This window comes from Oryza sativa, chromosome 9 (assembly GCF_034140825.1).
Source record: "Oryza sativa Japonica Group chromosome 9, ASM3414082v1".
In the NCBI taxonomy this organism is placed as follows: domain Eukaryota; kingdom Viridiplantae; phylum Streptophyta; class Magnoliopsida; order Poales; family Poaceae; genus Oryza; species Oryza sativa.
This window is the reverse complement of record NC_089043.1, coordinates 23,504,678-23,626,033: the sequence shown is the minus strand read 5'-3', so window position 1 is coordinate 23,626,033 and position 121,356 is coordinate 23,504,678. Positions and strand designations below refer to the sequence as shown.

Genomic DNA, 121,356 nt, shown 5'->3' with positions numbered 1-121,356 from the left:
CTGCACGTAGTAATCGGGCGTAAGTGGCGTCACTTCAGCATTTGATATCTTTTGCGAGTTGTGTAGACTTATTTCTTCAATCTATTGGATAATAAATTTAGCCATAACGTAAGCATGTTTTATTGTGCTAAAATTTGATTAGCGATGTGGTATGCAAAACCATAATAGCGGAGTTATGCCATGTGACAAAACCTCGTGGTTTACTAACTTGGATCGTAAACTCTATTTTATTTCTATTACACGAAAGATGCATGCACTTTGTACTACTATACATGTGTCATACTCACACATATGTGAATGTACTTTCTAAGATCATCTCCAAGAGAGGCCTAATCCTGTTTCTAAAAGTTAAATTTCAGAAATTAATGGTAAAACCAACCCTCCAACGCGAAAAGGCTAAGCCCTCCTCCATGTGGTTTCCTTTTTTAGCACCGCATTGCTTTTCTACTTTACGCACCTAAAATTTGTACACCTCAAGTTTACACATCTAAAGTTTAGAGACCTAAAGTTTATAAGTCAAAAGTTTATATATTCGATTCAAATTTGAATTTAAATTCAAATATTTTTTATATATAGTATTTCTATATATCTAAAGTTTGTAGACCCAAAGTTTACAAGTCAAAAGTTTACATACCCGATTCAAATTTAAATTTGAATTCAAATATTAGTTTATAGACCCAAAGTTTATAAGTCAAAAGTTTACATACCCATTTTAAATTTGAATTCAAATACTTTTTTATATATAGTATTTCTATACATAATTTTTTCCAACTTTGTTTTTTATTTTTTTAAAATTTTATAGTGTAGTAGGAAGAGAAGAAACTGAGGAGAAAGGGGGAGAGGAGCGTATAGGAGGGGATAGGGGGTGATCGCTCCAAGTGATCGATCGCCCGTTAACCACACCCCCCTCCAACAGGCTCCCAAAGGAGGTCCAATAGTTAGGTGCATCCAAAATCTATCCAAATATGAGCTAATTCTGGGCACCTCCATGCACTCTCAACTGGAGAAAAATCAGTTTAAGATGACCCACCAGTGATGACATGGTAGATTTTAAAGTTCTCTTGGAATCAAGTAATGGGATACTGTTGGAGATGAGGGTGATTTTTGAGCCTAATATTTTTGGTTAGTCCTAACACATGTCTTTTAGGTGCCTAATTTTAGACATCTTTTGAGATGCTCTAGCACATATTTATAGAGCTGGGGATTAGCAAAATCTCTTGCCGAATTATCCGCAACATCATCATTATCCTTAAAAAAAACTAATTGTAATATCTCCAAATATAAAGATTGTGAATCAATAAGTTTTCATTATTGCGCCGTCATGTAATGTAATGTAGTAAATACTAGTAACAACGATCGAAAAATCCAATCAAGAGCATATAAGTATACCATGGTTCAAGGACTTGTTCAGTTTGCCACTAGTATTATTTTTCAACCCAACCAAAATTTAGTACGCGACACTGACGCCAAAAAATGATAATGAAACAATTGAATCATATTCAAATACCTTATCATACCATTCCATAACAAATTTTGATAATTTCCTAAAATCTCCCACAAAAGAATTGGTAAGACATCAAACCGAACATCACACCACGCACAACATACCTTCTAACCTTACTAATTTTTTTCATCATCAAACTTTGCTAAGTTTTGGGTAGGGTCAATTTTGCCATCAAACTGAACCCATCCTATAAATGTACTCCCTCTGTCCCATAAAAATTGTATTTCTAGATCCAAGTCTTTATCCCATAAAAATTGTATTTCTAGGCATGTGGGGCCCAACCAATTGATTCATCTATATAACTTTCCTTCCATCCCACGTAATTTGGGCTGCTAATGCTTGTAATTTTATTAAGTATGCTAATTATATGGGTTAATTCTCTCAAACTTCTTTTTAATCATTTGTATATATGGAATGTGTGCATACAGTGGGTTCATTAAATAAGGTTATTGTGGTTATTTTCCAATCCTACTATTTTGTCTTAAATTAGCTAGAAATGTAATTTTTATGGGACGGAGGTAGTATTATCTTGCCAAAGTTTTTTTTCCCCACTTGGTGCTGGCTGAGATACGGTCATATTAGGTTGTGTTTGGCAGCTGAGTTTCTTAATTTATCTCTCTCGTTTTTCCATACACACCTTTTAATTAGTTAATTGATATGTTTTTTAAAAGGTTTATATACGAAAGCTGTTAAAAAAACGTATTTTCATTAAAAAAATACGCTAATAAGTCGTTCTTTTTGTTGTGCGCAGGAGATTAGATCCCAACTAAAAGAACGAACGCAGCCAAAGTATATACGGAACCCCGGCGTACGATACGATCATACGGGCATGCGGCCATACCCAATTCGTCTCCTCCGCCCGCTCCTGGCGCGCGCGAGAACGCCCGCGGGCTCTCGCGGATTTCCCCCCAAAAATTGCAGCGCCGAAAATCCCCGGAAATCTGCTACGCGCACCCCACCCCCACTAACCCCCTCTCCCCCTCCCATAACTTCGCGCGGCCGCCGCTTCCCTTTCCCCCTCCCCTTCCCCCGCTTCGAATCCCCCCCTCCCCCACTCGCGCGCCGCCGCCTCGTCGGAACCCTAGGCCCACCCGATCGGTGGCGCGGCGATGGCGATGGCGGCGCGGCGGGTTCAGCTCGCCGACCGGTGGCGCGGGATCCAGGAGGCCGAGGAGGCCGATGACGACGGCGGCGGCGGCGAGCCGTCCGCGGCCAGGCAGCGCCGCCTCAACCAGGCCAAGGAGGAATGGTACGGCCACGCCACGCATCGCTCTCCGCTACACATCACTTCGCGGCGATGGGGGGCGTAACGTACTCTACGCGGATTAGCGCGGGTTTAGTTAGTGTTTGGTGTGTGGGTTTAGGACTTTCCGCTGATCGGAGCGAGACGACGAGTAACGCCTGTGCTGACGGGGAATCGCCGAATCGGGCAGGGTAGCTGCATGTTAGCACGCTTGTTTTGTTTGCGTGGTTGTTTGATTAGATAATGCGAATGTAGGTTGCTATGGGCCGATAGACTCTCACCTTCGTTTCAGACAACAGAGTGGATTGATATATTGGGTGGAAACCTCTGCAGGGCTCATTATCATTTTGAGCGTGAGCACTGTTATGCACTTATGCTATTGGTAGTTTTGTCACTCCGTCTTGTTAGGGGTATGTGCTATCGATATGCAGAACTGAGCAATCATTTGATTACAATGTAGACTTATTGGGATGTCAACAGCATTTCTTGGAGTAATGTTGATTAGAAATGTACATAGCTGTGTGAAGTCCGACTTATCATGGACCAAATATATATCACTACTCCCTTATGGTCATCCCATTTGCCACTATTTCTTACACTAGCGAAGTACCCATGTGTTGCAAGGACGTTGAATATGTTCTTTTTTCTTCTCTCTTTCCATAGCCTGGGAATGAATAATCTACATGCTTCACTGTTCAATGGAACCCACATGTCAGTTTATAGTGGGAGTTGGTGGTGGCAGATTCACCAATTTCAAGTCCCCACATGTCGGTGGGTGGTGGTAGATTCACCGCTCACCACCACCATTAGAGTTTTTTTTTTTTTAAAGAGTGTAGATTACTGGCTTGTTGCTGTACGCCTCCAACGCTGTATTGTACTTTGTAGTCATTTGGTTGAAGTAACTTTTAGTTAACAATGATGTGAGTTTTCAAATGTAAGGCATATAGAAAGTCACAGAGTATTATTTTGCTTGAAGTTTTTACACCACATGAAATGTGATATAATGTATATGTTTGTGTCTAAAAGACATTTAGTTTATTTGGAATTTAGCTGTGTTGGAACATCAAAATTTATGTAAATGGACAGTTGCTCTTCTTGCAACATGCCTTGTTTCTAGAGTCAAGAGTCAAAGACATGCCCTAAAATTTCGCTTGACAGTCCTAATGAGATTTGATGTTTGTGTAACCACCTGCAGGTTTTCACATTGTTTTAATTTTCTGGGAAGTTTGCCAAAAGAAGAGCATATTTGGTGTGGATATGCTGATATTATGGGACCATTTCTGGAGACCTTCCTTGGTTACTTTGATGACCAAGAGGAAAACTCACCTCCTAGGACAATATGGAAACGGATTTCTGAAGAGCTGAATGTTTGCGCACAATGTGTTTGCGAACACCACCAGGCACAGAAGGATTTTGATTCTGAATATCGGTCTGGCGTTGACGCCCTCCTGAAAGTGTTACGGCTTCTCGATGAAGAGAGGGTTACAGAACATCTTAGGCAGATGAATGCAAAAGCACAATTAAAGGAGTACAAACCTTCATGCCATGATGCAGAAGTTAGCATAATGTTTGAAGTATGTATCGTTTATGTGATACTTTTTAGTTTTCCACATATACCTCAAATAAAGATACTAAATTCCTTCTAAAACATTTTAATTTCTTCCTTTTCTGTTTATGTTCCTTTTGCATGCATATATATTTATAACAGCACACTACGGCTACCAACGTTGTACAAAATCTCTCGGCACTAGTATTTATTTGACCCTTTTCACCGTAATTGCTTTTGTAGACATGTAGTGGCTTACAGAATTGCTCTTAGAGTGAACTGAATAGAGTGCTCTTTTTATCTATCAATATAATATAATGGCATTTGTCCAGTTGAGTTAGTTGGGCTTATTTTGATTAGCAGGATGTTGGTATCCATTGAATCATGTGCATTCCTGTTCTCTGAATTCTCAGAATCACTTTGCTAATACTGAGAATACAAGCAGCACATAATTAGTCTGCCCCTGTGTTTCTGATCAGTAATGGTGCAGCTTATTTTCTTTCTTTCTTTTTCCTTTGATACTTTCTGTTATCAAGCAATTTCAATATCTTAACGAGTCACATTTGTTATATATACCATCACCTAGGAACCAGAACCCTAAGTTTCATGCAGCCATGATAAACCATTGCTCTTCTATATTTGCAGGTTTTGATGTATCCCATTTTGTTAGATGACCTGTCACTGGCTAATCAGTTCCAGACATTCATTGAAAGAATTGATGAAATATTTGAAGTGAGCCTTTCTACTAATCAGCAATACCCTGTAAGTCACTTCTTTCCTTGAAGATAAACTTAGTTTTTTAAATAATCAAGTAATCCAGGATACTATTTTTTATTAAACCAGGATACTCTATTTACTTCTCACCGATTGGTTTTTGGGCTGTTGCTCAAAATAGTATATATTAAGTTTCTTTCCTCCTCATCTATCAAGTTCACCTGTCTCACAGTATCTCCGAACTTACAATTGTAGGGTGTTTATGCATTACTTTTCTTCAAAAGTTGTAAAGCTCGAGCAATTGGGCTTCGCTTAGCCCGGTCTATGGGGAAATTGAGGTAATGTGCTTGCCACTTTCCTGTTCATTTTGAATCAATAAAGTTACCAATTAGATCCATACACGGAAATGCATCTACATAGTGTACCATGTAGGAATAGTTAGGCAATGTCATAGAACTGTGCCTGAAGGTGGAAGCTTCCAACCATGTGTTTGATGATGCTGTTTGACTTTGTCATAGTCTGATATTTGTTAATAGCATATTACATTTACAGCTTTTAAACCTATACACCGAACATTTAATTTGCTACCATATTTAAGCAGGATCCCATTTCCCTTGTTTTCCCCAGATCATTACAATGTTTGAACAAAAATACTTGCCAATCTGACTACTGATGTTTTCCGTGGCCAAAATTTGCATTAAACCATGCATGCCCTATATGGTCATGAAAACATGCCAAAATTATCAAAATGCCAATCTTTTCTTCTTTTTCTGCTTTAACTCCTACATAGTGTTTGTGCAACAGCAAAATTAAGCTTTGGAAAGCCAGTCACCTTGTTTCATAGACACGTAACTCTTTAGCTCTTGGCAAAATAAGTAAGATAAGAGATAGAATTGCTAATAGGGGTGGGCGTTCGGTTTTTCCGGTTTTATCGGTTCGGTTTGTTCGGTTTAGTAGAAGATCGGTTTCACATAATTGCTAGCTGAAATTCCTCCTAGAAAAATTAAAACCGAACCTTTTTAAACCGAATTAATTCGGTGCGGTTCTTTCGGGTTAGGTTTATACCGAACTTGATTTTGACCACTCCATCAGTTCATCACGCTGCCAACAATAATCAGGAATCAACAACATATAAAAAAAGAAGTTCCATCATCCATCTTAGGGGAAATTAAGAGTATTAGTATATACCATTGGCCATAGAACCAGAACAACAGCAAGATGGCAGCAAGATGTCAGAGAATCGAAAAGCCAGGAGTCCAAGATTAGCACCTGCTGGCCTATGAAGGAGGAATTGATCGATATCTGACTGCCACCGCTATGGTTGGCTGAGCCGTCTGGCCAGTCGTCTGCGAGGGCCGAGGAGCCAAGGACGAGCTCGTTGGGCGGTGCTAGGGTTGGATAAAGTTGCGCTATCTCTTGGGCTGGATGGAAGGGGATGAGTTGGGCCTTGTATAGTTGTATTACCTTGGGCTGTCCCTTCCTCGGTTTTCTCGGTGGACCGATTTATTCTTTTGAAGAAACCGACGCGATGACCGAACACCGAGCTACGTTAAAATAAAAACCGATGGAAAAACCGTAGACCGCAAAACCCGCCACTTTGGTGCGGTTCGGCTCGGTGTCCGGTTTTCGGTAATTTCTTGCCCACCCCTAATTACTAACTACAGGCCTAGAGCCTTATTTAAGATATCTTAGCAAGATCCAAAACAGTGATTACATGCAAAAACGTTGCAATTAAGGACATTTGTTTGAAAGATTGTGGTTATTTTTTCTTAGAAAGATATGATGGTTTTAGGAAACAGAAACGGAAGTCTGAAACTGTGGGTATAATACATAATGCCGTGAAAAAGCTTCAGGATGGAAACCACGATTATATCCAACTTGTACCATTAATGGACTTGCTTCTGGCTTTGACTTAGATAGTGGTTGGCAACTATTAATTTTATGGACCAAAAACTGTTTCACGCCACAAGGTGGTGTTATGTGTAATACCTTAGCTGATTACTCATAAGATTTTCAGATTTTGCACCCTTTTAATCTACAAGAAGAATCAAATGCTTTGTTCTCATATTGGATAATATAATGCCTCTTTCCATATTTAACACTGGAAAGTTCTCCCTGCCATTCCTTTTACATTTGATTCAATCTTCAATGTTCCATTAGTATCACTTATATTTTTTTTGTTTAGTAAGAATATTAAGTATGTTGAAATCTGTAGTAGGATCTGACCTCTATAATTCAACTCAATGTACAAGTTGTGTTCGATCAAGTGCTCTAATATCATGCCAGGAGGCATGTTGAGATTGGTTTAGCCTTGTATGGCTTTAACACATTTGGTCTGATTTGTCTGCTTTAATTTCTTATAACTGTATTAACATTAACAGTAATATGCAGGAAAGCAGTTGACTTGGACCCTTTGCAACCCTTACTGCAAAAATATATTAATTTTTTGGAAGCCGAAGTTCTTCCATCTACTTCAGAATCTCCAAGGCCTAGGGTGCAGCTCAAAAGAGCCGATATATGGCTTGGATTTAAATCACTGTATGTAAGTTTAACACATGTATTACATATGACTTACCATGTTGCTTCTTCCAATTTTTTACCTGTCAATGTATTGACTTTGTTTTTGCAGCCTTGGATTTCTTGATGCACCTGCTTTCGAAGATGGAATCTTGGAGAGATACCCTATATTCCTGAATATTGTACTTAACCATGTCAGTGATGATAGATCTGATTTATCATGTGCTGTTAGTTGCCTGAAAGCATCATTTGAAATGCTTGGTAAGTGTAACTACTATGAGTTTTTGCTGTCCTATGAGGCTATGATGAACTTTTCCTGTTGCAAACTTACACATTTTCTTGTTTTAGGTTGCAAACTTTGGTTGAGAACAACCCTATCACCTAATGTCATGCGGAACACATTGTTGGGCCATTGTTTTCATACTAGAGATGAGAAAAGCCACAAAGAAATTTTTGACCTTTTCCTCCCATTTCTCCAGGCATGTTTGTTGTTCCTTTGAATCCAATGATATTCGCATATACTGATCATTAGTGCATTATGATGTGCTCAATCTTGTATGCAGTCACTTGAAGCACTGCAAGACGGTGATCATGAAAAGCAAAGGAGGAACATACTGTATTTTCTTCTTTATCAAGTAACTCGGAGTAGTAACTTCAGTTCTCTGATGAGAAAAACCGCTACTAAGGTTAGCTTCTTTTGTTGCTAACTGGATATTCACTTTAGTTATTTGACTTCCCATGTAAATGCTTACTAAAAATAACTTGATTGTATTCCCTTATTTTTACTATTAAGTACAGCATATTTGGGACTTTTAACCATTTGTAATATCGCACATTGTTTGATATCATACTTCAAATCTTAAAGATGCTAGCTGTATAAAACAGTACAAGACCTATACCCACTTCATTAGTTGATTACATATATTAGTCATCGACTTTGCTACAGTTGGTGATGAGGTGGGTGAGTAGAAGTATTCATGGAAAGCCATTAGAGCCTTCTAGGTTTTGTGGTCTGTTATTCCTTCAGTGCTGAAAGGATTATTCCACATAAGTTAAATATTGCTGTCAGTACTACTGTTGTACTTGTGGTCATCTTTGTTGTTGATTTTTTCACTCACCATGATTGGTGTGCTTGCTGCTCTCCATCGCAATCACTGGTAACAGTTGTCGTTGGCAGCTCCATGGGTTACAACAGCAGAGGACACGCAAGGGGGAGGGAGGGAAGGAGAGATTGCATTTCCCTCTGTAATTGCTGCTGCATGCTGATTTTTTTCCTGCTGTAGTTGCTGATTCATGCTGTTTATATGCTTACATGGTGTCGATTAAGATGGCTTCTAAATCGCCTAGATGCCCAGGCAGTGTTGCAGTGCCTCCCTGCGCTCATGATTATCTAAGTACTACATTTGTATTGCAAGGAGAAAATGCAACAAATCATTTTGAGTAGTTTTGTAGTGCGACATGGTAGTTGACAGTTATAATTGTTTCTCCTAAGTTGATGCTGTGCTTTAAGCCTGTGGTTTGAACTTTCAACCTTTTGGTAGGTTACATTGAAAATATCATGTAAGTCCACAGTGTTAGAATGCATTCTATCACTGTTTCTAGGAATATTATAAAAACTACAGATTTCCTTTCACATTAATATTTTCATACTTATTTATAACTAACTAAATATGAAATTCTGACCAAGCTATGTACAACAAAAGAAAATAGCCTTTTTCTACATACTTTATACTGTACCAATCATCAACCTCCCCGCAGTCTTGGTTTACTGGAATATTTATTATGCACACTTGCCATTTAATGCCCTGATGTTTTTCCGTGTTTCCTTCCAGATTGCTCTTCTTATTGTACAAAGAGGGTACACAATGAACCCTCCTTGCCCAGCATCTGAATGTGTCCATATGTGGTAAGGACCAAACATACTTCTCTTCACAACGTGGCAAATATCCTACTCGTTGGATGACAATAAACAAGTTTTACTATACAAGTTTTACTATGGTGGCTGAACCGCTGAAGTCAAAACTGCTTCTATATTTTATTAAAACTTATCATGTATGAAAACCATTGTTGGAAGTTGGCCCACTTCTAGATATCATTGTCCACATATTCGATATCTTGTATTCTTGTTTCTAGCTAACCTCCGTTTTTATTTGCTGCTGGATTTCCCTATTTAATTTCTATTATGAGGTTACATTTATTTCTCTACTGTTGCATATCATCCCCTGACCTGGATTCTGTACAGGGGACCATCTTTGATTGGCTCATTAAAGGACAAATCATTACATAATTCTTTGCGTCAACCTGCACTCGATCTCATCAATATCCTCATAATTTCTGATGCTTCTGCTTTGATCTCTTTTAAAATGAAGTATGAGTCTTTCACAAAGGGCGATGTAATCAATTCTGTCATATTTGTTGATGATGACGATGAATTGCCTGTCTTCTGTGATGCTGAAGAGATGGATTACGGCTGTTGGAATGATTTCAATGTTCTGTACAAGTTGACATGTCGGGAATGCAAGGATTGGAGATGTGTCCCTTTGTTATGGTACCTCATAATGGTTCAGTTGGAACCTTCTGAACTGCCCATGGCCTTTTCAAAAGCAGTGTTTTGGGCTCTATCTCATATTTCTGTGTTGGAGCCTGGAGTATCTACAGAGTCTTCAGTGCCTGTGAATGATTGGTTGTCATCACATGCTGGAGAAGTATTGCCAACATTTTCATGGCAAGTCCCAAATGGTGCAGATGATGGTGGAGTTGGGAAGGAGTGTATCAATACTCTCAAGGTGTCACAATCTTGTACCCTGCTATTAAAAATATTTAAAAGGTTGACTCTATTTTACCAGTTCCTATTCATCTTAAAATCTTTCCATGCCATATCTCGTACTTATTGTAATCCATAAATCCTGAATTTCTCCAGTATATTGCACTTGAATTCTTTCTAGATTTGCCATTCATGTCATCATGCAAATTGAGCAACGTGGGCTTCTAAAGCAATGGGCTTGGGAATCAATGATGGCGGAAAGCTTGATTTTGACACTAGTTGATCATAATGATGTAAGGGTATTGCTCTTGTCTTCCATTCTACCCCTTGCGCATCTGAGCACTTAGTATTTCTTCTTCTTGCTATACCCACTGTAGAATCTGCGGCAAGTTGGGCGAGCTGTCTTGGAGCTTGCGTCACAAGGACGGGGTTTGACATCTGGGCTTCAATTTCTGTGCTCGAGTGCATCTTCCCTGACTGCCACATTTTTGGGTCTAAGATATGCAGTTCAATCGGTAAGATTTTGATTTTTTTACATTTATTTTTATTGATGTTGGGAATTTCCTGGTTGCTGGCTGGTGGGTACAGGTTTCTGGCGCTGGCAGGAGGAACCCCACCAGGAATAATAGTTAAAAGTTTTAGGCTCAAATTTGAATAAGAAACAATTGCCTGATGAGACTGTCCAGTTATCAACTACAAACCAATGAATACCATGAAAGATCAGAGCACAGAGATTTGCAAACAGATTTCACATTGCAGTTCATTTGATGATTCATCTTTGCTAGTTTCTAATGGTTCATTCAATAATAGTTCCGCAATAGATGTCATATTAGTGTCTCATATTGTTTGCTTTGGCACCAATTTTTTTAGCATGTTTTTTTTAGACAGAAGGCCAACGGCCCAGCTTATATTGAAAGCTAGAGGTTTTACATCGCTGGGGGTTACCCAGTTCAACAGCTACACAAAAACAGGGGGGGTAGTGATCCTTACATCAGCTTTATAGCTGAGAAAAAAGATTGCACGCAGGCCAAAACACAAAAAAACAAAGCCCTAAGAACCGTGATAACATGTCATCCCACAATCAATCTTAGCAACTGCACGGCAGCCATCATCTTCTCTTCCAACTGCTCCAACTGGTTCCTTGGCGCCTTCCTTAGTCTACGCCACTGTCTCAAAAAGAAAATCACTCGAAAGATCAGCGTGAGAGGCGTAGAAGGGATCTTCTTATTGAAAATCATGTCATTCCTGGTTAGCCAAAGTGCCCAGGCTGACGCCCCCAACAACATTAGTAACAGGTTATTAGATTTATGTCCTGGTAAGCCAACAAACTCTTCAAAAAACTGTTGAAAAGAAGAGGGAGGGGCTCCCAATCTAGTGCATCTCTTAGAATACACCACAGGAAAGTGGCCAAAGGGCAAGTGAAAACAATGTGATCAGCATCCTCTGAGCTGTGGCACAGGGTGCAGCTGTCCTCTCCCCCCCATTTTTTCTTAGTTAATTGCGAAGTGGACTGAATTCTATCTCTGATGGCCAGCCAAAGAAAGTGCTTAACTTTCAGATGTAAAGTAGCCTGCCAGATGTCTCCACACACGTGATCGTCGCCTATGTCTTGCATTTCCAAATATTAGTCACAAATCTTTCTGAAAATTGCAAATTGGCAACTAACTTGTTGCAGACCTCCTTGTTATGGCTGTCAAAACTCAAAACAAGAAACAGTTTCCAACGCTCACGTCCAAATTGTCTGGGTTGAGCAAAGTATTTCTAGTCACAACTGTTATAATACATATTGTGCATTATGGAACTTAATGCCTCCAAAATCCATTTGCTAAACATGCACCCAAGTAATTTGCTAAGCGTGATTTGCAGGCAAAACTTGGCGATCATTTCCTAATGGTTGAACTAATTGTTGTTATATCAAGTATATGTTCCACAAATTGAAGAAGTGGGTGGACATGGACTGCAGACTTTGTATTCTAAAATAAAAAGATTCAGACTTAAACTTTAAATAGACTGCCGTGTAAGCATTCCAAATCTAGCCCAGGAAATCCAGTTTGTTCTGGTTATCACTATGCCAGGAAACTGATCCTTTGCATGAATAACACAGAAACATTTATTTGATATTCAAAGCTTCATTTATTTACCTGGGTTTCTGAAGGAAAATAGCATTGCTCATTTTAAGGAGTGAGGATTATCAATCTCTTTGGTTCCAATATAAGCATGGTTCTCTGAGAGGGTCTAAAAAAATATTATTTCAATCTCTGTAGCTGTTCAGTCCAAACATTTTTTCCTTTAAACTGGAATTTTTTTTGAGAATTTTCTTTAAACTGGAAATAATCATGTTCTACCTTATTTGAAATGTTCAGGTGGAAACAAAATCAGTTTTGGCAGATTTTCCTAGTCTTCATCACTTGTTTTTTGTCATATGCAAACTATTAAAGGATGTTGTTGTTCAACAACCTTCAGTTGCACTGCAAGCAAAACCTTTTGAAGGGGGTTTCCTGCGCCAGTCCTTTTCAAATGTATCAGTCAACCTACCACAACATTCAGTTGACATTATTTCTTGGGAGAAGTTCAGCACCTTGCTTTCAGGAGCTCTCTGGCCTTTTATTTTCACATGCCTGCGAAAGGGAGATGATCTAATCAATACCAAACAGTGTCAGGTACATCTCTATTGCTTTGACTTACTGTATTATTGCTGTGCACATCTTCATTTCTTTGTTTCATCATGATCTCAATTTTATTTCAGATATCATGTGTTCGATTGCTTGAGTTGGTTCCCCTTGTGTATGAAAGGGTTTCTTCATATTCTTCTGCCAAGTCATGTGGCGTGCCAACAATGGTTCTGGACCCTACTGATATTACGTGGCTTTTTCACTTGATTAATTGGGGCAAATCATCACTCCTTGTAATCATTAGACATTGGAAGCAGTGCATGCTATCTCTAATTAAAATATTAAAAGGTTCACTTGGTGGTACTGTTCAACACTACATTGAAGATCTTGGTAGTATCATTTCACATGGTTAGACCTCTAATATTTTCAGTTCTGTATGTTGTTTAGATGTTTCAAGAAATGTTTGGTAGCAACTTATATACCATTCTTTCAGATGCAGTCAATATCGATGAACTCAGCGAGAAAATTTCAGATCTCAAACTTGCATTGTCCAAGGAGGCTTCTGCAAAATCGGAAAGGAGAGTGGTAGCTGGTGTATCAATGTTCACAGAACCAATTGCTGGTATTCCTTCTCCAGCTACTCAGACGGCTCAGGAGAGAAATACTGGCAGGGACAATGTTGAAACCATGAAGTCTTCTCGATCGACATGTACTGAACATATAATTCTTCTGTCAGATAGTGAAGAAAATTCATTGACAGCTGATGTGTCTGGTGAGGATGTTTTGTCATCAGTTAAAGATAGTGATGGATCTGGTACTTCAGATATGCAGAAAGAAGTCGAGCATTCTGAACCAAGGATGCCTACTGAAGATAGACACGTGTCACTAAAACAACAGATTTGCAGCCCGGCCAGTGATATTGTAGCATCTTCTAAACCTGTATCAAAAGATAGAAGTATAATTGCTGCCAAAGAAGGATTGGGTAGAGCAAAAATTCCAACTGTTCCAGTGAATACAAATGATACTTCCCTTTTACCAAAGAAGATTAAACCACCCGCTAGCACCATTTCTCAGCCATCGCGTTCTAATTTGTCATCTGGTGCTGAAAAATTTAAATCAATCTTCAGAGATTTATCTGATGACGAAGATGATCCTTTAGAACATGCACTTGATAGCTGCCGAAAGCCACAAATTCGTTTAACAAAGTCATGCTTATTGGTTCCTAAAAGACAAGTAGTCCAGCTTCCTTTGTCTGCTGAAAAGAGACATACTTCTGGAAGACCAGATGCTAGTTCTCGAAGACTGAAACCTCCTAAACTGGACAGCTGGTTTAAGAACATCTTGGAAATGGATTATTTTGCTGTTGTTGGTCTACCTTCTTCTGAGATAATAAAGAAACTTGCTTTGAAAGAAATTCCGGTATGCTTTGATTCACAAGCTCAATATGTTGAGATTTTCCAGCCACTTGTTCTAGAAGAGTTCAAAGCTCAGTTGCAGAATGCTTATGTAGAAACCCCTGCTGAAGACATGAATTGCGGCTCCATATCTATCCTCTCAGTTGAAAGGGTTGATGAGTTTCTTGTTGTACGTGGCCGCCCAGATAAAAACGACTGTCTGAAATCCAAAAACTGTATGGAGAATGATTTAATATTGCTCAGCAAGGATCCACTGAATAGCTCTGGACAGCAAGTTCATGTGCTTGGAAAGGTATTTTTGTTGCCCATGAATATTTGTTGCCCCAACAAAGTATTTTTGCTATTGCGTAACACATTTACTATATTTTCAGGTGGACCGGCGTGAGAGTGATAAAACCAAGGCGTTAATTCTTGTAATAAAGTTCTTTCTCTCTAATGAGAATGCACGTCTAAATAAAGTGAAACGTCTTCTCGTTGAAAGAAGTAAGTGGTTCCTGAATAGGATTATGAGCATGACTCCTCAAGTTCGAGAATTCAGTGCGCTTTCATCATTGAATGATATACCAGTGCTTCCAGTAATCTTAAATCCTGTTTCTTGTAAGTCAATCCACCATGGATCTGGAAAAGTGCATCTTGATAAACTTTCACACCCTATGCGAAAAGTTTTGAAGTCATCATACAATGACAGCCAGCTTGAAGCTGTTAGTATTGCTATCAGATCAACAAGCTTGAAAGCAAAATTCGATCTCTCTCTTATTCAGGGCCCTCCAGGTTTGTCCTTTAGTTACGTTTACCAGCAATTTGTCACAATTCCAGGCATAAACAAAGGAAACTTTACACTTGTGTTTTCTGCAGGTACTGGTAAAACCAGGACTATTGTTGCAATTGTGAGTGCCTTGCTTTCTTTACATGCAGCCAACTCCTCACAAAGAAATGAATCCTTCGCTAGTGCTGAATTTAACAAGCCAAGACCAAGGCTAAGCCAATCTGTTGCAGTAACTAGAGCTTGGCAGGATGCAGCCCTTGCAAAACAACTTATAAACGATTCTCAGAGAGAAGTCCCAACAGATCGGCTTTCAAAAGGAAGGGTTTTAGTATGCGCGCAGTCAAATGCTGCAGTTGATGAACTTGTGTCAAGACTTAGCGAAGGATTGTATGACACTGATGGAAAGCTGTACAAGCCTTATATAGTACGGGTTGGCAATGCGAAGACAGTTCATTCTAATTCAGTTCCTTTCTTTATTGACACACTTGTTGAGCAAAGATTGGCAGATGAGTTAAAGAAGAATAATGATAGCAAAAGTTTATCTGATACTGAATCCTCTAGCTCACTTAGGGCTAATTTGGAAAAGATTGTAGACAGAATTAGATACTATGAGTTGAGGCGAAAATTATTGGAGGCTGATAAAACAGAAAATGACTCACTTGTTCCCAGTGATTACGAGACAGATGAAGTTTCTGATGATGCAATTGGTGCAAAGCTCAACTTTCTGTATGCACAGAAAAGGAAAGTTTCTGCCGAACTTGCCACTGCTCATGCACGTGAAAAGAAAATAGCTGATGAAAACAGATTTCTTAAGCACAAAGTGCGAAAGTCAATTCTTGGAGAAGCAGAAATTGTTGTGACAACACTCAGTGGGTGTGGAGGTGACATTTATAGTGTTTGCTCGGAAACCGCTTCAGCTAATAAATTTGTGAATTTTTCTGAGCATGCTTTGTTTGACGTTGTTGTCATTGATGAAGCTGCACAGGTATTATCGCAATACTAACTTTTTTCTTCTAAATGATGATCGCACTATGTTTTATTGAATTAAAACTAAGTTTGTTTGGGCTTATTCTGTAGGCTCTTGAGCCTGCAACTTTGATTCCACTTCAGCTACTCAAGTCGAAAGGAACTAAATGTATAATGGTAATTTCTGTTACTTCTTTTCCTACACCTTCATGCAATTGTATGGCACTTGCTTTTGCTTACTGATGTCTTGCTTGAAGGTTGGAGATCCAAAGCAGCTACCTGCTACGGTGATGTCTGGATTGGCTAGTAAATTTCTTTATGAGTGTAGTATGTTTGAACGCCTACAACGAGCTGGTTATCCAGTGATTATGCTCACCAAACAGGTTATTTTCCGTGATATGCTCCGTGATTTCTATAGTATAGATTTTTTATCTGTAAATTTTGCAGTGTGGAAGTAAAGATTAGTGAAGTAAACAGGAAATTTTGCAGGTTATTTTTGATTTGGTAAAATACTATATCGTAGCTCAGTGATGCTTGGTTACTTGTGTCAGATTGCATGGTCCCATGCCCTTGTTAGACTGGTTCCTGAGATTTAGTTCTATGCGCTAATTTTGTGCATGGACTCATTCCTATATATGAGCAAACCTTAGCATACCATTTTTACAAAACAGACTCAGTTGTTAACATGATTAAAAGGAACCAACATGATTTTGTTTTTTTTCGTATGTTAAAAATATATCCATACTTCATAGTTCATACAGAGTTCCAATGTCTTTTAGTATGCAGCTACGTACATCTGTATGTGAGAAGAGCAGTCAGTGTAAACCATCTGCTGATTTATGCCAATTATTATTTTTGACTGCAGTACCGAATGCATCCTGAAATCAGCAGATTCCCATCGTTGCATTTCTATGAAAATAAATTGCTGGATGGTGCTCAGGCTGCTGACAAGTCAGCTCCATTCCATGGTCATGACTGTCTTGGTCCATACATGTTCTTTGACGTAGCTGACGGCCGTGAGCAGTGTGGGAAAAATGCTGCTACACAATCGCTCTGTAATCAATTCGAAGCAGAAGCTGCACTTGAAATACTGGGATTTTTAAAGAACAGGTAACAATATTTTCTTCTTCAACTACATGCTTAAGGATTTTCATTCTGTAGCTAAGTGAGACTTTATACTTGCTTCATGAACAGATATCCATCAGAGTTCTCCTGTAGGAAAATAGGGATCATAACTCCATATAGGAGTCAACTCTCTTTACTGCGTTCAAGGTTCAATTCCTTTTTTGGGCCTGAAATTGTTGCAGAGATGGAAATAAATACCGTGGATGGATTTCAAGGTCGTGAAGTTGACATCTTGGTGTTGTCGACTGTTAGAGCCTCTAATTCATCAGACAGCAGACATCACACTGGTGAAGCGCGCAGCATTGGGTTTGTTGCAGACGTGAGACGTATGAATGTTGCCTTAACACGTGCCAGGTTTTCTCTATGGATAGTTGGAAATGCAAAGACATTGCAGACCAATTCACATTGGGCTTCTTTATTACAGAATGCTAAAGAACGGAATCTGTTCATCTCAGTTAATAGGCCATACCGTTCGTTGTTTGAGAAAGTTCGTTCACATTCAGAAGATATTCATGGTTCTAGGCATACCTACTATACAAGTCATTGTAAGAAGAAGGAAAGTGGAAAAAACAGTATGACCAACTCACAGAAAATTGATGCACGACCCCACAAAGAACATGCAAGACATACTGTCAGGACTGTGGAAACAGCAAATGAACGTTTACCAAATGACCAAGCAAAAAGAGCATCACGCTGGGATCGGAAGAGTCCAAAAGCTCATGAACCCTTCCATAGAAAATCTAGCAAGGAAAAGGAACCAGTAATTCAGGATACTGACCAGGACAATGCGGTGAGAAAGGAAAAGGAAGGAGAAGGGCTGACTATCCATAATGATAATAGCCTGGAGCTTGCTAATGTTATAAGGCAGAGGGAACTGAATAAACCTGTCAAACCGAATATTCATACAGATGCTGGTAAGACCTTATGTAACCAAGATTCTCTTCAGAATTCTGAGGTTAGAAAGGATGTCAACAAAAAATATGATAATGGAAATGTGAAGGGCTCACAAAATCATGATACAAAAGCAACAGTCATGAAAATTGATGCTTCTCCACCAGCACAAGACATGCAGAAGTTAATACAAAAGGCTAAAGGAGCAAGGAAGTTCTCTGAAAAACCAAGATTTGGTAATTCGAGTCAAGTTGATTCCTCAGTTAAACATGAGGCAACTCTGGAATCAGCCAATAAGAATGGTGGTGCTTGTACACCAACAAACTCAGAAATGAAGAAAATGGCCGGTAAGGCCAAAAAGGCTAGGAGGTTCTCTGAGCACCCAAGATCTGGGAACTCAAATAAAGTGGACCATTCACTTCCGTCTTTTGATGAAGAAAGTAGCCAAATGCCAGAACTAAAAGAAAACAACTTAACTGCAACTCGTCAAAATCATCTGACTGCATCTAGGAAGCGACAACGGGAGGATATTGAGTCATTACTTTCATCAGCTCTTGTATCATCAAAGAAGCCTTCTTCAAAGTGTCCTTCCAAGAAACAAAAATGAGATCCTGCAGCAAAGGTAAGTTTTTCATGCTACCTTCAATTTGCTGTATTATAACAAAGTTAATCTGTTCTGAAGTTAGTGTTTGCTCTTTTTTTTAACCTGATACAGAGGGGGAATCCTTCCATTTGGAAGTCAGTATTGTTGACTTTAGAAGTTTATATTCTTTTATGCAAACGTTTCTTGCACTCTATATACAAAATTCCATACCTGTGGTTGCAGTACATTTAAGGACTATAAAATAGAATTGGAAGAAATCACCGAAGCTTAGCTAGTAGTGGTAGTAGCCTGTCTGTTATGAGCTACTTCCTCCGTTTCATATTATAATACTTTCTAGCATTATCCACATTCACATATATGTTAATAAAATCTAGACATATATGTGTGTCTAGATTCATTAATGAATGTGGGCAATGCTAGAAAGTCTTATAACCTGAAACGGAGGGAGTAATAGTTAGTACCAATCATGTTCCTGGTCTATTTGGATTTGCTATTATTTTCTTCTACATATATCCCCCTCTAAATACTCGTATGGAGGCTCTACTTACCCTATAACTGTTAATCAGCTATTCCTACTAATTTGACCAGCCCCCATACAGTTGGATATGCGTTTGTACTTTGGATCCACTAAGCTTTATATGCTCAGTTAGACATGTAAATCAGTGATCCTGGAACCTCAGCTTGTGATACAATTTCCACTTTTTTTGGAACGCATCTGCGTTCCACCTATTGGTGGTTCACTTAATTGCTGTGTGCTGGATATTTTGACATGCTATCGATTCAATTATCTGAAGCTAATACTCTTATCTTCAAACTCAGGTGGCAGCAGATCATTTATCCGCTCATGGACCCTTGTAGCTTTTTTGACATGCCGACGAGTTCATCTCATGAGTTCTGCGGTTGCTGTAATGTGATTTCTCCACCGACGCCATGGAGGCACTTGGATTTTGAGACTCATAAGCTAACATAGCAAGTGATTTTCAGAGAGCAGGAATTCTTCTGACATTGATAGATTGTTCTTCGGAGCTTTTCTCCCTGCCGACCACCGCCCAATCTGGATGTGAAAAACCAAACAAGACAACCCATTTAGACAACATAGAAGGTCATTTTTGGATGCTGCTTGTGTCTTTTGCCTAGTTCAGAGATGATGCTTGTAGATATGCAAGCCAATTTTGCGCTGTAAATTATCTGTACATAGTGCACATATAGCATGAACATGACGGAACCATACACATGCTTGTCCATGTCCAAAATGAAAAAAAAAGGACGTGGCTCATCTTCCGACCAGGGTGAAAGCTTGATGCAATGTAGCTCCTCTTGTTTGGACTCCAAATTCATCAGTACTTGTAGTACTTTACAAACTTTAAAATGATTGCGTTCCTTAACATGGTAAAGCAGTACAGAATAAGCACAGGATAATCAGTGTCAACATTTTCCCAGACAGGGTACGGCCTTCAGCTCAGTCCCAAAACGGCCCATGGGTCATCAGACCGTCAGCTCAGTCCCAAAGCGGCCCATGGGCCATCAGGTTAACTGCGTGGGACATGATCAGGCATGCAGTCAGCACATGAGACAGGTGCATTATCCAATATCTGGGAAGAAACTTGGTGCTTAAGTATATCACTGACGTAGGGACATCTCATTGTACGTACACCCTAAATATGAATGAAAATATGATCCAGACAGGGGCATCTGATTGTACATCCTAATTTTGAAAAATAGAGAATTCCTTGATAGACATAATAGGACGAGTAAAAAAGCTTGAGACTGTCATGCACTTTCCGTCTCTTTGTTTTTTCTCTACTACTTTACAATGTCATAAACTTATATAAGAGGGGAAAGACCAGTTCGGTTGTTTCGAAGGCCGTGTTTAGTTCACCTCTAATTACCCCCAACTTTTAATTTTCCATCACATCACATCACATCTAAAACTTTTCTACACACGTAAACTTCTAACTTTTTTTTTTAAAACTTCCAACTTTTTTTAGGATCTCACCATCTCACCATCTCACGCCGTATATTCTTCTGAGGTCTCAAAGTCGAAGCCCTTGAAGATCAGAGGGATACAATATTTTGCATATTTCTTCAAACCTTTCATTTCCCACCAGACTGAAGATAAATACATGAAGAAAATTGCCAGCCTGCGTCGCATGGTTAACAGGAACTGCGTAAGCAATTAGGCATGAAATAACTTCAACTGCATTTCGCGAACGCGCCATTACTTCAACTGCATGCTTGACATGTCCAACAACATCACAATAAGTCAATAAGAACACAACCTTCCTCCCTCCAAAAATGTAAGGCGCATAAGCTTTTTTTACGTGGTCTCTAACTTAAAATTTTGATTATTGATTTCTTTCATAATATATCACCAATATAAAAAGTAATTGCATTAGTGATATACAAACTTATTAGATGTGTGCAATTTAATATACGAACTTGTAAAAAGCTCATTTTGAGACACAAACCTATCTAATTCGTGTGAACTAGGACAAACATAGCTTATCAAGGTTAATATTACCAAGTTAATCTTGATTAGTAGTGAGTATGCATAAGACATGCTATACTTATACTTGGTCTCTACTTTCCTTCGTCATTTGAAATGCTGAATTTCATATTTTTCTATCCCATGTATCATAGTTCTGTTTTCATATCTTCCTCTGTAATCACAATGCCTATCTTTTTATTGAACAAATATATATCTAAATTGCAACCTATATATTTATATAGTATCCTAAGCAACACCTAAATAAGATTAGCGATTAATGTTATTTTGGCCCTAGTTCACACACACTAGATGAGTTCGTGCACCAAAACGGACTTTTACAATTCCGTGCACTAGATTGCACTCATCTCACAAGTTCGTGTATCGTCAATGCAATTTACTGTAACATAAAAACACTTTAAAATATGACGTGGTATGCATAGTTTAATTATTAGCCAAAAGTTAGAAAGGTTGATTTTCTTAAAATAAGGATGCATATGAGGCAAATGGATTATAGTTTAACTGACGAGAAAATATACTACAAAATGAGTTTTATCACGAACTTTAACTATAACGAAGATAGATATCATATGGTTGTCTGGTTGGTTTGGGATATATAATTTGTGCACATTTTTTTTATGTACCGCAATATACTGTATGTAGTAGGGGTCGTACACACGTGTGGTTACATTGGTGTGAGTGTTGCGTGTCATGCATGCATGCATTGTCTTACTCCCTCTCCCAATCCCAACAAAAATGAGTTATTCTTTTTCCTGACGGAAAAATGGAGTTGACTTATAAAGTTGTACTGACCTGATATAATCAAGGGGAATAATCTTTTTGTGGAAGTCCTTGATGAGCATAATGATAGTGATTACTGCAATTGGAGCACGCGCATGCCGTCAGAGATCTTAACAAAAAAAAAGTTAAAATACCAAATGACATGCATGTGTTCACTCCGTTCTACATTATAGTTTTAACGTACTCTTTACTCTTCTAAGATTCACTAATATTCATATATATTTAAACATACATACATGAAGCATATATACATATAAATACATATATAAATCTATGTATTATTAATGTATTAAAAAAATCATACATTTTATAATGTGAAAGAGAGATGTGGTAGTCCGCTAGGCTTGATTACAAAGCTACTCCCCCGTTTCATATTATAAGTTTGATTTTTTTACTTGTCAAACTTTGATTAAATTTATAGTATTAATAAAATATGAAGCGGAGCGAGTAAAAAAAAATCTAATATCGCCATTGTCCATTGAGGCATTGGATCATGTAGTACTTCGAAATCAATAGCGATCATGAACTCACCGAACTTAAGCCGGATGAGCAGGTCGGGGGAGAAGCCCCGTCGCCGGAGATCCGACGCCATGACGCTGAGCTTGTAGAACTCGTACGCCATCGCGGCGTCGAGGCACACGGCCGGCGCGGCGCGCCACAGCTGCCACAGCGCGAGGCACGCCATGGCCGCGCCGAACACTACACCAGATTCTCACATCTCTGACGGGATACCTGTGACGGGCAAACGAAATGGTCACTGATGACCGTCACCTTTGACGGGTCATACGGGATGCCGTCATCGGTGAGGCATCCGGCTGCGACCCGTCACAGGTAACTAGTCACCTATGACGGGTTGAAAATAGAACCCGTCACAGGTGAGGTTACCTCACCTCAAACGGGTTTAAGTCCTAACCCGTCACAGGTGACTAGTTACCTGTGATGGAAACATCATAAAAGTCTTACATAAATGCAGCGGAAAGAAAGAAAGACAACAGGAGCTAAGCCTTGACTTGAACGGCAGCGGGAACACCACTCCACAGGCATCCTCGACGGCACGGACAAAGCCTACTCCTCGGAGAAACCTTCATCTGACCCGAACTCGAACTCTGGGGTTGGGAAAAGTAGAGCAAGACTGAGTACTACCCACTGTACTCAGCAAGTCATACCGGAATAGGGGTATGATGCAGGGAATCATCAAAGAAGAGCTGAAGTGGTTCATTTGCGTAAAGCGAGCATTTATAAACAGAAATTGAAAGATTTAAACAGTTGTAATAATTAATTAACATCAACTATCCACTGTCCAACGCTAACCCATGTTGCGACAGGCCCAACCGTCCACCTGAACTATCCAAATTCAAAAGATTACACTAAGGTGAGACTAATCACGGTGAATCTGGTTGACCGCCCATAACCGCGGGCACGGCTATTCGAATAGTTTTACTCTGATCAGAGGTGTACAACTGTACCCACAAGACACAGCCCCACGACACGTTTCCGTGCGCCGACATGTCACCACGACATACCGGAAAGAGGCCGTGACAGGACCCTTCGCATAACCCCCTCTAACCAAGCACACCACACCTCAGGTTTCACCCCCACTCCTCGCAAGGCAGCGGGCAGTCCCCTCTCGTGCCTAGGTGAATCCGGAAGCCGCATAGGCCGTCGCAGGGCCCATCCAAACTCCATCACGCCCACCCTTGCCTGGATGCGTCGGCTAGAGGAAAGCTACGCTACAAGCCCAGCCGTTGCCCACGCTGGCTTGTGGTAAGTACGATAAGTTCTTCCAGGGCATCCCGCGAACCGGTCCTTAACTGCCATGGGTGCGACCAGCAAAACCATGCACCCACAGCCCACCATGTGATTCATTTTATTTAACCAACACCAGAGCGGTGGTACTAATCCAACATTATCATATAAACCTATAGTCTAGGTTTTAAATGAGATTTCCCCATAGTGTGCTAGTTGAACTAAGCATGGCTAAGCAATTCCTAGTCCAAAGTCTAATCATGTTATAACCCAAGCTAACAAGGAGCATGGTGTCCAAAAAGCATGGCTGTAACAAAAGGTAACCATCCCATAGTATAATTGCAAAACAAATGCGGTATTTGAAAGAAAACATTAGGACATTTGCAATATAGGATCAATATGATCAAGTGACAAGCATGACTTGCCTTGCTCTGCTGCTGGAGGAACCTCGGCGACTATTTCGAAGTACACCGGAGCGTCGGAAGAGCCGGAATCTAGCGACATACAAGGCAAACATTGCAAACAGGCTATAAGACTACTGAAACAGGGAACAAAACCATTTTTAATGGATTCTACACATTTTTCTTGATTTACTGAGACTTGATTGGGCTTAAACGGAGCTCGGATGGATTAGTTATGATTTTTAGAAGATTCACTGTGTTTATTACTATACAAGAAAAACCTTAAACTATTTATTGCGCAATATATTCCAGGGCTGACGTCAGCACGGAGGGGGTGCGGCGCCGACATGCGGGCCCCACTGGTCAGCGACTCAAGGGTGGCCGGTCTACCGTGGACCGGGACCACGCGAGTGATCCACCGCCGATCCACGGGATCGACGGCCCGGATCGGCCCGGGGCCGATCGGACGGTGCGGCGGCGGTCAGGCTAGGCTCAGCTCGGCACAAAGCCGGCCGACCGGTCACGGCGACGGCGCGCGCACGCGCACGCGCGTTGCCGACGACGGCAACCGACGGCGGAGACGGCGGCGCAAAGGCGGCGCCGAAGGGCGGTGATGCTAAAGCGACGACTAATGGGCGGCGGCGCTAAAGCGGCGGCTAGGAGGGAGAGGGAGGGGAAAAGAGGGGAGGGGGTGCCTCACCGAGGGTGGCCGGCGCGGAGGAAGACGATGGCGAACAGCGACGGCAAGCCACGGGAGGACGACGTCGGCGGGCGGACGAGCTTCGGGGTGCCCTAAGGAAGGAGAAGAGAGGGATTAGAGAGAGGGAGATGAGCCACGGAGACCGGAAGCCATGGCCGAAGGCGGCGGTAGAGGTGGTGCTCACCCGAGTGCGAGGGAACGAGGGCTCCGGTGACGAACCTCGACGGAGGAGGGGTGGACGGGGTGGATCTCGGCCACGCGAACCCGACGGCGGCGACGGCGCGGCCTGGCGGCGACCCTAACGGCGGCTAGCGGCGGCCGGAGTAGCGGAAAAGGCGGCGGCAAGGGGTTGCACGGCGCGGGAGCGATGGGAGGCTCGAGAGAGTACGGCGGAATGGGGAAAAAGTGAGAGGGAGCGACGGGGAAGCTTAAATAGGGAGAGAGAGGACCGGGCGTGGCCGGGAGAGGCGGGAATCGCCGGCCGACGTGGGGGAGTGGGGGAGGAGAGAGAGGCGGGATTCGAAAATCGAATCCCGGCCATCTCGGGCGCGGGCGCGAGCGGGAGAGAGAGGGGAGTGGGCGCGGGAAACGCGGCGCACGCGCGGGCGTGGTCGACGTGGCCCGAAGGAGGCGGAGACGTGGGCGCGGCGGCGGTTGCGAGCGCGGCGGCGCGAGCGAGAGCGGCGGGAGGTGGGGGAAGGACCCGACAGGTGGGCCCCGCCTGTCGGCGACCCCGGAGAGGAGGGCGGCGGGACGGCCTGGCTGGGCCTCGGCCTGCGGCCGGCCCAGCAAGGGGGAGGGGGACGGAAAGGGGAGAATGGGCCGGCGGCCCATTCGAAAAAAAGGAGGAAAAAGGGAGGGAAAAGAAAAAGAAAAAGGAAAAAGGACTTTCCCTGGAATTACAATATTGCTTGCTCAATTTTAATTGGTTAAAATTATTTCTAGAGCTCTGAAAATTCCACTAAAAATCCTGTTAATGAATTTCGACATGTAGAACTCAAGAAAAATTCCACATGTCAAATCCGATTATTATTTGCATTACCTTCTTAGGGTTTTCTTTTGATTTGCACCTGCATTTTCTTAGGATCATTTATAAATTAAATTTTAGGCTTGGGGGGAGAACTTCGGGGTGTGACAGCAGCCGGATGGCCCGTCAGAGGTGAGGTTACTCACCTCAAACGGCTTTAAGTCCTAGCCCGTTTGGGATGACTTCTGCCACTATATATATCTACTCTCCCAGCGGGGCCCACATGAGGAGATAAGGCCAGCCGGCTCCCACTTCTCCACTTCTCCTCTATCTCTTCCACTTCTCCTCTCTTTCTCTGTGCAGGGGCAGCAGTGGAGGCGTGGTGGCGCCGGGCCGGCAGGGGCGGCGGCGGTGGCGCCGGGCCGGCCGCCAGATCCGGCAAGGGCAGGAGGGGAGGCGCGGCGGCGCCGGGCTGGAGGAGGCGGCGGCGGCGGCCCGGCCGCCAGATCCAGCAGGGGCGGGAGGGGAGGCGTGGCGGCGGTGGCCTGGCCACCAGATCCGGCAGGGGCGGGAGGGGAGGCGCGGCGGCGCTGGCCCGGCCGCCAGATCCGGCAGGGTCGAGATGAGGCGCGGTGGCGGACGACGGATCTGGAGCCTAGCGCGGTGGCGGCCGACGGTGGGAGTGGAGGCGGCCGAGGCCCGACGGCGGTAGCGGTCTCCACCTCCGCCGCCTCTGCCGGCGATGCCTCCAGCCGCGCCTCCGCCTCCGCCCGCGCTAGCCGGCCGCCACCTATGCCTCCACCTCCGCCGACGCCTCCCCCCGCCTCCCGGCCGCCAACGCCACCGATGCCTCCCTCACCTCCACCACCGACCGCGCTAGCCGCCGGATCCGACCTCCACGAGGCCGGGGATGCGCAGATACCGCCTCCTCCATCCCCACCCACCGGACACCTCGGTGCGGTTTTTTTTAACTTAAATCATCATCATCATCTTCTTCTTCTTCTTCTTCTTCTTGTTGTTGTTGTTGTTGTTGTTGTTGTTGTTGTTGTTGTTGTTGTTGTTGTTGTTGTTGTTGTTGTTGTTGATTTGAGGTGTTTGGTTTGAGAATGTGGGCTCTAATGGTGGTTTCTTGTTTCTTGATTTTTGTTTGTTGGTGCAGCAGCAGTGGAGTGCCTCTTCGAGACCCTCCGCTGCCTCCCCGGTGGCTGCGAGCGCGGCGCCTCCACCTGCATCTCCTGTAGCTGGTTCATCATGGAGGACGACGAACTGTCAGCCAGTGTGCCCCTTTTGTGAATGATATGATATTGTTGTATGATAAATTCTTGCCATCCCCTTTGTGAATGATTGCTATATGAGATGGTGATGCGGTGATGGAGGATAATGAACTGTTGGTCAGTTTGAAGTTTTTGTGATGTGGTCAGTTTGAAGTTTTTGTGATGCTGTCAGTTTGATGATAGCAAGCACCACCATTGTAGGGTTTTTTCACACCTGTGACGGGTTGCAATCTATTTTTCTTTTTTTTTGCTGGATTGTAGACATCACTGACAGCTCACAAATTAATGGGCCGTTTGAGATAATAGTTACCTGTGACGGGTTCTATACGTGGCCCGTCATAGGGGCTGGTCACCACTGACGGCCTTTCACCCGTCAAAGGTGAAGAGAGTTATCACTGACCACTGATCTCTGACGAGGGGCCGAATCCGTCAGAGGTGATGGTTTAGACCCGTCACAGCTAGCATGGGCCGGCATAGTGGAACGGCATCCCGACGTGGAACTCCTCGACGTGGAGGGCGCTCTCCAGGCCACGCACGTCGCGGGCGAGCTCCCGGAGCGGGCGGACGGCGCCGGCGCCGGCGCCCCTCAGCGCGGCCGCCGCATCCCCGGACTCGTGCCGGAACCTCTCGCGCTGCGCGGCGGGGCTGAAGTCCGTGGCCTCGTACTCGAGGAGCTCCTCAAGGCTCGGGAACCACGTCGGCATCTCGCCCCTGAGCTCCGCGGTCTCCTCGTCGCTCATCCCCGCCCACGACGCCGACCTCTGATCCGCTCCCACGCCGGAGCAGCTGCGCTCCACGCGCGCGCGGGACGAACGCAGTAGGGGAGGATGAGGACGCGGCGGCGGCGGCGTGCGGGTGGCGAGGACACGGGCGCACGGCGGCGGCGGCGGTGGCGGCCGGCCGGAGGAGGAACGCGGCGTGCGGCGGCTGTCGCAAGAGATGTCACCGCCGCCGCCGCCATGATCGATCGATCAACGTGTGTGCGTGGTTGACCGATGGATCGGATTCGTTCTGACCGATGAATTCACCTGACACCGTATATATATATCAAGATGCAGCGTTCAGGATTCCATTATCTAACCGTGTATCAAATCGACCCCGAGCAGAAGTAACTTCATAATTATTAGAGTTGTTTGGCAACTACAACTTGATGAAACATCATATGGGGTCGTGGGTGTTCAAATCCTAATGCTTATACATATTGCGCAAGAAAACGGGTGGACGTCCACCCGAGATATTAGGATCCATCTCCTCTTCTTTGAAGTTGTGGGTGTTCAAATCCTAATGCTTATACATATTGCGCAAGAAAACGGGTGGACATCCACCCGAGAGATTAGGATCCATCTCCTCTTCTTTGGCTTTGTTCTCCAAACGCTGATAGGTTATCATCTAGCTTCCTAAAAACAGTCTGAATTTCTGCCAGGCCATTTTAAGGCGTCTTTCGGGCAACATAATGTATAATTGCATATAAGCAGTCGTATTCTTTTAGCCAAAAATATACAGTAATAAGGGGTGATACATCATGAAGGCAAATCAGCATCAGACATGAGAACTATGGATGTTCATATCCTATCCAACCTTACCTGTGAACCAACGCACCCTTAGTATATTTCACTGACACTCGATCCCTCTTGTCTACTCGCTATGCAACCCTCCTCTCGCTGGTGGTGTCCACAATACCATGGTGTTTTCAGCTTTTTTGAAGGCGTTGGCGAGTGGCAACATTGTTGGTTTGGTCACGTTTAGTGACACATAGCGGCAATCGGTGCAGTTCTAGCCCTTTGGTGTGTGGTGGTATGTTTTTTCACTTTTGATTTCGCTAAAAATTTTGGCCATTTTGGTAGACCCAAAATTTTGACGCTTTTTTGGACCATCTTTTTAAAAAAGAATTAACATACTTTAATTGAATTTGACTAAATGTTGACCAAACTCACAAAAAATGGAGAAAAACCGAAAATTTCAGACGAGATAATAACTTGGGGTGGGGGGGGGGGTTCCAAAGTTTCGAACTGAAAATGCAATCATTGACAGTGGTGTGTTTTTTTTTTCTGATTATAGTCTTTCAAAGTTATAGTCTTTTTTTTTTCCATATCAATATGAAACATCGTGCACTGTTTGATCTTGTTCGTTTTAAGAAAAAAAATATTTCACTGACATAGAGTTGCAACATCTCTTTTGACACCCTAAATCTAAGAACAATGATGTCAGGTAGGGGCATCTCATTGGAAATCCTATATTTGAAAAACAGAAAAATCCTTGACAGACATAGTCGTAGAGCTAGTAAAAGCTTGATACTGCATGCACTTCATGCCTCATGTTTTCATTATTTCTACACTACTTTACAAAACTTGCCATAAAACCAGAGGAGAGGAAAGAGTTACAAAAACTGCCAATTCAGTTGGTCTTGCCACGAAAACATGGGAGATTATCAAGCTCTTCTGGGATGCCCTTGAACATCATGGGAATAAAATATTTCATATATTTCTTCGCGCCTTTGATTTCCGAATAGACTGAAGAAAAATAAACGAAGAAAACGGCTAGCCTGCATCGAGAATATAAGTAAGCAAATAATGTAAGTTACTTCAACTGCATGGATCAAATGTCCGACAACAAGAACGTACATGTTATTCAAAAAAAAAAGGAAGGAGGATGTATGTGAAGCGTAATTGATATATATTACAAAGTTTTTGGCCACCACTCTTGCTAACCATGTACTTAATCATTTGTGTTTTGAAATTACTGAAAAAATCAAGGGGGGGGGGGTACTTTTGGGTACTTCTTTGATGATAACTAGATAATATCCCACGCTTTGATGCGGGAATATAGAAACTAACTTTCGGTTGAAATTCGAGTGGTATGATATATTTAGAAGATGTATGTATGAATCGAAGTAAAATATGCAATAATAATGGTGATAAACTGTGACAGAGTTGGTGATGCATAATTTGAATACATGCTTTGTCAGGAAAACCAAACATATCAAATAAAATTGATCAGAAGATGGCTAGAATGGTAAGATAATATGAAATTTTGATGGCATTGTTGTCTAATTGACTGCTAGATTAAATAGAGTCTTTAGATGGGTGGAGCAGGGATTAATGGTGCTATTTAATTGCTGTGGAAGTGTAATGGACGAACATCTCTAATGGCTAATACTACCAAGACTCACCGATCCAACGGTTGAAACTATTTTGATGATGTGGCTAAACGTGGTGCCTGCTTGTAAGGTTACACTTATATAAAAAGTACAGATATATACCAATAGCATTTTCTTGTAATGAATCGAATTGGAAGAAGAACTCTAATAAATTGTGTATACACACAATGGTAAAAAGTTTATAATTTTGACAAGTAAGAATTAATGCATAAGGCACTTGGTGGTTATATATATTTTAGCACATGATAAAATAGACTATAAAATGAGGTGTGTGCTATGAACTCTAACCAGACCGAAGAGAACGATAGCAATTTGATACCCAAGAAAAAATCAGGCTAGGATGGGATGTAACATTTTCTAGCACCATAAATCTGGATAAGTCTCTGTTAAGATTTATTGTACTAGAAAATATCACATCTCATACTAGTTTCGTTTATTTTGAGACGGGAGGAGTATATTTCAACGTTTGTAGGGTTTGGAATGCACACACAGATGGTCGCAATGGTGTGAGTGTGACGTGTGAATCCTATGCGCATTAATTGTCTTAAAGTCCCTGTCTATCTAAAATAATATAGTTGACTTTGCTCGGCCAACAAAGGTGACTTATACTGACCTGATATAATCAAGGGGGATAATATTTTTGTTGATGTCCTTGAAGTACATAACTACCATGATAACTGCAATTGGAACACACACACATACTGTTAGAGATCTTAGACAATAAATTCAAACATCAAATGACATGTTTGATTGCAAGATAAACAAGAAAGATTTCAAATACTACTATATCTGTCTCAAAATATAAAAAAGTTTTAGAATTGCATATGGATATTAAGAAAATTGATGAAATTAAATGAGGAAAGGTTATGGTTGGTTGAGAAAAGAAGTTCGATAGAGAATTTGAATAGCGAAAATTTGTGATTGGTTGAGAAAATAATATAGGTGAAGAAATTGTTATATTTTGAGGTAAATTTTGGAGACCAAAAGTTATATTTTGAGACAGAAAGAGTGATACGTTGTTAAGAAAAAGTAATCAACGGAATGTTTGACTCTAGTTAAATATATGAACATCATTGACTTCGAGATATTACTCCTATCGGTTTTATAATTCTTGACGTTTGAAGAATGACATAATTTTCAAAATATATCTTTTGACTATATTTTTTAATTATAATATATATGATAAATGATATATTTTTTATTATAGTATTTGTTCTTAGTGCTTTTAAGCTAAAGTTATTAATAATCAAAGTTATAAGAGTTTAACTTTAAACTAATCTAAAACATCGAGAATTATTGTTCCAGTGCTTTTAAGCTTTATAATAATCAAAGTTATATCAGTTTAACTCTAAACTTATCTAAAACCTCAAGAATTTTATAGAAATATGTCATTAGATTCCAAATACCAATAGAGGGATGCACTATGGCCGAGGAACTTACCCAACTTGAGCCGGATGAGTAGGTCGGGGCAGAAGCCCTGCCGCCGGAGATCGGCCGCCATGACGCTGAGCTTGTAGAAGGCGTAGGCGAGCGCGGCGTCGAGGCACACGGACGGCGCGGCGCGCCTCAGCTGCCACAGCGCGAGGCACGTCATGGCCGCGCCGAACGGCATCCCGACGTGGAACTCCTCGACGTGGAAGACGCTCGCCAGGCCGCGCACGTCGCGGGCGAGCTCCAGGAGCGGGCGGACGGCGGCGGCGGCGGCGGCCCTCAGCGCGGCCGCCGCCTCCGCCGACTCGCGCCGGAACCTCGCCCGCATCGCGGCGGGGCTGAAGTCCGTGGTGTCGAACTCCATGACCTCCTCAATGCTCGGGAGCCACGGCGGCATCAGCTTCCTGACCTCGGCGAGCTCGTCGACGCTCATCCCCGCCCACGACACCAACCTCTCGTCGGCTTCCACGCTGGAGGAGCTGGAGTGCTGGTTGTGGTCGTTGCTGCTAGCGACGCAGGATGGCGCGCGCGCGTGCGCGCGCGTTGGCATGGCCGACGACGATGATCGTGGTAGCAGGAGACGACGACGCGGCGCCGCCGTGCGGCCGGTGGCGAGGACGGCGACACGGCCGGCGCCGCACGGCGGACGGCCGGAGGGGGTGGCGCGCGAGGAGGACCAGACGCGCGCGGCCGGCGCAAGAGACAAGCCTGCAGCGGCTGCCGCCGTCGACGACGCCATGGATGATCGACGACGACGTGCGTGTGGTCGTACGGCTTGAGGAGATTTGTTCCGGCCGGGCCGTGCGTAGATTGGATTCGTTCTGATCGATGGACTCGCCTATATATATAGTGCATGCAGCGTTCAGAATTCCATTGTCTAAACGTGTGTATTTAGGCAGGACTCGGACCCTCCAAAAAGTACTAAATAAGAGTTGCTGGAGTCGATCGGGGGTACCTGGAAGTATAGATGGCCATATGGTCCGAGGCCCGACAGCCTGGCCCAAGACACGGCAATTTGGCCCGGCCTAAGCACGGCACGGCCCGACAGTCGTGCTGTGTCTGGGCTGCTCCCTCGGCACGGTGGGCCAGCACGACCCGGCACGATGGAAGAAAAATAGTAGAGGGACCGTAAATAGACTTAATGAATCATATAGGGTAAGACCCAAAGAGAGAAGGAATACAAAATAGATTTATTTTTCAGCCATATAGACACAGTCCAATGAGTAGAGGGAGGAAAATTAGACTTATTATGTGGAGAAGCATGATAGGCTGTCGTGTCTTCGGCACGACCAAGTCTTATTGGGCCATGCTTGGGCTATGCTTGGGCCATGTGTGCAGCCCGTGGGCTGGCACAGTACGACCCAACGTATAGGTCAGGCCGTACCGGCCCAACTGACCTCAGCCCAGACACGGCCGTGCCTAGGCCATGCCGGGCGGGGCGGCCCATTTGGCCATCTATACGTGGAAAGAAAAGAAAAGAGAGCTTAATTGAAGATAGTTGCTTGGATCGGCTTGGTTCGACTCGAACTCGTAGTTTCAATGAGTTGAACCAAACTAGGATTCTAGCTCGTGAGCTTAACGAGACAGCTGCTCGTTTATCTCGTTAGTACAACATATTATCATTAACTAATATTTAGTTCCTTAATTACATTGAAACTATTTATATGTTTATATTATAAATTTTACCGGCACTTGCCGGTTAATTGGATTATAGCATTATAATTTATCCGATCTTAAAATATGTCATTACAATTCGCGATATTCAAGTTGTGCCATTAAAATTTTATGGGTATTTGAGATATACTACTGCTTACCCCTTCGATGCATTTCTCAAATTTTTTTTACCAAATTAATAAGGGTCAATTGGATCCATGGCAATATAAATTTGTCCGTTTTAAAAGTTATCATTACAACTTGCGAAATTAGAGCCATACCATTAAACAATAGTAAGTATTTAAGATGAGTGTGAACATGCCAAGGCCATACCTAGGCGTTGAGATAACTCACCCCAGCGCTAACCTCGTTGGTGCCGACCCTAGAACCATGTTGTTTCACCGAGCTGATGATGCCACGGGAGAGAGGGGTTTGGGGGGGGGGGGTGGTTTTGGTGCTATTGTTTGGCGCCAAGTTGGTCTTGGTCGGCTGCTATTTTTGTGGATGCAAATGTGGTGCTACCATAAAAATCACAGCCGAACAACCCCGAAAAGATTGAGGGCCTCATCTTTTCGCTTATGCTTATACTTATCAGTCAAAATTTGAATTTTCAACCTTAAATTTAAAGCTGATTTTGAGGTTTTTCATCGAAGTTTATTTTTAGCATTTGCTTTTAGATAGCTAAGAACATGTATATAAAATTTTATTCACAAATTAGTTTTCGTTTGCAAATATGCCGAGATGGCTCCATGATTTGTGTAATAAGTATTTTAGGATCTATTTGTAAAGTAAGTTTTCTTAAAGGGTTAAAATGCAAAGATTTCAGGGTTTAAGAAGGAGCCCAAGCCGACCGGACCAACTCGAACCCGAGCAGAACGACCGACCGTACTTCTGGTTCCCCGTCCACCTCCTCCCCACCGCGCGATCCATGGCGTTCGCCGGCATCCGCTCCGGCGTCCTCAGATCGGTGGCGGGTGTGGACGGTCTCGCCGCCGCCGCCGCGGCGCGCCCCACTCCTCTCCTCCCGCGCGTCCACCTCGCCGGCGACGGCACGGGTAAGTAGATCCTTCCTCAGTTCCTCTCCTCCCTCGCGTCCACCGCCGACGAGGGTAGTGGGTAGGCGAAATGCTAAATCAATCGAGGGTTCCCACAGGGCGGATGGCGACCACCATCGGGTTCTGCCCCCGTCTCAGAGCCGCGCCGCCGTCCTGCAAGAAGGCGGAGGCGGACCCGGCGCCGTCTCTCCAGGATGCGGTGGTGGCGGTGGATGCTGTGCTGCGTGCCCCTCCACCTCCCCAAGAGCATGGCGGCAAGATGGCGGCGATTCTGGAGTTTCTGAAGAAACACTCGCTCAATCTACTGATCCTTGCCCTGTGCCTCTTCGTGGGTGCGCTCGCTTTCAAGGGAGAGGAGAAGGTGATCGTTGCGGTGACTGACGAGGAGAAGGCGATTATCGCGGTGAAAGTGTGCGACAAGGCTAACAAGATATACAACATCCTCTCCAAGATCGCGCCGATTGTGGTGGACTTCATCCGTATTTTTGGGTAAGCTTCCGTCGATGATCTTGTTACATACTTCTTTCAATTGCTACTAGTTTGGGGGCTTTATGACTAATATATGCTGGTCTTGGCTGATTTGTCCTTTGTGTATGCATGATCTGTTCTTCGCAAGCAGTGCAACTCTTGTATAGTTGTGATTTGTGAAATACCTAGGGTGATTTGTGCTTCTGTAAATTCTTGGAATGTTATCTGCACTGCTGAATGCAATGTTATCTGCAATTTATAGTATATGATAGTTTGCAATGTTATCTGCACTGCGGAATGCTGTTCTAGGAATGGTATCTTGAATATTTTGTAGTTTTGAAAACTACATTCTGAACATTAGTGGAAGTTCACTCTTGCATTGTTCTTGTGTCACTACATACTACTATTCAGGTTTCTTTAAGAAAGAATTCAGATGTTCTGACTGGTTTTATCCTGCTAGTGTTTAATGGATCAGTACCATTTCCTGTCTAGGATTTAGGGTATCTTCTTCAATGAAAGAGAAGGCTGTAGTATCTTAAACGAAAGTCTAGTAATTACTCCCTATGTCTGAAGACGGCACAGAGCTCAAGTTAAAATAATTTGTTAAATACTATTCCCTCTGTTAAACAATGTAAGCCTCTGTAGCAGAGGGATAAAATGTCTTACATTCTGTAACATAGGTAATACATGGCATCAGATGAATTCCTGACCATAATTTGTTGCTGTGAGCATTAAAAAATGACATGAATTTTATGTATAGTCTCTGATTGAATGAGGTGAAGTACTGAAATGCCTTATCTTCTCATGTGTAGTCTCTGATGAAATGAAGTGAATGTATAATGTCTTTCTGAAAATACCATGATTGTTCAGTCCATGACATGAATACCACATGCAACTACAGCCCAAGTTCTATAACAGTTTTGTGTAGCGCAACTAGATGTGAATATCTGACACTAACCTTTCACAAGTACTGCACTGCATTTGTTTCATGCACAGTTTCTGGATGCTTCCATTTACTTAAACATTTCCTTCCCTATTTCCTGTATAGTTTCTAATGGAATTCTCTTTATACAGACGGTAGCTAACTGCCATCGAAGATGTGAAGAGTACTTTGGCCCAGGAGTCGACATTATGCAGATAATAGGAGGTTGAGGTTGATACTATGCAGGCAATAGGAAGTTTACCTAGATAGGTTCAGTGGATTTATTAGCTAGATATATTCAGGATTTGATTTGCTGCCCTATGTCACACATATAATCCAGTTTGTTTGGATTTATTAGCTAGATATATTCAGGATTTGATTTGCTGCCCTATGTCACACATATATCCAGTTTGTTTTTGATGGGTAGCACCGTGATGCTCGAAGGGATATCGTCATATCGACACATGTTGGCACATTTTAAGCTGGCCCATTTTATATCTGAAATATATGTGCTTTGGTTTTTTCTGCGAACTTGTTGCTAACTCGATTGGCCTGCGCCCGCTGATGTCGTCGCTGTCGCGCGATCGGCAGTTTAGAAAAGTTTGAGTGATATACGATATGATGGTGCACTTGACTACTTGAGGCATGTATGTAATACGGAGAAAAAAGAAAATTCGCTACTATAGTAGTCGTTTTATTATTGAACCTGATGATAACATGATTGACTACGTCCGGGATAACACGGAACAAATATGGTTCTCTACGAATCGCTTTGAACCTAATTAATTATAGCATGGTTGAGTTTCACTCCTCGATGAACACGTACATTTTGGCATGTTTCACGTTTGCTAAGTATTCTCTGTATATAATACGGAGTAATTATAGTTGTATGACCTAACATGATACGGGCTGACGCGACCAACTAGCTAATACCTCTCGCCGGCGCAATGGCGGCGTCGCAGGTTGGCATCTCGTCTCCTGGCGTGGCCGCCGCCGCCGCCGCGCTGCTCTGCGCGGCGCCGCGGCCGCGGGTCTCCACGCCGCCGGCGCACGCGCGCCTCATCCATCCGCCGCACTCCGCCCGGACGCATCGTCCTCTCCGTCTCCCGGGCACCGCCTCCGTCGCAGCCCGGACGGCGACGGCGGCGACGGCGGCGTTGCCACGGCGCCCCGCCGCCGACGAGGTCATGCCCCCGTGGGGGCCGAGCCAGGAGGTGGTGGCGGAGTTCTACGCGACGGACTTCAGCAAGGCCGCCGTCCGCGAGAGGTTCGCCCGCGAGTCGAGGGAGGCGGCGGCGGCCGCCGGCGTGTTCCGGCCGCTCGCCGACAACTTCGGCGACATGCGGGGGTTCGAGTACGCGCACGACACCGAGGAGTACCACCTGGGCATGCCGTTCGGCGCCCTCATGGCGTGCATCGCCGTGTACCAGCTGTGGAAGGCCGCGCCGTGGCTGTGCCTCGACGCCGCGCTGGCGTTCGCCTTCTACTAGCTCAGCGTCATCGCGGCGGACGTGCGGAGGCGCGGCTTTTCTGCCGATTTGATCATACGCATTAAATTAGGTACTCCCTTCTCTTTTATTTTTAATATATGATGCCATTGATTTTTTAAAGAAACGTTCCACCATTCATCTTATTAAAAAAATATCACTTATTTTATTATAATTTAATTTGTTACTAAATGTTCTTTAAGCATGACTTATAATTTTATTGATTTGTAATTTTTTAATAAGACGGTTTCATTAAAAATGGAGGTAGTGCTTCTTTGGGTTACAAGATCTTTCATCTAGTCATAATATTGAATATTTTGGAATTGATATTGGTAATTGCTTTTATCTTAGTCTAATATGCTTATAACATTATAATGGTGCCCTTCAAGGCAAATCTATGCATATCAATTTTTTAACCATGCATTTAAGAAATTATTGCTCGTTAAAGTTTCAGGAGTTTGATCAAATAATCTTGTCCTAAACACAAAATATTTAGAATAATCACACTTTATATCAAGCAAAGTGTACCTATAAGGCATATATATCGTGGGAATATATTTTAAGCTTTCGAGGGAACACTCTGGTGTAAAGTAGAAATATGCGCTAAACCTAGTGCAAAGTATAATTTAGTCAATATTATTTATAACTGGAGGAAGTGAAAAATGTAAAAGGGAAATATTACAAAGGCAACAATCAACATACAATTGCTCATGTTATTGTGATATAAAGAAACTACGTAAGTGCTCAGATGATGTTCAAATTGCACGAGTGATCTAATGTGTTCTTTTATGCAGTTATCCTCTTTTTCATAACCTTCAGGGACTTCCGCAATATGATATCCCCTCTTGATTTTATCAGGTTTGTGTTTAAAAAAATCATCCACTCAAACTCTATCTCGGCATTTGGGGGTTCTTGAGGGATTTGCATTTTTTATGCCGTATTTGCTTAAGCATGCACTATGTATTATACAAGCTTTGACCATGCTTTCTTTGTGCAATCAGGCTTCCTATGTTTTACATATATTATCTTTCGTTCATGTGGGACTTGTCCGGGATGAAGAAATACGCAAAATATGCTCTTCCAGCTTTGATGGAGGATCTACCAGCGTGTTTCTGAAACTGACTTATATATATCGATATGTAGTGAAGACTGAAACATGAGAAGGAAGATGCACGAGTTACTTTTAATATATCTTTCTATTTGTATTCATCTTGATTTATTCACCTTGAATTTATCCTTTTCTTACTCCCAAATCAAGTTTGTACTTAAGATTTGGAGATTTGATGGTAATGGATTTCCTGCCTATATCTATATCTGTAATATTTTCATTTATTTAGAGAGCTTTTAGGGGTTTTCGCTGGATATTTCCCTCGACGCCTATTGGGAGAGATGTTCTCTGCACCAAATTGCTCCAAAACTAGTGTAGACGGAGTCATGTGAAACTGTCCTATCCTAAGGTTCTTTGATACTTGGTACTAGCTATAGAGTAATAGATAGTGTAATGTGCAATTAATTTACTTGAAAATCTAATTCGCGGTCTATCAAAAGAGAGTATCAAGCTTAAGGATCTTCAAATGACTCAATACAATTTATTCAGAATTCTCACTAGTAATTATTTTTCCTTTTAACATTGCATATATATATACGCACATGGTCACACAAATTCTGAGCTAATTTTATTCCAAGCTTAAGCACAACTTATTCAGCTAAAAAGGCTTTTCAAGAAGGAAACTCCACAGGGAAACAGATGCAGTACTAATCAACGAGAGGTCGATGTTTAAACAGTGAAGAATGTTTCTTTTGTAGAGACTCACCATACGTTCATAGCTATTTATTCGTTATTATACTTTACAAAACTTTGTGAAGGGGAGGGCATCCTTCCTAGAACAAGCTCCATCCTTCCTAGAACAAGCTCCTAAGTGGGAACCACTCACACAAATGCATCACCAGTCAGCAGAATCATCATATGGAGATATATAACCAGGATACCACATAATCCTATATATTTCTTGTATGCCACCTCTAGATTTCAGCAGATTAAACAATGAAATAAGTGAGCGCCTGGCATACTTCTTCATACCAGCAACATCGAATACGAACGCACAAATGTAGAGGAAGAAAACCGGCATTCTGTATCATGAAACAAAGTTTAGTTAGCAGCGAATGAAATATCAACAAGAGAAATAAAATAACTATGAGAAAACAGCCCCAGTATTATTGCAGTAGAACTGTAGAAGAAGCATTGTCTCTTTGAAATTCACAAGTTAATTGGCAAAATTCTAACACTCCAGCTACTTCCCTATGGCCCTGTGATTCTTTAACCTTTTTCCCATCCCTTTTTTTCTTTTTTGCCTACTACCAGTACTGGATATGACACATCCTAGTACTACGAATCTGGATAGAGGTAGAATACGTCACATCCAGTCCTAGATTCGTTTTTTTCAGGGTGGAGGGAGTATGCTGTAAGTCCTCTCAGTAACTTAACTTCTTTTGTCACCCATATTCTTAGTATAAAAGTAACATGACCTCAATATGCAACACTTTTTTGGCCCTAAGAAACATGCAACACTTTCTACAGCATATGGTGCTCTTTTATGTAAATTCCTCTTTGAATTATACAAAATGTTCAATAAAAAATTGTGTTGTTCTGGTCTGCTCTTTGCAAACATAATTTTCCATCATTGCTTCTAGGATGGTGATAATCTTCGCAAATAAGGATTTTACTGATGCCAGAAAGAGCTAGCAACCACTGTGTGTATGGCATAACATAACCTCTATTATCCACAGCATCACACATGGAATTTAGATAGATGTGCACTAGAGAATAAGTAATTTCGTATTAACATTTGAAATTCATAGTTAGAGGATATCTGGAAATTTTGAAAAATATTTAGTCCTAGAAAGTATCGTTTAAGAGGGCTCTCGGAATTCAGATCCCAGGGGCAAGGAGCTCCAAATGGTAGGAGAAGAAGTTCATTTCTAAACACAGGGGCATAATATTATCTCAGATTCTCAATCTCCAGCTCTGGCTTCACTGCCTAAACAAAAACCAACAAAAGCAGGAAGCATATCAAAACCACCATGAAACTACAGCACTACGCTACTATCAGCGCCAGCATTCTCCTATCAGTCTATAACTAGCGACTGCCACCAAGTATTCTTGTAGTATAACAAGAACAAAGGGCTTTCCAACATTAGTATCAGGCAACAAGGAACCATCTCCTGGCAGTCCTGATGGTAGGCCTGTCAATTGCTTTCATTTTAGTTTGACCTGTCAGTTGTAGCAGTGATTTTGTCCTGCAACTTTGAACCTCCTTTTCATCTGTTAATAAGTTCGATAGAATTCCTACCTCTCTCTCACAAAGAAAAAGTTTTAAAATAGATACTGACCTAATAATGTCCAGGAGTACATAGTTCTTCTTGATGTCTTTCATAACCATGATAAGTATGGTCCCTGCATTGAATAGTAGTCAATAAATAAGATAGCCTGAGGTTATAATTTCTAGGCATAGAACAAACTAAACTGAGAACTACTTGCACCCAAGCTCCAAAACATATCCACCTTCTAACTAAGAAAAGGGACTGTAAGTTTATACCATTTCTTTTATTTGATTTTGCCAACTACATGATGTATCAACTTGATACTATAGCACTGTTGAGCTACGGAAATCCTCCCATCCAAACAGGGTAAATATTCCATCAGTGATTCATCAATACTCAAAATGAGTGATCAAACCTTGGAAAAAGGCCAGCTTCTTACTTGAGGTTATTAATGTTATGTCTCTATTTTTTTTGGAGATGCAATTCTACATATGACTTAAACTGCTGATCAAATACGAAGAAAATGAATACCGAATTTAAGCCGCGTGATCAAGCTGTTTGTCTTGCGCTGCCGGTGCAGCTCTGAGGACACAACGCTGAGCTTGTAAAACACAAAGGCAAGGGCAGCATCAACGAAGACGGAAGGAGCCGCCTTCCACAGCTGGTAGCACCCGACATATCCGAGAAACGCACCTGCAAATGTTGATACACATTCACCGAATAACATAAGTGGTCTGGTGATCAGAAGGATATACAATCGACGGCATTGTTAATTGCGGTAAGAACTCAACTCAAACACACCAAAGAGCATGCCGATTTGATAGTCCTCGAAGTCGTAGGCGCTGCGGAGAGAGCAAATGTCAGCTAGGTTTCGCAGCAAGGGCCGGAACATGTCGGCGATGGCTGCCTTCAACGCCTCCCATTCCTCGCTCATTCGCCTCTTCCGGACGCTCTGCACCTCCACACGAGGAGGAGGAGGAGGAGGAGGAGCAGCCGGCGAACACCACTGCAGAGGCAGCAACTCAGCATTTCTGCATCGGGAGAGAAATCCGAGAGAAACTTTCACCTACCACTGGCCGCCGGCGAGGAGCGTCGACGCGGCGGGGAAGCGAGCACGGCGAGAAAGAAGAAACCCCGAGGCCCATGTCGCTGCTCCCGGATCGCGAGGCGAGAACGGCGGCGGCGCCATCTCCACTCCGGGAGGAGGAGCAGGGACGGAGCCATCGGTGGGGCTCCCGCCGCTGGAAACCCGCCCCTCCCCCACTACCCGGAAGGCGAAGCGCCCTCGCCACGGCTGGTCTAGTCGCGTCGCCGCCGGTCATCGGGACCGACGAGCGCCGCGGGTAACCAGGGTTGCAGGGGCGAGCATGCGACGTCTTCCCGGCGGCGCCGCCGGCGCCGGCTCGCCGTGCAGAAAGCATCGGAAGAGGCTCGAGAACGACGAGCTCCGCGGGAAACTTCGACGGGGGCGGTGCAGCTCGCCGGCGCGGTCGCGGTTGCGGCGAGGCGATGGGTTGGCGGCGGCGACACACCGACGACCGGAGGAGGGGAATAGGCACAGCTTGGTTTGCACCTTGGAGGCCCAATGAGCAAAGCCCACTTGGCCCAAGGTGATCACCACCTTTTTTTTGGAATAAGTTCACCGGAGGTCCCTCAACTTAACAGCGAGATTTTTTAAAATCCCCTAACCATAAAACCGGAAATCTTCACCCCTAAACTATACAAAAACTGTCTAATTTAGGTTCCAAGACAGTATAGATGCCTGATTTTGCTGACGTAGCATCAAAATAAATATATAGGGCCCATATGTCAGTGAGAGAAAATGATGTGGGCCCACATCTATTTTTTCTTTTATTTTCTCTTCTCTTCTCAACTTCTCACGCGCAGGCAGGCATATGCGTGTGTGCGGCCGACGGCGGAGCGGGCGTGGCGGTCGCGCGCAGCGGAGAGAGATGCAGCAGTCGCCGCGGCGGCGGCGGGATAGCGCGGCTGCGAAGCAGGCAGGACGGGCGGCGGCGGGCGAGCGTGGCTGCTAGTGCCGGCGGTGGACATGCAGGCAGGCGGAGCGGTGGAGAGCGGAGCAGGCGGCGGGCGGCGATTGGGGAGCGCGGCTACCAGCGGCGACGGTGGGCGAGCAGGCAGGCGGAGCGACGGAGAGCTGAGCCTGCAGCGGCAACCCGACCTCGTCCGACCACATCGTCAACACGTTCCGCTACTTCGAGCAGCAAGCGCCGCTGGGCGCGGTGACGTTGAGCCCGTACGTGGTTGTGTCGCTGTACAGCAGCATGCACCACGACGTGTGCCTCCTGACGCACAGCTGCAAGGCCAACCTCATCCTGCTCCCCTTCCACAAGTCGTTGGACGGCGCCCGGAGCACGGCCAACAACGCAATCCGCGCCATCAACCGGTCGGCGATGCAGTACGCGCTGTGCTCGGTGGGCATCCTGATCGACCACGGCCTGGCGGCGGGGTCGGCGTGCGCGACGGAGTCGAACAGCACGCTGCAGCGGGTGGCGTTGTACTTCTTGGGCGGCGCCGATGACCGGGAGACAGCCGCCCGTCCTGCCTGCTTCGCAGCCGCACTCGCCCTCCACCGACTTCGCCCTCCGCCGCCGCCGCTCCGGCCGCTCGCCGCCGCGGCGACTGCTGCATCTCTCCCCGCTGCGCCGGCCGCCGCGCCCGCTCCGCCATCGGCCGCACACTCGCATCTGCCCGCCCACCTGTGAGAAGTTGAGAAGAGAAGAGAAAAATAAAAGAAAAAATAGATGTGGGGCCCACATCATTTTCTCTCACTGACATGTAGGACCTCACATATTTATTTTATTAATTTTGTTGACTAGGATGCCACGTCAGCAAAACCAGGCAACTATACTGACTTGGGACCTAAATTAGACGGTTTTGTATAGTTTAGAGGTGAAGATTTCTGGTTTTGTGGTTAAGGGACCTCCAGTGAACTTATTCATTTTTTTTTTCTTTTTGGGTGGGGGTATGGGGTTTGTAGGCTGTAATACTTTTGTAATTTTTTTTCCCCGTTCTAGTCTTTTGATTGAAATACTTGTGTAATTGGCCAATGAAGATTTATATTTTGCACATTTGGTATATTTCAGAAATGAAATGGTTGTTTTGTGTGTCTGTTTTATATATATCTCCATGTCACCTTTCAAGCTGACCTTTCTAGCATTACGTATTCCTTACGACTGTGTTAATGTTTTGGACCATTGTTTGGCACAGCAGCCTTCTAAATTCGTCGTTTGATTAAAACAGTATTGTGCAATCCTTTTCTTTATATGCCTCACTTCTGTTCTCGTACCGATATCCTTATTTTTCCCATTTGGGATATTATCATTGATGTTTTTATATACTTTTGCTTATGTTCTTATATATGTCACTGTGCATCATTTGACTTGGTTAATGACTATTTGTTTCTTGACGCAGGATGCCAGTATTTACTCTATAGTATCTTTCTACATTTGTTTATTTTATATATTTTTGTGAAAAAAATATGCAAGGAATTATCTGATCCTCACAATTAATCTTCTGAAAACCAAGGGTGAATTTCAGAAGAATGTTTTGTCCTAACTATATATCTCCATACAGTAAATTTACAATTTGGAGCACCTTCTATTGCTAAGGAATTTACTTTGGATCACCCTTCGCTATATTTTTAATTTTCAATTTGGACTTTGGGGTGACACGAGTCGTAGCTGAGTTGGTCGACTCACCCTATCTAATGGGTAGATCCACCCCTGGTGTCTTTAGAAAGCAGTAGTTGTATAATTTCGTGATGGAGTATTGTTTTTACCAACTTACTGATTTTTTTTTTGTTCATTTGACTGTCATCGGTCATAGGTTCAAAAACTGGCCAAACACGTAGCAGCACCATTGTAAAACATGGTCTCGATCTCAATCAGACAGCAATGCTTTTGTCTATTTACAGTGAGAATTAACTTGTTAACCCCCCTTGTTTGATCCAAACGCATAATAAACTGGACGAAATTACAGAAGCAACTGCACTTCATTGGAGCCTGAATCACATATCTTCTGAAACGCAAAGTAATTGATTAACCAAATAACCATCTCTCAAAGTGTGCCAAGTAGGGCAGAACAAAATTTCCTCAGCCAATTATGTAGTATAGCCTGGCCATCCATGAATACACATCGATCTACCACCTTCATTTCAGATTATAAGACTTTCTAGCATTACATATATTCATATAAATGTTAATAAATATATGCACATATATATGTCTAGATTCATTAATATACATATAATAAATATGGACAATACTAGAAAGTCTTATAATATGAAACGGATGAAGTATTAATTATTACCATTTTGATAGCCTCTCAGACACAGGTGCAAGTTCAAACTTGGGCAGCAGCTTGCGCAGCTCGCGTCTTCCTTTTTCATGACTTACCCAAGAGGGCAACTGAGGCCAAAAGATACTTCACACACTTCTTAAGGGCATTTCCAACCCAATGACTAGGATAGTGTCCATAGCATTAAATAAGTTGTCACCTAGGACAAAAAAAATTGATGTAGCAAGTGAATAAATGAGGAAAGAGAAGAAAACCATGTATTGCATGAGACATGGTTTCTACACAACATCCAAGACATCGACATCATGTGAGATAAGTAGTATTAAATTGAAGTATGGAATAGTGATGTTTGCATTGGAAGAATATTGTCTAATACTAGTTTCTTGATGCTGTAGAGTTTATGAAAACCATGTCTAGTAGTATGGGTTGGGACTGCCGTAATACCAGCCAACTCAAAAGCAAACGTTAAGCTCTAGAGGAAATAGACAGGTGCCCTGTACATGCATGCATGTCGCGTAGTTAATTACAGCATGTCAACGCAAGTCAATATAATGTAAAGGAGCAAGTCAATATGTAAAGGAATATGCAACCATGCATGAAACAATAGTTTGGTCTACTATTTTCAATCACCTAATTATTTTTTTCCTTCAAATTTTATCTAATCTGGCCTAGTCATTTTGCCCCTTAAAGGGACGTCCATGATCTTTTTGTTTTACATATCAGAGACGTTTTACATGTCTGATCATGCGTTAATCTATCATTTTGTTTTATGTGCGAAGGAGAGGGGCTCCCAACCTCTCAAAACAAAAAACACAACCAAATAGTCTTTGGGATCGATCAACCCCTCTCGATTAGGCGGTATGTCTAATTTTTAGTTTGGATCGATATGGTTAAAATTTTTTAAAAAAAAAACCATAACACATTGTGAGTGTGTGGATCATACATTCATACCTGATAGCATCAAGCCAATAAATGCAGTTGTTGATATCATTGATAGCCATAACCAACATGACGACTGCAAAGGAAAAATCATCGAGAGGCATAGCGATACCAAAAGAATTTGCTTTTAAGAAATAGGAAACAGCTGAATCAGATTGCGGATGCAGTAACTGACCAAATTTAACCCGGATGATGAGGTCGTTGGAAAAGCCTCTTCTCCGGAGCTGCGACGACACGATGCAGAGCCTGTAGAACGTGTAACCGAGGGCCGCGTCTATGAACGTGGTTGGATTCATCTTGAAGAGGTTATAACACCCAATGCATGCAATGAGCATACCTAATATTTCAACAGCAAAATAAAACATAGTTACTTACGCGCTCATCAAATCACATCACGTTACTCGTCAACACTTAGACGCCATGCTAAAGAGGCAGACCACGCGCTGCGAAAGATTTAAGTGAAGAACTCCATCTCTTTGAATGCTGTGTTTGGAACCCCATGTTCCCAACAACTCTCCCTCGTCTTCCGCGCGCACATTTTTTAAACTGCTAAATGATATGTTTTTTTTAAAAAAAAGTTTATATTCGAATGTTGCTTAAAAAATCAAATTAATCCATTTTTGAAAAAAAAATAGCTAATACTTAATTAATCAAGTGCTAATGAACCGCTCCGTTTTCCGTGCGGAGGGAATGTGTTCCCATACCCTGCATGCTAACACAGCCATGTATTTAGGAGCGAGTTTAGTGTGGTGTGTGCGATTGTGTGCGTCTATCTTATAATCTATGTAATGAGGAAAAAAATTGTTTCTCGTAAAATTAAATTGGGCTAGTTGTAGTTGTAATGCGATTGCTAGGTAGTACGAAATTGCATCACTCACGTTAATTACTTACCAAAGGGCATGCCGACATGGTAATCCTCGGTGTCGAAGACGGTGTTGAGGGAGCGGAGATGGTTGAAGTTGTCCAGCAACGGGCGGAGCACGTCGGCGGCGGCGTCCTTGAGCGCGGCCGCGGCCTCCCCCGACTCGCACGAGAACTTGGCTTGGACGGTGGCGAAGTCGTCCTTCACGAACACGGCGTCCTCGGGGAACTCGTCCCACGGCCACAGCTCGTCGTCGGGGTCGCCAGCTGCCTCCGCCGCCTCCTTGGCGCCGCCGCCTCCTTCTGCCGCCGGAGCGCACCGCTGCAATTTTCCACCGATCAAGAGAGATCTCTGATCATCAGAGGAGAGGAGAATTTAAGAGAGAGATCGATAGCGGCGGCACGAGCTTTACGTACCGAGCGCGTCGTCGTCAGGGAGCGAAGGAGGAGGGCGCCGTCGCGGGACGTTTGCTGGCGGCGGAGGCTGACCCGCGCGGCGGCTCGCCGTGGCGGCGGCGCAGTGCCAAAGCGCGTGACGGCGAGGGAGTACGGCAAAGAGGACAAGACCTGCGACGCCATCACGCGTGAAAGGAAAAAAAAATAGATATACTCCTTCCGGTTAATAATATGAGATGAATCTGGGAGTACGAGTTTTTGTCCGGGTTTATTGTGTTAGGAAACATCTCATCTTATCCTAGCTTGACTTTTTAGGGGAAGGATGGACTAGGGAGTACACCATCCGCCGTGTCACAGTACAGGTTCGATCGTTGTGGGCTCACACGCCGTACGTCATGGCGTCGTCGTCGGCGCCGCCCATGCTTCTCGGTCCGCATCTTGCTCTGCGCGTCGGCGTCGGCGTCGGCGTCACGCCGCGGCGCGCTCCTGCGGCGGCGGCGGCGGCCACCTCGTCCTCCACCCGCGGGCATCGCTACCCCACGCGCGTGCGCCTCGCCGCTGCCGCCGCCGCCCGCACGGCGCCATCGGTGGTGGTGCCACTGCCAGCCGCCGCCGCCGCCGCGGCGCGGGCACGGCGCCGCGCTCGTGCGGCCGGTGCGAGCTTGTGCACCTGCGGCCCCATCGTGGACTTGGACCGGCCAGCGCGGGAGGCGGTGAGGGACGCCGCCGCCTACGTGCTCCGCCCGCTGGTGGACAACTTCAACCGTCTCTTCTCGCTCAAGACCGCCTTCGATATTGAGGATTACAATATCGGCATGCCCACCGGTAAGTACCTAGAGTACGTACTATAAGGGGGTGAAAACAATCAGAAGCATTTCTTCGGAAACGTCGACGCTCGATCGACGGGTAATTGACTATATTTATCGTTAAAATTACTCAGTGTCAGACATTAATCTGTGACTACATACTATACTTATTGATGAACACATGTACAATTTGCGTGGTTAATTTGATTACTGAAAGTCTGAAATTAGGTGCACTCATCGCGTGTGTTGGATGCTATCAACTGCTGAAGATGAATCCTTCGTTGTTCGTCGATGCTGTGCTGGGGTACGCGTTCTACAAGCTCAGCGTCTTGTCGTCGCAGGTCCGGAAGCAGGGATTCCCCAACGAGTACATCACCCGGATCAAAACCAGTCAGTTCGTCATCTCATATATATATAGAGAATTTACCTTGCGTATATACATGCATGGACCTGAATAATAATAATTGAAGTGATCCACGAGAGTAATGATTTTTTTTTGCAGTTATTGCCTTAATTTTTATCGCCAAGGATTTCCATAAGAACTTCGTGCCCTTGGATTACATCAAGTAAGAACCCTTTGCTTGCTAATTCCTTGAATGATATTATGCTCACTTCATCCAAATTTACGAGTAGCTAGCGCTCATATATATATTCCAAGCTAGGCTCAAACTTTGCACGTTTTAAAACTAAACTGTTCAGATTCAGATAACCTACAGGCATATGAGGATTCTACCAATATACAGTTGTATAATATAGTTTGAGTCTGTTTAAATGTACAGGCGTACAGCTATAAAAAGCGATTTTCTTTTTAAAAACTAGAGATAATTTACTAGTATAAGATAGATTTACATTCAAAAGGACAAGGATTTTCTACACCTAGGTGCCACGGCACCTATCATTTACATGCGACTCAAATAGTTATAGAAAAAATTGAAAAAAATTAGTAACATCATTTGTGATGATACAAGTCTATATACAAACATGCATGACTAAATTTAATCTACAACTAGAGAAACAAAAATAATAAAATCAGACAGTCAATAGTACCCGTATAGTGTAGATAAAATTTGTTATTTTTATTTCTTCATATATCGATCGAATTTAGACTTGCATGTTTGCATAGTGTCTTATATTATCATGGACTATCTTATTAAATTTTATTCTGACATTCAAAATTCAATTAAACGACCATGTAAAACTAAAATATGCCTTACAAAATGTAGGGAGTGAGTATATGTTACTAACAAGTTACTTCTGCCGTGGTAATTGTGTTACACAGGGTGCCAGTTTTTTTCTTCTACCTCCTAACATTACTCGTCGAAGTGCATGGCCTAAAGAAAGACGCAAGATATCTTTTGTCTAGATTGTTTGAGCTGCTTCAAATCAAGGAGGGCAGACGCGAGCTACTAGTCGACATCCTCTTAACCAGATGAATAATTCTTGTTGCATGATTCAATCAAGAAACGGTTAATCGATTTGTCTGGCTTAAAGCAGATCTCGTAGTCATATATATAATTATTCTTGATTAACTTGTTAGAGGTATGTGTTTGAGTGCCATCCGAAGGTTTTCTTTATGCATAATAAGTTCACCAAGCTTAATTTTATTGAAAGCTAATTAGTAGCGTTTTTTAGTCAATTATGTTTAAAGTACTATAACAGTTTTCTTCTCGAATACTCGTATATACTCATTGATGTAGCGAAAATTGTTAAAGTATAAAAAGCTGTAATACTTAAAAATTAACATACAAAAAAAATCTACAAATATGATTTCTATGCAATGAATCTAGAATTTTAAAATGATACTAATGTTGAAAGTTTTTAAAGTTTCATTCTTTTCTAAAACTATATATTTGTAGAGAAAATAATTTCTATGCTACTCACACTACTACAGCAAATATTTTCCTGGACGCCGGACCGTTTAATTTACAGGCGGGCCGTAAGTGAAACCGCACAGAAAAATAGGTGGACCGGAGCTGGACCGTCGCCCGCACAGGAAAATCAATTTTCGTGTGCGGGTCACTTAACAGGCCCGCACGCAAAAATAAGCCGATTTTCGCGTGCGGGCCTCCTAATCTACCCACACAGGAAAATACTTGTTCCCTCTCATCCTATTCCAAACATTTTAAATTTCCTTCTCTCTCCCCCGGCCCCCTTATCTCCTCTCTCTCTCTCTCCCCATTATCTTCTCCTCACTTTCGTCTCCTCTTCTCACTTTCCTCTCTCTCACCTTCTCCTTCTGTGGCGCCGCGCGCCTCCTTCACCTCCTCCTCCGGTGCCGCCTCCTTCTCCTTCTCCTCCCGTGGCGGGCTTGGCGGCGGCGGGCTCTCGGCGGCGGGCTCGGCGACCGGGAGCGGCGTGCGCGCGGCGGTGGGCGACCGCCCCCCGCCCGGATACGGCGGCGGGCGGACAGTAGGGCGGCTACGGATCCGGCTACGGTGTCGGCGACGACGACGACGGCGACCGCGATGGTGACGGCGGGGAGGACAGTGGCGGCAGCTTTAGGATTAGGGTTTTGTTTTTTTGGATTTTCTTTTTTTTTGGTTTTCCATTTTTGCATGCGGGCGACATAATCATCCCGCATGGAAAAATAGCGATTTTTGCAGACGCTTCTTTACAGATGGTTGAAAGATCCACACGTGAAAATCGTTGCACGCAAAAATCCATTATGTAGTAGTGTCAAATTATCTAGTTCCCTTATATATATACCACTGGAAATTGGCAATTTCTCTATGGGATTATCTATTAAACATTTGATAGAAAACCCCTTAATCTTAGTCCAATGGCTAGGACTACATCAAGATTCGTGCTAGTAACCTTAGCCTTCCTCTTCCCATTCTTCCTCCCTGCCTCTTGGCCTCGCCAGCGTTGGAAGGTGCCAACAGCGCTAGCGAGGTCCCGTTGGCCGTTCTCCCCTTTCCCTACATCTCCTTCTCCCCAAGCATGGCAACGGCGAGATGCCCCCACCTCATGACATATTCGGATCTAGCAGCCTACCATTGGCCCTGCCCTCCTCCAACCCTGCAACTTCAACTATACCAGCAATACCTTACGTTCACCTGTATCCGCTACCCACCATCTGGCCTCTCTTTCCGTTCCCCAACCCATCCTCCTACCCCTTATCCCAACTCCAAAGGCAAATATGTAGGTTTATTCCGGGAGTTAGGCGAGGAGTTCATCGAAGCTAGAGGAGAAAGAGCCCCCAAAAATTCACGTACACACAAATCTTGATGTAATCCATGTAATCCAATGGTTCGAGATTCACAAGAAGTTTCCCCTCTTTTTTTCTGAGTGAAGATTATCAATTGTGTTCCGTTATATATATGCCATTGGACCATAATTTTTCTTCACTCGAGGACATCCCCGTCAATCTATCATTAGTATGTTGTTAAACTAACCGTAGAGAGAAAGACAGAAATGCACATGCCCCTTGCTTCCCCACTTTTCTCATTGTCCTCTGACTATTCGAGCGGCGAGAGCTGCTTTCTCCCACCGACCACTGTTCCGCGACTCGGCGGCTCCACCTAGGCCCCACTTGTCATTGTTGCCATTCCCCGGGTCCCTCACGCCTGTGGCTGCCACAGCCGATCTGGAGGCCTGCAGCCGCACCTCCATGTCTTTGTGCATGAACCCATCGTTACCCCCGAGCACCTCTGCTGCTCTACGTGTCACAGCCAATTATTATAACTAGGGGATTCCCTGCGATTTACTGCGGAAATTACTAAGTAATTTTTTAATGCTATTTTTTTTATAATTCAGCTAGGAGTAAAAAGAAAAAAATAATCAAATCTTAGGGCTTATCAATATTTATCAAATTCACACTTTAATGTAAAACATATTGATATGTACATATTAAATATTAAAAAAATGATAGAGAGATTTGTAAAACTATTGTGGAAATAATGTGAGAAGTGATGATTGAATATGCTTGCATGTTAATCTAATTTGGGGCATTTGCAAATTTGCCATCGGTTTTTTCAATATTGCAAGGATGCCACTCGAATGACAGTTCTAGTGGCATTTTTGCAATTTTCTAGTGGCAATTTTACAATAGTGATTCAAAGTAGTGGTAAATTTGCAATTGTCCCTAATTTAATTGTAGAATTAAATAGATTGTAGATGCTCTTGCATGCTTGCATGAGATTGAATATGTAATTATTGTTAGTGGGTGATGATGTGGCATGGTTGCATGTTAAACTTTAGAGTTAGTGGGTTATAACTTTATAGAAAGTATAGATTCCGAGTCGAGATTTTGGTAATTTTGGAAACCCCCCCCCCACACATGTTCGCGCTTGGAATTTTTAGATTTTTCTCTTTTTTAATGAATTTGGTTAAAGTTTATTTAAATTCAGTCAAAATTTATTTAAATATTCAAATAATTTCAGTCTAGAAATGCTGAAAATCCTGAAATTTCGTAAATTTTGATCGAAATCGAAAGTGCAAACTCTGGTCGTAGCATGCTGGGAGGACGAAGCTCATCTAAGTGACATCATGCCGTGAGACAACGAGGAGAAGCCGCCGCATCGCATTCAGAGGCCGTGGACTCCCGTCGACAATTTTATCGTCGCCATCGCATTGGGAAATCGGAACAAGGTTTTTGGTGCCCTAATTGTCGCATGACAAGTTGCCTGGGTGAGAATCTTAACAGAGAAACAGCCGAGTTTAGCAAGTCTGTCAAATATGCTACAGCCTCTGCACGATAACAAATACAGGCACACACCAAGTTCAATTTTTAGAAAATTAGAATAAATCCAGCCTCTACATTCAACCGGATATACATAGGCAAACATACAAGTTGTATGATTTCTGAATTCTATGGGAGCTGGAAGAGAGGTAGTAATCCAAAGGCAATGTTCAGCACATCAATCATCAGAAGAGCGAGAAATGCCAAGACATATTCGAGCTGTAACACCAAAAGAAAACAAGAAATGCCAAGAGCCCAAGAGATGAAGAGATTGTTCAGTAATAAAGGCCAGTTTAATTAGAAGGCCAGGCTTCGCTGCAAACCTAAAATTCTCTCAACAGCAGTACAATATATCATCTAACTCAGGAACCATGAAGTGGAATAAGGCCAAGATACTACATATTGAGCTCTGTCAAACACCCTCTTCCACGTGTAAACATGATCTAGGACCAAATATTGCTTACACACTAAATTCAGCAGTGTAGATCATTAGCGTCGTAATGTAGTAAGTACCACTAATAGCAACCACAAAAAAACAGAACAATTTGTGAATGCACATTATATCGCAATTTCAGTACAACGTAAATAAGCTAGAACTGAAGTGCAAATTTATCTCGACACATGCATACATAAACTAAGTGAACAGTAAGTCACCAGCAGAATTTCTTCAACGATTAAGGAATCTTGCTTCCGCTTACACCAGCAATAATTTTAACATGACAGCACCAATGAACTCAGCAAGAAGAAACAAACAAACATAATATGTGTTGATCAACGCATGGAGAGAGTACTAGCATGATCGTGACCACTGGCAACAGCAGTTAAAAGAAAAAGAGATTTGGAGGGAGAGATGTCTCTCCAATCATTTTTAAAGAAGAAATTGTGAACGTTTTGAGGATTGAACACGTACGGGACCTCAAGTTTGAAATCACACATCCTTTGTCACTGCACTATATATTTCAACATGCATTTAAGTGTACCGGTTAAAATTGCAGATGGCTACTTTCGTGGGCTTGGGCCAAACGTTGATGGTTCAGTCCCTCATGCGTGTATCAATTTCTTTTCCTCCTTTACAGCATGTATGAATCTCAAAGTGCATCTAACGGTCAAAAATGCAAGGTACAATTTTTCTCCATTTTCTATCGACCGTAATACCATAAAGAGAAAATTTTTGAGAAAACCATCGTAACGATATGTGAGTTGCAAAAAATACTATTGTACGTAAGGACAGGGTTTGAAATTTCGGTTCGAAATTTCCGAAATTTCGCCCCCCCCCCACCCACCGGCATGCTCAAATCTCGCCCGAAATTTTTGGTTTTTTGCATTTTTTTTTGTGAATTTGGTAAAATTTTATTCAAATTCAGTCAAATTTTCAAATAATTTCGGCTTGAAATTTCGGAAACCCTGGGTATAAAATCTAATTTCGAAATTGAAAACCCTGCGTAAGGATCGATGACATGTGAAATCTGGACTTACATGAAAATGACACATATGCACTGGTATTTTTCAACTCAGAGATCTTTGTGATGGTACCAAGAAAATCAGCCCGCACCGCACTTCAGCGAAACCGTGTCATGTATAAGCACGCCACCTAAGCAAAACTGCCAATCGGTTAATTGATCTATCGTTTGCTCATGACAAAAGGGACAAACAGAGACACGAGATATAAAAAGCTCACTAGGAATATGCCCATGCATAAACACATATAGTACTCCTAATAAGCAACAACTTGAACGGACAACAACTTTGGTAAAAATGACAGCAAGACGCGCTGTTGGATTCCATGTCATATGCATGCAACGAACTCAAGAACGGATTTCCTAGTACCATCTAGGAAGCAACTTATATCGTCCACTGACGTACGTGTTGCTGATCCACAAGAAACTAGCTTTTTCGTCCACGCATGCATATGCACTAGCTATAGAGCCAAATTAACTACCAATGTGGCAGTCTACTGTACCATCACTACACTTATATCACACATGAACAAGCATGCTGCAGGTACCGTAGGTACCGGTATCTCGAGGTATTTTTTGTTGGACCGGAGCAAATCTCGCTGCAGATAGATCGATCATCGATCGAGCCAAGATTGCTTTGCTTGCTTCTTCGTCAGACAAGCGTGCAATCCATGGCGGCTGCGGCGCCGTTCTTGTCCACCGATGATTTCCCATTGCCGCAGCCGCAGCCGCAGTCGCCGCCGCGATGTGATTTGACGTTGACGACGTCGAGGTTGTAGAGGATGGGGATCATGACGAGGGAGGAGAGGAAGGCGAGGAGCGGGCCGAAGATCCAGAGGAGGAGCGGGACGCCGGCGAAGAAGATGCGGTTGCCGACGAAGTTGAGCGTGAACCCCTTCTCCAGCGCCTCCTCCATGTAGTCCCTCGTCGACGGAAGGCCGAGGAGGCGGCGGCCGCCGTCGTCACCGGCGCCATCGCCGCCGGCGAGGAGGGTGGGGGAGGTGTTGATGAGGAAGCTGGCCTCGTTGAGGAAGCAGATGGCGAGGGAGTGGGAGAGGAAGGCGACGAGGAAGAGGAGCAGCAGCGCCACGTACTTGAGCGCCATCATGTACTCGCCGTGGGCGCCGAAGACGGCGTCGCTGAGCGGCTTCTTGATGGTGTACGTGCTGCTCAGCACCGCCGCGATCCCCGTGCAGAAGAGGATCGCCGTCGTCGCCACCAGCGTCGACCCCATGATCACGTTCCGCAGCGACTGCACCACCAGCACCGCCTTCTTCTCGTTGTCCTGCGCATATTCGTCCATCCATCCATGCACCAAGAATTAATCAAGATGTGTACAGCCATCTCTCTGTACTTACTCCGGTGATCGATCACCGGCGGCGAAACGTACGTACCTTGGTCATGCTGATGGCCCAGAGGCGGCGGGTGGCGGAGTTGATGCCGGCGGCGGTGCGGAGCGGGGTGAGGCGGACGGCGCGCCACAGCCAGACGTGGTACGCCATGGGGACGAGGAGGCTGAGAGGGATCAAGATCAGGTCCAAGAAGCTGTCCCTCCACTCCATGGCGGATCGGATCGGACACACGATTGACGATACTATCGATCAAATCGAAGATCGATCACTCTTTTCTTAGATCACGTACTAATTACTATTGCTAGCTACTATATGTGCAGAACAAATATATGCTTCGATAGTATATAGTACGTGATAATATTGTCAAGTTTGTGATGATATATTGTGCCTGCTTAGGATTGAGAATTGTTAGCTTTCCGATCTTGGAGATGTCTGTGTGCGGCGTGGAGTTGATATATAGGGGAGAAGGGGATACTATACATGCAAAAAGGGGAAACTGTTTTAAACACTCGGGTGGACGTCCACCCGTTTCTTTCATGTCATCTAAATGGTTATAAAAAAATTAAAAAAATTGACATGATAGGTTAATATGTAATATATTACTTCACAAACATACAAGTCCAAATTCGACTTCTATAAATTGTAACAAAAACAATTAATTTAACTGTGAATATACGTATACCAGTTAGAGTTTGATTTGTTATTTTCGTTACAACTTGTAGAAGTCGAATTTGAACTTGCATGTTTGTGAAGTGATATATTACATATTAACCTATCTTGTGATTTTTTTAAAAAAAATTTCATAATCATTTAGGTGGCATGCAATAAACGGGTGTACGTCCACCCAAGATATTAGAATTCATCCTCGTGTAAAAAGGTGCAAGAGATCACACCATAGTGGCATCTTACACAAAACCCACAATCTTCAATCAATCAAAAGAGGTATGTAAACCTCTAAAGTCGGGAAATTAAATTGCTAGAGTAATCTCGACAAGGAAAAGCAAGGCAGATTGCAATAGAATAGAATGTGATATCCAGCAGCATCGACAACGTGTAGTATTAATTCGCCGCATCCCATTCAGCTACACGCCCTTATATTCCCCTGAATATCTTAGCTTTTCCACTTAACTGCATCCACCGATTTCTTATTATGCATATGCGAATAAATGAAGACCGGCCGGTAAGTACTGCTAAATGCTTCCTCAGTTTCAGGGTTAGACATACGTATAAATGTGAGCAAAACTAGAAAGTCTTATAATATGAAGCGGAGGTATTACTAGTGTACTACTCCATCCTTCTCAAAATATAAGAGATTTTAATTGGATGTGACACAAACTAGTACTCCCTCCATCCTAAATTAGATGTTATTTTTAACTTTTTTTACAACGTTTGTCCATTCATCTTATTTATAAAATTAGTGTAAATATAAAAAAAATCATACTCAAAGTACTTTTGATAATAAAATAAGTCACAAACAAAAATGAATAATAATTTCATAATCTTTCAAATATGATAAATGGTCAAATGTTAAAAAAAACTAAAAACGATAAGTATTTTGGGTATCAAGACAGAGAGTTTGTCCAGATTCATACACAGAAATATGTGTCCAAATTCGTAGTACTGTTACATTCATCCAAAAATCCCGGACGGAGAGGGAGTAGTAGTAGCTGATGTAGATAGTTGGCTAGCTGCGGTTAGAGTAACTGAAGATCGGGGAAACCGGCCAGATTTCGTGGGCGCTTTTTTTGTCTCGGCATGCATGCACGGGCGCCGGTGCTTGGCGTGCGCGGCGCGAGCCGGGTGTACGTGTTGCAGAATTCGCCGGTTTTCGCCGGGAGTTGCCTGGATTCGCGTGGCGTGGGAGGCGTGTGCATGCGACTTGCTTGCTTGCGTCCTCACGCCTGCAGCGTGCGCGCGCGCCGCGCCGACTGACATGTAACACGTCGTAACCGATCGGCGCGCGCGCTTGCCGTGCATGGCCGCATGCATGCGCGATTGGAGCGCTTGTTTGGATGCCACCATGCGACGACGTACGTACATGTCACAGATCGAGATGACACAGTTGCATATGCCCCCTTCATCCCAAAAGAATCTAAAAAGAATCTAAACCTGAACATATGTGTCCAAATTCATAGCTAGGATTTATTTTTTTTTAGGACGGAGTAGTAGGTTATAAGACGTTTTGACTTTGGTCAAAGCTAAATTGTTTTAAGCTTGTAAAAAAATAGTAACTTTTTAAGCCAAAATAAATTTATTATGAAAAAATATATTCAATTATTGATTCGATGAAACTAATTTAGTATTATAAATATTACTATATTTACCTGTAAACTTAGTCAAATTTGAAATAATTTGACTTTTACTAAAGTCAAAACGTCTTGTAACCTGGAACAGAGGAAGTATATATGATGGCATCTCAAATTGTTTTTGCTATATGTTTAATTATCGATAAATTTTCTTTTAAAAGTATATTAAATGTAAATATAATACAATTATCGTGTAGTCACATTATACTTTATATACAATTATAATGTAACTTGTAAATTTGAATCGTTAGATTTGCTTCACGATTCGCGCAAACTAGGAAGGAAAAAAAATCACAGCATGGGCATAGATGAGGGGATTCGGTCCCACGACCTCCGTTTTACGACCATTGGATTTTTAAAAGCTATATACAAGTTATATTATAGTTAAATACAAGTTAACTAGCATTTAAAATTGCCAGGCTAACACGGTTTAAATTTGATTTCTACCATTACACTAGTACAGTATAAAAGGTTACATTCCGTAAACGCGTCCCAATCATCAGTGCTTACGGCACAGTTGAGCTAGCGGTGGCTAGTTTGTGTTAATTACACTACTAGAAAAAGTATTTTTGCAAGCGGCCAAAAGTGATTTTTTCAGACGGATGGGAGGACCGCCTGCATCCCAACGACTGCGAAAATCGATGATTTCCGCAGTCGGGGCAATGGCCCGCCTGTGAAAATGCATTGAAAAAGCAAAAAAAAATCGCGGGGCCAGAGCCACGCCGTCGCCGCCGCCCCGCGCTGTCGTCGTCGCCGCCGCCGCTGGCCTCCCCCTTCCCTCCTCCGGCCGGCCAGATCTTGGAGGGAGGGGGGAGGGGAGCCGCCACCGCCCTCCCCCAGCCGGAGCCACGCCGGGCGTCGTCGTCGTTGCCGCCGCCGCCCCCGCCGGTCTCCCCCCTCCCTCCTCCGGCCGGATCTAGGAGGGAGGAGGAGGGGAGCCGCCGCCGCCGAGCCGTCGTCGCCGCCGCCCTTGCCGGCCTCCCCCCTCCCTCCTCCGGCCGGATCTGGGAGGGAGGCGGGAGGTGAGCCGCCGCCGCCGAGCCGTCGTCGTCGCCGCCCCGCGCGCGCCGTCGCCGCCGCCCCGCACCGCCGCCGCCGGTAGAGGGAGGGGAGGGGAGGGGAGGGGGTGCCTAGACGCGCGTTGAGGATAGGGGAAAGTGTTTGAGGGAGAGAGAAAGCTGAGTGAGGGAAATGAGTGGTGGGGAGGGGTGGAGGAGAAGATAAGACTTAGAAATATTTGGGGTAGGTACCATTTTCGCAGGCGCGGTTTGAGTGGTCCGCCTGCGAAAATTATTTTTGCAAGCGTCGCTTAAGTGGTCCGTCTGCGAAATAATATTTCGCAGGCGGATAGAGAACTTCACCCCGATTTATATTTTTGTAGCGGTCATTTGACTTCAAGGGTTATGTCCGCCCGCGAAAATTAGACCCCTATATTGGGAAAAAATGTATTTTCTAGTAGTGTTAGGCATGCATCATAGACGTACAGAATTACAGTCACCATTAACCAATCACAAGTTGTCAACTTGAGTGCAGGATTAAGCTAAAGTTATACAGCAGCATCCATATCACCTTCCTACTTTGGTTAACCGTATCGATACCACAACCCCCACATGTGATCAATTAACATTATCTACCATTTATTATCATCCTAATTACCTCAACACTATCTAAGTCCTAACTACAGTAATTAATTAGGTTCTCCAACTTTATTGGCACTCAACAGTTGTCGGCCCCGATCGATCAACTTCATGCATGTCTCCAAAAGGCCATAATTAATCATTATATTGGCATGTACATTCATGTGTGTGCTATTTTCTCAAGCATTCTGCTGAGAGAGAGTAGTGAGATTGATGATCGCTTGCGGAGGCATCGATCGAGCGATCGTTGTCGATTCGATCGATAGGATTAGTTGTGCATGTCTGCGTTGGTTTGCAACTGTGGGCTCTAGCTGCTTAACTATCATGCAATTCTGGGGCGCGAAAGCTACGTATCATGCTACGTATGACAGCACTACGTGTGCTAGAGCGTGGCAGGTTTTGTGGCCTCAAAATTAAGGCTCTGTTTTGTTTCTAAAACAAAAAATTTCACGCTGTCACATTAAATATTTGAACACATATATAAAGTATTATATATAGGAAAAAAAATCAATTGCACAGATTGCGTGTAAATTGCGAGACGAATCTTTTAAGCCTAATTGCGACATGATTTGACAATATGGTGCTATAGTAAACATTTACTAATGACGGATTAATTAGGGTTAATAAATTCGTCTCGCAGTTTTCTGGCAGAATCTATAATTTGTTTTGTTATTAGACTACGTTTAATACTTCAAATGCGTGCGTATATCCGATCTGACAATCAAACTCAAAAATTATCTCCAACTAAACAAGGCCTAAATGCCAATACACTTGGTTGTAAATTCACCAAATTATTATTTTTTAAATGAATTGACAAGCTGTCAATTTTATTGAATAAAGCAGGAAATTTTCACCAAATTATTACTAGTACTGATAAATAATAATTTGTAGTATTCATGAAAAGGTTGGGTAGCTATAGCTAGTAAATTTAAAGTTGACTCTAGTCATTAGTGGAGTCCAATACATGTTGATTAGTTAAAGAGAGGATCTGACACATTACAGGAATCCCAGCCTTTTTCTTCCATGATAGTGATCGAAGCCATATGCTGAGTATATACCGATCGTATGGGTACATATATATTAGTTCTGCATTAGCTTATGATGCAATGCATGTACGTAGTTCTTTTTTTATGAAAAAATATCGCTATGTTCATTTGTCTCCTAGCAAAAGGAAATTACTGATGAAAAGCAAGCAGCTAGACAAGTATCTTTACAGCCTGCATTGCTTTGTCCTCCAATTGCATTCGAAGGTCACAAAGTAAGCACTGGTATTCTACCATATTAAAACTCCTCATGTGGAGTCAAAATCCAGGAGAAAAGTGGCAATGATCGATGGAAAAAAATAGAAGTGCGTGGGGTATATAGAGCTAGATTGAGAGTGAACCTGGCCGAGACGGCGTCCTGATACAATCCGGCCAGAGGCCACATATATATGCCTGGGACACGCATTGCGCCTCTCACCAACAACCTAATGGTGTAGTGTAGAGTCCAGTAGGCAGGCAATGAGGCAACTGCTTTGATTCGGTGTGAGAAGCAGCTAGTAGGAGATGCCAACGCCCAAGTGCTTCTGCTTTTTTAGGGGAGAGTTGAGAAGAAAACAATTGGAGATAAGGCTCCTTTTTAGTGAGTCAGCACTCAGCAGTTGCAAACGCCACTAGGTACTGTGCAGATTTCCAAATATATTTCTTGACCAAGAGTAGTCGTCGGTAATTGTTATTTCTTGCTCTCTCTCTTTTTTGCCACTCGTCAGTTTTGTTTATTTTGTTTTCTATTTTGAAAGGAACTCGTTGCTTAATTCTCTCTTGACGTAATGCTTTCAGAATTTCTCATTTCATCTCCTCTTCTATTTCCTTCTTCCTCTATGCTATAGCTGTGTGCGCAATATGTTGGGAGGAAAATTTATGGTGAAACTACCATTGGATCGAAAATGAACGTACGAGATTCGTCCACTTTGAGCATGATGACGTGGATAAATCTCATATATTTATTTTTCGATCCAACGGTAGTTTTTAGGATATATAATTTCCACTACATATTTTCTCGGGTTGGGAGGAGGGGACCAGAGAGGACATGGGTGTGTTTCAATTTTAAAGTTTTGCATTTAATTCGTTATATTTGAAATTGAGTACTTTTTTTCAACGGTAGACAAATGTTGACATGTTTTTTTTTTCTTCATAGTTCTTAAAGATACGTCAGGAGCATGATCCGAATATCTCCAAGATGCATGTAAGGGTATGGTGTCTGTGCGTGTGTTGTGCATATGTAGGTAAGCGTGTACTGTGTTTATTATAAAAAACAAGTCGAGTAAACTTGATTAGAGAAATATCTTAGGATGTATTCCCAACTCCTTCTCTTCGACTCGCAAAACAAAGTAAGTATTAATTAGCGCATGATTTTATTTTCAAGGCACGTTAGCGTACGGTTAGTTAAGTATTAAAAAATTAAAATAGACTAATATAATTTTATATATAATTTTTTTTAGAAAATACACCGTTTAATATTTTAGAAAATGTACGCGTGAAAGATAATGAAAATGAAATCGGAAAATTAGACTAAATAACACAGCTTTAGTGGCAGACACAGATTATCTGGCTATCAGCACGGCGAGAACACGCACCGGCAAAAGTGTCAAACGAGTGACCGCGTAGCCGGCAGTAAAACGTGGCGAAACTTCGTGCCACAGAACCTCGAAATCCGGCCGGTGCATCCATGACTAATTATTGACCATGCACCACGGAGCGATCAGCCCTGTGTCGTGTAAAATCACAAGGAAACCTGTTCCACCCTGGTTTCGGCCCGATTCGGCCTCCAAACTCTCGGGCCGAGTGGGAGTGGGAGGATACATGGGCCGGAAGGAACGGTGCTGCCACGAACACGATAGATGGGCTGGAACTGGATGGGCTGCGCGGTGGATGATGGGCTAGAAACGAGGTATTGGGACGGAGAAGACGTGGATTGGCTGGGATTACACTGAAGACTATTACGGGCACCGCCATGTGGGCCACACGTATCGTTGCCACGTACACGGTACACGTCCACGGTCCAAGCGCCACGTAGGATTCGAGAAGCGATGCATCGAACTGAAGCGAGAAGCGCGGAAATATTCTAGAGCCCACGAGAGCGCGAAACGAACCTTCTCCAACTTTCCCTTTCCCTCCTCCTAAATTTTCGCCGCCTCCTCTTCCCTCCCCTCCCCTCTCGCCATTGCCGCATCAGCCATCATCGCGAACCACACGAGCTCTCGACGAAATCATCAACCACCACATCGCTACTGGATCAGTTGGGGTCTGTCTCTTGGAGACGGGGAGTTTGAGCAGCAGGAGTTGAGATGGCGATGGACGCGGCGCCGGCGCTGAAGAGGAAAGACGCGGACCCGCCGGAGCTGTGGATGGGCGGCGGCGCCGCCGCCGCCGCTTCCGGGTTCCCGGTTTCCTCCCGCGCCACGAAGATCCGCCGCCTCGTATGTGCTCTCTAGTCTCTACCTCATCTCCCTTCCCGAATCACACTAGCGGGATGTGCTCGGGTTTGACGACCTGTTTGATTTGGTTTTGGGTGCGCGCAGGACGCGGAGGTGCCGCCCGTTGTGCCCGGCGTGTGCGTGCCGCCGGCGCCGCCGACGCAGCAGCAGCCGGTGGCGGGATTGGGGGCGGGCGACGTGCGGGTGTTCGGCGATCAGGTGCCAGTGGGCATGGCGCCCGCGGCGGCGGCGGCGGCGGCGGCGAAGAGGAAAGGCGAGGACGCGCCGGAGCTGTGGCTGGACGACGGCGGCGCAGCCTCCGGATTCCCGGTCTCCTCCCGCGCCACCAAAATCCGCCGTCTCGTGCGTACTCTAACTCAAATCTCCCCCCAAATCACACTAGCGGCGTATGCCATCAACTAACTCGCGTCGTGGTGCGTGCAGGACGCGGATGTGCCGCCGCCCGTTGTGCCCGAGCTGTGCGCGCCGCCGCCGCCGCCGCAGCCGGTGGCGGAGGTGCAGATGCGCGGCGAGGAGGTTCCGGTGATCGCCGTGCCGGCGCCGAACGAGGAGAGGGCGATCGTGCTGTACAAGCCAGACGACGCCGCCCGCAACCTCCTCCTCGGCCCACTCCGCCCGGAATTCCCTCTCCGCGTCAGCCCCGATTGGATCCACGGCCTCAAGAGTACGTAATCCACCAAATCCACGCCTAATTTGAGTCGAATTTGTTTCAACCTGAAGCTGCTGAGATCAAATTAACTGTGGTTTGATCCTGCAGGCACCGCGCTGCGAGAGGCGAGCGAACACCGTGCTCTGTTCGAGGAGCTAGCCATGGACGAGACCTCCAACCTGGCCATGGTACCATGGGTTCCCGTGCCCTCAAACTCCCAGGAAGCCTCCACGTCGGCCGCCGCGACGGCGACGACGACGACGGAGATGATGGACGCCGAGGACACGTCCATGGAGGTCGAGCAGGACGGGGGATCGGGAGGATCCCACCTCGCCGCCGCCGGCGAGGCGCCCTACTACCAGTGGCCGCAGCACTGCATGGCGCCGCCGCCGCAGCCGCCGCTCCCGGCGGTGAGCTACCAGCCGAGCCCGGTGACGTGGTCATGGTGAAGCGCGTGACGCACGCAACGCACGCTGTTTGTAGATTGTAGTACCATAGACACACTGGTGGGCTTTCATGGCGGTCTTTGGCTTTCATTTGCTTCCTGCTCGTGTAGTTTTTCCTCGTTTTGGCAGCGCAGTGGAGACTGAGCAGGAGTTGGAGTGAGAATCGAGATGAGATCGTACGTGGTGTTCTTCTCTTTCTGTAGGAGTAGTATTGTCCTTGATCAGTTCATCGATCAGTGGAGAGGGGAATGGTGTATTGGTGGTGAACTGGTGATTACGCGGAGTTTTGTTCTGCTTGTACATGGTCAGTGTGGTACTGGTACGGTTGACGCCTCGACGGTCGTTTTTTTAAAAAAAAAATCGTACGTGCTGATATTTTTGCTGCCAGAGCTTGTAACGTGAAAGTTGAAACTGATATACGGGTACATAGACTGTATGGGTGGTAAGATTATGAATGTTGACTTCACAATGCTCTTGCTAAGAATTTCTCCGCTATTCACACTGTGCGCCCATCTACTGGTTTTGGATGTGTTTGGCTCGGTCTGACTGAATTAATGGATGAGTAATGTGGGTAGAAACAAATGGATTTTTTTAATCTTGAAACAAATGGAATTTTAACCACACTTGAGGCATACTATTTGATTCTCTACTCTACCAATTCTATCAAAATCTAAAACATAAGCAATTTTTAGTACTATCTTCTACTTCTTCTTTTGGACCTACCAATTCTATCAAAATCTAAAATCTAAGCAATTTTTAGTACTATCTTCTACTTCTTTTTTTGGGAAAGTTAGCTAGCCCATATTTGGTTTGATACCAATGCGAAGTATGGTAAATTTTATTAGTACGGTGAATAAGTTTGTAGAATGTGACCAAATTAAATATGTGCACTATCAATTATTTGGCTTTAATGATTTCAATCCAAAATGGTCCATAAGTGGACGGGGATAAAATTGCCTCTACAAAATCAGTGCCTCTACAAAATCCACATGACTATAATAAATTTAATTAAAATAGGCTTAGATAAGCTTAGAAAAGTATATGGATATGGTTGACAATAAGCAACCTGATCCATATTTAATCCTACAATTGAAGCGCCCTATGTATAGATGGCTAAATGGGCCGCGTGGCCTGGCACGACCCAAGTAGGACTGGGCCCAGCCTGAGGTCAGTCGGGTCAGGCCGTGCCCACCCACGGGCTACACCAACTGCCCAGGCATAACCCAATAAGACTCGAGCCGTGCCGGGCTGGCCTAAGGCATGATAACCCATTATGCTTCTCTATGAATAAGTCTATTTTCCTCCCTCGTCTCTTTAGGCCATGTCTTATATGGTTGGGATAAGTCTACTTTTGTATTCCTAATCTCTTTGGCCGTGCCTTAAATGCCCAATATGTCCATTTTGGGTCCCTCAACTATTTTTCTTCACGCTCATTAGACCGTGCGGAGCTGGCCCACCATGCCAAGGCATCGGCCCAGTCATGGCCTAACTATCATGTCGTGCCATGCTTGAGTTGTGCCGTGGGCCAGGGCATCAAACCTTGGGCCTTATGGCCATCTATAACTTTATGGAGAGTATAGAAAGTTCGTACAAAGATATCCAACTAAGAACAAAATCAGAACTATTTTTTTCCACGATCTCTACAATTCCTTACTCTATAATTGATCTAGTGTGATACTAGTAACATATGCTCATGCTTTAGAGGCCTAGTTTTAATGACTATGTGTTTTAAAAACATGTGTAGTAATGCTCTAGTCATATTATTATCTTATTGTTATTAGTGTACGGTGACATAATATCTAGTCACAACATAACACCCTCGAACGGTGGTCCATAGATGAAAAATAAATAGTTACACTGTTTAATACATAGTCATGGGCTCATGGCAATTTATATCATCCCAAGGAGCATATGCCCCGTTTGTATAATGACGGGTGGTTCATAGATGAAAATAGCAGTTACATCGTTTAATGCATAGGCATGGGCTCATGACAATTTATATCATCACAAAGAGCATATGCCCCGTTCTTGTAATGACAGGTGACACCTAAGGTCTGTGAAACATACTCCTATATTCTAATTATATGATGGCGAGTGACAACTCTAAGAAAGTGAAGACAAACTGATAACTATGGGTTTGTTTGGTAGAACTCCAACCTCTAAATTTAACTTAGGAGTTGGGTCTGAAGTGAAGTTGCGAACCCAACTCCACGTCTAAATCCAACTCCACCTCTGTAGTTTATTTCGTAATAACAACTTTACTTTATTTTCTGGTGAAGCTAAAATTGTTTGGTTGGAGCTTTGGCCGTGCCAAATGGAAGCTGAGCGCAGTCGTCCCTATGAGCCCACCGCCAAAGATCGCATTGACGAAACTACCCCTGTCTGTGCCACCCATCTCTCCAGATTAGGACCAGTGAATTACATTTTTGCCCGATCCCGTCGCGAACTCCGTCCCCCCTTTGCCCCTCTTCTTTACCGATGCTGCCAGGCACACCACCGTAAGAGTCGTCCCCCGTGCTCCTCCTCCTCCTCCTCCTCCTCGTCGTGGTGCGACCCCGCGCCAAGCAATCTCCGGCGAGCCGGCGTCGCCGGAGGCGGCGGCCCGAGGCTCGCGGCCCGCACCCCCCCACCCACCGCCGCAAACCTCGTCCGCACCCGCGGAGCCTCTCCCTCTCTTCGTTCGTCGTCGGTGCCTCGAGGATTCCCTCGGCGTCGACTCCTCGCGAGTGAGTTCGCTCGCCCCGTCGCCTGCGCCGATCTCCATCCCCGCGAGCTGAGCAGGGGGAGGGCGCCGCCTCCGTCGTCGTCGTCTGTCCTGCTGCTTCCGCCGCATCCCCGGTGAGCACCCATCCGTCACGCACACCCTCTTCCTCATCTGTCTCTACCGACGTTTTTTTTTTCTCTTCTCGAATTTGCGTTAACCCTAGCTTCGCTTCTAGATCTGGAAGCTTTTTGTCTTAATTTGCCCTAACCTTAATACTGCCTCCCCCACTAAAATGTTTGGGGGTTTCAATTGAACACCCATGTCCCGCGTTAGATCCGCCCCTATGCTCTTCTCCATTCAATCAGCTTAGAAATCGTTAAGTTATTACTGTCTGTGTTTATTCCCATCGTGATGATTAACTGCTGCCATTTATACTGATTGGAATCTATCGTAGTAGTTTAGATGTGTCTGAACAAAAACTGTATGAGCTGATTCTGGAGCTCGAGAACTCTAATTTACTCACGTGCTAGACAGATAATCCATACGAACCCATTTTCTGAATAACAAGGAGGTGTCACCCCACGTTTTGCTTCTGATATTCGCGGTTGTATTTTGGGGGCTGAATTACTGATATGTTGTGGTGTGATTGGGTGAAGTGCGACACAGGGGCAAAACTAAAATATGCTTTACCAGGAAAGCAAATGGAGCTCATCTTGTCAATAACAATTATAGCCACTTCTGTCTAGATTATCTTTATTTATCTCCAGTTGCTTCTTTTTATCACTGTCAGTGAAGTGAAGTGAAGTGAAGTGCGTTTTATTGTTTATTATGAATGACAGTTTTTTATTCATAAGCACTAAATGGATTGGGCTTCTTATTTGCTTTGTATGAGATGGCATGTTTTACGTCTCTTATTTGTTTTGTATAAGATATCATGTTCTATGTCAACATTTTCTTATGGTTATCAACTGCAGGCAAATCTTGTAAAAAGCCTATGGGAAATTCAAAAACTCCTCAACCATCAAAGAAGTCCCGAATTATGTTGTCAGATACTGATGGCCACCAACTGGACAATGATGAGTTTTCATCTGAAAGTGCATCAAATCAAATGGTTCTGTTCAACCCTGAAACTGTAGCTAAAGGGCAAGATGAACTTGGAGAGAACCATTCACCATCTTTGCAGAAATCAGCCAATAATCCGAACCGAGGAATGCCATCTATTGGGGCATTCACTGTCCAATGTGCCAAGTGTTTCAAATGGAGACTTATTCCGACAAAAGAGAAGTATGAAGAAATTCGTGAGTGTATTATACAGGAACCTTTTGAGTGCGAACGAGCCCGTGAGTGGAGACCTGATGTAACATGTAATGATCCAGAAGATATATCTCAGGATGGAAGCAGGCTTTGGGCTATTGACAAACCCAATATTGCACTACCTCCTCCTGGATGGGAAAGACAGATCAGAATAAGAGGCGAAGGAGGCACCAAATTTGCTGATGTGTGAGTAATGCTTTTCTGCCACTGATCTAACCTTTTTAGTCCATGTTTCTGCAAGGACATTGATTTCATTATTTATTTCCTGACATTTCTGTATGTAACTAATGCTCTAAAATAATAGAAACTATCCAAGTAGCCCATGCGTTCACATGGCAAACTTTACTATTCTCTTACCCATTAATTGTTTCAATTTGTTTTGTATTTTTATGTTATTTTCCCCCAATCATTGGCTTCCTTTGGACTGTTAACCAATTCTCTATGCCTTAGTTATGTACAAACTTTGACTAGTTCAACTTAGGTAGAAGGTAGTAGCTACAGTAGTGGTGAGCACAGGTCACTCCTTGGTACTTGCTTATCCACTCTAGTTCAATCAAATGAACTAAATACACAAATATGCATTAAAAAGTGCATCTTAGTTGACTTTGTATAACAAAAGAACCGTACCAATTAAGTGATCCACGCCCATTGATAAGCTGCAGTATCGTCCTTTCTATTATTGGCTACCTAGGAAAATGTTATACTATGTGTTTGTAGCTGTAATCTCTTTATATGATGGTATTTGAGCCTATTGCTTGCTGTAAAATGTGATTATTGCTGACCAGATGTTTAATTAGTCCCTAGCATTGCAATAACCTCATCCTAATTGGTAATGAAGTGAAAGTTGTATGGATGAACATACTTAATTTGTTCTTAGTACATCAGTCTAAACCAATGAGAGGCAGTTTTGGCATCATGACGAGAATCAAGTTCTTGAGGCTGAGAAGCATTGGGTGGAATCTCGGTCATTTTGCTGTCTGTTGGTAGTTGCTACATTAGTTGGCTCACAAAACCAAATGGAGATCAATCAGTTGAACAGTTATCCAGTGTTTAAAGTATAATACAATTGGGAATCAAGACAGTGAAGGTACTGAATCATGTAGAAGAGGATACGGCGTTTAAGACTTCACATCACTGTTAGCAGTATGAAGTATAAACTCCAACATTTCTACTGGCCTTTGTTTAACCAGTGAGCATCTGGTTCATGTAGGGTTCCCTGCCTATGCAATCTAGCCTGTATTATAGATATTTTTATTTCCTCTTGATTTATGTGGGAAATTCTAGTCTCGTAGAATTAATATGGTGGTTTCTTTCAACATTTTGGGCTAGTTTGGTTTGGTTCCAAATTGTGCCCTACCAATTCATTGGCAATTTTCAATAGAGTTTCTAGTTGTTTGGATTGGTGCCAAATTTTAACAACACATCTCTTAGATAGTAAAAGTTTTGGCCATCCGAATTTGGTAGTGCCAAAAGTTGCCCAAACTTTGGCACTACCAAGATTTTGGTATGGCACCAAACCAAACTTGCCCTTTATTTTATATTTGATAGTAGTACTGCCTTTATATGATTTATACAAACTTTTGTCTTGATATATTTACTGAAGTTATTGTATTTATATGACACTCTTTTACTTTCTTTCAGGTATTACACTTCTCCTACTGGAAGGAAACTGAGGTCACTGGTTGAAATTGATAGGTACATTATTATGTTCGATTTGTCAAATTTCCCCTTTGAATTCTTTCACTGCACATTTTATGTTGCTTTCCTCTTCAGCTCTTATGGCTGGACAAGTGGATATTGTAAATAAATAGAATGTAATTCAGTATGCCCATGCTCTAACTACTCAATCCATGCTTTGCAGGTACCTCTTGGAGAATCCGGATTATGTTGCACAGGGTGTAACATTAACTCAATTTTCATTCCAGATTCCTAGGCCTCTGCGACAGGACTATGTCAAAAAGCGCCCTAAGATAGTGAATCCAAATGATGAAGCAAGTGTAGTAACGACCAAGTCCGTTAAGCCGGAAGAAGGTGTGTAATGGCGTATAAATGAACTCATCATAACTAGTTAGCACATAATCAGTATTAATTCTCAATAAAAACTTTCCATTTGCATGCTGAACAATTAATGGGTAAGTCACCAGCTTCGTGGTTCACTGCCACGTCCCACCACCCTGGATTATTATCCCGATTCGTGATATGCAGTTGATCTGGTTCATCATCCTGATCAATGGTTGGGTCATGAACCGGATCACCATCCCCTATGGTTGCTACAGAAGGATATAATAGATATGGAGGTGGGGTTCAAGATATGTGCCCGAAACTAGTTGGCAGCTATAGATTGGGTAATTGACCTGAGCCATCGACCCAATATTACCGGATTCATGTCCTGCATCGCAAACTATCGTGCTGAAAAGATACCCTTCCGTACCACATGTTTTGGCAAGTAAAATCCTGTGGCCGTCAACCCCGTCCCTTGAACCGATTGAACTGGGTTCGCGTTGACCTGCTATGGCTTAAAATATATCTACACACACAGACCCCCAGGAGATTGATTGGTTAGTATTTTGTCATTATATGGATTTCTGATCATGTAGTCCAGTTATCTAATAATAAATAATTAAAAGTAAACATAAGAAGTCAAATTAGTTTCCTTAAACTTGAGTTGCATAATAACTGACATGTGCTGGCTAGTGGCGTGTACTAAAAGTTACTATGTAACAAGCTCGTGTTTATGTTATAGAATCATACTACTTGCTAGATTTATCTTTATCCAGCTTTGTTTTATGAAATTAGCTTACGCAACAGGTTCTATAACAGACACGTAAGTCTGTCTTGGATGTATTGTATTAGTCATTTTGGTTCTTTCCAAGACTAACTTGCTAGAGATCGGTACTTCCTCTTTTAGTGAATTGATCGTAGAAACTTATTCAACAATCTCTTCACTCTTTTAGAGAGATATATTTATACTATAAACTACTCGAGCTGCCCTTAATTTGTTACTGTATGTATGTCCGCTGAAGGTTAGCTCTATAGCATGCCAAACGAACTGCATTCACCATTTGTCTGATCCTATATGATATTTTTGCCATTTGTCTGATTCCATGTGATGTTTTTTTGCTTTAGTGAGCCCCATAGCCTGGGCAGCACCATCGGTACATCAGGAGGGTGAAGCTGGCGAACGAGCTTCTCATGCTGATGAGCCACCTGAAGCAGAAGAACTGGAGCTAACACGAAAAAGGAAAGCGGAAAGCCCTCTGTTCGAAGAGGCACATTCTAACCATGTTTCTGATGAACCAAAAACCAAGTTAGAGGATACTCAAAATGGAGGCCCTTCAGCTTGAAGACTGCAACACAGTGATACCTTAAGCTCCCCATCCATGGTTTTATTGATTCTCTTTTGCGCTTCATAATTTGGGGGCCAGTTTTTCCTGTAATGCAAGGCCTTACTGGCCTTTATATGTATCATGCCACGTTGGTGCCAGGTTGGAGGCTGAATCTGACTCAAAATCAAGTTTTCGGACACGTTACAATTGTTGTATCCAAAAGCCATGTTGGAACTCTTTTCAGGAGTGTGCTTTTTCTAGTATGGGCCTAGGTAGGAAACCTGCCGTGTAAGATTAGCTCCTCTCCTTGTTTTCTCTTTGTAAGATAAGGAAATGTTGTAGGGACATGTTTTTCTTGTATGTGGGTTTGATCCCTTTTATTATCTAAGACATGCCATTTCTGATGGTGAAATTTCTGGTTGAGTTCGTCAGGCAGTCAAGCATGGCCAAATTGGAGCATGATCCATGCCCTTGTAGCTAGTAATATAATTTCTGTGGCATTTTTGGCTGAGCTTCTTTTGGAAGTTCAAAGTTGGCAATGCTCAACAATCTGGCTCTGCAGCAATACATCAGCTTGTCTTTTTTCACTAGTTCTTTGTTGGCAATATGTTATCTTATTCACTTGACAAATACTCCCTCTGGATTCAAGTATTTGTCATTCCTTTGTTGGCATATGTTCTCTTATTCACTTGACAAATACTCCCTCTGGATTGAAGTATGTCACTGGATATTATGTACTTTTATTTAATTTCGACCGCCTGTCCCTTTTACAAAGTTTATGTACACTTCAAGGTATACCATATTGGCAAGGTGTTGTGCCATAAGTACAACCATACTACTTTCATTTATCGTAAATTAATTGTTTGTTAATGATCAAAGCTGAAAGATCAATAGCGAGAAGTAACTGAGGACTGAGTATTTTTACCCAGCCCAAATTATGACACACAGCATTATCACGCACTGATGCATGAAAACTATTGCATGCATGCTAAACAGCTACACACACCTCAATAACAGATACACAGCAAGCTCATCAAAATCATGGTATGTTTATCCTGAATCCTCCTCTTTAAACATGTATATGTGACAAAAATCAAATGGAATGAAAATGTACACTATGGTACAACAAGGGCTACAACAAATTTCCCAAATCCCATAGGCATCACACACACAGTTGACACTTCCCTCAAAATCCGCTACTCAGAAATACACCAATGCAAACCACAGCTCCTCACACTGATGAAGAATCCGTTAATCTGTATAGCTCACGAGGCAACAGCAATGGCAATGGTTGGTTTGCATTGGCAATAGCGATTGCAGTAGCAAGAAGATGTATACAACAACACATTGGGTGAATTCTTTACCGTGGAATTGGGGGGAATTGGGGGTGATCTGTTCTAGCTTTGTTGCTGCTGATCGTCGGGCTTCTTGTAGGAGGGGTTGAAGGCGGCCTGCTCGGCGCAGTCGCGGTTGTCGCCGGAGTGCTCGCGGCCGACGCCCATGAGGTCGAGGTAGTACTGGTAGTGCGAGATGATGACGTTCATGTCGTCGATGTAGCCCTTGCCGCAGATCTGGTCGCCGTAGAGCACGTTCATGGTGGCGCCGAACCCGGGGAGGCGCTTGGCGAGCGTGTCGTTCTTGGTGGGCTTCCAGTTGCCCACGAACACGTCGTGCGCCGACGGCTGCTTCTTCTTCATCGGCGTCATCCACCGCCACATCGCCGCCATGAACGCCATCGTCGCGTTCTGCTCCAGGTACTCCGGGTGGTGGAGCAGGTCCTCGTGTATCCCGTCGCCCGCCGCGCCATAGTTGTAGTTCCTATTCCGAATCCGAATCCGAATCAATCATCAAATCAAGCGATCGAGATGGCGGCGACGAAGCGAAGCTTACCAGAAGACGGGGATGGCGCCGCGGCCGTAGTACTCGGCGCCCTCGACGCAGGGATACTGCAGGTTCGTCTTGTCGCAGTAATCCTCCTTAGGGCTCATCTCGTGGTTGTAGCAGAGCCCCCACGCCGTCGGCCCGCCGGTCGCCACACCAAATCCACCTGCACACACACACAAATCCCCATCAATGGCGAGCTTAAAACCTCAAATCCAAATCAAACCATAGCGAAAACGAAGAAGCTACACACATGAGGTCTTGGAGCCGACATGGCCGAGGAAGGCGCAGAGCTCCATCATCTGCATCTGCTTGCCGCCGGTGGTGCAGAAGCCGAGGGGCTCGAAGAGGGCGGCGGCGGTGATGAAGGACTGGTAGTCCCAGAAGCCGACGGCGTGGGCGACGGGGCTGTTGCGCTTGGAGAAGAGGTTCTCGAACTGGTACACCTTGAAGAAGTCGGTGATGGTGTCGTTGCAGCAGTACTTGCTACCCGAGCACTCCCACCCCTTGTCGCAGATCTTCTCGCGCGACTCCTTCATCTTCACCTTCCATGTCCCCGCCGTCAGGATCAGCGCCACCGTCCCGCCGATCAGGATCGCCGCCGCCGACACCAGCAGCGTCGTCAGGATTATCTTGTTCCGAGTCTTCCTCTTCATCCTCGAAAATCAACCAAGAAACTGCCTCTCTCTCTCTCTCTGGATCTCGAGCGAGTTCGTGGGGGTGACCGGCGATCTGGATCTTGGGGGGGAGAATGCGGCAGGTGGTGGGGGATCTGGTGGTGGGTGGGGGATGAAATTGGGGGGGAGGAGTGTGAGGTAAGCGAGGAGGAGGAGGGAGTGGAAGAAAGCGAAGTGGCAACTGCAGATGCCGACGCGGCGAAGGCGAAGCTGCTGGTGGAGGTGGTGTCGGTGGCGGGAGGAAGAAGAGAAGAGGCAGCAAGCGAGAGAGCTCCGAGCTGGTAAGACGTTGCCGTTGTGTGTGTCTCGACGGCTGAGCATTCTGTCTTTTTTTTTCCCCTTTTAACAACTGTCTGGAGTTTTTTTTTTTTTGCTTTTTTTCGCGGGAAATTGACTGTTTTAGGGTGAAATTTGGGCATGATTTTCTCATCAAGATTCAGATTTTTATCTCTATTTTCGTTGGCACGTTTTTTAAACTACAATATGTTTCATATAACAGAAAACCTAGACAACGGTATCACGTTACCTTTTATGAGATAGTACCTGATACCTGTTGTGGTACGAGCTGTATGGTACCCGATACCTGTGATACCTGTTACCTGGTACCTATGATACTTAGGGCCTGATATCTGTGATACTCATGCAAGAGAATAGTTAATATGCCTTATCCCGTTGCAACGGGATCCCGTTTTGTAGCAGTCCTCTTCATATAAAAAAGTTTTATATAGAAGTTGCCTTAAAATATCAAATATATTCATTTATCAAGTTTGTAATAATTAAATTTAATTAATCATATGCCGATAGCTTTTTCATTTTACGTGCGTCAACTTAATTTTCATCTTCGTCAGTTTTAAATATCACCTTTGTGTGAATTTGGTTAATACAAAAGGAAAGAATATGATTTTTGGAATATCTGTTTCCTCACCTGACTGACAGTCACGGTTCACATGGGTTTGTGAATAATCTAATGGAATCGAGTGGTTGATGTGGGGTAATCAAATCATGAGGGCTCCCAACAACCAATCTGATCATGGTTTTATACTTTTATCCGGTGATGGCATAGCCGGTCTGTGAGGACTGGGGAAGAAGGATGACTAGAAGAGAGTAGTTCCCCTATTCCAGGCTGGATGTTATATATTGCAGAAATCTTCTCGCTGTCACTGTGTATCGTGGAGGAGTATCTTGCTTGGTCACTGTCACTGTGTGTTCTCTTGCATCCCAGCTAAGCATTTTTTAACACGATAAATAACTGTTTGTTGTAGAAGAAAATGAAAGTATAGATGGCCTTATCGCCCGAGGCCTATGGTCCGGTCCGAAGCACGCCATTTTGGTCCGGCCCAAACATGGCTCGGCCTAACTGGAGTCGTGCCTGTGCTGGCCTGCCCCGACAACCGAGCCGTGCCTGGGCTGCACCCTCGGTACGGTGGGCCGGCCCGACCCGGCCCGATCAAATAAAAAACTATAGGGATGCAAAATAGACTTAAATAACCATATAAGGTAAGGCCCAAAGAGAAGAGGAATACAAAATAGACTTATTTTCCAGCCATTTCACACAGCCCACATAGTTGAGGGATGAAAAATAGACTTTTTCTGTGGAGCAGCACGATGGGCTATCGTGCCTTCGGGTCGGCCCGACACGATCCGAGTAGTATTGGGTCGTGCCTGGGCCGTGTTGGCCCGACTAGCCTCGGCCCAAGCACGACCGGGTTTGGGCCGTGCCGTGCCGGGCGGCCCAGTTGGCCATCTATAAATGAAAGTAGGGAAGCATTATTTTACAGTGTTCTCTTTACTTCCAAGCTCAAGATTTATTAACACTAATTAATTTGTTTGTTGGAAAAGAAGATGGAATTAGGGAAGCCTCGTTACTTCATTAAAAAAAGGCTAATTATAAAACCAACTAGTGACTATCTCATTGTCATATCATTTACATTTATTTTAACAATTCATCCATAATTAGCTACAAATATGTATTAGTACAACATAAGACCATGTCCAATGTAGGGACATGTCACGCCCAGAAATTTAGCCCAAATTTTCAGACTATTTTGTGTATTAAATCTCTGTCCAGGACCAGCCAGGGTACACAAAACGACAAGTAATAAACAGTTCCAAACGTAAATAAAGCGTAAAATACTTACAGGAGAGGCACTTAGTCCTCACACCGAAACAAAAGCGGCGGCAGCGGAAAAGGCGATCCTAGCGGGGCTTCAGCTCCACTCCACAGGCAAAACTCAACTGGGGTCTGAGCCTTGGTCCTCTAACTTCGTCTTCAGCTCAGAAGCACTACATTTCTGAAAATGGGGAAATGGATGAGGGGAGCACGGGGTCGTTTAAATGGGCGCGGGGGAGGGAGATCGTGGCCGGGATGGGCGGCAACGGGGCGGCAACGGCCGGCGAGATGGAGTGGCGACGTGGGCACGTGACGGGGGCAAACCGGCGCCGATTTCCATGGGGAGAGTGGGGGAAAAGGTGGAGGAGACGTGGAGGGCGACCGATTTTATGCGGTTTGGGCGCGAGGGCGCGAGCGGGAGGGCCGGATTTGGCGGGACGTGGGCGGCAACCGCCGGCCATGGCGGCTTTGGCCTAGGAAGCCGAAGGTAGGAGGAGGGCCTGACGGTTGGGGTCGCCGGGCCCACCTGTCGGGGAGGGAGAGAGGGAGGAGAACCCAGGGGGTTATTTAGACTTTGCGCGAGGGGAAGGGAAAACGGGCCGACGGCCCAAGAGAGGAGAGGGGAGGCCGGCCGAGGAAGGGAGAGAGGGGCGCGGGCTGCGGGAGGGAAAGGGGGATTGGGCCGGGAGCGGCCCAAAAGGGAGAGAGGAGGTTTTAATTTGTTTTTCATTTTATTTAATTGATTCAATGAACTTTGTGCCATTAAAATTATTTCTTGAGCTCCGAAAATTCACGGAAAATTCCGGAGAGTATATTAGGGCATAAAGAATATTACAAAATATTCTCGGCCAATGATTTTTAAAGGAAATTTTAATTTCCTCCATAATTTCACTTGATTAAATTGATTTATCTTTTATTTAATTTCTAGACAATGCATTATTAAATGATTTTTAATCCTGACCGAAAATCGGGGCGTTACAAATCTACCCCCCTTACAGGAATCTCGTCCTGAGATTCTGGGATGGCTAGAAAGAAAACTGGTTGTGCGGGCAGTCTGACCGATCTGACTGATCTGCACACTGCACTGTTTTTTTTTCTGTTTCGGATTGACTGATTGACTGATTGCTCGATGGACCAAACCTGCATAACTGAACTGATCAGCATCGACCATTCTGTTCTTTTGCTTCAAACAACTGAACTGACTGGCCTCATTGGATTAGATCCCTGGAGTTCTGGTACCCAACACGACCAATTAACTGATCAAACCTATACGAGTGATCTAGCTGGATTCAACCCTGCTGTCCCATTGCTTCCCAAAACTGAACTGATTGGTTCTGCTTGAACTGACCCAAACTAGGGCTGCGGATGCTTGTGAAACTCTCTTATCTTGGGCTGAACCGTTGATACTAGCAATTTGATAACCTGACAGTTCACCAAGCTGGCTAGAGAAGGATGGAGTTGTTCCTAAAACTTATCTCTGGCATTCGTAAATCATTGACCCTTAATTCGCTTGGGCTGCTCTTGACATGAACGGTAAGTATTCTAAGAAGCTGCTTGATCAATCTTTCGTCTGAACTGCAACTGTCCCTGATGTTGCTTCTCTAAGCGGAGTTGTTGAACTAGCCTCACGGGTGTACCTTAGAATTCAATCGGATGCCCTGAGATCGGTGTAACTCTGTTGACACCTTGCAACTGACTTATTCAAGTACTACCCGAATTGTTGCACTAGGTTGAACCTTCAACTGAAACAGCGATGAGGTGAGCCAAAGCTCATCTCTACGACCTACCCCCCTTACAGGAGTAGTCATACTTTTCACCTAACTAGGAACAATTGAACTGCTGGCCTTGGAAAAAAAACCAACACTTCTCTGATTTTAAAAAGAGTCCTGGCTTTGAAGACTGAAAACTTCGTCGATCAATCAACATGAAACAATGACGGTGCACTTTCCTCCCGACAAGATTTGAAACTTAACTTCGTTGATGATAGGAAATTCCATACAGAGGAACTCTCATTTAGCTCATAAACATACTGACTCATGACTAACATTCCCAATCAGTTCTACTGCTGGCATAACCGTCCTGCTTCTAGCCTGACCTCGGTGCCGTATGCCTGGACAGATTGCATAGTCGACATTCTTTGAAGCACACACTGACCACTTAATGGATCAAACTCAAGAGTCCTTCTCATGACATAACCCCACACGTCGATTATTATTATTTTTTTGCTGACTCTTCCTAGATTGATGAACTGTAAACCCTGTAACTGCTTTCCCAAAAATATTGTAATCTGCGCGACTGCCAGAAGCTGACTTTGATGCTGCCGAGAGTTTCTGTTCTCTAGTCATAACAACTTCGCTTTCAAATTTTCGGTAAAGATGATCCGTTGAAAGGGGATTCTCTGCCATATACCCTGCTTGACTACACATTTTTGAACTTGACTCTGTATACTTCTGACCCATGTATTAGAACAATTTGTTTTTTTCAACTTCTGGGAAACCTCATGAGGATTTTCTGGAATTTATAGCGGTTGCCTTGAACTATGGAAACCATTCTTGTTTCGTAATCACACCACTAGGGTGTAATTGCCGCTTACCATTCTCTAACGGTTTCCAAGGGTAGAGATTCCTTGTATGATGTTACTTCCGAATATTTTTTTCGTTACTCCTTACACTTGAATACCCTTGATACTGCCTTTGGATAGATTTCATAGTGTCGAGCGCCATGGATCCAACCATTGTCACTTCATTGGTTAATCCTTTCTTTACTGGCTCACAAACAGGTTTTGGAGCAGAACAAAAGTGCGATGAGTTAGAAGGGAAATTCTTGGGTTTCTTGTAACTTGCAGATACACATGTTAACTTCCTTTTGCATACTCAAAGGTGAAAAGAAGAGAACCGCTTGACTCCTACTCTATTCAATATTCCCTTTTCAACTATATCACTGGATTGGGACTTCTATGCACAAGGAAGGTATTTCAACACCAAAGGCCTGTGCACAATTGTTGACTCTTGCTGACAGAACTGCTGATCAGTAGCACATTTACCCATTGTAATTCTGACATGGTTGACTTGTCCTTTTGTTGGTTACTAGCTGAAGCTCCCACAAGAACAAAACTTTGACGGATGACGTTCCTAAGGCAAACATCAATCCTCTTGGTAGCTGAAAGGAACGAAACCTTCTCACTGTCGGTGCAACTCTTCTGTTAATTACTTGCCAGACATCTGAGTTGGAGTAGCATGAGATGCATGGCTGATGTTGATAACCACATTGAAGTCTAATGCTTGAGACATTGACTGCAGTCGATGCTGAAGAATTGAGCTGTCTCTCTACAGTAAAAGTAGATCACCGATTCCCTAACATTGATTGCCCTTCTAATGCTGATTTTGTAGCCTTGAAGCGGTTGCTAGCGAAACAATAGAATCTTTATCGGTGCCTTTAATGACAATTCAGCAAGATGGAAACTTTACTATCAAGTGACTATTGGAAGCACTCCTCTTTCTAGTGTCATTGGACTGGATCTGACCACTTCATATAGGAACTGATGTAACTTGAGGAGGCAAAGGCGTTCTAACCATGTTGCTGACTTGATGAGACTGACGCTTTGGCGCTGAACAACCTTTTGGGAGATGATAGGTCTTCCAACAGTTGGAAACAATGGTGGACTATCTTTCTTGTTCTCGAGAGTAGACCCTTACTGAGGTGGTGTCCCGGCTCGAGGCGATTGAGACACTTCTCACTTGATGGATCTTTGATGTGCACTCTTCCTGCTGTGCATGCTCCCAACTGAAACCAGAGCAAATAACTCATAACCTTGGTGACAATGTTATTACTATCATTGTGGGTTGCCGCGACAGATGGAGCTGGTGGAAGGGCGGAAGTATTGCTTCTGTTGTTACTGACTGCCATAAGTTGACGAACATGTTGCAAAGTTGTCCTTTGGTCTCATTGCCTTAGCTAGTACCAAACTCAGTTGATTATCCTTGAGCACATGGTATATTCCCTCTCACAAGAATCGTGCGTCCTTTCTCTGCCAAAGACTGGACTGAGGTGTACCATAGTTTTTGTAAGCAAGCGGGCCTGGACCTTTCTTCTCTCCTGGGCACGGTGCCCTATTGTTGGTCGTTTTGACAAATAAGTCCAACGGGTGATTGAACACTTGGCAAGAAACTACCCTTGAAACCCATACCTTCTGTAGGTATCACTTGTTGCTCCTAGGATTAGTGGTGGCTTGGCTGTGCTGGTCTGCTGAAGACTTGGTGGCGTACTGTCTGAGGTTGCAGGTTGTAACGCTCCGCTTTTCGTGAGACATTAAAAACTAATTCGGCAAAATCCTAATTGCGAAAATTTTCGTTCTTTGTGTCAGAGTCTAAGTCGTGCCAGGATCTCAATTCAATCCTGTTGTTCCCTCTCATCGAAATCAAAATTCTCCACCTCGAAATTCCTCCTTCGACTCAAATCTCCAAATCAAATTCCGAAATTCAATCGCATCCTTTGAATCCTCGGCAAATACTCGCTCCCAATTCCCAAAAATATCAAACCCTACCTTGAGTCTTCCTTGATTCCTCCCTGAACCCTCGAGTTCGAATATCGAATTTGAATCTAAATACAAACTCCAATTCTCTCCAAATTAGCTTTCCCTGCAAAAGTCTATTTTACCTCCCTCGGGTGTTGTGGGCCGTTTTCCCCCCTTAGCCCACCTCCCTCTTTCAGCCGTTTCTCCTCCCTCAGCCTCGCACGTGCGTTGCACGCGCCGAGCCGAGCCGAGAGAGAGCTCTCTCGCTCTCTCGTTCTTTCTCTCTCCCATCTTCACTCTCTCTCTCTGCTCTCTCCCCTCCCGGCGCCGATTCCCGCCGCTGCCTCTGAATTCCGCCGCTCCCTCGCATCGCGCACGCGCTCGCCCGCGCGTGGCAGACCGCCCGGTCGCCGCCGCGTCAGCCCTGGCCGCCTGCGCCGCGTAGCCGCCCATGCCGCCCTGCCGCTCGCCCCCACCCTGTGCGCGCGTGCGTCCAAGACGTGGAGGCAGCGCGACTCTCTGCCTCACGCGCTCTCCTCTCCCTCTCCCATTCCCCGTTTCGGCAAGAACAGAGCTCCCTTTTCCCCCTCCTTTTTCCATTTTGCACGACACCGCCCGTGACCGCCTGCCGCCGCCTGGACCACGGGCGTGACCGCCAGCTCCTCTCCTTGACTTCCTCTCCCGGGAGTCGGTTCCTTCCCCTCGAAGCTCCTCACCCGGCCACCTATAAAACCCGAGCCCCTCCCATCGAATCCTCCTCTCGTTTCACTTCCATCACCGCCGCACTATTGTTGTTGCTCGCTCCGCTCTCGCCGTCGCCGTTCGTCGCCAAGCACCGGGGAGGCCGGTGCGTGCGAGGACGCGTGACGCGGGACTCCGAGCACCCCCCTTCTTCCCCTTCCCCGGCCTGAGAACGGAGAACTCACTCCCGCGCCGTCGGCCACTCGTCACCGTGCCGTCCCGACTCGGTAGTGACTCCCTCCGTTCTCCTTCATCGTTCTCCCTCGCCCTCTCTAGCTTGCGTGGTAGCTCTACTAGCCCCTCGAACGCGCGTAGACGCCGCCCCGAGCTCCGCCGCCGCTCGGCATGGCCTCGCTGCCATTGCCGCCCGCTTCCGGAGGCCGCCGCCGTCGCTAGCCCTCCTCGGTGCTCCTCCGCCCCATCCGATGCCGGAAACGGATTTCTTAACCCCGGACATGCTCCCACCGCCTTGAATTGAATCCCCGTCACCCCTCCGCCGTTTCCCCCTTTTCTCGCCGCCGGCGTGCGCCGCCGCGATTCGTCGTCGTCGGCCCCTCTCCGAAGGATCCGAGCCGTTGGCTCAACCCCTCTCATGCTTCCCTTTGTACCGATGAACTCCCTCTCGATCGAATCGCCGCGTCGTGCTCCGGTGAAACCCCGCGCGTCGGCCACCGTTGGTTGGAGCTCCTGTTCTTCTTCCTCCTCTCGCCCGGCCCGCGTGGCTGCCACGTAGGCGCCACATCGGCGCCACCTCGACGCGACCGGGTCAAAGCTGACCTCGGTCAGCCGCCTTCCTCCGTCCCCCACCCTCGCGCGCGGTGGAATCGGTCCACCGGGCCCTCTCTCTCCCCCGCGCCCCCTCTGTTGGGCCGCCTCCCCGTGGCCGCGCCCGGCCCAATGGCTCGGCCGAGCCTCCTTCAACCCTTTGGGCCGCACCAATGCCACCCGAGATAAGTCCAAATCACATCCCTCACCCCTTTAATTTTCCAAGGGATTTAATAAATCTTTTTCCTTTGTTCCATAAATAAAATTCTTTATTCCAAAATTCCATGAATCATTTTTCTTTGGTCCCGCACGTCAGTGACTGTCAATAATATTCTTGAGAATATTATTTCTATAAATTCCATAAACCATTTCTCGTCTTCCAGAAATTCCAATTAAACTTCCAAAATTCATATCTTCCCAACCGCTCTTCCGATTGACTCCGTTCAACTTCCAGTAATTCCGTAAAATTGAGATCTATTTAATGGCACTATTATTTAGTCTAAATAGGGTCTTTTTCTTGGTCTTTTGTTTAGGTTTTTGTTTGTTTGCGTATAGTTGCGGTTACCGGATTTTCGCCGATCGCGGGTTTTCTCGAAGATTCGTGAAGCTCCGTGAAGACCTTGAGCAAGGCAAGTCACCCTTTGACCAATTGCTCCTATAATTGGAAAATCATTATTATTTTGTTTGCAACTTGCATTATTAGAGTCACACACTTAACTTGCTTGGCCTCGGTTTGCGTGCCAAACCGACGGACCTACCCAGTAGTCGCACTAATTCCTATAGGTTGTACTACCCTGATTCCTTGTCGCTCCACCCTTTTGGTACTTCGGTATCTGTGCTCTTTGAGCGCGTATACCAAATATCCCACATACACTGTTGATTGTCGAAAAATTGGGAAATGGGTTTGAGAAGCCTTGAAAACCCGACCTGTGGTGTCGGTGTGTTTAAAAATAAAATGTATTGTGAAAACTCGCGATGCAGGGGTTGTGCCTGCGTGGCACTGTCCCGTATTCGCATATAAGGACCGATTCCTGTGGGAAATTCATCAAGCATAACAAAGTGCAACCACAAGGTGGAATGGGACACCCTAGCTAAGTAACTAGTCGGTTCAGGGAAACCTCGCATGCCAATAGTTGGGGAACGCCGGGGCGGGGTCGGTTGGAGCCAACCCGGGTTCCTGGTAAGGCAAGAACGCGAAGCTTGCCAGATTACCGATCGAGGTGGTTGGAGTTTGATTTGTGAAAACTAAAATGGCCTATATTTATGTGAGGATTTGATCCTTCTATGTGGCATGAGGTAACCCTGGGTCGGCTTGGGAAATGCTTTGTTGCGAACCTCTGATACCGACGGGTGTTCGGAATAAGTTTGTATCTTGTGGGTAAAGTGTACCCCTCTGCAGAGGTTAACTAACTGTTCGAACAGCCGTGCCCACGGTCATGGGCGGATGTGAGGTGGTTCCCGTTGCGTAGATTTGTTTGCCTGTGCTTTGTGAAAAGTTGTTGTGGGATGGGAATCGTAACCAGATCAGCCTATGTGGCAGATGGATGACCTGAGTGGTCAGAAATGAATCTGTGTGATTCGGGATGTCTGCGGGCATCATAGACTAGGCTTCCCGAGAGGAAGCGGATTGCTTTGCTGCTAGGCAGCTAGACTCTGGGAGTCCGAGAAAATGAAAAAGGCTCTGGAGCCGATTAATCAAGTGAAATGGCTCTGGGAGCCGAGAAGTAATGATCTGACCCGGGAGTTGTTGAAAAGCATCTCTTAAAGTTGAATCGAGACGCAAGTCTCTTTTCGACCCAAACCTGAAAAGAAATAAATCACTTAGTGGTTTCAAAATGGATTTCAAATAAAAGATTTGCAAAACAACCTTGCCTCTCTTCCAAGCTTGCATTAAACACGTAAATTCCCGTGACTTGCTGAGTACGAAAGTACTCACCCTTGCTCTATATATGTATATATAGTTCCTCCGTCGTGAAGTGAAGATGAAGTGAAGTGAAGTGAAGATTAGGGTTTCGTCCTGGTTCCCAGCCGTCGCCTGTGGTGTTGGGTGTTAGACCGTTGGTTCCGCTGCTGCTGCTGTTGTTGGTGTTTGCCTCGTCCGTGTCGTCGGTTGCATTCTCGGGCTGTCTGAGCTGCAACCTAAGTTAAGGTAAATAAGTCCTCTATTTATTTTAAGGATTGCAATGATTCATTTTTGTCACCGTGGGTACCAGCGCTATGTCCTGGGACTGGTACTTAGATCGCGGTTTCGTAGGAAGCGGTTCGCGCCGTTTTTCCTACGACACGCTCCTGTCAAGTGTCGTTGTACGGCAGTGCCGGATCGGGGTGTGACACAGGTGCTTGCTCTTGGAAAACAAACTGACTTTCACTCTGATCCTGATTCCGGCTTGCATCTGAGCTTGTACTTGTTGTTGGAGACATTGTCGTTGCATCTACTGCTTTGGACTCTGCGGTTGCGGTATCAACATCTGACACATCCATCATTAGATCTTGGCTAGCCAGGATCTGACCAGAGCGAGGTGCTCCGACTCAGCTGGTAGCTTGTTGTCTTGAACTAATCCACTGACTCTGACTGCAACACACTACTGCTGGAGTTGCTTCCGCTACATTCGACCTTGCATCGAGTTTTGCATCTCCTGCATCAATACACCCATCTTCTGATCCTGGACACCAAATGTTGATCATGAGTAGGGGTTCTTCTGGCATCGGGAGTACATTGTAACTTTCAACTGAACTGTTGATCTATGACTTTAACACACCGTCATTGTTGTTGCTCTTCTCTCTGATACTGACCATCCGCTGCCAGAACGGAAGAGAGGGTTTGCTAAAGGTAAGGTACTAAACCACTTGCCTACTGATCTAGTGTGAGTAGATTTTTATGGTTCAAGTTGCTTAAGCAAACAACCTAGTATGGTCGCATCCCCACCAATGATACAAACCATACCCCTACACACAAGCAAACAACACACGATCTAGAAGCTAACGAAACTACTCTTCTGGGACAGATTGGGTTTAGGTCATCTCCGGGAAAACTCTTCTTGATCTTCACAGAACGACAACTCTGAACTGACCTTCTTGCTCTTTGCTGCACGAAGCTTGAGGCTCGATTTGACTTGACTTCCGAGCAGACATGACACTGGCGGTTTGTCCTCCAGGTTTAACAACTATGAGAATTGGAGGGACTGGGAGGAGAATTTTGAAAAACTGTTTCACAAAGAAATGCCGAAGGGCGAGAGGAGACATTTTGCAAATAGGATTTTTTTGAAAACTTGTCCTTAGGGTTTGACCATTGGGCTCAACCTATAGTCGAGTTGGCTCTGATACCACTTTGTCACGCCCAGAAATTTAGCCCAAATTTCCAGACTATTTTGTGTATTAAATCCCTGTCCAGGACCAGCCAGGGTACACAAAACGACAAGTAATAAACAGTTCCAAACGTAAATAAAGCGTAAAATACTTACAGGAGAGGCACTTAGTCCTCACACCGAAACAAAAGCGGCGGCAGCGGAAAAGGCGATCCTAGCGGGGCTTCAGCTCCACTCCACAGGCAAAACTCAACTGGGGTCTGAGCCTTGGTCCTCTAACTTCGTCTTCAGCTCAGAAGCACTACACTTCTGAAAATGGGGAAATGGACGAGGGGAGCACGGGGTCGTTTAAATGGGCGCGGGGGAGGGAGATCGTGGCCGGGATGGGCGGCAACGGGGCGGCAACGGCCGGCGAGATGGAGTGGCGACGTGGGCACGTGACGGGGGCAAACCGGCGCCGATTTCCATGGGGAGAGTGGGGGAAAAGGTGGAGGAGACGTGGAGGGCGACCGATTTTATGCGGTTTGGGCGCGAGGGCGCGAGCGGGAGGGCCGGATTTGGCGGGACGTGGGCGGGGTCGCCGGGCCCACCTGTCGGGGAGGGAGAGAGGGAGGAGAACCCAGGGGGTTATTTAGACTTTGCGCGAGGGGAAGGGAAAACGGGCCGACGGCCCAAGAGAGGAGAGGGGAGGCCGGCCGAGGAAGGGAGAGAGGGGCGCGGGCCGCGGGAGGGAAAGGGGGATTGGGCCGGGAGCGGCCCAAAAGGGAGAGAGGAGGTTTTAATTTGTTTTTCATTTTATTTAATTGATTCAATGAACTTTGTGCCATTAAAATTATTTCTTGAGCTCTGAAAATTCACGGAAAATTCCGGAGAGTATATTAGGGCATAAAGAATATTACAAAATATTCTCGGCCAATGATTTTTAAAGGAAATTTTAATTTCCTCCATAATTTCACTTGATTAAATTGATTTATCTTTTATTTAATTTCTAGACAATGCATTATTAAATGATTTTTAATCCCGACCGAAAATCGGGGCGTTACAGGACACGACGAGTCCCCTTGTTGTATCACATCAGAATATTTCTGCTAGTTCCGCCGAGCAAGTATTTTCTATAAAGACGTTTGTATCCTATAGAAGGCACACGTGCATTGTAGGAGACACGCTTTAGCATGATGGAGGCATGGCTTTGGAATCACATTGGGCAAGGGTTGCGCCTGGTGGTTGTCTTACCTGTTGTTGATGAAGAAGTCGAGCTTGGAGAGGTAGTGGACGAAGTAGGTCGATGATGGTGATTGGTCAGAACGAGAAATCTAGCCAAATCGAGAGAGGGATGGGCTGAAGTTGAGGTTGTCATCACCACAAACTACTCCCTATCGCCATAGATTCGGTAAGCTCGTGGCTAAATTCAGATCTTGCATTGCCGCCTCGATCCGTGCCGGCCGTAGAGCTTACCAGTCTTGCCGCCTTGATCTACATCCGGCCGCTGCTCCTTAATGTGCGCTTGCCGATGAAGGAGGAGAAGAGGCGTCGTTGGAGGAGGAAGGGAGGCACAATGGCCGAGGAGGATTAAAGATGCGGCGATCAGAGGAGAAGGAGGAAGGGAGGTGTGGCAGTTAGAGAAAGGAGAGCTCGGCGGGAGCGGCAGTGCATCAGGTGAAGAGGAGGTGGAGTGCGTACAAGAGGTGCATCATCTCTGTTATTGCGCAGATCTAGTGTCACTGCCTCTATCTGTGTCGGCCTTAGAGCTCGCTGGTCGCGCCGCTTGGATCTGCACCGGCCCGCTGCTCCTTAATCTGCGGTTGCCGATGAAGGAGGAGAAGAGGCATCATTCGAGGAGGAAGGGAGGCACAATGGCTGAAGTTGAAGATGCAGCGACCGGAGGAGGAGGAACGGAGGTGTGGCGGTTAGAGGAATGAGAGCTCTGTGGGGAGCGGCAGTGCATCATAGGCGAAGAGAGGACATGCAGTGGCATGGGGCTTTGGGAAAGAAGAGAAATTGGGGATAGAGATAGGGAGAGAGTTGGAAAAAAAAGATGGGTGGTTGATAGGTGGGTCACGGCTTAATTTGTAAATAATTTATCTCTTCGAATGGCTTTATTGCAAAATCCACAATATCATAATGTTTTATAGGCTGAATTGAAAAAAAAAAGAAGGGCTGCTATATATTTTTCCGGCCCCATCTTAAGATACATTGGAAGACTAGTAGCTAGATATGTGCCTTCATCAACTTTTGTGTGGGTAAAGCTTGGGGGTGCTAGTTGAAGGCACGCCTCATTGCTCATGCACTAATTGAGTTTGAGAGAAAGGGAAAAAAAGATTGAAAAGATATACAAAATGAGATTTTCTATTAATACATCATTAATTGAGTATTAATTATTTGAAACTAAAAATGGATTAATATGATTTCTTAAAACAACTTTCCTTTTTTTTTAAAAAAAATACACAATTTAGCAGCTTAGGAACCATACGTGTGAAAAACGAGAAATCTTTACTATCTATCTTTCCTATAGAAGACATAGAGAAGCGTTGTTGCAATGGAAGAATTTTATCGGAATTTATTGGGAATTGCGCTAATTAATATGAAATTCTTACATTCCAACAACCTCATTGTTTTTGCTTATGCTTATGATCTCTATGATTTATTAGTAACAAAAAATAATTTATGGTAAAGTTTTTATACATATTTTAGCAATTAAAAAAGGTATAAATGATGTAAAATAAACTATGATGAGAAAGCCATAAAATTAACTTTAAAATTATGTTTTGAAATTCAAATGTAAGCTCAAACCAGCATAGGCGAAATGATAGGGCTGCAAACGAGCTACGAATCATCTTTCTTAAAAGTAAAAAGCCATGAACCAAATTTATCTAGCTATTATTTCTACAAAACGTTGCCAAACATTGGCATATATAAAATAAAATATGCGGGGACATCTGCAGAGCCGATTCACTTTGTTTTGCCATACTCAATTCATGAATCAAGACAATAAACCAACCATCCTTTTCCTTACCAAATGTTAGCAACTTTGTAAATTTTTTACATACCAAAATTTGATAAGGCTTAAAGCCAAACACTACCTTATACCTCTAACTTACCAAAACTCTTAATCTCAAAACTATACCAAAATTTAATAAGACTTGCGAAGTGAGTGTAGCTTAATTGGTTATGTTCATTGTGGTGGAACCAACTCATTGGGTTCAAATTCTAGATTTGACACATGTGCTCGTATTTACGACTAATTATTCTTCTAGTGCTAAGTGAGGCGCCCGTGGGTGTGGGTCTGTACGTTCATAGACTTCGTCTTTCGGAGGTATTCATAGCCTCGTAGGGGTAGAATGTGTGTGTACGTTCATAAACTTCGTCTTTCAGAAGTGCTCATAGGGATACGTGTGCGCACATTATGAACGTCTGCTTCTGTATTTGTGTTTCTAAAAAGAAGAGCTTTAATAAGACTTGAAACCAAACACTATCTTATAGGCAAAGTTTGCTACAGGACACTTGTTACGTGTGGTTTTAGCCCTAGGACACTGCCCAAACTCACTTTTGAGGGGAAACATTCCATAAATATGGTAATTTGTCAGTGGACACCGCGCCGATTAAAATAATACTTTCCGGTTGGGGAGGAGAGAAATCGTGTGAAATGTCAAAAATGCCCTTGGGCCCACATGTCAGCTCTATCTCCTTTCTCTCTTCTCATCTCTCTTTGTATTCTCCCTCAGAGGCATGCTCGCACGGGGCGGCGTCGGTCGCGGTGGAGATGGTGAGGACGGCGGCCAGTAGAGTGGAGCGGGGCGGCGGCGGCGGTGGACGAGCGCGCGGCCGGTAGAGCGGTAGCGTCGGCCGAGCGGAGTGGCATCGGCGGCGAGCGAGTGAGCGGCAGGCGATAGCTAGCGGCGGCGAGCGAGCGCACGGTAGGAGCCGTGGCGGCGCGCACTCCATGGCGACGACGATAGCGACGCAAGCTCCCACCTCGCCCGCCGAATGGTGTTCACCGAGAAGCCTCGCGGCCGTGGAGACGACGACGCAAGCTCCCGTCTCGCCTGCCGTGCGCGTCCGAGCGTGACTCCGTCCTCCCCCTCCTCCGTGGTCGCCCGTCCACCTGCGTCCGCCTCGCCGTCGGCCGCCGACTGCCCACCACGCGCAGCAGCCGGCGGTGGCATCCGCCCTCGCTGCGCACCTCGTCTCCCTCACCGCGCACCCCGTCGTCCTCACCACCGCCAACCCACTCAATACCGCCGCCGAGATCGTCAAGCAGGTCGCCGACGCCCATCCCGTCCTCGCCTGCCGCGCGCTCGGTCGCTGCCGCTGCCACTCCGCTCGACCGACGTTGCCGCTCCGCCGGCCGCGCGCTTGTCCACCGCCGCCGCCGCCCCGCTCCACTCTGCCAGCCGCCGTCCTCGCCATCTCCGCCGCGACCGACGCCGCCCCGTGCGAGCGCGCCTAGAGAATACTGAGAGAGATGAGAAGAGAGATAGGAGATAGAGCTGACATGTGGGCCCAAGGCATTTTTGACATTTCACGCGATTTCTCTCTCCTTCCCAACCGGAAAGTATTATTTTAATTGGCGTAGTGTCCACTGGCAAATTACCACGTTTATAGAGTGTTTTTTTCCAAATGTGAGTTTGGATAGTGTCTTAGGACTAAAATCACATATAAAAAGTATCCTGTAGCAAAATTTCTCTATCTTATATCTCTAACTTACTGAAATTCCGAAATTCAATAACGCTAAATTTGTAGATTGATTTTGAAAGCCCCTTACTAGTCGTCGATTTGCCTTAACGATGAAGCGTCCATGCACCACCTTGTTTCGGTCACCTCCAGAATGTTCTGCCTAGCTTAAGCCTACGCTAACCTACCTTAGCTAGCTTAACTTACCCTGAATAGTAGGGTACTACTAGCACATTGTGCACGCACGTTTTGTGCTGGTCATACGGGGATGGATTAGAGCAAGTTTAATAGTATAGCCAACTAGTAGCTCTAATTCATCTATAACTAATTTAATAGCTCATCCATACAATAGTTACATACTACACTATTAATACCTGGTCCCATCTGTCATACACATACTGCGTCTTGGAGTCTGTGCTACAGCTGGCTACAAATCTGTAGCCCGTTGCTCTTTTCTCTTATTATTTATCTCCTTAAAATATATTTGCAGCTGGCTTATAGCCTGCTATTGTACCTGCTCTTAGGCCTTCTTTAATGGTTGAGTTAGTACACTAGCTCATGCTTGTCCACCTCATACAAGAGATAGCAAAAAGTCTACCTCTCCAATAGATTGTTTCATATCACATTGTTTAAAATGCTTTGGGTTTCACAATTCCTCTCCCATTTTCTTTAGGAGCTTAGTTCTTGAAGAAGAGATAGTGCGTTCTCTCCTTATCTTCTCTCTCTTCCACATCATACAAAAGCTGATATGGAGATTTATGAGCTAGCTGACTCACTCTTATTGGAGGAGGCCTTACTAGGACAACAACAGCGGTGGGTGAGCTTTATTATGTCGGACAAATCACTTTACACATGTAAACCAGTCCACAATCACTCAAATCCGGGCCTCCCTCCCTCCCTCCCTCCACCGCCCATTTCGCTTTACTCTTTCCTCCTTTTCCACCAATCCTTCCATGCTCCACGTACGCGTGCGTACATGCATTCTGGAGAGAAAAGAGAGAGTGGAGATGGTCTTTTTCAATGGCCATCGACGAGAGCGGGCCATTCCCTGCCGCGTCTGCATTCCATTCCATTCCATCTCCACCAAACCAAAGTCTAGAATTTCAGATGGTTTCCTTTTCGCGTTGGAAAGTACTAATGCACAATAGCGTGCTAATTCTGGAAGAAATTGTTTTTTTTTTTTTGCATATGGGAAAGGTTAAGTTTTGTAATATACGTCCAGTTAAGTATATTTAAATATTTGTTTTCAACTTACGAAAATGCCATTGCATGGATAGATATGCAGCCCCATTGTTTGGCATATTGGAGGAAAAAGCGAAATGGCATATTTGTAAATAGATAGTAATTTGTGAATAAAACTTTTATATACGTGTTCTTAACGATTTAAAAGCAAAGGCTGAAAAATAAACTTCAAATTAAAAACTGAAAGTTAAAATTTTAGCTGATAAGTATAAGCATAAGCGTAAAATGAAGCTAAAGATTTCTCTCCGGAAATAGCTTCAAAATATCACAGCTTTGCTAGAAGTTCTTATAAACTTTTATATACCGGTGATTATTAATTGACCTAGGGTCTATTTGGTAGTACAAGTTCCCAACTCCTCCTCCTCGTTTTCCGCGCGCACGCTTTTCAAACTGCTAAACGGTGCGTTTTTTTGCAAAAAAAATTTCTATACGAAAGTTGCTTAAAAAATCATATTAATCCATTTTTGAAAAAAAAAATTAGCTAAAACTTAATTAATGACGCACTAAAACGCTGCTTCGATTTATGTGCCGGGGAGTACCCTCACTCTCGAACAGAGCCTAGTGTCTTTCTAACCATGGTTTAAAACGACACTTATTTCTAACAAAACGTAATAATTTTCTTACAGGAATTCTAGTTTTACCCATGGCCAAATCAGCGTTGGTAATAAGAATTTAGTAAGAAAGTTTTTGGCCGTATAACCTTTTTCAGGAATAATTTCAGACAGAAAGCGGTTAGGAAAAGATAACATGGAGGGGCCAGGGCCCACCGGGCCAGTGGGTTGTACTCCGTAGCGGCCTAGCTGGAGTGGGCCCACGAGCTCGCAAATTACCACCAGTAGGCCTTCGTCTCCGACCCACCTAACCACCCCGCCCAAGCCGGGTTCGGGGTCAGCGCCCGCGTCGCCTCGCCGGTCGGTCATGTGGTCCATCCACCTGCTCCAGGTCGGTGGGCCCCACCCCGCAACCCGCAGATTAGCCGCTAATCCGTGGGGGATTAACCGAAAATCGAGGCGATTTAGGTGGAGGGTTTAAGTTAACCCGAGGAAACCCAGTTTGGACTCCCATGTCAATGTGACTCATCTTCCCAATTAAAATAGGAAAAAAAAACGAATTATTCCAAGCGCTTTATTGTCGGATTCCCCCCTCTTCCCCTCCGCCGCCAGAGCAGCGGTTGTTGCTGTGCTTCTCCTCCGCGCTCCACATCACATCGCATCACCACCGCCGCGACGAGCAGCGTGAGATCTCGGTGCCACCGATCGAGTCGACGCAGAGGAGAGAGAGATCGGGGTTTGGTTTTTTGGAGGGGAGAGCGGAGTGTAGGAGGAGGAAGAAGCGGGTGATCGATTTTGCTTCGATGGTAAGGGAGACGGGGTACTACGACGTGCTGGGAGTGAGCCCGACGGCCACCGAGGTGGAGATCAAGAAGGCGTACTACATGAAGGTGATCCCTCCTCTCTCCGGCAGCTTGTTCATCTTTCGTTTTTGGTTTTGGTTTGATCTCATTGTGTTTTTGCTGTTGCTGATGCTGGTGGTGATTGGTGGTTGTTTGCTGGTGTTGGCAGGCGAGGAAAGTGCATCCGGACAAGAACCCAAATGATCCGCTCGCGGCGGCGAAGTTCCAGGCAAGTATTGGCTGCATCATACTAATGTGTTTCCCCCCTTCTATGCTCCAGTGGATTGTGAGATTAAACCATAGCCGCAGCAACGTGTTGCAACTCCTCTGTGGCTACGGTGTCTACGCTGATCAGGAAATAGCGTGCAGCAGTGTTGATTTAGTGCTAATTTTTTTTGGATATAGGGTGATCATGCATTCGTGCTTCCCCATGTGGCACTCAGATGCTTCAAAAATGTAGGTCTTAACTTTCAGGACGTAGCGGAGCCTTTACATCGTTAAATGCCCTGTGCTAGCAACGTCGTGCGATGTCCTGTGATGATTTTTGTTTCTCGTCGGAAATAAAGTATGCTAGGGTGGATTACTGTGAAATTTGTTCATCCTCCCTAGTTGTACCAAAGGACAAACCATTTATGCGATGAGTGGTTCAGGAAGGGGTATGTGTCCTGCATGAGCATATTGCTGCGCTCATGTAATCGTGCACAGTGCATTTTTGAGTAATTTTTGCAATTTATTCAGCATGGCCTCAGAATAGCTATTCTACATGTGTGTAGCTCATTATGTCCATATTGTCATTTTGAAAACCAATCAATGGTACTACTAAAACTTTACACGAAAATAAGGATGCATGATTTTTTGCTCATGTTTGTTAATTGTTAATATTTGGTGAAACTGACATCAGGAATTGGGAGAGGCATACCAAGTACTCAGTGACCCCACACAACGTCAAGCGTATGACTCATATGGGAAATCTGGTATTTCAACGTAAGTCTAATCGACAAATACGTCCAACGGTGTTACTTATGGAAACAATTCACTAAGAAACTGAAGTCTTTTGTTGTTGAAGTAGTACCGTAGTTGACCATTTACAGAAGGAAGGAATAGTTCCCTCTCTTTATCAGATGTACTTTTAACAATGGAATTGGTGGTCTCATCTTGATATTGTAGGATCTTGTAAGATGTCGTGATGACTACCTTCTAACCTGTTTGTCATCAACGTTCTGTAGGGAAGCAATAATTGATCCAGCAGCAATTTTTGCAATGCTGTTTGGTAGTGAGCTTTTTGAGGATTACATTGGTCAATTGGCGATGGCATCCATGGCTTCACTTGATATATTTGGTGACGAAGAAGAGATTGATGCAAGGATGTTGCAAGAGAAAATGCGAGTATGGCTCTTTAACACCAAGTTTTATGGACATATGCTTGACATGCTCATCGTTGATTGGAAGTTTAGCAATATTTCTTCTGCCTACAAGACTATGATCCCCTTGTAGCTTCCCTGTTGTCCACCTCGCAACCTATAATTTTGATGCAACATAGTTCATTTGAATAAGTTCATTTTACTTCTCTCAGTAGTCTTTAATTGTTAAGGTTTCATACTAAAAAAAGGAAAGTTGAAAGTTGGAATGCTATAATTCTTTAGAGTTCATCTTTTTTTTTATGCATTTAGCCTTTTCAATGCCTTGATAACTTTCTTGCACTTCCGCCCCTTTTCCATATTTGTTGTAGAGGGAATGGCCCGTTATAAACTTGTCATAGCCATGAATTGAAACTACAAGTTGATCTGCTGGTGATTGTTAGAACTTAGAATGCAATCGATGGTGCTGATGTAGTTGTATTCTAGCTATATTAAGGAAAAATGAGTCATTCATTTAGTGCTGTAGTTTGAAATACTCATTTATGGACTTAACAATAACCACAGGTTGTACAAAAGGAAAGGGAGGAGAAACTTGCAGAGACACTGAAAAACAAATTGCACCTTTATGTTCAAGGAAACAAAGAGGAATTTGTGCAGTTTGCAGAAGCTGAGGTGTCCAGACTTTCTAATGCAGGTTCTTGTTCAACCCTTGAACCCCCCTCCCCCCTCTTTTTTCCACCAAAAGGAAAACCATGTTTGTATCTGTGCAACAATGTAATAGGAAAACCTCTGATATTTTATCTGCTTTTAGGCCACCAGCTCATTTATGAATCACAGTCTTTTCTTGTCCCATTTTGCTCACCCTGCAGCGTATGGGGTTGATATGCTGAGTACTATTGGTTATGTATATTCAAGACAAGCTGCGAAGGAGCTTGGAAAGAAAGCTATATACCTGGGGGTTCCATTTATAGCTGAATGGTTCAGAAACAAAGGCCATTATATTAAATCCCAAGTAACAGCTGCAACAGGTAAACATTGTTTTATTTCATTAGTTTTTGGTTGAATTACCACAAATACAGATTTGAATATATGCTACGTTGATACTAGAATATATTTGTAATTTAGTCATGAAATTTGATTTTTCTGATATTTCTGCAGGTGCAATAGCTCTCATGCAACTGCAGGAAGACTTAAAGAAGCATCTTAGTGCTGAGTGCCACTACACCGAAGAGGAACTTGAAGCTTACATGGAGACCCACAAAAGTGTTATGGTTGATTCCTTATGGAAGCTTAATGTTGCTGATATAGAGGGAACCCTATCACATGTCTGTCAGATGGTCTGTCCTCAAGTCCTGGCTACTTTCACTATTGTTACATAACTGTTTTTGTATTCGTCTTACATTTCATTAGCATAAGTTTTAGCATGGTTTTAAATATTTGATCAATATCAGGTGCTTCAAGATAGCACTATCAGGAGAGAGGAACTAAGAGCTCGAGCTAAAGGATTGAAAACTCTAGGCAAAATTTTCCAGGTACCATTCTTGACATATTTATCCATGTACCTTTGATTTTGAAGTTGTCTAGTGTACTTCCATGAACTAAGTTGGGTTTTTATATCACAGCGTGTTAAGCTTGGTTCTAGTGAGGGGGAGGTCACAACAATCAACAATACAATAAATAATTCTGATGACAATGATGGTAGTTCTCCTGATTCATCACCAATGTCCCCAAGGGAGCATCCATATGATCCAAACCCACCGTATTACCAGGTGAAAATCCCTCATCTAAGTAGTAAGATCATTGATGCCACATGCCCACAGATGTCTGGTTTACAAGTCTTGCATGACTTTTATAAGTGGAACTATCTCGGTTCATCTAAGGTTTCGTTATATGCTGCTCTTAAGAAATTTTTATCTAGTAATATTTTTAAATCAATTTCATAAGTGTACCTTGTGGTGACTGAATGAGGTCAAGTTGCATTGAGCTGCACCTATAGATCTCCAGGCAATTAACATGCAAAACCACTATGAACACAACTATGTCTGTGGTGCCATACTGCCATGTACAGCAATACATTTAACCAGCAGACTAATGGTAAAATTACAGTAGCAGAAAAACAGTCATTGAGAGCTCTGATATTAAGTAGAAGTATCCATCTACAACCTGCAGTTTCAGCCCACAAATTGTTTTGACTGCCTGCCAATGCTAACAAACCTGAATGTGCCACTCATGTTGACACTGTATACTATGAAAAATGATTTTCAAACCATATGCTTCATTTCTTTCTGTTCTTTAAATTAAGGTGTTTATTTGACATCAAAGTTTACTCCATCAAACGGAAGACTGAAACATCTGTTCCTCTCGCTGTCAATGATAGAGCCCGTATGTGGAGGCCCCTCAATTCGTCGGAGGTTACCCTTCACTCAACTTTCCAATGCCAACCGCTCCCCCCGGTGCACAGAGGGATCCAATCCCATGATCTATATGGGACGGACGCGGTAGTAGCTTTGGTTCCAGAAAGGGTCATCATTTTGTACAATATTTTTCTTCCTCCTGGTAGATGGTTGGTCACATTGGTCAAGATGATTTGTGCTTATTAGTCGTAGTAGAGTGCTGGTTGTCCTACTCCTCTGCATGCTTTTTTTTTCCCTTCAGTTTCAGTTGTGTTTGTGTCGTGTACAGGCAGGTGCGCGTGTTGTGCAAATAGCGCTGCTGTTAAATCTGTAATGCTGTTGCTGAGGCGGCAACAGATCGGCATTTGTTGTACATGAACAACAATCTCCATATGTCTATGGGTGCATAACTGTTTTTGCCTATGGCCCATAATTGCTGCATATTTTCATCTCATCTCAGATAAGTACGAATCATTGTCTCATGAGTTCTAAAAGGCTTGGAACATTTGATTCCCATTTACAAATGTCAAATTGCTGCAGTTCTCGTATGCTTCCTAGTACTATCTGCGTTGCGTTGACTGACATGTGGGCCCGAGGGCGGGTCGCGCGTGGCGACGCGCGAAGTTACCGAGAAGACGCGGAGGAGCGTAGGCCCACGCACATAGCTTTTGTTCTCTGTGGAAGGAGCTCGAGGGACAAAGTTAGGGGGACATAAGTCACTGACAAATGGAGCCCACCCTCATGGGCCCAGATGTCAGTGACACATGAGACTCCTCCTCCGTGCTCCGTAAGCTTCGTGTTTTTTTAAGCCGGAGGGCGTCGAGTTGACTCGCCATTTCGCCATTTCGTCGAGAGGTTGCTGTGCCAGTCACCAACCCATTCCGGCGGCGGCGGCGGAGGAGACCGAGATGGGGATGGAGAACCCGCCGCTCCGGTGGCCGCCGGGGTTCCGCTTCAGCCCGACCGACGAGGAGCTCGTCCTCTACTTCCTCAAGCGCCGGATCGCCACCGGCCGCCCCACCCCCTACATCGCCGACGTCGACGTCTACAAGTCCCACCCCTCCCACCTCCCTGGTAACCACTCCCCCCCTCCTCCTCCCCCGTCGTCGATTCCTTCTCCTGCACGACCTCACCGTGGAATCGTGTTGCCGGCGGCGGAGCAGAGAGGTCGGCGCTGCGGACGGGGGACAAGCAGTGGTTCTTCTTCAGCCGGATGGACCGCAAGTACCCCAACGGCTCGCGGGCGAGCCGCACCACCGGCGAGGGCTACTGGAAGGCCACCGGGAAGGACCGCTCCATCTGCAACGGCGGCGGCGGCGGCACCGCCTCGGGGCGCGCGGTGGGGAGCAAGAAGACCCTCGTGTACCACCACGGCCGCGCCCCGCGCGGGGAGCGCTCGGACTGGGTCATGCACGAGTACACCCTCCTCGCCGACGCGCTCCCGCCCGCCGCGCGCGACCGCGAGGCGTACGCTCTGTACAAGCTGTTCCACAAGAGCGGCGCCGGGCCCAAGAACGGCGAGCAGTACGGCGCCCCCTTCCGGGAGGAGGATTGGCTCGACGACGACGACCACCACCACGACCAGCTTCCTGCTGAGGCGGCTCTTCCGGCTCCAGCCACAACTAGTGGTAGAGCTGCAACAACTGAGGAGCATGCTGACTTTGAGCTTCCGGGTGGGGATCTTGATGTGCTCCTTGCGCAAATTGAAAATGATCAGGATATAATCGAAGCGCAATTGGATTTCTCAACTCATGTTACTTCCCAAGTTCAGATTCAGCATCGTGTTCATCAAGGTTGGCTCAGTGATGATGGCGGAAAATCAGATGTTGCGGATGCTACGACTAGTGGCAGTGCTTTGTTGATGGCAGAGAATACGTGCGCTGAACTTCCAATTGATGGTCTCGAGCAACTTCTGATGCAAATATCGGATGATCAACAGACAGTTGAAATGCTCTCTGGTTTCTCAGCATCCGTTCCCCAATCGCAGCTTCAACATGATTATCATCAGGGTTGTCTTGGTGTTCATAGGGAGGAGGTTGGTGTTGCAGATTCTACCACTGTTAGTAGTGCTGTGGTGACAGAAGAATGTACTGTCCGTGAGCTTCAGGATATTGAAGGGCTTCTGATGCAAATAGAAAATGACCAGGAAAATGCCGAATCACTGCCAGATTTCTCCACACCAGTTCATCTCCATGATTGTCATCAGGTTTGTCTTAATTTTGCACTTTATTTTGTACTAGTTCATCATGTAGAGTATGTGTAATTTCTTCTGCATTTGTGCTCATACAATTTTTTCCAATCCAAGTTTTGAAAGACACAATAATTTAGATGTCTAGTCCACACCTTGGGAACATGTTATGTTCCTAAAACCAAAAAAACATCATCCTAGGGATTGTAATTATGCTGTTACAATTTTATTGCAATATGCTTAAGCTTTATTTGCTTGGACCTTACTCAGGCCGCCTTCGGAGATTTTCAAGGAAGCCAGAGGGCTACATTCAACATTGCAAATCTTTCTACTATGGTGCAGGAAAGCCCAAATTTTGATCTGCAAACTGGTCCAAGTAATCAAATTACTGAGTCTATTCTCACCACCGAGCCAATGAATGGAGAAACAAATGCTGTGGAAGAAACAAGTCCTCTGCGCTCTATGTCAGTATTGGGTAGTTATGATAGGCAGGATGGTGATGATGAATTCCTTGAAATCAATGATTTCTTCGACCCAGAAGATTTAGAACAGATTTTGGGCAGTACAAGAAGTCAGAACTTGATTCCTGCTGATGATGGAGTGTTTGATAGTTTGCAATACTCTGATGCTCCAATGTTTCTGCCTGGTTCATTTGACAGAACTGGTGTGGTGGCTGAAAACCATTATGTTGAATTTGGTGCTAGTGGAATTCAGAACCAGGGATTTCAGCATACAACTGAATTATTGGCACATAATCAAGTCGCTCTAAATGTGCGGAACCATATGAAGGACAACCATGTTGTCTTCTCACATTCATCAGGTGCTTAACAACGCCATTTCATTTACAAGCTTCTCTTATTATTACCCAAAATTATTTCAGAAACTATACTGTCCAACTTCTGATTATTGTTTTCTCAATAAAAGGCAGCCAGCATGCCTCCTCTTTGTATGAAGATGAAGCATAATGCTGCAGAGGGTCCCAACTTCTAATTGAAACTACTATTACTTCTGAACATTGCAGATGCTACCATTATTCATACAGTGAATGAGCAACCGCCTAACCGGAGTTCAAATGCTTCACAATCATGGTTCAATGGGGCTCTATCTGCCTTGCTCGATTCTGTTCCTAGCAGTCCAGCTATGGCTGCTGAAAACATAGGTCTTAACAGAACACTGCAACGCATTTCGAGCTTTAGGTCACAACAACCTGCAAGAGAAGAAGTTAGCAGTACTCTTATCAACACCAGAAGAAGAGGCGGTGGGCTAATTTTCATCTCGTTAATGGTTTTACTTGTTGCTATCATGTGGACCTTTAGCAATGGGTCTGCAGTCAAGCTTAGCAAGGGGTTATGGAAGTTTCCCTCTACATAATAGGATGCACCCGGTTATCCTGGTGGCCAGTGCTTCTTACTACTTCAAGTACTAATTCTTGTTTTGCTATCCTTTCCTCTATTCCTTTACATTGAAAAAGGCAACAATCTAGGAAAATATTAGAGGATTATGTGGTGTTAGCACTTACTTTCAGAATATTATGCGAGAGATGTTAAAACAAAACAAAATGAGAAAAAGAAACATCTGAGGTGAACTTCTGGATGTTTTTGTCCTCATCATTTTGATGAAAGTATATATTGAATGTAATTAAACGATGATGGATTGTTGAGAAGTGCAGTTGCTGTGCACGATAAATGAAAAATCCATTTTTGTTGCAAACTTGATTTTCCTATGTGGCTGCCCCTATAAATGTGTAAAAAAAATGGACTACTGCTAGTTGATTTGCCTCATTAGAGTTGTATAAATATAAATTTAGACTCCAATGATCCAATCGTCAAGTTTGTGCCCATCTTTTCTGTCGAACATGTTTCTATGTTTCTACTACTATATGATGAAATGATTTACCTGTGCTGGATCAGATATTTTCCTTATCTGTGTTTAGATTTGACACGGAAATTAGATAGGTGTGAGTTTTGTCCTCCTTATTTTAATATTATTATAGTTTGAGCTTGTTAGCCACAAGTGGCAAAGACGATATTGTTCCTTTTTTTCATTCCTGAGGCCAATAAGATATTTTATTAATCAGATGAATTAATATAATTTAAAACCGTGCATTGCATAGGATTGAGATTGATATCCTCTCTAATCAAATCCATGGTGCCTTTCTCACTGTATGTGGGTCCAGGGATAATCGGACCATATGTTAGTAACAAAGTTACGTGACTTCGATGGCAGAGTATCCTGATCCAGTAGACAGATGTACGGCTGTTAAACTGCCAGAGTAGACAGCGTACTGTTTGCACGAATCTCAATGCGCCGAAGCAGCATTTGGACCGTTAAAACTAAAATGGATAGGCTGAGGGGAAAAAAACCAAAAAGGAAAAAAAAAGAAAAATCTAGCATAGCATATCCCCCTTGAACCTCTTCAGTCAAGTGCGCCTCCTGCTTATCTCCTTCACGTCTTCACACCCTCTTGCCGTTTGTCTCACTACAACCTCGTCTTCTTCGTCTTCCTCCCCGTCGAGAATCCCGCAGCCGCGGCAAAGGCCACCATGAGAGCCGCCGCCATCCAGACCCACGCCCTCGTATGCGCGCCACCGGGGGCCGCCGCCGCCGCGCTGGCCCCATGGCCGCGGCGCGCTGCCGGCGGCGGCGGGGGAGGACCCCTCCTCCACCACCACCGGCTGAGGAGCGACCTGCCCCACACGCGCTCCCTCCCCTGCCGGGCTCGCTCGCCGTCGTCCTCCTCGTCGTCGAATGTGGTAGTAGTCCTCTCGAACAATTTCGTTTCTCCCGCGCGCCCGTCTTGTTTGTTGGGAAGCTCTATGCTGATCTCTGTTGGTTATGAGCTCCGAGCAGAATTCTGGGAGAGGGGACGACGCGGACAACCTGCTCGAGGATTTGCTCAGCAAGCATGGCGAGGTGGTGTACAACGCCGGTGGGGCTCCGGGCATTGATGCCGACGATGACGCCGAGTGCTTGTCCTGTATGTTGCCTCTCCACTCCTCTCTTTCTAACTCCAGTCTGCTTATGCCTAGCCAATCTAGAAACTGAACAAATTTGTTCAAGAATTACTGACAAAAACCCTGAGAACATTATTCATGAATGTATCCTGCTGAAGTTGTCATCCTATCAAAAGAATCAAATCGAATGTCCTGCTTGCTATATGTGCTGAATTGAATTCTCTGTTGCTGATTGTTCATTGTAGTCATATATAGATTCGTACTCACTTGCTTTATAATATTTTTTTCTTTAACGGTCCAAAATACAAAATCCCTGAAGCTTGAACATATCTTTGTGTTCTCTTCAGTTGCTGTCTCCCTAGCTAAAGTTGCAAGCGAGGTGAAGGCTGCGGATATTCGTGTACTATTTGTGAAGCCGCTCGTTTACTGGACGAGGTTCTTCATCATCCTCACTGCTTTCTCAAATGCACAGATTGATGCTATCAGGTTCGCTTCAAAACATCAGTTTAAGTTACTTGTTCACAACTAATTGTGCATGTAATTTCAACCAAAGAGAAACTTGAAAAATGCTCTGCTTGATTTCATATTACGACTTCAGTTTTGACTCGTGTAACTTGGCATGCAATATTCAGGATTACATTTTGCATTGCAGCTCCAAGATGAGAGACATCGGTGAGAAGCAGTTTAGCATAGTTGCATCTGGTGATACAAAACCAAATTCATGGACCTTGCTGGACTTCGGTTAGTCTTCTATACTCTACAGTCATACGTAAAATGGTTAGATTTTTCGATGCGCAAATCTGCGGCTGACCTATTACCCTTTTCACTCTTAACAGGCGATGTTGTTGTCCATATATTTCTTCCGCAACAGCGAGCATTCTACAACTTGGAAGAGTTCTATGGCAACGCAACCTCCATTGAACTCCCTTTTGAGAAGCAGTTGCAGTGACTGCTGTTTTCATCTTCTCCTGGAGAAATTGCAGGTTTCCACAAAAACCGAGCAGCATTGCGCCATGGATTCTCCACGTCTTCCTGCTCATATGTGACGAACTGCTCGGAGCTATAGATTTGCATGGTCTAACTCGCCAATGTCACCTGGTGACTGCTCGCCAAGTTCAGAAGTGAGGCACCATGATGCCAACATTCTCCTTATCTGTTGTTAGACTACGTGAATCATTGTATTAACTATCACATTAGAGACGATAATTATTGGTGCCAAGAGGAGTAGAGGCCAAGATGTAACACATTGTGCCAGTTCAGATTTCAGACGCGAGGATGCAGTGTGCAAGTTCAACTTAGGCATCCTTTGGAATGAAGGAATTTCAAGGGATCTTTGTAGTATTTGGACTAAATTCTATCAAAATCCAGTAAAATTACTCCGCGGTAAAATTACTTGGTCGAATCCTGAAAAAATCTACGCGTTAGATACGTGCCATTTGCCGGTGTAATGTTGTTATCTGTTGCTATCTGAAATCTGATAAGAGTTCTGACGGGTTGCAAAACTTGCAATGTTCAGAGTGTTCTCTGAATTCTTATATCTGAATTTCTGAAGACTCAACTGCCACGGGAGGGATGGCGCAGCCGGAGACCTTGTCGCTGGCCGGGCGGCGGGTGGCGTTCACGACGCCGCAGACCGACGCCGGCGGCGGCGGCTACGGCGGCCGGCTCCACGCCATCCTGCGGCAGCGCGGCGCGCGGCCGGTCCCGGTGCCCACCATCGCCATCCGCGCGCACGACCCGGACATCCTCCGCCCCTTCGTCGCGCCGGGCGGCCTCGACGCCTTCGCGGCGCTCGCCTTCACCTCGCGCTCCGGCATCTCCGCCTTCTCCCGCGCCCTCCTCCCGTCCTCCTCCTCCCCCGCGCGGCGGCCGCGGCACCCCGTCTCCGACGCCGCCACCGCGCTACCCTTCACCGTCGCCGCCCTCGGCAGCGACGCCGACCTCCTCGACGCGGCGTTCCTCTCCAGGCTCTGCGGCGACGCGGGCGGGAGGGTGTCGGTCCTCGTCCCCGACGTCCCCACCCCGGCCGGCCTCGTGGAGGCGCTGGGGAGCGGGTCCGGCAGGCGCGTGCTCTGCCCCGTGCCCGACGTCGTCGGCCTACGCGAGCCGCCGGTCGTGCCGGGCTTCCTCGCCGGGCTGGAGGCGGCCGGGTGGGTCGCCGTGCGCGCGCCGGCGTACGTCACGTGCTGGGCGGGGCCGCGCTGCGCGGAGGCTCTGGTGGACGCCGCGGCGCCCGACGCCGTCGTGTTCACCTCCACCGCCGAGGTGGAGGGCCTGCTCAAGGGGCTGGACGCCGCGGGGTGGAGCTGGCCGCGGCTGCGCGCGCGCTGGCCCCGCATGGTCGTCGCCGCGCATGGCCCCGTCACCGCCGACGGCGTCAGGAGGCTGGGCATCGAGGTCGACGTCGTCGGCGCCAGGTTCAGCAGCTTCCATGGTGTTCTCGACGCCCTCGCCGCGAAACTCGAATCAGATTGAAGCACTACCATTGTTCGTCCCAAATCCGAATCAATTTTAGATTTCTAAACCGAATCTTGTTGCGAGTTCTTCTCCTACCCATCCGCGTCTCGGGGCTTGGAATCGAATCCTCGCCAAGTTCGGATCAACGAACTGCCCTCATAAGCCCGCGTCCCCTCCTTCCTCGCGTCGACGCCGCACCGCACCGCATCTCCGCTCGCCGCCGCCGACGACGACGAGATGCTTTCCCGGATTCTGCATGGCTATGGAGGACACGGCGGGAGAGGCTTCGAGCAGACGTACCGGTGCTACTCGGCGGCGGCCTTCAACAAGCCGCAGCTCGAAGGCGGAGACAAGGTGATCATGCCGGCGTCGGCGCTCCACCGCCTCGCCTCCCTCCACATCGACTACCCGATGCTGTTCGAGCTCTCCCACCACGGCGACGCCGCCGCCCACCGGGTCACCCACTGCGGCGTGCTGGAGTTCGTCGCCGACGAGGGCACGGTGATCATGCCGCGGTGGATGATGCGCGGCATGCGCCTCGACGACGGCGGCCTCGTCGTCGTCAGGAGCGCCAGCCTCCCCAAGGGCAGCTACGCCAAGCTGCAGCCTCACACCGGCGACTTCCTCGACACGGCGAACCCCAAGGCCGTCCTGGAGAAGACGCTGCGCAGCTTCACCTGCCTCACCACCGGCGACACCATCATGGTGGCCTACAACAACAAGGAGTTCCTCATCGACATCGTCGAGACGAAGCCCGCCTCGGCCGTCTGCATCATCGAGACGGATTGCGAGGTCGATTTCGCACCTCCACTCGATTACAAAGAACCTGAAAAGGTTCAGCAGAAACCATCTGTTCCTTCAAGCAAGGCGGCTTCCGAAGATCAAGATCAAATCAAAGATGAGCCAGAATTCAGAGCATTCACTGGTTCAGGGAATCGTTTGGATGGTAAGGCCTCAAAACCGCTAGCAGCAGGGATCTCTTCTAATCCTGCTGCTGCAAGTTCTGCAATTTCAGACTCGAACAAGAAGGTGAATCAGGAGACAGCAGCATCAGGAGTTAGCAACTCTACACGTCAGAAAAAGGGGAAGCTTGTTTTTGGTTCAAACAAAAGCAGCAGCAGCAGCAAAGAACCAGAGAAGGCTCCTCCTGTTAAAGTTGATGAACTTGCAAAGAAGGAAGAGCCCAAGTTCCAAGCATTTTCTGGGACGAGCTACTCGTTGAAACGTTAGCTGCTGCTATTAGGGTTAAAAGTTTTGGAATCAATCATTTGTTTCTTACTTGGAGTTCGCCTGGTTACTCTGGCAGCTGTAAATGATTGGTAGCAATGTGTATCTTTATCATTTTCAGTTCTCCCTTAATAATTCTAGTTATTGTCTTGCTAATTAAAAGAATTCCGTGGATTACATGGAACCTGATACTATTTGCTTGACCATATGTGGAGTTTTCTTGCAATGTCAAGCAGAACGCATTGCTAATGTACTCAACCAACTCCCTACCTAGAGAAGATTCTAACTGAATCTACCCTCAACCAACCTGCTTCTCCATCAGTTAATTATGATCACAAAAATGAGGTGATGTACAACATTTCTTGGTCCTCCTCCTCTAGGATATTTCTTTGCTGTGCTTATATGAGCAGGTTGATTTGCTTCAGAGTTCAACATCATCACTTCCAGTTTGAGAAAATGGTGATCTCATCCAAGGGCAAAGTGTGTGTAACTGGTGCTTCAGGCTTCGTCGCCTCTTGGCTCATCAAGAGGCTTCTTGAGGCGGGCTATCATGTGATAGGAACTGTGAGAGACCCAAGTATGTGTAGCATTTTTCTTGATTATGACAGTGCATCAGTTCATTACTACTATTCACAACTGTGAGATTAATTATGGTGTGTGTGTTTTGGATAATTTAACAGGCAATCGCGATAAAGTGTCACACCTTTGGAGATTACCAAGTGCAAAGGAGAGGCTGCAACTTGTGAGAGCTGATCTGATGGAAGAAGGGAGCTTTGACGATGCTGTGATGGCTTGCGAAGGCGTCTTCCACACTGCATCGCCTGTCCTTGCCAAATCTGATTCCAATTGCAAGGCATGATAAAATTACTTCCAATCTTCGGTTTTTATGATGCATCTGAATGTTTATTTACCTGAACTGTTATACTACACTCTCACTGCATGGTGCATGCTATTACTGTTGCAGGAAGAAATGCTTGTTCCTGCGATAAATGGTACTCTGAATGTGCTGAAATCTTGCAAGAAGAATCCATTTCTGAAAAGGGTTGTTCTTACATCCTCATCATCCACGGTAAGAATCAGGGATGAGAGTAAACATCCAGAAATCTCACTGGATGAAACAATATGGAGCTCTGTGGCACTCTGTGAAAAGCTACAGGTGAAAAGTCCATTTCGGTTTACAGATTATTTGCACCTTTTGTGACCCATATAAACCTTTGATTTAACAACGCTACTGATATTTATGTGCATGAAGCTATGGTATGCCCTGGCAAAGATATCTGCAGAGAAAGCGGCATGGGAGTTTGCCAAGGAGAACAACATTGACCTTGTAACTGTTCTTCCATCATTTGTGATTGGGCCCAGTTTATCACATGAACTGTCTGTCACTGCTTCAGACATCCTTGGCTTACTTCAAGGTATTTCTTGTTTCTTCTGGAATCACTATTTATCTCTGAAAGGTTGCTGCAAATACCGTTTACTCTTCTCTTCTACTGTTTTTCTTCAAACTTTAATCTTTCTTAGCTACTCAGCTAACGAAATGGGTTGCTATTTGCCAATGGAATGATCTTGCAGGTGACACAGATAGATTCATCTCGTATGGGAGAATGGGATATGTTCACATCGACGATGTGGCGAGCTGCCACATTCTGGTGTACGAAGCACCTCAGGCTACTGGGAGATATCTCTGCAACTCCGTTGTTCTTGACAACAACGAATTAGTCGCCTTGCTTGCGAAGCAATTTCCAATTTTTCCCATCCCAAGGAGGTCAGTCAATTGAAACACTTAAATCCCTTGCATCTCTGATGCTTACAACTTAATTACAAGCAGTTTTGTTTACTGTATTTTTGTTTACTGAAACTCTCGTCTTGGAATTAATTGCTGTGCAGCTTGAGGAACCCATATGAGAAACAGTCATATGAGCTAAACACATCCAAGATCCAGCAGCTGGGTTTCAAGTTCAAAGGGGTGCAAGAGATGTTTGGTGATTGTGTCGAGTCGCTGAAAGATCAGGGACACTTGCTGGAGTGCCCGTTGTAACGAAAAAAAGGGATCTTTGGCACGGTACCAACAAGCTCATGGCCAAGCACACACTTGAATTGTTCTGACTTTGATTCGACACTTCGCATGCCACTGCGTTTCTCTTGTAATAATTCGCATGTCATTCCCTCACCAAACGACAAATAAATTGTCAATTTGTTGCTCAGTCTTCACAGACCATATGCTTAAATGTAATGCTCTGCTTGCTTTCACTTTGGATGATGCTAATTTCAAGCGGTATTAAGTGCCGCTGATCAGGGTTTACTATTTCAGAATACATAACTATACCAAGTGTGACCGAAATTTCAGAGATTTCGAATGAAAATTTTCAAAATCTTCACAAATTTTGCTAAATTAACACTTTTGTTTTTTTTTCCTAAAATAAAAAATAAAATAAATTTTCAGCTGGTAGAACATCCTATCAAGAAGACCCACCGGTAAACCTGAAATTTGAATTTTGGACATTTTCGTTCCGAAATTGTTAACCCTGTTGCTGACATGTCGGAGGTCTGAAATGATGCCTCTGAAATCTGAAGTTGGCTTCTTCCTTCCTGATGTGCTTGCCTTGGTCACGCAGTGTGGGCGACACATGGGCCAAGTGTGCGAAACAAACAAAAGATCCGGCCCATGTGTCTCCCACGCGGGGCCGAGCGCTCCGATCCGTCAGCCCGAGACAATTTCACCGTGTGACGCAGAGGCATAGTACAAAAAACCGGACCGGCCCGGCGGTTGAACCGACCGGAACCAGCCCCTCAGCCGGTTCGGTTTGCTGCAAGGACCGGATATGCAATCGAACCGGTCACAACCGGAAGACCCGGGCGGTTTTTGGTGAAAACCGGCGAACCGGACGCATCTGAACCGGCGGTTCTGGCGAGTACATGGACCAGGCTACAAAGGCCCACTAGGCCCAAGTCATGCATGTGTCATTTTTACTGAATAAATGAAAAAAAGGGTGGGGGAGATGGGAATCGAACCCTGGATGCCTCGTTACAAGTTCAACAACTAAGCCAACTAGACTACGTACACATGCTGTTTAAAGGGGAATACACATATAATATGAATGCTCTGGTTCTGCAGTCGAACCGGACGACCCGGCGGTCAGACAGGGGCGGATCTACAGTACTATGGCTGGTGTCAGGTGACACCGATGACTTTGGACAAAATCTATAGTAAACCTGTTTACCTATATGTTATAACACCATGATCTAAGCATAATTAGCATACTATGACACCGATAGACACGTTATGACACTAACTAATTGATTTTTTTGGATCCGTCACTGCGGTCAGACCAGTGAGCCGGTGAACCAGAAGCTTGACCGGTTCGATGGCCGGTCCGACTTTTTGCACTATGCGCAGAGGGCAGCAGGCAGCCAGGCACGTTTGTTCTGGCCAGCGTTGTTTGGCTCCTGTGCTCCGCAGCCATCTCAATTTAGTGTCAAGGGTGAATCAAACAACTTAGATGTGTATAACTAGTAAATTCACCAACTGGTAAACATATTCTGCACAATTAACCTCTCATCTTGTTATAAACATTGAGGATAGTTTCAGCTAGCAAATCAGTAACGGAGTAACATTAAACACATGCACACAAATACATAGTGATTTACATGGAAAAAATCTCATCGGTGTGAAAAGTAAAATAACCACCGGACTGATGGTCCTCTTTAACCTTCCGCTATAATCAACAATGAGTACAAATGAAGTATTCTCTAAAACATCTAGAGGCACATCACATAGACAGTTATATCATCAAACTACACATTTGGTATCATCAACCAATAGTAATAACTAAAAAGAGTTATAACAACAACAAGTAGATAAATAGCATATTTTGTAACCTTCAGTTCTTAGCTGAGATCTCCCTAACTAAATAAGCAAATTGCACAAAACTTGACACAAATGATGATCTATGAGTCCTTTCCAAGCATTCTAAAAATTAGCTCAATCGGATACCGTTTGACCCCGCAAATTGATATTCTACCAAATATTGTAGTCACTCAAGCTGACAAACCACCACCCAAACCTGATGTTTTACTCAATCAATTCTCACACAAACTGACTTGATTAAAGTGCACTAAGCGATTGTGGACCTCCGTTTTTATAACAGGAATCAATCGTGTAAACAGTACCATTTCCCTGGATCAAGTAGTCTGGTACACACGAGTTCATAGCTGAAATACCAAATGCACATACATGAGAGTCTAATGCGAATTATTACATCATAAGCCCGCAGGCATAGTCTTAGATCATCGGACCGAGCGGTCCGGAATACATTCCAAAAGCAGAAGTAGATAAGGCAGCGGAGTTAAGGCAGCGGCACGCCATTGCCACAGGCAACGACCGTAACTAAGACCTACTGAGCGCCATCGTCTTCATCACCCTCCTAGTAATAGGCATAGGGATCCTCCGAAGCTTCATCTCCGGCCTCTAATTAGGTTTATATATTGCAAGGGTAAGTACCAACCGTACTCAGCAAGCCACCACAGCAACAATGCACATGATAGGGGTATTCAAGGAATGGCTATGGTTCTTTTACGCAAAGCAAGTTTTGTAATTCTTTTCACAAGCCTAAGACCTAGCATAAACTGACCAAATTTTAGTTCCAGTGTTCATGTTAAACAACGACGGTTCTGTCCACCATCCATTGTAATCCCAAGGATAGCTTCCCGCCATTGAGTCGTCATGGTTTTCTGAGGACGTCCATCTTCCCTCTTCTCGGAAAGTGGCTCCAACAGCATAAAATCATCATGCAATAACCCATCCTACACAAGTTAAGAATTTAGAGTCTAACCAAGTGTAATACACGTCCCGGTGCTCAATAACCGCGAGCACGGCTATTCGAATAGATTTGGTTTACTCACACTGCAGTGGATGTACACTTTACCTGCACTCCGCGACTGCCCAACACATGAGCCTCGTCCCAACACATAAGACGCGTCACGGTAAAGCTTTTTGATAACCTCGCATTGGCAGTACCCGCTCCATGAACTTTACATCCTCATGCACTCTAGGCGTACACGGTTTCTAGCAATGAGAGGAGTTCTGGCGCACCCGGGAAGGGAAGACTCACACATGCATTAAGTTATAATTATGTTTAGATTCTCACATGGCAGTCCTACCGATGGCGACACTACTATAGACACCCGCCTCGGGGTCCTACCAATGGCTGCCCCACCGTAGAGCCCCTGCCTCACACATCAAGAAACCACTATGCATGGATACTGCCTCCGCTCAGCTATCTACTCCGCTAGGTCTATACTCATACGAGAAGTGCGGTTGTACGGGGGTCGTTTCATGCTTAACTTCATGGCTCGGACCTTAATTGACCGGGGACGGCACTAGCCTTTTCCGGACACCACCCAAATCCTCCGTCCGCCCCAGTCGAAAACAGTTGTTTAATTTTATTTCTCCTTTTACAAATCATGTCATCAACATCATGGCAATGTGGTGCTCATGTGTCCACATGCCGCATCTCAATTACCTTCCCAAAGGTAATTGCCCAAGCATATAGCATTTGATAAATATGAGTATGCATGATTCTAGAATAGCATTTCTAAGCAATTGTCATAATTGACTAGAAACTCATACGTAAACATGGTTACGAAGACATAAGGGGTAAACAGTAATCAAGGCATGGCATAATCACAAGTAGGATGTTCATCATTGCATGCAATTTTACTTGTAAACAAAATAAGTTCGCAATTGGGATCAACATGTTCAAATAATAGTGATGATTTGCCTTGCTCGTAGTCCTGCGGGTCTTGATCCTCGCTCGGATCCGCAACTCCCTCGGGGTCTAAAAGTACGTGCGAAGAATTGATTTGAATTTGAATTCAAATGAAATCCAAATAAACTCGAATAAAAGTCGAACGCGAATCGATCTTTCTATATCGACTACAAAGTTTGCGAAACCATGCTATTCCAATTTTAGGGTCATTCAACCCAAGTCACTTTGTGATTTAGATGTACATTCCTAAGAATTCAACATAATTATTTATTTCTTAAATAAATCTAAATTCCTACCGCGAATCGGCCACTTACAGAGATCACCAAAAATAATCTATAATTATATTAATATTTTACAATTCTAGACTATAATTAATCTATAATTAAATTCTAATTATTTTAAATTTTCTAAACTTCTTAATCTCTCTTAAATTCCTATTTATTTTCCTTTTCTTTTTCTCTCCTCTATTCTCCCTTTCTTTTTCTTTTTCTTTCTTTCTTTTTTTTCTTTCTTTCTCTCTCTCTCTTTTCTTTCTTTTCTCTCCCCGGCTTCTTTATTCCTCCCTCTCTCTCTCGGCTCATGCTCCCCGGGCGGCGACGGCGGCGGAACGAGGGGAGGGCGGCAGCTTACCGACGGCGGCGCAAGGCGTGGTGTCGCCCGGCGCGGCACACGGCGCGGTGCGGCGGCACCAAGGGTGGCGGCGCGGCGGCACGAAGACGGCAGCGCGGTGGCATGAGAACGACGACGCGGTGGAGAGGGTAGAGGGGAGGAGGAGGGAATGGAGTGGGGAGAATAGGGAAGGTGGGGTTTTTATAGGGAGAGAGGGAAGAGGGGGGCCGGTTAATGGCGACGCGACGGCGGCGCACGGAGCTCGGAACGACGGCGACGCGTGGCGACGCGACGGCGCGGGGCGCGAGGCGGCGAGGGGACGGGCGACGCGACGGCGGAATGGGGCTCGAGGCAACGGCAGCACGCGCAGCGCGGCAGCGGGATGGCGACGGCGATGGCGCGGCAGCGGTGGCACGTGGCTCGGAGCGACGACGGGACGCGACGGCGCGCGGCGACGCGCGACAGGCGGCAGCCGCGACACGACGGGCGGGTGGCACGGCGCGGGGCGCGAGGCGGCGTGTGCGCGGCGCGAGGCGACGGGATGGGCGCGCGACGCGTCAGCGGCGACAGGACGCGACGGCGACGGTGGCGCGGGGCTCGGGGCGGATAGGCGCGCGCGGCAGAGGAGGGGGCAGGGCTAGGGAACCTCGTCGAGCACCTACTGCGCAATGAACAGTGCTAGTTCTTATTTAACCCTAGTTTAGCCTATTCTCTATATAAATTTTATTCTTTAATTCCTAATTTTTGCATAAATGAAGTGTACTCAATATTTATGTTATTCTAACCAATGGATTCACCCTAGATTAATATTACCTATATTTTATTTTTATATAATTTACTTGAATTTAATTGAATTTAATTAAAGTTAATTCTTATTCCATCGTACTTAAATTTAATTGATACTAATATGGTCGCGATAATATTTTTACTTATTACCAACCTCACATAATCTTTATTTTAAATTATATTTTAATTATTTATTTTGCCAGTTTAATTTTAGGGTTTATTCCTAATTAATTATTCTTTATTCACGATCAACAAACTCCGAAATCAAAATCCAATGAAATAGGCGAATAAAATCGGCATGATGCAATTTATTTAAAAAGTTTTTAAAAATCCGTACTTTTAGAGTTTTGATTTTGTTGGTCGAATTTTCAGGGTGTTACAGCGATGAATGAATTTTTCAAGTTTGGTTGTGCCAATCCAACCACGTTTAAACATCTAATCATTGACTTGTGATGATCGGGTAAGATCCACCAAGGTAGACAAACTGCACCACTTTTGTTGGTTGCTTCTTCTCTTCAATGGCAGTCCCTCATTGTCTCTCTCTTCCAAGAGGATTTTTCTTCCCACCACCAAGTACGAGATATCTCAACCATTCATCAACAACCAAATCAACGGCTCATATTTGTTAGATTTTTGGGTTGCAATGGATTAAGAGCAAAATCTTCGTGTGAAAGGAATTTAGCCTGAGGCATGGTTACATGTCTCTAAAACCGCTGTATTTAACCGTGACAGTCTTTTTAAGAAAGGATAAAGTACTACTCCCTCCGTTTCAGATTGTAAAACTTTTTAGCATTGCTCATATTCATTTACAAGTTAATGAATCTAGACACATATATATTCATTTAGAAGTTAATGAATCTAGACACATATATATGCTTAGATTCATTAATATCTATATGAATGTGGATAATGTTAGAAAGTCTTACGTTATGAAACGGAGGAAGTATAAGCTAAGACAAGCTACACTTTATTAAGCACATGATTCAACATGCCATACTGTTCTGGAAGTTAAGCTAAGAATACATGTTCAACATGTCATACTCTCACTTTGTGGCGAAAGTTTTGGCACTCGTGACAAAATCGAACTGTGACAAAGTTACCAATATTTCTCCCCTTTCTTGTCGAGTTGTCGACACTGCCATACTATTAGCATCACAACTCACAAATCACCTATATTTACACACACATACACACACAACGCAAAATCCATTACAAACCCAACCCACGCCATTGCCCTCACCAGAAATCCGTTCTTTTACTTACACCACAACGAGACAGCACTGCACATCCAAACCGCAATTTGAAATTTGAATTTCAAACAAAAAAGAAAAGAAAACAAAGAAAAGAAGAAGAAGAAGAATAAAACGAACCCAAATCCTTTTTTGCTGCATGCCTACTCGGCCAGGTCCCTATGTACAACGTATCTGAAGGAGGACTTGTAGGGCAGCCACTCGACGCACTTGTCGATCCTCCTCCTGAGGCAGAGCTGGATCTCCCGCTGCTGCGCCTCCGAGATGCTCTCGCACACCAGCTCCACCACATGCCGCAGCTCCAGCGCCGCGTCCTTGGCGTAGTAGTGCAGCACCTTGGGCAGCATCAGCGCCTGCCTCCTCGCCACCACGTTCGCCTGGATGAACTCCGTCCTCGCCACCTCCAGCTGCTGGTGTATCTTCTTCGCACTGTACAGCCTCACCTACAAACACAAGATCCAACTTACAGCTTTGATATTTCCTTTTTTTTTTTACATGGATGTTTGGAGTCATTTTTTACCGTCCTTGAGAGGTACAGGAAGTACAGCTTTTTCTAGCGTTGAATCTGGTATTACCTTGTACTTGTAGTAGTACCTTGGGTAGTACCAAATTTTGCGATAGAAAAATATAGTACCTACTCGAAGACCGTAAAAATTTCTTGATTGAAGTATGGCTGGAAGTGGTGGCTTACAGGTGGATCTGAAAATGCTCCAGTGGAGAGGGCAAAATGAGCAACTGGCTCTGGATGCTGAAGGGCATATGGATGCCTGGCTGTCCCTGCCATGGATCTCTTCGTTGGTGCGAACAGCGCCCGAACCCACTGCGAAAACGGTGTACAAGATTCCGTTGTTAGTTTGCCACAATGGCAACTTTTACGGTGGTCTCTGGTTTATCCGTACACTGTTTCTTTCATATGATTGCATTTAACTATTTATACTGTCAAAGTGTTGATGATTTTAGAGAGAAATGTCTGTCTTGTTAATGGAAATGAAAGGCAGACATACCAGCGAAGGACGATGGGATTGGCATCCAAGAATTGAGTTCTGGATTATTTGAGCGTTTACTGACTGCCCACCAACATTATACGCAGCCTGGCAATATATTTGTCAGAATGGTCAGAAAGATTCATATATGAAAATGAGTGAAGTTAAAGACTAGAGAATAGGATGTACCTTCAGAATCATGTCCGTGCTTTTCATGCGTTTATCGTGCAGCCCGTAGGCCAAAAATGCCTGATATATTACAAAGCAGTTTAGGTTAAATACCATTATCTGATTTCTGAGGCTAATACTGAACATAGCTAAGGTGATATCCGATTTTAGTATAGAGCATTACATGCATGACTAAAGCATTGTGGATGTTAATCCAAAAGCAGAGTTGCTCCTCGTGTGTCATCTTTGTTGGGTCAATTTTTTCAAGCCGTTGAATCAGGGACCTGGGAAACATTATGAACAATTATACAGCTCACTAATTGACGCATCTAACATTATGGCAGAAAAGTTCACATGATTAAATAAGTGACTTTTTTTTGTAATTTTCTTATTTTAAATGCTTACCTGATAGTCTCAAGCATTTTTGAGGCGTAATCAAACTTGTCAGCATCTATTCGTATCCTTGGGACAATTATCATGCCTATGTTCTTTTGTTCATTATTCTCTTTCTCGTATCCATATTGGCGAGGGCTCGGGGTGATATCGAAGTTGTACCGAGGGCTCCAGCTATCATTGCGGTTCCTCGGAGAAAAAGTACTTGAAGATGAAACAGAAGGACTGGGGGAGGTTATGTATTCGCTATCTTGCAGTGGCACGCTTCCGAGTTTACAGTAGACAGCAGCTATGCAGCTCAGAATGTCTTCTGATAGTTTGCAAGAGATCTTGGGTACATATTCAGAAATAGATGCACTCAAGAAGTTAACAAGGCTGGAATGCCTTGAAGGTGATCTTGATACCTCCTGCAAAATATGAGAGCGGAGTCAGGTGTTTTCAAATACAAAGAGATAATAGTGTGGTCTGTGTCCGTTCAAATGAGCTGTTGCATTTTCATAAAATAAATAAATGAAGATAAAAGGTTCGCACACTTTTAGTATCTGAGACTATTGGTAAGTTGAAGGCTGCAGATTGCTTGATGTCTTTCAAACGAAGGGCACCCTCGTCAATGTTTTTCAGCAATTCTTGATCCACCTGTCAATGGCATTAATCTTAGCACATGAATATTTGGCCTTTATACTAGCCATCACATGATTTCTGCTGATTTGTGTACCATCCTTAATAATGTACCTCACTCGTAACACTGCCAGACTCCGATAAATACTGATCAAATGCTTTTCTATAGAGGGATAGCAGATGCAATTCCTTTCGGACGACTTCCTGCTCAAGGGCCGCAATCTCCACGACTAGATCTGTGATGGACTGCAGTAATGCAAGATCAAGACTAAGAATACATCTATAATAAATGGCCATAGATTAACTCATTATCATGCATCCCAGTTTTTTTATAACTTTCAGCTTTCATTGTGCATTGATCTGGATTAGTAATGTCCATGCACACTAGGGGTGTAATTACTGTACTCTATGGTTCTACTAATGAAAAAAAAAAGTAGAACAAACTCTCACATGAATAGAAGGCATGAATTTCTTCATATTTGATCATATTTAAAAATGTCGAAACAATTTTCCATGAATTGTATCAGACCTTTGAAGCAGCCTTTTGATTTCTTTCAGTTACTGTCCTGGAGTAATGGCCTGGCATATGCTCTGGCAAGTTAAGTGAGAATCTTCTGTGCAGTATCTTGTCCTGACTAGCATTCTGTATGATGTGGTAAAATCAAAATCAAGTACTTGTATGCAATATATGCAAGGGTCTAGTCGGCGATAATAACTGTAGAATAACTTTTTATTTCTGCGCCGAATGGCGAATGAAGTGAAAATGGTATACTTACAGGTTTGCAGTAGGAGAATCGTGGCGATATATCCAAGGCACCTTCATGTATCTTCCGGATACTAAAATGAAAAAAAGAAAATTCATTCAATCAAATTACACAACAAATTGAAAGTTAACTAAGCAATTCAAGCCTTCATCAAAAAATACAAGTCCCAAAAAAAAAACAGTACGAGAAGATAGGTATAGCGGACATTACATGGATAGTACATTCTTGCGCAAATTCACAAATATATATAAAAAAATCATTTTATAACTATATCCTTATGCTTAATTTTGTTCAAAACTATTTTTTGTGTTTGTATACCATGTGGTCAAATGGTGTTCTAGTGAACTCTGAACACTAATGTACAGTGGAGCCGTACAAGAACTACATGTATGTGGTCAAGAGGTATTCAATGTGGACTGAAGAGGGACGGTTGCTGAGTAATGTACCAAATTAATTAGATGCCGAACTAAAGTTCAGCAAAATTACTCCCTATGTGCGTATGAATGATGGGACAGACTGAATAGCACACTTAATTACGGATTGGATTCTAGACACAGCTCCCTTTTCAGTGCTCTTTCATCAGTTTTTTCCCCAAATACCAATTCAGAACTTGTAAATTACTCATTCCTGCTTACTCAATGCAGGAGATAACTTACGAATTGAAATTGACACTGAATTGCACAAGCTCGAGAAGAAAATTAGTTTTTTTATGGACTAATATACTCTGAGAGAAGCGCAAACCTCTGTGACTGAAGATGCTGGAGATTGCAGGACGAATAGATGGACCTCGGAGTGTCGGCGAAAGAAGCCGTCTCTGAAAGAACACCTGATCTTGACGCCCTATCCATGGCGGCAGCAGCTAAAGTTCTCTGCTTCACTCAGCAAGAACCTGCCAAGCACCGACAATCATAAACAACTCCAGAACGTGTGCAATGGCGAGCAATCCCAACAGCCAAGAACTCCTAATCACTCGCTCCAGTGATGCTATCAGGCTGAACTCGCACTAATCCGTTTGGGAAGATGAATCTAACAGCAGGTGTCCCCTTACCTTGAGCTGTGCAGAGTGAGCTGTCCATGAAGAAAGCAGGAAAGGCCCTGAGTTCACTCACTCACTCACTCATTCACTCAATCGCTGTCCAAAGCAGAAAGAACCGAGCTCAAATCGCTCAAGAAAAAAAGAAACGAATTCGCTTTCTTGGCTAACAACGCCCAAGAAGAAGAACAAGCAGCCAAGAACAGAAATGGAGGCGAAGCAGAGAAGGCAACCACAGATCACAGAGGAAGACGACGACGACGATTATAAGAATGAGAAGCAAGTGGAGATACTGAGATACTAGCCCTGGAAGACGAGAAAAAGGCTATGGCAGCTAGCCTACAAAACAAATGGGAATGGAAAAGGATGGCCAGGAAAAGCAATGCTTAAAAGGAAGCAAAAGGAGGAGAAAGAATCGAACAATGGCATCAATCCGTCTCTGCCCCACTGCCGTTAAATTCTTTAGCTAAAGGAACAGGGAAAGGCTAACACGACATCAAGAAATCTAATCAGAGCCGACGAGATGGAGAAGGTGGTGGCTACTGCTACAGTTGGGACAGCAGCATCAGAAGCAGGGAGAGAGGAGAGGAGGAAGGGGACGAGCACCGAATCCCCCTGTACTGAAAAATCCTTTTCTTTTTGCAGGAGGAGATGTGAGAATGAGTAGACTATTATTAGGTGGGGAAGCTAGAGGGAGAGGACAGGTGTGAGAATGAGGGAATTAGGTTGCTACCTTCTCTTCTTGTTTCTTTGCTTTGCTTTGGCATATGAAGGGATTAAGCAAAAGTTACCTAGTCCACCACCTTTGATTGATACCTGTTCCATGTATCCACCCCAGACAACTTTTTTTTTTTCGTTTTGGTTAGTTAGTCACTAACTATGTTTTTTAGGGGAATAGGGATGATATGTTAGAGAAAAAATGTAGCCAATGTTGTTTGGATGACAATAATAGTACAAATATTGTGCCTTTTTTTACTATTATTTAATTAATCACGCACTAATGAATCATCCCGTTTAACTTTCGCACGAGAGAAGTTTCCAAACTTCTCTTTCGAACACACCCTACAAAGATAGAAATTTCACATGAATCAGCTCGCTTCTGATTAAAAATCAAATAAAATTTGCATGAGCATTTGCATTTGTGTTGTGCTTAAGAAAATCAAATATAATTTATTGTTGTAGACCTGCCAAGGCCCCGTTCGAAACTGCTGAATAAGCCAGTCTCATGAAATTATTTCCTTCACATTCTAAAATGTGATTTCACAAAAAATGAAATATGTTGCTCAGGCGACTTATTTTGAGCTACTTAATTTATTTCTAGAGATATTAATATGTTGACAAGTAAATCATCTACTATCTCTATTTCAAAATATAAACATTTTACGTGTCTATACACGTCTATCTAGATACATTTCAAACGAAATTTTAAAAAAGTTTATATTTTAAAACGGGGAGTACATCATTTCATCCGCTTTTGATCACTTTACGATGTAACCCCTAGCACTCTCATTTTCTTCATGACGTAAGTACCACAATTTTGCTTCTACCACTAGACGGCGAAATGTAGATTCCTTGAGACTACTCCAAGTGGGCAACGTACTGTACGTTTCTGTTAAACAGAAGCGAGCAGCTAGGCAGCAACAGCAAGTTGAGACGTTGAGCAGCAACATCAGGGCTGTGTTCAGATCCAAAGTGAATCCAAATTTCAGTCCTTTTCCATCACATCAGCCTGTCATACACACATAACTTTTCAGTCATATCATTTTCAATTTTAACCAAAATTTAAACTTTACGCTGAACTAAACGCAACCCAGGTTGAGGACGTTGAGTTGAGTAGCAACAGGAGGTTGTGTACGTGACGGACGCTTCAGTTGCTTGGTCAAACCTGTACCCACTACCTAGGCGGTTGCCTTCTTCTGCAGTTGCACGTACTCAACTCCGAGATTTCGCACCACGCCACGCTAGTGACACACGCGTTGCATGCGTTGCGTTTCGCATCCACAGTAGCGTGCAGTAGTAGCACGGCCCGTCTCTGAAGTCTGATAAGCCTGATGCGATCGATCTCTAATCTCTGTTTAGTTCAACTCAATTTAATTGAAAGTTTGGTTGAAATTGGAACGATTTGATTAAAAAATTAGAAGTTTATGTTTAAAAAAATTTTGATGCGATGAAAAGTTGAAAGTTTGAAGAAAAACTTTGGATCTAAGAGCAAGTTTAATACTATAGCCCACTACTAGCTTCAATTCATCTATAGTTAATCTAATAGCTAATTCACACAATAGTTACTTACTATACTATTAATATATGATCTCACCTGTCATGCACACATTGCGTCTTATAGTCTGTGCTGCAGCTGACTATAAATTTATAGCCCGCTGCTTTTCTCTCTCATCTTTTATCTTATTAAAATATGTTTATAGCTGGCTAATAGTCTACTATTATACCTGTTCTAAACTCGGCCTCACTGCCAACGTGAGTACTCCTAAAATCCGTGCAGTTCGTACTACCAGTACTAGTTGCATTGGATGAGAAGGCAAACATGGCATGAGATTCTGCGCTGGAGCTGATGAGTGGAGGGAGGAGTCGTATGATGGAGGACGAGCCGTCATTACTACTCCCTTGATTAGTTTACAAATTCCGGCAGAGAAGCTATCGACAAGGATGGGCCGAGATCCGATGGGATCGATCGAGCCACTAAGATTAGATTAGAGTACTAACGGCCTCGGCTACTCTACTTATTACTGTTCCAGGTAAGCAGCAAGCATCTTGGCGTTAAGTAATACAGTAAGTACGTGCGCGTGCAAGGAAGTAAAGATGGCACGGCGCGCGGCATCAGCAGCAAAGCGGCGAGGGTTTTTGATGCGTGGTGATGGCAAATTCATTGTATAAACAAGTGCGAGGGGGCCGCAGAGAGAAGGCGCCGACTCCGACGTTTTCTTTATGCGCTGTACTTGCGTCTTCGCCTGCCTGCCGACACGGCAGCGCGCGCGTGGCGCGAACGGAAAAACGACGCAGACCCGGGGTAACTATACGGTGAAAACTACAGACCTGAAAACTACTGACGGATTGAAAATGGACGACTGACATTCGTCCGCCTCATCCTTATAGAGTAACTATAGGTTTACTCTGGCGTTGTCATTTTTGGGATTTTTTGGAATTATAGCGTGGCTCTGCTTCTTCCCGTTGTTTGAAGTTACGTTTAGCTGCCGTAGTAGCCTTTTCCTAATTTTTGTTTTTTTTTTGCTTTTTCTCCCTTCCCTAGCATAAGTCGGTCTGGCTGATTGTGTTGGGTAATAAAAACTCTTTTTATCTAATATATTAACGTACACTCCTTTTGCGTGTTCACGAAAAATACTCGTAGGTTTACTCGTGTTTACTTATGGTGACGTGAACGACTCCGACGTGTAATTTTTCGATTTAACAGTAGTTTTCATATTTTCACTACATATGTGATTTACACTGTATATTTTCCCTGTAGAGGCGCGCGTTTTCACGGGTGCAGAACAGATTCACCATCCTCACACCGAATCAAAAACCCGCTCACGTTCAGTATCATCAGATTTCACAAGAACCATAAAGAACTGAAAAAACCGACAAAAATCCAAACAAATCTCGTCACAATTTAAAGTTCAGTTTGAATTTTTAAATTTGACCGAAAAACCGGACGGTTTGTAGTTTCGATCCGGTCTTAGGAAATCCGAACAGTTTCCACAAGGATCGATCGGAATGTCTGCTGCTGCTGCTCTGTTCCGCTGGGTTTTTCTCCTTGTTCTCACGCCGTGGCACGAGGAGCACGGGACGGTCATTTTGTGCGTGCAATAACCGGGGTGGCGACCGCCGCAATGGGCCGGGGCAGAGTACGGTGGAGACGTGGAGTCGCGTAAGATCGATGCGTCGTCGGG

The 121,356-nt window shown here is 44.5% G+C and overlaps 16 protein-coding genes, 1 long non-coding RNA gene and 1 pseudogene across 22 annotated transcripts; 13 read left to right on the top strand and 5 right to left on the bottom strand.

The window, feature by feature from the left end:
* The first annotated feature begins 2,459 nt into the window (after positions 1-2,459).
* LOC107278869 (uncharacterized ATP-dependent helicase C29A10.10c) lies at positions 2,460-20,000 on the top strand. Of its 3 annotated transcripts, none has more exons than XM_066304259.1 (22): positions 2,460-2,753; positions 3,943-4,321; positions 4,939-5,055; positions 5,263-5,345; positions 7,399-7,549; positions 7,637-7,785; positions 7,873-8,003; positions 8,088-8,210; positions 9,357-9,430; positions 9,767-10,351; positions 10,470-10,581; positions 10,666-10,803; positions 12,652-12,948; positions 13,035-13,308; positions 13,394-14,607; positions 14,687-15,086; positions 15,171-16,066; positions 16,159-16,224; positions 16,305-16,430; positions 16,913-17,157; positions 17,242-18,685; positions 19,487-20,000. In XM_066304259.1, the coding sequence occupies exons 6-21, from the start codon at positions 7,779-7,781 to the stop codon at positions 18,668-18,670; spliced, it is 6,117 nt and encodes a 2,038-aa protein (XP_066160356.1). In that variant the 5' UTR covers positions 2,460-2,753; positions 3,943-4,321; positions 4,939-5,055; positions 5,263-5,345; positions 7,399-7,549; positions 7,637-7,778; the 3' UTR covers positions 18,671-18,685; positions 19,487-20,000. The 3 variants fall into 3 exon arrangements, with proteins under 3 accessions (XP_066160356.1, XP_066160354.1, XP_066160355.1); XM_066304257.1 differs by having other exon boundaries at positions 2,475-2,753; positions 7,399-7,545; positions 10,470-10,587; XM_066304258.1 differs by having other exon boundaries at positions 2,507-2,753; positions 7,399-7,545.
* A 14,144-nt stretch (positions 20,001-34,144) lies between these two features.
* On the top strand, positions 34,145-36,258 carry LOC9267072 (uncharacterized). Its single transcript, XM_015755478.3, has 3 exons — positions 34,145-34,337; positions 34,436-34,826; positions 35,880-36,258. Exons 1-3 carry the CDS (start codon positions 34,211-34,213, stop codon positions 35,884-35,886), a joined length of 525 nt encoding a protein of 174 aa, XP_015610964.1. The 5' UTR covers positions 34,145-34,210; the 3' UTR covers positions 35,887-36,258.
* A 275-nt stretch (positions 36,259-36,533) lies between these two features.
* Positions 36,534-38,628, top strand: LOC112936333 (uncharacterized). Its single transcript, XM_066304315.1, has 3 exons — positions 36,534-37,287; positions 38,009-38,072; positions 38,216-38,628. Exon 1 carries the CDS (start codon positions 36,675-36,677, stop codon positions 37,215-37,217), a length of 543 nt encoding a protein of 180 aa, XP_066160412.1. The 5' UTR covers positions 36,534-36,674; the 3' UTR covers positions 37,218-37,287; positions 38,009-38,072; positions 38,216-38,628.
* Positions 38,629-38,990: 362 nt separating this feature from the next.
* LOC4347454 (uncharacterized) lies at positions 38,991-42,057 on the bottom strand. The gene is made up of 5 exons (XM_015755343.3): positions 41,606-42,057; positions 41,337-41,541; positions 41,067-41,228; positions 40,605-40,668; positions 38,991-39,344 (listed from the first exon to the last, which is right to left on the bottom strand). The coding sequence occupies exons 1-5, from the start codon at positions 41,954-41,956 to the stop codon at positions 39,158-39,160; spliced, it is 969 nt and encodes a 322-aa protein (XP_015610829.1). The 5' UTR covers positions 41,957-42,057; the 3' UTR covers positions 38,991-39,157.
* A 2,365-nt stretch (positions 42,058-44,422) lies between these two features.
* Positions 44,423-47,384, bottom strand: LOC107277350 (uncharacterized). The gene is made up of 5 exons (XM_026020222.2): positions 47,073-47,384; positions 46,686-46,977; positions 45,970-46,131; positions 45,807-45,870; positions 44,423-45,054 (listed from the first exon to the last, which is right to left on the bottom strand). The coding sequence occupies exons 1-5, from the start codon at positions 47,232-47,234 to the stop codon at positions 45,051-45,053; spliced, it is 684 nt and encodes a 227-aa protein (XP_025876007.1). The 5' UTR covers positions 47,235-47,384; the 3' UTR covers positions 44,423-45,050.
* On the top strand, positions 47,303-49,488 carry LOC107278103 (uncharacterized). The gene is made up of 4 exons (XM_015756010.3): positions 47,303-47,876; positions 48,086-48,247; positions 48,360-48,423; positions 49,137-49,488. Exons 1-4 carry the CDS (start codon positions 47,447-47,449, stop codon positions 49,288-49,290), a joined length of 810 nt encoding a protein of 269 aa, XP_015611496.2. The 5' UTR covers positions 47,303-47,446; the 3' UTR covers positions 49,291-49,488.
* A 4,795-nt stretch (positions 49,489-54,283) lies between these two features.
* LOC4347453 (uncharacterized) lies at positions 54,284-55,847 on the bottom strand. The gene is made up of 2 exons (XM_015755204.3): positions 55,390-55,847; positions 54,284-55,280 (listed from the first exon to the last, which is right to left on the bottom strand). The coding sequence occupies exons 1-2, from the start codon at positions 55,555-55,557 to the stop codon at positions 54,648-54,650; spliced, it is 801 nt and encodes a 266-aa protein (XP_015610690.1). The 5' UTR covers positions 55,558-55,847; the 3' UTR covers positions 54,284-54,647.
* Positions 55,848-60,749: 4,902 nt separating this feature from the next.
* Positions 60,750-61,615, top strand: LOC136351645 (uncharacterized). Its single transcript, XR_010734823.1, has 2 exons — positions 60,750-60,948; positions 61,469-61,615. It is a non-coding gene; the product is annotated as an uncharacterized lncRNA (long non-coding RNA).
* An 875-nt stretch (positions 61,616-62,490) lies between these two features.
* Positions 62,491-64,250, top strand: LOC107277973 (uncharacterized). The gene is made up of 4 exons (XM_015755494.3): positions 62,491-62,750; positions 62,853-63,110; positions 63,192-63,432; positions 63,526-64,250. Exons 1-4 carry the CDS (start codon positions 62,619-62,621, stop codon positions 63,864-63,866), a joined length of 972 nt encoding a protein of 323 aa, XP_015610980.1. The 5' UTR covers positions 62,491-62,618; the 3' UTR covers positions 63,867-64,250.
* Positions 64,251-66,313: 2,063 nt separating this feature from the next.
* LOC4347452 (methyl-CpG-binding domain-containing protein 2) lies at positions 66,314-71,630 on the top strand. Its single transcript, XM_015756450.3, has 5 exons — positions 66,314-66,701; positions 67,542-68,067; positions 69,523-69,576; positions 69,743-69,912; positions 71,008-71,630. Exons 2-5 carry the CDS (start codon positions 67,562-67,564, stop codon positions 71,223-71,225), a joined length of 948 nt encoding a protein of 315 aa, XP_015611936.1. The 5' UTR covers positions 66,314-66,701; positions 67,542-67,561; the 3' UTR covers positions 71,226-71,630.
* A 607-nt stretch (positions 71,631-72,237) lies between these two features.
* Positions 72,238-74,022, bottom strand: LOC4347451 (chitinase-like protein 1). 2 transcript variants are annotated; one of them, XM_015756449.3, is made up of 4 exons: positions 73,342-74,022; positions 73,098-73,254; positions 72,572-73,025; positions 72,238-72,463 (listed from the first exon to the last, which is right to left on the bottom strand). In XM_015756449.3, exons 1-3 carry the CDS (start codon positions 73,742-73,744, stop codon positions 72,605-72,607), a joined length of 981 nt encoding a protein of 326 aa, XP_015611935.1. In that variant the 5' UTR covers positions 73,745-74,022; the 3' UTR covers positions 72,238-72,463; positions 72,572-72,604. The 2 variants fall into 2 exon arrangements, with proteins under 2 accessions (XP_015611935.1, XP_066160480.1); XM_066304383.1 differs by having other exon boundaries at positions 72,238-73,025.
* An 18,208-nt stretch (positions 74,023-92,230) lies between these two features.
* Positions 92,231-96,697, top strand: LOC4347450 (chaperone protein dnaJ 10). 2 transcript variants are annotated; one of them, XM_015756256.3, is made up of 10 exons: positions 92,231-92,553; positions 92,675-92,734; positions 93,407-93,489; positions 93,732-93,891; positions 94,428-94,557; positions 94,733-94,891; positions 95,022-95,200; positions 95,315-95,395; positions 95,486-95,632; positions 96,241-96,697. In XM_015756256.3, the coding sequence occupies exons 1-10, from the start codon at positions 92,467-92,469 to the stop codon at positions 96,340-96,342; spliced, it is 1,188 nt and encodes a 395-aa protein (XP_015611742.1). In that variant the 5' UTR covers positions 92,231-92,466; the 3' UTR covers positions 96,343-96,697. The 2 variants fall into 2 exon arrangements, with proteins under 2 accessions (XP_015611742.1, XP_015611743.1); XM_015756257.3 differs by lacking the exon at positions 93,407-93,489.
* Positions 96,698-97,087: 390 nt separating this feature from the next.
* LOC4347449 (NAC domain-containing protein 17) lies at positions 97,088-100,154 on the top strand. Of its 2 annotated transcripts, none has more exons than XM_015756254.3 (4): positions 97,088-97,330; positions 97,420-98,462; positions 98,715-99,264; positions 99,466-100,154. In XM_015756254.3, exons 1-4 carry the CDS (start codon positions 97,165-97,167, stop codon positions 99,813-99,815), a joined length of 2,109 nt encoding a protein of 702 aa, XP_015611740.1. In that variant the 5' UTR covers positions 97,088-97,164; the 3' UTR covers positions 99,816-100,154. The 2 variants fall into 2 exon arrangements, with proteins under 2 accessions (XP_015611740.1, XP_015611741.1); XM_015756255.3 differs by having other exon boundaries at positions 99,369-100,154.
* A 716-nt stretch (positions 100,155-100,870) lies between these two features.
* LOC4347448 (protein Iojap, chloroplastic) lies at positions 100,871-102,790 on the top strand. The gene is made up of 5 exons (XM_015756262.3): positions 100,871-101,197; positions 101,295-101,421; positions 101,746-101,884; positions 102,051-102,139; positions 102,235-102,790. The coding sequence occupies exons 1-5, from the start codon at positions 100,988-100,990 to the stop codon at positions 102,345-102,347; spliced, it is 678 nt and encodes a 225-aa protein (XP_015611748.1). The 5' UTR covers positions 100,871-100,987; the 3' UTR covers positions 102,348-102,790.
* A 115-nt stretch (positions 102,791-102,905) lies between these two features.
* On the top strand, positions 102,906-105,288 carry LOC107278943 (uncharacterized). Its single transcript, XM_015756260.3, has one exon. It carries the CDS (start codon positions 102,971-102,973, stop codon positions 103,871-103,873), a length of 903 nt encoding a protein of 300 aa, XP_015611746.1. The 5' UTR covers positions 102,906-102,970; the 3' UTR covers positions 103,874-105,288.
* Positions 103,699-105,288, top strand: LOC136351760 (uncharacterized; annotated as a pseudogene).
* A 30-nt stretch (positions 105,289-105,318) lies between these two features.
* LOC107275260 (tetraketide alpha-pyrone reductase 1) lies at positions 105,319-107,332 on the top strand. Its single transcript, XM_015756258.3, has 6 exons — positions 105,319-105,659; positions 105,763-105,935; positions 106,047-106,238; positions 106,335-106,497; positions 106,655-106,847; positions 106,970-107,332. The coding sequence occupies exons 1-6, from the start codon at positions 105,431-105,433 to the stop codon at positions 107,118-107,120; spliced, it is 1,101 nt and encodes a 366-aa protein (XP_015611744.1). The 5' UTR covers positions 105,319-105,430; the 3' UTR covers positions 107,121-107,332.
* Positions 107,333-113,191: 5,859 nt separating this feature from the next.
* Positions 113,192-118,097, bottom strand: LOC4347446 (uncharacterized). Its single transcript, XM_015795952.3, has 12 exons — positions 117,470-118,097; positions 117,163-117,310; positions 116,434-116,494; positions 116,187-116,300; positions 115,772-115,903; positions 115,571-115,675; positions 115,052-115,446; positions 114,831-114,930; positions 114,668-114,727; positions 114,500-114,586; positions 114,187-114,315; positions 113,192-113,938 (listed from the first exon to the last, which is right to left on the bottom strand). The coding sequence occupies exons 2-12, from the start codon at positions 117,267-117,269 to the stop codon at positions 113,639-113,641; spliced, it is 1,590 nt and encodes a 529-aa protein (XP_015651438.1). The 5' UTR covers positions 117,270-117,310; positions 117,470-118,097; the 3' UTR covers positions 113,192-113,638.
* Between the last annotated feature and the right edge of the window lie 3,259 nt (positions 118,098-121,356).

Bases quoted from the DNA above. Each gene is read 5' to 3' on its own strand.
- LOC107278103 (XM_015756010.3), top strand. From the start codon at position 47,447: ATGGCGTCGTCGTCGGCGCCGCCCATGCTTCTCGGTCCGCATCTTGCT. The intron at 47,877-48,085 runs GTAAGTACCTAG...GTCTGAAATTAG, and splicing joins CAATATCGGCATGCCCACCG to GTGCACTCATCGCGTGTGTT. The intron at 48,248-48,359 runs GTCAGTTCGTCA...TTTTTTTTGCAG, and splicing joins CATCACCCGGATCAAAACCA to TTATTGCCTTAATTTTTATC.
- LOC4347450 (XM_015756256.3), top strand. From the start codon at position 92,467: ATGGTAAGGGAGACGGGGTACTACGACGTGCTGGGAGTGAGCCCGACG. The intron at 93,892-94,427 runs GTATGGCTCTTT...CAATAACCACAG, and splicing joins TGTTGCAAGAGAAAATGCGA to GTTGTACAAAAGGAAAGGGA. The intron at 94,892-95,021 runs GTAAACATTGTT...ATATTTCTGCAG, and splicing joins CCAAGTAACAGCTGCAACAG to GTGCAATAGCTCTCATGCAA.
- LOC107277973 (XM_015755494.3), top strand. From the start codon at position 62,619: ATGGCGATGGACGCGGCGCCGGCGCTGAAGAGGAAAGACGCGGACCCG. The intron at 63,111-63,191 runs GTGCGTACTCTA...TGGTGCGTGCAG, and splicing joins CCACCAAAATCCGCCGTCTC to GACGCGGATGTGCCGCCGCC. The intron at 63,433-63,525 runs GTACGTAATCCA...TTGATCCTGCAG, and splicing joins TTGGATCCACGGCCTCAAGA to GCACCGCGCTGCGAGAGGCG.
- LOC4347448 (XM_015756262.3), top strand. From the start codon at position 100,988: ATGAGAGCCGCCGCCATCCAGACCCACGCCCTCGTATGCGCGCCACCG. The intron at 101,198-101,294 runs GTAGTAGTCCTC...AGCTCCGAGCAG, and splicing joins CCTCCTCGTCGTCGAATGTG to AATTCTGGGAGAGGGGACGA. The intron at 101,422-101,745 runs GTATGTTGCCTC...TGTTCTCTTCAG, and splicing joins TGACGCCGAGTGCTTGTCCT to TTGCTGTCTCCCTAGCTAAA.
- LOC4347449 (XM_015756254.3), top strand. From the start codon at position 97,165: ATGGGGATGGAGAACCCGCCGCTCCGGTGGCCGCCGGGGTTCCGCTTC. The intron at 97,331-97,419 runs GTAACCACTCCC...GCGGCGGAGCAG, and splicing joins CCACCCCTCCCACCTCCCTG to AGAGGTCGGCGCTGCGGACG. The intron at 98,463-98,714 runs GTTTGTCTTAAT...GACCTTACTCAG, and splicing joins ATCTCCATGATTGTCATCAG to GCCGCCTTCGGAGATTTTCA.
- LOC4347452 (XM_015756450.3), top strand. From the start codon at position 67,562: ATGGGAAATTCAAAAACTCCTCAACCATCAAAGAAGTCCCGAATTATG. The intron at 68,068-69,522 runs GTGAGTAATGCT...ACTTTCTTTCAG, and splicing joins GGCACCAAATTTGCTGATGT to GTATTACACTTCTCCTACTG. The intron at 69,577-69,742 runs GTACATTATTAT...CATGCTTTGCAG, and splicing joins TCACTGGTTGAAATTGATAG to GTACCTCTTGGAGAATCCGG.
- LOC107277350 (XM_026020222.2), bottom strand. From the start codon at position 47,234: ATGGCGTCGCAGGTCTTGTCCTCTTTGCCGTACTCCCTCGCCGTCACG. The intron at 46,978-47,072 runs GTACGTAAAGCT...GGAAAATTGCAG, and splicing joins CCCTGACGACGACGCGCTCG to CGGTGCGCTCCGGCGGCAGA. The intron at 45,871-45,969 runs GTCAGTTACTGC...TTTCCTTTGCAG, and splicing joins CATCATCCGGGTTAAATTTG to TCGTCATGTTGGTTATGGCT.
- LOC107278869 (XM_066304257.1), top strand. From the start codon at position 2,614: ATGGCGATGGCGGCGCGGCGGGTTCAGCTCGCCGACCGGTGGCGCGGG. The intron at 8,004-8,087 runs GCATGTTTGTTG...TCTTGTATGCAG, and splicing joins TTTTCCTCCCATTTCTCCAG to TCACTTGAAGCACTGCAAGA. The intron at 8,211-9,356 runs GTTAGCTTCTTT...GTTTCCTTCCAG, and splicing joins TGAGAAAAACCGCTACTAAG to ATTGCTCTTCTTATTGTACA.
- LOC4347451 (XM_066304383.1), bottom strand. From the start codon at position 73,744: ATGAAGAGGAAGACTCGGAACAAGATAATCCTGACGACGCTGCTGGTG. The intron at 73,255-73,341 runs GTGTGTAGCTTC...GTGTGTGTGCAG, and splicing joins TGTCGGCTCCAAGACCTCAT to GTGGATTTGGTGTGGCGACC. The intron at 73,026-73,097 runs GTAAGCTTCGCT...GATTCGGAATAG, and splicing joins GGCGCCATCCCCGTCTTCTG to GAACTACAACTATGGCGCGG.
- LOC107275260 (XM_015756258.3), top strand. From the start codon at position 105,431: ATGTACAACATTTCTTGGTCCTCCTCCTCTAGGATATTTCTTTGCTGT. The intron at 105,660-105,762 runs GTATGTGTAGCA...ATAATTTAACAG, and splicing joins AGGAACTGTGAGAGACCCAA to GCAATCGCGATAAAGTGTCA. The intron at 105,936-106,046 runs GCATGATAAAAT...TTACTGTTGCAG, and splicing joins AATCTGATTCCAATTGCAAG to GAAGAAATGCTTGTTCCTGC.
- LOC107278943 (XM_015756260.3), top strand. From the start codon at position 102,971: ATGGCGCAGCCGGAGACCTTGTCGCTGGCCGGGCGGCGGGTGGCGTTC.
- LOC4347446 (XM_015795952.3), bottom strand. From the start codon at position 117,269: ATGGATAGGGCGTCAAGATCAGGTGTTCTTTCAGAGACGGCTTCTTTC. The intron at 115,904-116,186 runs GTCTGATACAAT...GCATTACTGCAG, and splicing joins ATCAAAAGGCTGCTTCAAAG to TCCATCACAGATCTAGTCGT. The intron at 115,447-115,570 runs GTGCGAACCTTT...CATATTTTGCAG, and splicing joins TAGTCTCAGATACTAAAAGT to GAGGTATCAAGATCACCTTC.
- LOC9267072 (XM_015755478.3), top strand. From the start codon at position 34,211: ATGGCGTTCGCCGGCATCCGCTCCGGCGTCCTCAGATCGGTGGCGGGT. The intron at 34,338-34,435 runs GTAAGTAGATCC...GGGTTCCCACAG, and splicing joins CCTCGCCGGCGACGGCACGG to GGCGGATGGCGACCACCATC.
- LOC4347453 (XM_015755204.3), bottom strand. From the start codon at position 55,557: ATGGAGTGGAGGGACAGCTTCTTGGACCTGATCTTGATCCCTCTCAGC. The intron at 55,281-55,389 runs GTACGTACGTTT...GAATATGCGCAG, and splicing joins GGGCCATCAGCATGACCAAG to GACAACGAGAAGAAGGCGGT.
- LOC4347454 (XM_015755343.3), bottom strand. From the start codon at position 41,956: ATGCTTTCTGCACGGCGAGCCGGCGCCGGCGGCGCCGCCGGGAAGACG. The intron at 41,542-41,605 runs GTAGGTGAAAGT...CTGCCTCTGCAG, and splicing joins CTCCTCGCCGGCGGCCAGTG to TGGTGTTCGCCGGCTGCTCC. The intron at 40,669-41,066 runs GTATTCATTTTC...TATTCAATGCAG, and splicing joins GATCACGCGGCTTAAATTCG to GGACCATACTTATCATGGTT.
- LOC112936333 (XM_066304315.1), top strand. From the start codon at position 36,675: ATGGCGGCGTCGCAGGTTGGCATCTCGTCTCCTGGCGTGGCCGCCGCC.